The sequence below is a fragment of the Protopterus annectens genome, chromosome 4.part1, assembly GCF_019279795.1.
Source record: "Protopterus annectens isolate FY-2018-M chromosome 4.part1, PAN1.0, whole genome shotgun sequence".
NCBI lineage: Eukaryota > Metazoa > Chordata > Ceratodontiformes > Protopteridae > Protopterus > Protopterus annectens.
Genome location: NC_056734.1, coordinates 107516506 through 107660684, shown reverse-complemented (window position 1 = coordinate 107660684; position 144179 = coordinate 107516506).

Sequence of the window (144179 nt, the reverse complement as noted above, 5' to 3'; positions counted from 1 at the left end):
AGCAGTTACATATCAAAAACAATATGTAAGATAAGGATTAGTAAAGGAAAACTCCACCTTAGAACTCACAAAAACATGCTTTTTTCATTGTATCTTTGTTTTCTGAGCTATTTTAATGTCTCAAAATCATTCCAAGTGCTTTTTTTAGAATTTTAATGTATTTCCTTCAAAATGGCAGATGATGGGGCCTGCCTTGATAACGTGATCTTGTTTTCTTGCTTTCATTCCTTCTTCCCAGAATATATTTGAAGTCCTCTTTCTATGGGTTATGCTAGACATAAGGATGTGGTGCTGTTTTCTCATGCCATTGAGATAGAATGTCAGGAATGTAAAGTATTGTCATCTAAACATACCTTCTGCAACAGAGCTACTTCTATGTTTCCTTGACTGAGCCTCATTTATGTGTCTGTCAGAGCTTGTTCTATGCTATAAATAGCTGTTAGCTAAATCCAAAAAAGAAAGCAGGTAAACAGCAAGCTTAGTAAATGGATTTTTTTATAATCTTTTTTAATTTGGTTTTAAAACAGTAAATAAACAAATCAGTTATAAAACAAACAAATAACTATTTACATAGGTCCACAGCTGATCAATACATCAAAGTTATACATCAACAACAATTAATATTTTTCAAACAAGTATTTAAGTTTAAGCCAAGATTTATATGAATGTGTAATAGAAGTTCTTATCTTTGTAGTATGCAATTCACTACTGCAAACAGTTTTTCATCTTAATAAATTTAACACTAGATGGGGTAACTTTACTTTTCCAATTTTTAGTAATTACTTTTCTGGCTATAGCAAGAATAGACCAAAGAAGACACATTTGGGTTTTTGGAATTATTTCAGGAATTGAAGCATTAAATAAATCTAAAGATTTAGAAATAGTACATCTGTCTGACCACAGAGCCTGAATAAAGTTACTAATTTCTTTAAGAAAAGGGGAGATGACTTCACATTCATATATCATATGTGTCCAATCAGCTATTATTTCAGGATCACATAACCAGCATTTAATTCTATTTGATTTATACATAATTGTAATTTTGTTAGGGTTGACAAAAGCTATGTGCAAAAAATTCCAAGTGAAAATTTTTCAGTATAATGAAGATGTAGTTTTAGCTGTAGATTTTAGTATTATTTTCTTGTATTTTTCAGAGAAGTCTTCATTATTAATTTTTGAGGAGTAGTTCCAATAGGAACTGTCTAAATATAAGAAATCTAACTTAAGAATTTCATAAATTTGTGACAAACATGATTTACTTTTCATTGCATTATTAATGATATTTATTACGAATTTCAATAATTTGGGGAACAGTTTCTTTTCTAGGTTAAGTATCTTATTTATTTGCATGTTCACAAAGTCTCTAAATATTTGTAAGATTAACAAGTTCTCAGAATCCTGATTGTATTTGTACCTTAAATTCTCAACAGTATATATATATATATATATATATATATATATATATATATATATATATATATATATCAGTACCATTTAGGAATTGATTCCAATAAATTAAATTATTTTGTTGTTTCAATACTAGCATTTTGTTGAAGTTATGAGTTTCTAAGCAGTCATTTGTATATGTAATTGGAAGCACAGAAAATATTAAGTCTTTAATACAATAATGGTTAGAATATGTGAACTTTTGGAAAGAGGAATGAAGTTATTTAAATAGGGAATTTGAGAAGAGGGTGTAATATCATTAACACAAAAATCTTTTAATAACCAGAAAAGAACTATTAGCTACTATTTGTTTATGACTGGTTGTGATATAGTTATTGTTTACTAATAACATTTCTTGATGTATTTGTTTCCATTTTGAATCATAAGATGAATTTATCCACAACGCTATAACTTTTACAGTTGTTGAAGTAGCATACAATTGAATATTATGGAATCCTATTTCAACAGTATCCCAACCTTTTTTGTGGCAGTCAAAGGAAACTATGTGTTTATTAGGATGCCAAAAAAATTAAGTAGAATATAATTCTTCTTCATCATCACTTTTTTTGGTGGTGATACTACTAAAAGTTGTAAAACAAACAAAATTTTAGGGAGAATTACCATCTTAATAAGCATTAATTGTTCTTCCATGGTAAAGAAGAGTTCCAATTTGTGACTAAACTTAAAATTTTACCAACAACCTGTTGAAAGTTTGTTTGTATCATTTCTTTACTATTAGACATAATGGTTATGTTAAGGTATTTCATTTAATTGCTATTCCAACTGAAGTTAAAATATTTTGTAGGATTTTTTAAATTATTATTAATTAATAATGTACTTGTTTTATTATGATTAAATCATAAGTCTGAGATTTAGTCAAACTGACTCATAGAAACAATTATATGCTCTAATGACTTGTCTATATTTCCCATTGTTAGTAAAATATAATTTACAGAAGGTATTTTATACTTTATATATAACAACTAATGATATAACCCTAAAACATTCTACCATGGAATAACGTATTCCTAATTTGTTGAAAAAGATGAACAAACTACCTTGCAAACTCTCCATTATACTAACGAAACTTCGCTCATGCTTCTGATTCATGTTAATGTGCCTCACATTTTCAGTATGCATCATCTTAAAAAGGCTGTCAGTGAGTTAGTATGAATAAGAAAAGTTAAAAAGGTGTTCAGAATCTTTATTATAAGTTGACCAAGTTGAATAACTCTACAATCATCTTTTCCTGAGTCTCACATTCTCTCCCTTGTCTACTACAGGTAGGAAGTCAGTTGTTATTTTCATGTGTATCATTTTATAGATCAGATGATTTTCTATTTTTTCTATTTTATTTACTATGTGTAAAGTTGTTCATAGAATCATAAGTTCATGAATAAGTACCAGTGTAACTCTTCTTGTGGGCCATTCAAAGCTCAGCCAATTACCTCATGTGAGAATTAAACCCTACACCTTGTGCCTATAAGGTGAACACCTTAACCACTATGCCAACCTCCCACCCTTGTAGATTTATTTATATTCTTTAACTATATACATATGTAATTCTTTTGATCATTTTCCATTTCTGTTTGTATACTATGTTATGTACTATTACTATATTCCTAGGTTTTATATTTTAGCTATAATCCTAGTGCAGTGTCATATAATAGAACATTTATATTTACCCTTATATATTTTATACTTTTTAATCAAGTACAATTGTTAGAATCAGTCCTATTTTTTTCCTTAAATGTTATGTCTAATAGTATCTGAACAAACAACTGAGAAATCTTTCCTTTTAAGATTCATAGGTTCATAGGTTCATAGGTATGTACTAGGCTATCTGCCTGAGGGCATCTATAAACCTAGCCAGAGTGTGTTGGCTTTCGCCACCCCATTGATTAATTAACTGACCCTCTGTCAAGCAGAGCCAATGAAGTGATCCCAGGGGTGTATTTTCTGTTACCCATCCACTCGTCAAGGTTTCTCTTGAAGAGTGTTAGTGAGGGGCTCTGCCTGATGTAATTTGGAATTTTGTTCCAAAGCTTGGGGAGTCTCTGTGACAAGAATCTATCCCTCCAGCATGTTCTATTTATTGTTGTGGTGAGGTTTAGCTCACCTAGAGCGCATGGCTCGCAGTGACTTGGATTTCTTTAGGTGGAGCATGTCCATCAATTCTGAGTTGGACATGGCTTTGTAAGTCAGGCAGAGATCACCTCTGAGTAAGCGATATGCCACTGAGTACAGCCGGAGTTTTTTCAGTCGGGCTGCATAGGACATATGTTTGAGACCAGTAATCCTCTTGGTGAGGTACTTTTGTGGTCTTTCCAGCTGTTGGAAGTGTCTTGTGAGGTACATCCCAAATGGGGCATTGTACTCTATGATGGGTCTAATCAGTGATGAGTAGAGGGGCACTATAACCTCATTATTTCCAGATGTGAATGCTTTAGTAATTAGATGGGCCACATAGAAGGATTTCCTAACTACTTTGGCAATATGATTGTCAAAAGAGAGATTACTATCTACCTGGGTCCCCAGATCTCTTATTACCTCTTCTGTATTAAGGGGGTTGCCACCTATGTGGTAATTCATGGGTGTTTTGTTTTTCCCAAATGGGATGACTATGCATTTCTTGGCATTTAGCTTGAGGCCATGACTTTGACACTAGGTGTCCATCTCAGTAAGGCCCTTTTGGAGGATGTCCGTGTCAGCCGGAGAGTCAGTTATGGCTCCCAGTTTGCAGCCATCGGCGAACTTGGTTAGCCATAATCCTCCTGTGTTTGCCTGTACTTCTGAGAAGTATATGCCAAACAGTAGGGGTCCCAGGACCGAGCCTTGTAGGACACCACTTATGACTGGTTTAGAGTCGGACCTAGAGCCCGCTATTCCTTCCATGTGAGCTCTGTCTGTAAGCCAGTTGGCAACCCATCTTGTGATGTAGGGGTTTATGTTCAGGTTGGTGAGTTTTTCTGTAATACCCGAGTGGGGAATGGTGTTGAAAGCCTTGGCGAGGTCAAGGTAGGTTGTGTGAACCACCTTTCCCTCCTCTATGGCCTTGGTGACTGTCTTGAAGAAGTCAACCAGGTTTAGTAGGCATGATCTACCCTTAACAAAGCCAAACTGGGTTGGGTCAAGTGTTTGGAGGTTCCCAATGTCTTTGTTAATGAATTCCATGATTATGCGCTCCGTAGCCTTGCAGACCAGGCTAGTCAGGATTATGGGGTGAGAGTTACCAGGGTCAGTTGTGTCCCCTTCTTTGTGGAGAGGGATAACCATTGCTGTGTGCCATTCTATGGACACGTAGCTTGTGGAGAGGCTGAGGCTGAACAGCGTGCTTAGGTGGGGGGGTTAGTTCATTCTGTAGTTTATGCAAGACGCAGCCTGGGACACCAACTGGTCCCATCGACGCTGTGTTTTTGGCTTTTGAAAGAGCTGTTTTCACCTGTGCATCTGTGATTTTTGGGACACTACACTTTTCTGGTATTGTTGTGGGCCCTTTTGGAGGTGAGAGGGGGTGAAGTTTGCACTGAATCTATCTGCCAGGATGTAGGCAATTTTGCACTAGTTCAGTGCCTATCTGTGAGTTGCCACTTAGATTCTTAACATAGCTAAAGAAGACTTTGTGGTTATCTTTTGAATCTTTGGCTATTTTCCTTTCAAAGTTAGCCTTGGATGATTACATGAGGGACCTCAGTTTCTTACTGATACTGATCAGGAATGTCTTTCCTTCTTGGGACTTGCTTTTTTTCTGAACTAGTTTCCTCCTTCTATTGTATAGCCTGTTTATTGCAGGGGTCCACAAAACTTGTTTCCTTCTCTTATAGGAGTGAGTCTTGGTTTTGCTAGGGATGGCACAATCCATGCATCCTTGTAGGTGTTCATAGAGTGCATTTGTAAAGGTTTCTGCATCTTGGGCAGCGTTATCCTTTAGCGTGGGGGCTGTGAAACTTACCACCTCTGTCTTAAGTAAGGTGAAGTTTGCTTTAGAAAAGTTTTTTACTGTGGTTTCCTTAGTTGGGGGTGGTGGTGCGGTGTGGACCTCCAGAGTGATTAGTTTATGGTCTGATCTAACCAGTGACAGGATGACCTCCGGTGTGGAACACCTGTCGCCCATGTTAGTGATGATCAGGTCCAATATGTTTTCACCTCTGGTAGGGGAGTTTACCAGCTGATCCAGAGCATTTGAGTTGATGAATTCCAGGAAGTGCTGGGCCTGGGAATTTATACTTGAGTAGTTTTCCTACTGAATGGTGGGGTAATTGAAATCGCCCAATATCAATGTGTTCGGTAGGACCTTCATGTTTTCCAGTGTCTCCAGAAAGGTGGAGTGGTGGTCCTGGGTCATAGAGGGTGATCTGTAGCAGGCCACAATTTGCATTGCAGATTTTCCCAATGTTATTTGCACATGGATGATCTCAGAGGTATCATGCTGCGCCACTAACCTGGAGGTGTAGGTATCCTTGATGAATATGGATACACCCCTTCCTTTTGTGTTTCGGTCCATGTTCTGTGACCGAAATGTGTGGTATGAGTTGTAGCCCGGTAGTGCTGGGGTGCTCTCTGGAACCTTGAACCAGGTTTCAGTTACTGCACAGATGTCAATGTTCTCCATACTAAGGAGTGCTTCGAGCACGTGCATTTTGAGATTTAAACTCCTGGCGTTGAGTAGCATAACCCTCAGTTTTTTGTTAATTGTGCTGTTTACGGAGGTGGGTTTGACTTTTGAGCCTTGCCTAAAAAAGGCACTATGGGGGCAGCAAGAGCCTTGGCCAGTATTCAAAAGCCTAGGGGTGAGAGGTGCAAGCTGTCTCTTGCAAAGCAACGCAGCTTGTTGATCATGTCGTCCCAGGCCGACAGACACTGGATCCCATTTGAATGTCACCAGAAGCTTAACCAATTGTTGAAATTGATCATTTTTTCTTTATACTGATGTATCATTCTTAGTGAGGGCAGGATGCTACTCAGAGTCAGGGTCATACCAGCCTGGGCTACATGATCAGAGAGCTCTTCCATGTCTCTTTTCATGTAGTCCAGGGAGGTACGTCTCAGGTCATTCACACCAACATGAACAATGACAGAGTCATATTTGTACTTGTTCTGGAGTGACCTGAGTGCTTGTGTTATGTGGCGGATTCTTGCTCCTGACAGGCAACTAACAGTAACCTTTTGCTTGTCCAGTCTAGTAGGTGGGAAATCAGTGTGCCTGACTATAGAGTCACCTATTACTAGTGTGTTAGGTATGTTATTTCGTCTTAAGGTGCTGTGATTGTGCGGCACACTGATTTTGTGTTTTATGTGTTGTCTGGTTTGTGATGGGAAGTGCAGGTTGTTTGGGTGTCTGCTTTGGAGGTCTCTGATGCTTTTGCAGGTTTTTATGTAGCACCTTCGAGTATGATTTTGTGTATTTATGTGTATTTTTTGCCAGTGCTGTTTTAGTAGGTCTGTGTGCAGCTGAAGTTGTGGTGCAAGTGTTAACCTTCTCCTCTTGACTGTCTGTTCCAGTCTTGGGTGGAGACAGCTTAGCTTCCAGTTTGGCTGTATAATTGCATCTCTCGCATATGTTAGTGTTTTATAGTAGGAGGAGATGGTTGTCTGTTTACATGAGGCAGTTGTAACATTGCCTCAGGATACCCAGATTCATCAGCTGGACTGGAGAGTGCACCTGAAGTTGCCCTTTGGTCATGCCTGAATAGTTGGGTGATCTGTTTAGTCGCTTGGTTGTTGAGGGGTGAATAAATAGCCTTGTCCTGCTGGGCAATCAATGTCAGGGTATATTAATGCTTGATATTAGGTCTGAGCAAGTGCTGGGCTGTAAGATGCTTTTTGAGGGCTTAGGTTGAGAGTTAGACTAGTTTCAAGGGAAAAACTAAAGAGGAGACTTAGTGGAGCCAGGAATAATTTAACCGTAGCTAACTGGCACTGCCCGGTGCGCAAAACCATGCAAATGCAGTTTTTATACTAGGGAAATGAAAGAGATAGAAATTAGCCCAAAATGGCCAATAAACTACTAACGTCTGGGCTGGAACCACTCCTCCAGGGGCAGATAGGTTGCTCAAAGCTCCCCTCTCTCACAATTGAACAGAGAAACTTCCTTCTATCCAAGTAAGGTATGGGCAACTCAGAAACTAGTATCACAGCCCTGAATTCAGCACTAGCCTGAAAACTGGACTATACTAGCTTAGAAAGGTGGGAAACAAGTGATTTTTTTTGTTTTTTTTGAAAAGATAAGGCAAACACAGTAAAAATACACTTAAAACAGCTTTAAACGACTACAAATGATCAGAAAAGGCTATCATACTTTAGTGTGTAGCCTACAACAGTTAAACAAATTATTTAAACAAAAAACAACTTTTTAAAAGTGCAGGCAGTCAAATAAGTGCAATATGTGAAAAAAAACAAGCTTTTAAATCACAATAAATGCTGGAAAATCTGAGTTTCGGTGGAAAACAGTTAAGTACAGCAAGAAAGTGCAGAAAACTGATAATCACTCCAAAGTCTCTCTCCTAAGCTAGAAAGCTTGTATCAGTTTAAGGCTTTCTAGAGCTACCCAGTAGGTTAGTTAGAGGAAAGATGGGAAACAAGTGCAGATGAGGTCTTTTAAACCAGAAAGTTGAAAGAGATGGACAAACTGTCCAAATGGTCCATAAACTACAATTTCTGTGCCAAGAACCTCTCCTCTCATGGTAGACAGGCTACCTAGTGCTTACCACTCCTACTGATAAACGAGAAGGCTTTCTTCCAACACAGAAAGGCTTGCGGTGCTCAGAGGCCTACCAACAGTCCTGGATACAGCAACTCTGTATCTGGACTAGGCTAGTTACAGGAAAGGTGGGAAAGAAGCACAAGTGCGGCTTTTAAACCAGAATGTTGAAAGAGATGGAAAAAAACTGCCCAAGTGGCAAATAGCTACAATTTCTGGGCCTGGAACCACTCCTCTTGTAGTAATTAGGCTATCTAATGCTTACCACTCCCACTGATAAGCTAGAAGGCTTCCCTCTAACACAGAAAGGCTTAGGGGGCTCAGAAGCTTACAAAGAGCCCTGGAATACAGCAAATATGTACCTGGACTAGACTAGTTACAGGAAAGGCGGAGAACAAGTACAAATGTAGGCTTTTAAGCCAGCAAGTTGAAAGAGATGGAAAACTGCCCAAACAGCCAAATAAACTACAATTTCTGGGCCAAAACTCACTTTCCCCATGGAGGATAGGCTACCTAGTGTTTACCACTCCCACTGATAAGCTAGAAAGCTTTCCTCCAACACATAAAGGCTTGGAGGCTAAGAAGCTTACTAACAATCCTGGATACAGCAACTCCGTAACCGGACCACCTTACCTGACTCCCTCAGTGATCATCTCCCTACCACCATCTTAAGACACTACTCCCATATTCCTAAACCACACCTTATCAAAGACTGTCGAAAACTATCAACTTTCAATTCATCCCAATTTAACTCCATCTTCCACAACACAGATTGGTCCATCCTAAAACACCTCCCAATAAAAAAATGCAGTAAGCGCTTTCAATAGCATCTTCATGAATACTCTAAACTCCTTAGCTCCCTCTAGGAAGATCAGAGTAAAATCAAACCATGCTCTCTGGCTCTCCAAAGAGACTAGGTCCCTTATGAAACAAAGAGATCATGCTTGGAAAACCTGGACTAAAACTAAGCAACCACCTTTTCTTCAAAAATACAGACAACTGAGGAACCTTGCAAAAAAACATACAACGAATGACAAAAAGTTGTACTATAGCTCTGCTCAGCTTAACAACAAATCCAATCCTCGAAACTTTTGGTCAGCTCTCAACAATATCCTCTATCCTGGAAAGCCCTCTAATCCCTCCCCATATCCTAACTCTTCCTCTCAGGAAACAGCTACCCTCCTGAATAAAAACTTTATCTCTTCCATCCAAAATCTGGTAACCTCTAAGCCAAACTCTACTTCGACATCCACCTCTCCAAGTCCCACTAACACAACTTTGTTTTCTTTTGAGCCAGTTCCCATTACTTACATCAAATCTCTACTACTCAAGCTAAAACCTTGCTCTCCTTCCACTGACAATCTATCTCCTACATTCCTCAAACTTGCTGCTGACTCAATTGCCTATCCTGTATCTATACTAATTAATAGATCTATTCTGGAATCAACTGTCCCCACCCTTTGGAAATCTTTCTTCACTATCCCTCTTCAGAAAGGTGGAAACTCCACTGACTCCTCAAACTACAGACCCATTGGCATTCTGTCCCCCCTCTCCAAGATACTAGAAAAATGTATTCACTCACAGCTTCTCAATCACCTCCTCACACACCACTTACTTACTCCTACCAAACATGGATTTTGTCCCCAACCACAGCACCACCACTGCCTCCTCTCCTTCACTCATATCATTGCAGAGGCCCTAGACAACAATAAACTCATTTCCTGTCTCTTCCTAGATATGTCCAAAGCCTTCAATACTGTCTCTCATCTTCTACTACTATCCAAACTCGCAAATCTCCACCTAGCCCCCTCCACACTTGCCTGGTTTAATAGTTACCTATCTGGCAGGGAACAATCTGTCAAATGGCTCTCATTCACCTCACCTTTCCTTCCCATCTCCACTGGTGTTCCCCAAGGCTTCATCTTGGGACCCCTTTTATTTAACATCTTCACCAATGATCTTTACACCTCATACAAAGAATCCTCCCTTATTCAGTATGCTGACGACTCCACACTTATATCCATCTCAAATAACATTCCTGAACTACACTCCCTGACCCAACAGGCCCTACTATCCACTGAACAATGGCTCTCTCACAACCTATTGATCCTAAATCCCAAAAAGACCAAACGCCTACTTTTCCTTCCCTGTTCTCTTTCTCATCACAAAACCTCCTTTTTTATTACATTTTCTAACAATACAAATATCCAACCTGATACCCACACAAAACTCCTAGGGGTCATTATCGATAATGAACTCAAGTTCACCCTACACATACTCCAATGTATAAAAAAAACAAACCAGAAACTAGGTCTGCTATATCGGAACAAAAAATTCCTAACCCCTGAATCTAGACTTACCCTGGGCCAGGCACTCCTCCTCCCCACCCTCTTATATGCCGACCCATTTCTTACCAATATCCAGGCCTCCACTCTAAACAAACTGCAACAGACTTACCATAAAATAGCCGGATTCATTACTAACTCCCCATACAACTCACACCACTGCATTTCTTTAAACTCTCTTCAATGGCTTGAACTTCTCCAGTTTCTGCTATCTTATCAATTTCATATGCTACACTCTATTATTTATAAACCCTCCTTCAGTCCATCTCTATCTTTCTTAGTCTCCATCTACATCCCATCCCGGACCCTCCATACTTCTAACCAACAATTACTTGATATCTACCACACAAAAATGTCAGTAGGCAAACTACTCTACAAACACTACCTTGCCCATGCTTGGAACAAACTTCCCCTTGACTTACGTTCAATCTCCCACACCTCACACTAGTCTTCCTTCCCTTTATATACCCTCAAAAGGACCATACTTAGTACCTCATTACACCTCTCTCTCCAATGTGTCTACTATGCATTTGCACAATTTTATACAAACAAAAAATGTTTATTGTTGACCTATTGAACTATATCAATGTAAAATTGTTACTTAGTTTCTTTTTAATGCAACTTTAACTTTATGCATGTAACCCAACATATGGGAATCATTTTGCTATAACTGCTATTATATCAATATTGTTTAAAATTGTACTTGTTTAAAAATGTATTACTGAAGCTTTTCTCCTCGGGTTTCCAGTGAAAATGGGCCACAAGCCCAGTTGGACAAACCCGGTTAACAAATGTCAATAAATAAATAAATAAATAAATATTATCAGAAGTGTCATTCTATATAGGCTAGTATATCAACTATCCTTTTGGTATACTCCAAGTATTCAGAACTATGTAATAACTGACAGTGGTTTAGAATGCAATTTATTGTCTTTTGCTTATTATCTAACTTGTATTATACAATGACTGCCCAGTAATATTTGAAAACAAGCACAATGATTGGTCAGCTCAATCAGCGTGCCCATTGTAAATCCGAACATATACCAATGGAAAAAATGTCCAGTCACCCGGACATTTTTCCATTAATATATGCCACAAAAAATTTACTTTTATTTAATTTTTTAAAAAGCTGACAAAACTGGAGACTAAAATGAACAACAGAGAGCACAGAGAAAAATAAAAGGATATTCAGGTAGGTTGCATAAAATTAAATAAATGTACCTAATTATCCTTTCATTTCCTCTGTCCCATGTCTCCTGTACATTACAAGCCTCCTGGTTTGTCTGTTAGTTTCTTTTTTTTTTGTTTTTAGTTTAATAAAAAAAGCAACAGAGATATTCCTTTCTCTATTGCTTCTTCACACAGCACTGGTGTACTGCAAAAGTGTAGGAACGCAAGTCCCATACGCATGCACGGTGCATCAGCAATGCTCCAGGATATCAAAGGAAAAGCAGAAGACAACCATAGCGCCATTATACAAAGACATTATTTAAGAAAAGCAAGTAATTTTTTTCTTAAGTAATGTCATTGTATAATAGCAATAAACGACTCTGTGGTGTGGTATATTGAAGATTTACCCACTGTTGCCTTTGTTTAATCACTCAGGCTTTACCTTCATGATTAAACCACACCAACTGTTGGTAAATCTTCAATATACCACAGTAACGTCATCGGTTATTGCTATATTCATTGACATCTTGGCATATGATTCAAAATATTATGATTATTTACTTTTAGACAGGAAGCAGTAACCTGGACAGTTCTTTGAATTTTAGAATTCCTGCAGCATCACAGAAGTGCTCATGATTCTAATTAAGCTGCTTCAAGCTGGTCCTCATGACAAGGGCTTGCAAATGGACAGTTTATCAGCTACAATTCACACAAAAATATTCACGAGTGAATCCAAGCCACCTCTACTGCATACGTCAACCCCCTCAAACCCTTCCAAACCACGAAAAAAACCCAACAAAAACATTTTAAAGTATGTTAACCACTAAAAACCTATTGTATTTAAAGAAATAACATGTAATGATGCAGCAAGCATTATTTGTATGAGGTATTTAACATAAAGCAGACTGTCATCATTTTTTAAAGGAGACATGGCATATAAACTTGCATTAAAAGAATGACAGTTATGTGTGATTCAGGTTTAACTTGTAAAAATGTGAGTGTTTGATATCATTCCAATAGTGACTTTTATATATGTAAAAAATCTATATTTGTATACTTTGTTTATAATACAGCGTGTCTTTACCAGGTGCTATTGCATGTCAAGTATACTATCAATAGCACACTACTGGACCATTTTAAGGACCCAGAATATAACTTAACATGCCTCTTTAGTGCAATTTGTTGCATTTTGCATTATATTTAATAGTATATTACTCAACTATGCTAAGATGTCAGAAGGTGTGCCATCTAACTTAAGTTTCATCATAATAATGATTAACTTTAATAAGATGAATAGTTTAACCTTTTAAACTCTAAGTGAAAATAAGTGGCTTTAATTTCATGTATAGCTAAAAGAATCAAAGTCTAACACTTTAGAAAGGGAATTAGTAACCATTAAAGTAGGGAAATAAATAAATAAAGGATTTACCTTGTGAAAAGTAATATGCAACACCTGTTCATAAGTATTTAAGCATTTACTTAAATTAACATGAATTTATAACCATGAAATTCATTGATTTTCACTTGTCCTTCATTTTTTTTACTGTTTTTGTCTTTTATTAACTAACCATCTCATGTTGCATTTCTCTTCAAAGAAGTTGATAGATTCCAGTCCATTTCTTCAGTTTTTTTCTAGGATTTTATTTTTCTGTATAAAGTCCATTGCATTTTCCAAGGTGTTAAAAATCTTCTTGCCTTCTGAAAGGTGAATCTTTATTTTTGCTGGAAACAAGATTTGTGCTTTAGCATTGTTAAGTGGTACACATACTTTTCTCTTGGACATCACTAATGTAGAATAGTCATTGTCAAATCTTATAATAATTTTTAACTGGATAAGTAGTCCATGCAGCTTTTAAGACTAAATCCTTATCTTGACTTAAGAAGAATTTTATAATCACTGACCTTGGTGAAGGTGTTTTTTTCATTTAAAGAACAGTTAGAAAGTGATCTACATGCACTTTTGATGCCAAAGGAAAAAGCTCCAGGCAGGTTCAAAGTTTTAAGCAGCCAGGTATTAAGGGATTGAATCATATTGTCTCCGTCTTCATTTTTAGGAATCCCATAAATCCTGATGTTATTCCTTCTAGAGCTATGTATTTTATATTAACTTGGAATAGGTTGTTTTGTTTTGTTTCAAAAGAAATTCAGTGTTATTCTCATTTTCAGGTAATCTTCTATCAAAATCAAACATTTCCACTTCTATACTCTAGATTTGTGTTGATTGTTGTTTAAGAGATTCACTCAGCATTTCAACTTGTTTTTTATATTCCTCTTTAAAATTGTCCATTTTGCTTTCTAGTTTGTCTGTCTTTATAGATAACTTACTAATGTTACTTAGTATAGCCTGTATGTCTTTTTAACATAGTACTGTCCTGTACACTGGGCTCATTCTGAGACAATTAGTTCTTTCTAGTTTTCTTGACAGGAAAAAACAATTAAAAGAGCTTCAAGCTTGTTATTTTTTGTAGTAAATCTTTCAGCAGATGTTCAACCATAAATCCGTCAAGTTTTGAAACATTCTATTTGAGTTTTATTTAGTAAAAATACTGTCAGAGATGTTAAAATGAAGCAGAGTTAAAAAAAGTGCTGTTAACTGCTCACCATCTTAGCCACACCCCATAAAGGGATTTTTTTTAGTTCTAAAAGAACTAAAAGATGATCCCCCACACTCTCATGCTGAGGTGTGAAAACTCTCAATGCAGTAAATGATCCTTGCTGTACATTTACAAGTGACAAGTAGTAGGACTCCAAACTAAGTCTGTTTGTTACTTCTCAATGCCTTCAGTGGGAAGTTTTTTTTTCTTTCATGAATGATGCAGAATTAAAATGTGCTTTACTAGTTCCTTAATTATTTCTGTCATGTTCACCCCTCTTTTTTTTCTATTTCATATTTGTTTACAGTTTGGTCACCAGGAAAGTGAACTGGTCCCAGGACCCTTTTCAGCCATGATGGGCTACATTGCAAAGATAATAACAAGTAATAAGTGTAGTTAGGAATACAAAGAAAAAAAAAATACTGACATAAAGATATTGACAAAGTTTGCATGTGCAACACATAACCTATGTGTGACAGTAAATAAGTAAAATAAGCAACATTTACTAGAATGTATATGTTATATATATATATATATATATATATATATATATATATATATATATATATATATGTATATATCTTAGTATGTGTGTATGTTTGTGTATATGTACACACACACACACACACACACACACACACACACACACACACACACACACACACACACATATATATATATATATATATATATACAGATATATATATATATATATATATATGTATATATATATATAAATTACATGTTTACAAAAAACATATTAGTGTGTGTGTGTGTGTGTGTGTGTGTGTGTGTGTGTGCGCGTGCGTGTGTGTGTGTATATGTGTATAAAGGAGAACTATATTATATGCCTGTGTGTGTACTTCATGACCTTTAAAGAAAAACAAATCAAAATGGAAATTTTGTGTAACTGTATATATGTGTGTCTACACATAAACACACACACAGATACATATATCTATAGCTATATCTATCTATCTGTATATATATATATATATATATATATATATATATATATATATATATATATATATATATGTGTGTGTGTGTGTGTGTGTGTATTTAAACATAGTTAAGTACTTCTGATTTCCTTTTCTTAATGTTTTTAATGCAGGAGCACATAGCAAACTTATGTTAAAGTAAATTCAGCTGTATATTATGGTTGCCATCAATGGTTGTGAAGACTGGTAGAGATGGATGAAGGTTGCCAGCCTAGTCAAATAGAATTTGGTACATAATTCTGACATTTGTAAATATGAATGTTGAAATACAGGCTTGTTTTCTTAAATGAAAGAATATGCTGTGAAATGTTGAACTCAAAACAATGTAGCAACATTGCCCTCTGCTGTAAAGAAAGCTAAGTTAAGCATTTCTTGTCTGTCCTTTGAAATTGAAATTATTTCATGACTGTCGTTTATGTTTACAATTCGGATCTGGCTGGGTTAGATGAAGGCTTCCTGCCTATTGTTTTAAGGCTAAAGTCAATGACCAGAATTTACATGTGGAATGTCCTTTATTGCTCTGGTTTCTGCCTAGATGCAAAAGAATGTAAATGCAGTTTCTGTCAGTCTGGGAACACCAGGAAAGTGTAAAAAATGATGTTATGGGAATCAGGACTGCAATAGCAATTTAAACAGAGAGAATCAGAAGGCATTAAGCATTTTTGTCTTGAACTTCTAACTCACAGCACTGTCTTGCTCATATGTAAGTTATCTTAGACTTGTGTTTTCTTTTAGAAATAGCTAGGAACTAGAAAGATTAGACTAAGTGTTTTTCTGTGATGTCAGAACTGTACTACTGATTTATTGTAAGTATTTCTGTGTGATTTCTGAACTCTTGACTAGCACTGTGTGGTAGAAAGTATTGTCTTGTGGTTTTAATTATTTATTATTAAATATTTTAATACCTTTCAACTGTGGCTGATTTGTGTAGAGATAATTTAAGCTCTAGAGTACATTGGATATTTATAGAGTTTGCTGTCCAAGTCACTCTAAATAAGCCTTGACTGTTTAGCCACAACTACCAAGTGGATACTAATATTGCACAGTAATAATTGGACACCCTTTTAAGGGCCTTTGAGTAGCTGATAATATTAGCTGGGTGGTGGTAGTGATTTCTACCATATAGTCTGGGTGAAAGGGGCACAGCTGGAGAACCTGTGCCAGCCTTCCCCAGGAGTGACTGTGTGGTTGTATAAACTTGTCTCAAAGTGTGTGTGTGTCAGCTACTTGGGCAGGGACTCAAAGCACTGGTTGGACAGAGAGGGTGCTGGAGATTTTAGCTTGCCCAGCTGGCTGAGATCTGGATCCTATAGCTGTGCCAGTGGGGAGTCTTACTGGAGACCTGGAGAACAAGGGAGTGACCAGCCCTGGACAGACTGTGATCTCTGTGTGCTGTTAAGGGAAATTGCACTTTACTGTGTGCATTTGTTATCCTTTCCTCATATATGAGATGCCCTCTCTGGTGTTGGTGGTGAGGATTGAGGCTCCTTGATTCCTGGGCCAGGGCATGGGCATCACATATTAATTGTTTGGCAGTGGTGGGATATCCACATCACATGTTAATTGTTTGGCAAATACTGATTGGCTTGTAGTGGTGTGGGTAGAGTGAATCCTGTAGCTTGTGTACAGTGAGCTTTGAACATGCTTTTGTACTCTAAAACAGCCATGCAGTGAATACTCAGGGTTCAGATCACAATTGTTTTATTTTTTTTGTTAGCTTAGTTAGTCAGGGTGAGCAAGCAGCATGTCAGCAGAGGAGTATGGAAAGCTGACAAGGAGCCAGCTGGCAGAGATATGTCAGGCTAGGGGAGTGGTGCATGGAAACCTGACTAAGGCAGACCTGATTGCAGCCTTGGTTATAGCTGCATCAGAAAACAGCAACCAGGAGGACAATCAGACTGGCAGTGAAGAAGTGGAGATATAATACCCTCGAAGAATGGACAGCTCAACCTTTCTGCAGTGGATTTTAAAATCCAGCTGGAGCTAAAGAGACTTGAGTTGGAGGCCAGGCATGTGGAATTAGAAGCAGCTGAGAGGATGAGGCATGCAGAGAGTGAGGAGAATGAGAAACTGCTATACCTAGAAGCCGAGGGAAAGGAGAAGCAGAGGCAGCATGAGAAGGAGATGCTGACTCTTCGCCAGAGTCATGGATGTAATGGGGAAGGGAGTAACTGGACCCCAGAAGCACAAAAGGTCAGTAAATTTCTTCCGCAGTTTAAAGAGGGGGATAATTTTGATAGTTTCATTCATATGTTTGAGAGGGTATGTAAACTGTATGAAGTTGACTAAGGGCTCTGGGTACGGTTCCTGATCCCCTTACTCCATGGTAAAGCTGTAACTGTATTATCTAAAATGTCTGACGTATGTTTTGATTGTACTGCTGTAAAAAATTGTCTATTAGAGTTTGTTAAGCTAACACCTGAAATGTATAGGAAAAAGTTTCATAAGCATAGACGCAAGGCAGATGAAAGTGTGTGTGGATATGTTGCTGAATTGAGCACTTATTTCCATAGGTGGGTGAGTGAATGTCAGGTCACCACTTTTGAAGGGCTGGCAGACCTTTTGGAGAGGGAACAAGCCCTTAATATTCTGCCTGAGGATAAGAGGATCTGGTTAGCTGATAAACAATGTGCTACTTCAGATGAGTTTGGGAAGAAGGGAGACCTTTACCTGGCAAGCAGGGCAGCCCTGCACAGGAAGGGGACCCCCAGTACTGCTCATGGGTCTTAAGGAACCCATGGTGGGCAGCACAGACTGCCACAACAAAATCTGCCAGTAGCAGGGGAAGCCACTAGTCAAATTACACGTCCAGGAGCTAGGGTTAAATGTTTTGAATGCAACCAGTGAGGCCATGTGGCATACAGGTGTCCATGGAGGCAAGGTGGGGAGCAAAAGGTGAGGGAGCCAGTAAGTGGGAAAGACAAAGTTCCAGTAGTAGGTTGTCGTGAGACAACAGGGGTACTAAACTACCATCCTGCAAGTGTCCTGATAGGGAAGGATTTTGATGAGGCAGTACCATGTGCTTATGCAGTTACACATGGTCAGGCTAGGAGACAAGCATGTGGGTCTGGTAGTCTTGGGAGACCCAGACAGACTGCATACTTGCAGCCAGCACTGGTGAGGTGGTTACTTCAGGGAGTGAGATATGCTGTAGCAGTGAGACTGAAGGTGAGCCACAGCTGCTTGTGGGTACTGATGGTCCCTTGTTCAGAGTGACTGCAAAGGTAGAGGTGAGTAGTAGTACCCAGACTGACAGTGAGGCACCACTGTCAGAGGATGCCAGACTTCCTGTGGAAGGGGAGCTGGGAAGGGTAACAAGGAGAGAGTTGAGACAGGCTCAGCTCTCAGACCCTACATTGCAAGGCCTGAGGCAGGTAGCTAGGGAGGCACCTGATTCTCAAGGAAAGGGGGAATCTGTATACTGGGACAAAGGGTTACTATACAGAAAGTGGACCCCTGAGGGAGGACTAGAGGGTGAGAGAGTACAGCAGTTGGTAGTGCCTAGAGCCTACCATCTGGTGCTTCTAGCCATAGCCCATGATATTCCCTTTGCAGGTCATATGGGCATAAAACGTACAAAGACGCATATTATGCAGAACTTCTATTGGCCTGGAATTTCCAGAGATATAACAGAGTACTGCAGGACCTGTCAGCAGTGCCAAAAGGTAGGCAAGGCAGGAGACAAGGTGAGAGCTCCTTTGATGCCTTTGCCTGTGATTGAGGAGCCATTTCAGAGGGTAGCTATGAATATTGTGGGTCCTCTGAGTACCCCAAGTTCCACAGGGAAAAAGTATATCCTAGTGGTAGTGGATTATGCTACACGATACCCTGAGGCAGTGACTTTGTCCTCCATTGAGGTGGAGAAGGTGGCAAATGCTTTGTTAGATATTTTCAGCAGGGTAGGTTTCCCAAAAGAAATATTGACTGACAGAAGTGCCAATTTCATGTCAGACCTGCTGGCTTGTCTGTGGAGGTCCAGTGGGGTGAAGCACATGAAGACCACCCCCTACCATCCCCAGACTAATGGTCTTATTGAGAGGTTAAACTTTATAATCAAGTCCATGCTATGGGCATTTGCAGATCAGTTTAAGAGAGAGTGGAACAAATATTTGCCCCATCTATTGTTTGCTTACAGAGAGGTTCCCCAGGAATCCACAGGTTTTTCACCCTTTGAGTTGAAGTATGGGCATAGGGTGAGGGGACCTCTAGATTTAATTCGAGATGAGTGGGAAGGTGAGTGTGAGTCTCACAAAGAGTCTGTTGTGGCATACGTCCTAAACCTCAGGACAAGGCTCAAGGAACTCATGGGCTTGATCCAGGAGAACCTGGCAGAAGCCCAACAACAGCAAAAGGTGTGGTATGATAGGAATGCTTGAGCTAGAGAGTATGCTGTGGGGCAGCAGGTAATGGTTCTCATTCCTGTCAGACAAAACAAGCTGCAAGCAGCCTGGGAGGGTCCCTACAGGGTGGTAAGAAAGGTAAGTAATGTTAACTACATGGTGGAACTGCTAGGCAGATGGCAGGGTCACAAATTGTACCATGTTAACATGATGAAACTTTACTATGATAAGGAGGCCATTGTGGTGAGCATTTGCAGTGGATTGCAGGAGGAGTCTGAGGGAGATCTGGGGACTGATCTCCTCAGTGAAGCTCGGGCTGACACCTCACTGGAAGGGGTAGCAATATCCCAGCAGCTATCTGCTACCCAGGTTTGAGAAATCTGGGCAGTGTTGCAGGAATCTGGGGACATGTTCACTGGGAAATCAGGGTGCACCCACCTGGGGCAGCACCTGGTGGATACAGGACCCCAAAGGCCTATTAGGCAGGCCCCTTATAGAGTGCCTGAGAGAGTCAAACAGATTCTGAGGGAGGAGGTACAGGAGATGTTGGAACTAGGGGTGATTCAAGAGTCCAGCATTCTTTGGGCCTCCCCAGTGGTGCTGGTGCCAAAGAGGGATGGCAGCACCAGGTTCTGTGTGGACTACAGGAAATTAAATAGTCACACAGAGTCAGATGCTTACCCCATGCCAAGGACAGATGAGGCCCTAGAGCAGCTGGGCAGGGCTAAGTATCTTACAACCATTGATCTTGTCAAGGGTTACTGGCAGGTGCCCTTGACACCCAGTGCTAGAGAGAAGGCAGCCTTTGTGACTCCTTTTGGCTTGTACAAGTTCACAGAGATGCCCTTTGGGATGATGAATGCCCCAACTACTTTCCAGAGGCTGGTAGATTGTATCCTAGTAGGAGCAGGAGGGTTTGCCCTTGCATTCCTAGATGATATTGCCATCTACAGCCATTCCTGGCCAGAGTACCTTCAGCATGTCAGGGAGGTGCTGGGCAGACTACAGAGGGCAGGGTTGACCATTAAGCCAAGCAAATGTCATGTGGGTATGGCGGAGGTCTTCTTCCTAGGACATAGAGTGGGGAGTGGTAAGATAAGGCCAGAACCTGCCAAAGTGAAGCCATTCAGGCATGGCCTACACCTGTTACTAAGAAGCAGGTGATGGCATTTTTAGGGACAGCAGGGTACTACAGAACATTTGTCCCCAGTTATAGTACCATAGCTGCTCCCCTCACAGACCTGACAATGAAGAACAGGCCAGATAAGGTAATGTGGACCCCAGCATATGAGCAGGCATTCCAGATGCTTAAAGAAGCTTTGGGAGGACCCCCTGTGTTTGCCAGTCCAGATTACAGCAAATAATTTGTTGTGCAGGTGGATGCTTTAAACCATGGGGTGGGGGCTGTACTTAGCCAGATTTCTTCAGAGGGGGAGGAGCACCCAGTGGTTTATCTCAGTTGTAAGCTCCAACCCAGGGAGGAATGCTATGCAGCTGTATAAAAGGAATGTATAGCCATAGTGTGGGCATTGCAGAAACTTCAGCCTTATCTGTATGGAAAGAAATTCACTGTTATGACAGATCACAACCCCCTAACATGGTTAAACAGAGCCAGCCAGCAAAATACCAAGTTGCTAAGATGGAGCCTGGGGTTGCAAGCATATGATATGTCAATGCAGCACCGCAGTTGGAGTAGCAATGCCAATGCATGCAGATGGGCTCTCAAGACAGGGAATGGGGTAGGTATACTCAGATAGACCTAACACTCTCAAGTGGCGTTTCTCAAGGGTCACTTGGAAACTAGCTTGAGTTCTCTGGGGTGAAGGGAGAAATGGGAAGACTGGTAGAGATGGGTGAAGGCTGCCAGCCTAGTCAAATAAAATTTAGTACATAATTCTGTCATTTGTAAATATGAATGTTGAAATAATGAAAGAATATGCTGTGAAATGTTGAACTCAAAACAATGTAGCAACATTGCCATCTGCTGTAAAGAAAGCTAAGTCAAGCATTTCTTGTCTGTCCTAGATGAAGGCTTCCTGCCTATTGTTTTAAGGCTAAAGTTAATGACCAAAATTTACACGTGGAATGTCCTTTATTGCTCTGGTTTCTGCCTAGGTGTAAAAGAATGTAAATGCAGTTTCTGTCAGCCTGGGAACACCAGGAAAGTGTACAAAATGATGTAATGAGAATCAGGACTGCAATAGCAATTTAAACAGAGAGAATCAGAAGGCATTAAGCATTTTTGTCTTGAAACCCAACTCACAGCACTGTCTTGCTCATATGTAAGTTATCTTAGACTTGTGTTTTCTTTTAGTAAGTGTTTTTCTGTGATGTCAGAACTGTACTACTGATTTATTTTAAGTATTTCTGTGTGATCTCTGAACTCTTGACTAGCACTGTGTAGTAGAAAGCATTGTCTTTTGGTTTTAATGATTTATTATTAAATATTTTAAAACCTTTCAACTGTGGCTGTTTTGTGTAGAGATAATTTAAGCTCTAGAATACATTGCATATTTATAGAGTTTACTTTCCAAGTCACTCTAAATAAGCCTTGACTGTTTAGTGACAACTACCAATTGGATAATAATATTGCACAGTAATAATTGGACACCCTTTTAAGGGCCTTTGAGTAGCTGATAATATTAGCTTTGTGGTGGCAGTAATTTCTATCGTATAGTCTGAGTAAAAGGGTCACAGCTGGAGAACCTGTGCCAGCCTTCCCCAGGAGTGACTGTGTGGTTGTATAAACTTATCTCAAAGTGTGTGTGTGTGTCAGCTACTTGGGCAGGGACATGAAGCACTGGTTGTACAGAGAGAGTGTTGGATTTTAGCTTGCCCAGCTGGCTGAGATCTGGACCATATAGCTGTGCCAGTGGGGAGTTTTACTGGGGACCTGGAGAGCAAGGGAGCGACCAGCCCCAGACTGACTGTGATCTCTCTATGCTGTTAAGGGAAATTGCACTTTACTGTATGTATTTGTTATCCTTTCCTCATATATGAGATGCCCTCTCTGGTGTTGATGGTGAGGATTGAGGCTCCTTGATTGCTGGGCCAGGGCACGGGTGTCACAATGGTCACATTTCCTTTGTGGACTAAAAAATGCTCATGCACTCTAACAAATGTAAGGACTGGCTCAAAGTCAGTGAGAATCTCTTACCATGGATCTGTATGTACCAAATAAGCATCCTCCTCTGGAAGGATGTCACAAAAAAAAGCATAAAAGACCTATTTATGAACATTAGTAAAATGAAAAAAAGGCTTCCACCCCAATAAAAAGTTCACTGAGAAATTCTGTTAAAATGTAGGCTTTAATAAAACAAAGAAATAAAAAGCACAAATCGTGCTGTTCAAGTTGCAGGTCAAACAGGATAAGAGTTTTCAGTTAAAAAACCTTCTTCAGATCCTAGTGTGTAGACCTGACTTACTGCTGTTAAATAAAGATCCTTAATTGCTCAACCAATCACATACAGCAATCAGATGCATGCCTTCCTTAAGCCTCCATTTCATTTCTTAATTAGGCTTCTCTCTTTCAAAATAGGTTTAATAGGAACTACTCTGTTGAGCCCTGGAAATAAATTAGCTCTGAGGTTCATGATCCATTTGCTTTCTTCCTTTTCAGTTTTGTTGACAATGTCTCCTCCACAGAGGTTAATATCACATTTGAGATAACCATAAAGCTAAATGAATGCCCTGGATTTTCAGACACATGTCTATATAGGGCATTGGTTACCACTTTATTCTTGATGTCTAAAAGGTGGCAAAGTATCCATTCCTTAAACTTTCTATTGGTCTTTCCTACATAATAGGCTTGGCACAAATTACAAGTGCCAATGTATATAACATTCTTGGTGTTGCGGTTAGCAAAACCAGAGAACTTATAGCATTTTTTAGTTACCGGATGAACAAAACTGTTGGAACATTTAATGTGGCTGCAAGCTTTGCAAAAGCCACATTTCCATGTTTCTAACCTATTTCTTCCTTCTGTACTCTGTTTGTTAGGTATTCCATCATAGTTGCACAATAAATAATAAATTGCACAATAAATATGGAGTAAATGGAGTAGGGGATCTCAAATTAGCATAATCTATATACTATGCTCATGCTGGTGAAAGCGACCTTACTGTACTACCTCCTTTAACAGCTGCGAAGCTTATGAAAGCATTGTAGCATAAGTTAATCAGTCTTTTCAAGCGTTGCGCTTGTAATCTTAATTCCATTCTCAAATACCCAGCTAATTATAGGTTTGCTGCATTGTACAAACTCCACTTAATTAGCATTGTGCATTGAACCTCTGCACTGTTTACGCTTAATTTAGAGTAAGGGATCTTAAAGTAGCGTATCCTATATACTACGCTCATATGCTGTGCAGGCAAACCTTACTAATGTATACTTAATGTAGCACTGCCTACTCTAGGTGTACAACTACAGGACCTAACTCTCTACCAGACTTTTCAAATGTTGTGCTAAGTGAAAATGAAAGACTACTAAAACCTAAAGTAGTTTAAACCCCTGTAACTTTGCTCAGCTGCTTAGTACAAGCCCAAGTTAGTGAGCGCTGCCCCTCCAAGACTGATTGCACTGAAAAACAACAAATACTTTAAAACTTGAAAAGTTTAAACTCCTGCAACCTTGCTTAACTGCATAGTTTTAGCCAGAATTAGGCTTTGTTGCCCTCCCTATACATATGCCACCGGCTCTATTAACTATTATACCTACCGACTTGAATTTTGAGTCTTATACCTTGACCTGTGACTAAAGTTGTTGGCCATTAACCTTGTTTTTACCTGCATCTTAAATGCACACATTTTTTTTTAAAACAACAAACTGTGCAATGCAGTATTTAGGCACTAACTTTGTATATCCTGCTTCTTACTGTATTTTTTGTAAAGGAAAAACAACAAAAACATAAGGCTGTAAATGCATTTATTCTGTTATTCTAGCTATTTATCTATGGCATGAATGGGCTTTTTCCTAGTAACTACATACTGTTATATGATGTCTTTTTAAAGTAAATAGTGAAAAAGTAAATGTGAATTCCTGATGTAACATTTAATGTTACTGTCTTTTTATATTGTCTGCATGCTCTCTAGCTAAAAAATATATATTTTTCCTCATTACCTCTTTTTTCTCTCTTTCTACATGTACCAGACTTCTGTTCCTGTATCTTCCTGTACTAGTTGACCTGAATATACCCAGCTGGATACCTAAGAAACCTAATCAATCCTTAGGAATTAACCTACCAGCTCCTTGGAAGACCATACCCTGATTAGAGACAGTGGAAGTATGCCTTGCTATAGCTTCTAGACAATCTGTATTAAGATTACAATGATATAGATATTGCTAGGTAGGCAAGCCTCACAGTTAGGTTAGCCAGCAGTCAACCCCCCCACTCTTTTTTCTCTCTAAACTAAATGTACCTTTGGCCCATACCTTCTCTATACCAAAGTAGTCTTATCCTCCTCCATCCCTCCCTGGCCTGACACACTTTTAGGAGACCTATTTAACTGTAGTTAAGAGACTAACCACTAGGTGGCACCTCTATATTAGCTTCTGTATATATATATATCTTTTCTCACTTGCTCTTCCTTATCTCCCTAACTCCCTTTCCAATTCTATTCAGACTGACTATTTCTTTTATCTCCCCTTGAACTATTATATCTTTAATTCACTCTTCACTCCCCATACACACATACTCCTGCCAGCATCTCAACATTTTCTCCATAATCTATTACTCGCAGACTTACCTGCATATTTTCATTCCTTACTGATTGTCACCCTGACAAGCCACTCTTGTGTCTCTTCCCGCTCCGTTCGCCCTTCGGGCTCACTCCGCTCCCCTACCCTGCCCCCATTTCCCACCCACCCCATTACTCCTACATTTATTCCCCTATAGCCACACTCACATCTCACTCACACCAATCACACTATCAAAACAATTATCACCCCTCACCACTATTATCTTAACACACCCTTGTGATTTTTTTTTACCTCAACTCTTAACCCCTCTTGTGTTAACCCCCTACCTATCCAATTACTCTCCTACCAGCTTACAATACTTTCCTATCCTTTCCTATCACACTTCTGTAACATACACAATGTCTACATCAACACTCACACACCCACTACAAATCTTCCTCTTACTCTTTCTCTTACCTATATTAATTTCTGCCTATCTCCTAACCTCTTATGAACAACTTTTATATTCTACACTTCTCTTCCCCTCTAAACAAACCTCCACCCCACCATTAATTAGTCACCAAACATTTCTTAACCTCATATCCAAACCAAGCTACCTACTTGCCAAATATCATAGACTATCTCATATAAAGTATACCAACCAAAATGCTAGAAAAGCAAATGACTTCTTCTATAAGCCTCTCCACCCTAAACACATAATACTCCAACAGCTGTTACTAGATGGGGACATTCACCCAAACCCAGGCCCAAACTATACCCTAAACACTCCAAACTGCAATCCAAACAAAACTAATACCCCTACCACCAAACCACCTAACTCACTATCTATAGCTCACCTCAATATTCGCAGCATTGGCAGTAAAATTGCTCAACTTCATGCCCTTTTAGATGTCCACTTATTTGATATCTTATGCTTATCCGAACCTTGGCTAAAACCTACTGTTAAGGACAATGAAATCACCCCACCAGGTTATAATATAACCAGACTTGACCACACAGCCAAAAAAGGAGGAGGGGTAGCTATCCTCTATAAAACAGAGCTACAGGTTACTACTCTAAACCTGAACCCACCATCAGACAATAGTGCTGAAATACTTATTACCAAACTGCTAATCAACTCTTATAAGACCATAAACATTATCTGTATATACCTTCCCCCTGGCAATAATATTATTACACTTGAAAATATCCTTAACTGGCTTTCCACCAATCTGCCACAAGAAACCTTAGTCCTAAGAGACTTCAATATAGACTGGATGACCTGCTGTAATATACACCCTACCACCCATATTAACCTTTATGGCTTCACACAAACTATTAACGCCCCCACCAGAACTAATAGAACCAACAACAAAGAAAGTACCTTGGACTGGATACTTACTAATAATCCTCATCAAATGTGTAAATCAGGGACCCTCCCAGATGACCTCAGTGACCATTCACTAACCTATATTATCAGACATAAGACCAACCTAACTCTCTCTCCCTCCTACAGAACTATATGCACCAAAAAGCATTTTAACACAGAACTTTTCCAAACTGAACTTAAACAATGTAATTGGTCACCATTAAAATATCTTCCACTCAATGAAGCCGTAGAATACTTTAACACTACATTGCTAACAATCCTGAATCATCATGCCCCATCACACTCAGAAAAAAACTAAACCAGCAACTTGGCTCACCAATAATACTAGGCAAAAAATCCTTCTTAGAAATAAATCCTGGGCAAAATGGCGTGCTACTAAAAGTCCTTCAGATCACCAAACCTTTAAATATCATAGAAATAATACCAAAAAAGCCATTCTATCAGACAAAAAGAACTTCTTCCTTCAAACACATCAACTCTACCACAACGCACCTCAAAAATTTTGGACCAGCATTAACAAACTCCTTCACCTAGGTCAATCAATCACTCCCAACCCACTTGGCTCTAACCCTGACAACCCCTTACAAACGGCTAATGCCTTTAATTCTTTTTTCACTTATGCTATCAAAAATCTTGCTAGCCATCTTTCTCCCGATACCTCAAATCTTCCTACTTCAACCACTATCCCACCTCCTCCATTTTATTTTCAACCAGTGTCTACTTCTTTATTTGTTCCCTTCTCCTAAAATTAAAACCTACCACCCCCTCAGCTGACCAACTCCCTGCCGAATTCTTGCAAAAAGGAGCTAAAGCCATCACTTTCCCCATTTCTAGACTAATCAATTGAACCATAAATGAAGGAACTATCCCAGCTATATGGAAAATTTCCCATATCATTTCACTACATAAAGGGGGACACTCCAATGACTATTCTAACTTCTGCCCAATAGCTCTGCTATCTCCCCTTGCAAAAATAATGGAAAAATGCATCCATAAGCAACTACTCTCACACCTTCTCAACTATGACTTACTTGCCAACTGCCAACATGGTTTCAGACATTTCCACAGTACCACCACTGCCCTGCTATCCTTCTCAGACACCATCAACAATAACCGTAACAATAATATTCTTTCCTCAGCACTCTTCATTGACTTATTGAAAGCCTTTGACATGGCTAATCACCAACTTCTCCTGCACATACTGAAATCCCTTTCACTTGATCCCCTAACCATGAATTGGTTTAAATCTTATCTTGAAAAGCGCCAGCAGGCTGTATTGTGGCAAAATAAACTGTCTGATAATCTACCCATCTCTCTCGGTGTTCCTCAGGGATCCATTCTAGGTCCACTTCTTTTCTCCATTTATATTAATGACCTACAAGCAGCAATACCACACACCACCTGCATTCAATATGCAGATGACTCTACCATTATCTGTACAGGCTCCTCTGAAACTGAACTTAAAACTCTAACCCAAAAAGCTTTCAATACTGTAGAACAATGGTTCTTAAAGCACTGCCTCCTTCTTAACCCCAAAAAAACTAAATTTTTACTTTTCACACCAACCCGAAAATCCACCCCCATACATCTCACACATATCAAATGACGGCACCATCATTTGTCCCGACCTAACGACTAAACTCTTAGGAATAACAATTGACAACAACCTCAACTTTGATATCCATATAAACAACACAATAAAATCAGTGAACAAAAAACTGGGATCCCTTTACAGAATTAAGCCCTTTCTTACTCCAGTAGCTAGGACTGTTACAGCCAGAACCCACTTAATCTCAACTCTATTCTATGCCTCCCACATATATACTAACCTTTCTAAAAACAACCTCAACAAACTGGCCACATCCTATAATAATATTGCTAGATTTGCCTCAGGCTCCCCTTTCAAAACTCATCACTGTATGAATCTAAAACAACTAGACTGGTTAGAATTTCACAATCAGCTTAAATTTCTACAGCTCCCCATAGTTCACAAGGCCCTGTATAAACCCACCCACACCCCGATACTCCCTACCCTCATTACTCCTTATTATAATAATAAAAAGAACCTATGCTCCTCAGATAAACTACTTATTATTACTTCAAGATCCATTCACTCAGCAGGCGACTCCCTATACTCTAACTCTGTAGGAAAGCTATGGAATGTACTACCCACTGAACTAACATCACAAAGTTCTCTTTCACTCTTTAAAAAGAATCTAAAGCTATTCCTAAAGAAACACTGGCTATGCTCCTGTACTAAGCCTGACTAACCTCTCTCCTTCTGAACTACAACTACTCCTTACTCTATAATTTTTTCCTAAACAAACTTAATACCATGTTATCATAAAGAATATGTACGTTTACATGGATATTGTATCTTATGTATAATGCCCTTGATTTCTACTGCGAATTCCATTCCTGCTAAGACTAATTATTTTGTAAAAACAAAATATATATATATTTTGTAACAACTGTTTTTTTATGTAATAACTTTTTTTTACTTTTTGCACATTTTGTCAGCTACTATTTTTATCTGTTATTACTCTTAAAGTATGTATGTATTATTATTATTTCTATTTTTATTTTTGGAGCTTTTCTCCCCGGGCCTCTACTGAAAATGGACATGCATCCAGCTAGACTAGCCCAGTCAACAAATGTAAAATAAAATAAAAATAAAATAAATAAATCCTTTAAGTTCTTCTTGTTTTTATAACCAAACTTAGGTGTTTCCCCTACAATGCTCTTAATTTTACTGTCAGCAGTTAAGACTGGCCAAAATTTTTTGATGGTTTCACGGACATCAAAGGAGTCAGTGCTGTGGGTCATCATGCATCTGAGACTGTTTCTGTTCCCACCTTTCTTCACATCACTCTGCTTCCATTTCGAGTAGTACGGTTGCCCTTTGTTGTATCGAATGGACATTGCTTTGCCTTTACTCATGACTAATTGTTTTTCATTATAGCCTCTTGAACAAAATTCTGTAAGAGTTTGTCTTGTTCCTGCAGAAAATCATCATCGTCAATACAGAGCTTAGATATTCTGGTCACTTGATTTTCAACAATATTCTGAAAAACATGTCTCGGGTGCATGCTATTGTAGTATAGCATATGGTTCCTCCAATCTGGTTTCCTGAATATAGTGGTGCCAATTCCTTTGCTATTATTCATTGAAATTCTCACGTCTAAGAACTCAATCTCATTTGCTGATGTTTTCACTTCGAATCTTAGAAAGCTAGTCGTACTTGTTAAATAGTTGACGAAATCATTTAGGCGTTGCATACTGCCCTTCCATAGGAATATAACATCATCCACAAACCTATTGTAAAAGATGATGCATTCCTTCCATTCATTTTTCGTATCCATTTCCCATTGCCTTTCCCATTCAGCTAGGACTATATTGGCATAGCTGTTTGCACAGGGGGTGCCCATGGCTACCCCCCATTTCTGCCAATAGTAGCTTTCACCATAGAGGAACACATTGCTCTCCAGGACCAATTCCATGAAGCTGCATACTAGATTCACATCCATGTTTACTTCAAAACGAGAGGAAAAGTCCCTTACTGCTTCTATTCCTAGATCGTTGGGTATGCAAGTGAATAAATTTTTGACGTTCATTGTCACCAAAATGAGGTTGTCTATGGAGCTTTCTTTCTCCATTCTTTCATACAGTCTCTCCATCAGCTGACCAGTGTCCCTCAATACAGTATGTGCGAAAGGCAACAACTTCTTGAGTTCAGTTTCCACATAGATTGAAATGAGCTCAGTGACCCATCCTCTCCCCGAAACTATCGGTCTCAGAGGGGGGTCATCACTGTTCTTATGAATCTTAGGCAACGCTTTGATAACAGGTATAGTTGGATATACCATTTCAAGAAAGTCATATAGATTTTTATCAATTGCTCTAGTCATTAATTTGTCATACAGGACATTCTTTACTGAGGAAATCAATCTGTCTACTTGATACTTCTCAATTTTGTGGTATGTATCACTATGGCTTAACATATCCTGCATTTTCTGGGCACACTGTATTGAATTCATCACTATTAAACCTCCTCCTTTGTCAGCTGGCCTGAAAATAATTTCTTTCATTGTTTGCAATTCTTTTAATGCCTGAAACTCATCCCGTGTTAAATTGTAATAGTGTTTACTTTTTCCTCTTGACCTCCATTCAAACACCTCATTCTCACATAACCGTAAGAACATCTCCACAGTGGGATGATTGCTGGGGACAAAGGAACTTGGTTTTTTCAACACAGACGATGTATAGTTTGTACCAGTATTTTCATTGTCAAAAAGACACTTCAGCGTAACGTTCCTACCAAAGCACCTTAAGTCTGTCACTAACTCACTCAGGTCAGAACGTATTGAGGGTATAAAGCTCAAGCCTCTTTGCAGAACACTCTTTTGGGTAGCTGTCAACCCATAATCGGATATATTAATTACCAACAAAATCGATTCATCTAAACTCACTGAGGTTCCTAAGTTACCTTTCTCTTTTTCCTCTCTCTGCTTTCTGACCTGGATCTCCCGACATTTTTCTGTGTTAATAAAAAAGGGAGTTGCTGTAACAAAGGTGCACGGACAGATCCCTTCTTTGGTATCACGCGGTGCATGGACAGATCCCTTCTTTGGTATCACGCGGTGCATGGACAGATCCCTTCTTTGGTATCACGCGGTGCATGGACGGATCCCTTCTTTGGTATCACGCTCGGAACTATTTCACTTGAAGGCTGAATGCTTCCTGCCGATGCAGTGTCTACATTCACTGCATTATCATTTTCCGTTAGCGATGTAATGACCTCAAGCATACCAGAGTCATTGTTAACTATACTACCATTAGTCCTATTGTTAGGAGTATTGCGAGAGGCTAATTCAGAATATTGCCCATTGGTGTGTGTATTACTATGTACTTCAGCATGTATATTCACACTGGAAACAGTCCTGCATGTCACAGGTACATTTCCCATGTTGTCAGAGCATTCTTTTCTATCTGGTGATCTCTTATCCCTCGGCCACTCAAACAGGTGACCGTTAGTAAAATCAAAATAATCTCTCTTTAGTTTGTTAATTTTTATATTTTTCAATTTGTTCTCATAGGTTTCCAATTTATCTTGCAGGGTTTCTAGCTTAAACAAGCAGCTGTCGGGTAATCGCATAGTTTCCATTTGCTTTTGCTTACATACAATGAGAGCAGAATCCTCATCTTCATGTGGCTTAAAGTAGTCTATTAGCAGCTGCATGTAACGGAAGCTTGTCTCTATGTTAATCTCCTGCCATTTGGCCAGGAGATCTGGGTAGGTGTTCCCATAGCTGGGCATACACCTAATTCTCAATCCCCTCAGTATCACATTGTGATGTAGACATGCTTCCATGTGAAATCACTGCCATTGCAGCCTCTTGAGCTTATAGGCTGCATTCTCAACTTCTCTAAAGATGTTATCAAATTCTTCCGTGCCAGTGGGGAGTTTTACTGGGGACCTGGAGAGCAAGGGAGTGACCAGCCCCAGACTGACTGTGATCTCTCTATGCTGTTAAGGGAAATTGCACTTTACTGTGTGTATTTGTTATCCTTTCCTCATATATGAGATGCCCTCTCTGGTGTTGATGGTGAGGATTGAGGCTCTTTGATTGCTGGGCCAGGGCACGGGTGTCACAATGGTCACATTTCCTTTGTGGAATAAAAAATGCTCATGCACTCTAACAAATGCAAGGACTGACTCAAAGTCAGTGGTAATCTCTTACCATGGATCTGTGTGTACCAAATAAGCATCCTTCTCTGGAAGGATGTCACAAAAAGCATAAAAGACCTTTTTATGAACAGTATCAGTGTACCTAGTTGATAGGGTTGTCACTTGTCTCTCTTTCTGCAGTTCTGCCCTGTGTTGGAGGGAGCTTAAAAATTGTAAATATGTTGATACTTTTCAAGAAAAAATATTTTTTTACTTGAAAGATGGACACACAAATGAGAGTTATACTCTTAGCGCTTTTGTATCTTTATTTCTACAAGAATTTAAGAAGGTATCTTCACAACTTCCATACCATACATGTAAATATGTTGATACTTTTCAAGAAAAAATATTTTTTTACTTGAAAGATGGACACACAAATGAGAGTTATACTCTTAGCGCTTTTGTATCTTTATTTCTACAAGAATTTAAGAAGGTATCTTCACAACTTCCATACCACATTTAAATACCATAATCCCAAATGCACAACATTCTTCCACCAATAATATACTTGTATAATATAAGTAATCACAATTTAAAATGTGTGATCTTAATATAACACTCTTTCCTATCATCAGAATATTATTCAAACCTTTCTTTTTTAATAAAACAGTCTTTATGTTCAAACACACTTTACATTAATGCAGTCATTCAGCCACAGAGATCATTTGGCATAACAGAACAACTGACAATAATCCTCATGAAATATCTTTCAAAATCACTACCCCTCATCCCCAAATCTACTTTTTCCATGACTTAAAAAAAAAGCTGTATAAACTGTGTATATATCAAATTGAGCTTATAGAATACATTACTGTTACCTTCTGCTTTATGTCTACTGTGGTAAGTAAATCATTCTACATTACATAACTTATAAGTAAGGGCATGGCATCCCAGTCATTGTTTCACTGTACTCGGCTCTCATCAGACCAGTCACTGAATACAATGCACCCTTTGACATGTACATGACCAAAAACTTGAAACAGTTTGAGAGACTACACAGGTTTGTTTTATTTATTTATTTATTTATTTATTTATTTATTTATTTATCGGGCAAGTAGCTAAAGTTTTTCCCAAAAAGCATACAGGGACTAGACAATAAGTCTTGTGCAGACCATATCAAAACCCTATCCCTGTACTTGGTCTCCTACAGACTGCTGTGTGGTGACTTATGCCTAGCCTACAAGGCATCCTCTGATCCCACACTGATGGATTTGTTGCTTATTTACTAAATACGTAGCATTGGAAATACCCATTCTAAGGTCATAAACCTTTTCTGTGACATAAACAGGACACATTGGATGGAAAGGGATTGGTCTCAAAGATTACCTTTTTCTGGAACAGGCTTTCCATCCATGTGAAGCACAATTCATCCCTAACCATATTCAAATGTAAACTGGACCAATGGATGGGAAATCACAAATTTACCCCTGGTTTGAAACCTATGTCCCTAATGGGCAGGGACAGCCTGTGAACCCTTGATGTGTATAAGCCTATATCATAACTGGTAAAATTCCTTGGAGTATTGACACATATCAGCAATATTTTAGTAGACTTTGGGAAGCTCGGCTAGGCTTAAAATGGATGTTGGGTTGATAGCCCAGTAACCACCTATGAACCTATGTACCTCTATACAGCATATGTTTATATATCCTGGCTCAAAATGGTTGTCACTGTTGAAGTGACACCCTGACCCCATCTGCAAAAATGGGAAAATGGGGTTGAGGATGGATGGACTTTTGAAGTGCAAATAGTTGCTAGCAAATATTTTTTTCCTAACCTTCCCACCTCAGATTCCCATAAACCATTTTGGTTCCAGTAAAGCTTAATATCCAAAAATTAGCCTTAACATCTATTGATGAGTAAATATTAAAAATGTTGTACTCGTATTGATATTCACAAAAAATATTCACATGCAAATTTCTTCGCTTTACATATGTATCAAACTATCTATAAATCTTGAGTAAAATAAATTATCTTTGCAAGTTTTTGTTTTATAAAGCCAACTAATTTCCTACTAGGCTAATAACAAATTAGCATAAATTGGCCCCCATGATCACTCTTATCATTATAAAAAAACACTGTTTCCCAAAACAGAAATATTTGTACAAAACTGCTTCTAACAAAACACATAAAGTGCTAATTTCTTTAATCAATAGAATGCCTTCTGGATCCCAAAAAGGATCTAATATACTTGCCCCCTTTTTGTTTGGTATACATGTTTATAAATATTAACATCTTTAGTAAAAAAGAAAATTCTTTCCTCCTTTCTTAAATTGGCTTCCTCCAACTTATTCAAAAATAGCAAGAATCCCATGTAAATAATGCTGTTTGTTTTAAGGTTTAAGCACTTTGTTCAAATATATACTAACACATTCAATTTTAGAATTGTAGGCAGCAACTATAGGTCTAAAAAGGGAGGGGGTTCTACAATTTTATGTGTCTTTGGAATTCTGAATAAATAATCTGTATGAGGTTTTCCTACTGTAAAGCACTTATACAATGTTTTTTATCTGTGTCTCAATCCATAAGCTTACTTACTGCTATGAACTTATCTCAGCTACACAGACCTCCTTCAACTCTGTCAAAAACTGGCTTTCTAATAACTAACTTATTCTCAACTGCCAAAATACTAAACTATTACTCTTTCGCCCCATAAACTTTAACTATATGAAAACCTCCTTCCCTATAATGTCTCTAAACAATACCCCAATACAGGTTGACACCAGAACAAAATGTTTAGGGGTTACCATTGATGATCACTTAAAGTTTGACCTACACATCAATAATTGTATCAGAAAAACACATCAAAAGCTAGAACTCCTGTATCGTAACAAGAAATTTCTTACCAAAAAAGCTAAGCTAACCCTATCCAACTCTTACCACCTACCCACTTTACTCTATAGTTCTCAAATCCTAACCAACCTTAACACCGGACTACTTGCTAAATTAGAAACAACTTACAACAAGGTAGCTAAATTTGCTGCTCAAAACATTTATAAGTCCCTTTACTGCCTGTCACTGAAGGAAATTAACTGGCTAGAACTACCTAGCTTGTTCTTACTTAATCAATCTCAGATCATCCACTCTATTCTCTACAAACCCTCCTACTACCCAACTCTATCATCCCTAATTTATCACTGTACTCCAAGATCCCTCCATAGCTCCAGACAAGGCCTTTTGCAAACCTACAAACCTAAAACTAAAATTTACCACAAGCTCTACAACTTTAATCCCACCAAGGCTTGGAATAGACTTCCTCTTGAAATTGGGTCACTTGCTCAACCCAAACAATTCAAAACTGCTACTAAGCAATACCTACAGAACAAATTAATCTGCCAATGCAATCATCCCACTTAAACATACTACCAATCTGTGCTCTGTCTCCCCTAGCTTTTTGCCTTTTCTACTCCTACAAACTATTTCCTCTTTTCCACTTCTTACGCCTAATTATTACAGTGTAAATATTTTTTTTAATTTTTGTCTATTTTTTTCAGTATTATTTTATGTAATATGTGGCTAGTCACTGTCTATCACTCTGTGTGTTATGCTTATCAAACAATGTTGGAGCTTTTCTCCTTGGGTCTCCACTGAAAAAAGGGGTATTAAGCTCAGTCGGACAAACCTGGTCAACAAATGTAAAATAATAAATAAAATAAATAAGCAATTTAAAAAGTAAATAATTAATATTCTTATACAGTGCATTGATTTCAAACATTCTATCTTCTTTATAACTATCACTATTTGACAATATTTGTTCAATGATTCTTCATACCTTGATTGCCTCATCATCACCAAATGATTTCCCTTATCAGATTTCATGCAATTGATATAATTTATTTACCTAAGCTCTTTTAAGGCTTCTTTCTCTTTCAAAGATATATCATAAAAAAATGAGTGTGCTTTTCCCCCATAACAGTCCTTATATCCTTTTCAGACAGTTGTTCAAAAACACTGAATGCCATATCCAATGGTGGACTGAAGGCATAATACTTTGGGAAGAATAAAATATTCTTTCTCATTAACCCCTTTATATTCTGCTTTATGAAGTCAGGTTTCAATTTGCCAGTAAAAAGTTTCAAGTCTAACAAAGTACATACTAAGGGGATTCATATTGAGTACACAAAGGAAAATCATTTTAATAGCTGTTCAGAAAATGTTAAGTCCAGTAAAGTAATAACTTGGAAGGTATCTGTACCATTTATTTCCTTCATCCATGAAGTCAGCTCAGCCCTTTGATTACTCTCAGCACTTCACTGAAGTTCCCCATTGACTTCTGCTGTTGTCTGTGTTTCTCTTGCACATTCTCCTCTGTGTACTGGTTGTTGCCTATCTACACATTTTTGTCAATTACCAGTCTCTTGTTGCTTGCTTCCTTTCAGATATATACTTTAATCTCCTTAAAGGGGGATAGCTGCACTCTACAAAATCTTGATCTCTACTGTTGCTCAACTCATTCCCCCCCCCCAAGATATTTATATTTTCACTGTTTCTGTCTTTTTTCTATTTTGTTTGACCTGATGCCAAAAACACAGAAGACAGGCCCATCTTGGTATACCTTCTCATCTCTATTAATTTTCTTAAATGTATGGCTCCTCAAGATTGTATCATGTTGTGAAATGTTATCAAATATCAAATTCTGTGGTTCCAAACTAAGCATAAAGTTCATTAATTTTGTCCCCCAGTATATTTGTCTTTATTAAGCTCCTGTAGTTTGATTTCATTCTATCAAAATGGAAATAAATTCTAACCCAGTCTTGTTAAACAAATCACAAATTTCTTTGCACACATTATCATTTTCAGAAGTGCCATTGAGAAGTTTTAGAACTTGGATCCCCTTTGGGATGCTTTTATGCTTCATGCACTTTCTAAAGAAAAGATTGTCTCACATTACAGACTCAAATTGAAATAACCTCTTCTCAAAGTCATTCAGTAAAGTTCCTATATTTTATATTACTAGGAACTGATGTAATGGATTCTGAGGCATTACCAATAACTGTCAGAGTTTTCTGTTCTTATTAAAAACATGTTTTCTTTCTACCAGACTAATTTGATAACATTGCTGTGCCTAAATACCTGATGAGGGTAACCCATATGCTGCTGATAGACTGTTTGGAGGAGAATCTATATTCTATGTAGAGTCTGAATGGATAGAACAGGAAGGAATAATGAAAGAGCCAGTGTAAAGCAGCATTTATAAGGTCCTATTAGCAAATGCAAGGCTGTGTCAGCTAAAGATGTATGAATCCTATGGTACATGCCAAGCAGCAATATTCTCTTATTTTACAAGAAGCTAAACATGTAAATGCAGTAGACATTAGGACTATACTACACCAACAAGGACCTACTCTTTATGTATGCTGAAACTATATACCAGAGGACCCTATAGTGTTGAAAAGCTACAACTTGGTGAGTACTGTATATGCACCCCAGGATTCTGCATAGTCACACTACAGGGTACTTAACACCAGAAAACTCAAAAAAGGTAAAAGTTTAATAGCATCTCTTTAAACCAATGATCCCAGTTTTTAAGTATAATGCATCAATATGCTGTCCAGCTGTTTGTGGCCCAATTATTATATTTCTTGTAAATCAACAACAGAAATATATTGATTTTGTTTTTAAGCATTGTCAAATGTAATTTATATTCTGTACTTATTATCTGTCATTTTGTATCATGACTGCATCTACCACAATTTTGCATATATCTTTCCTCAACAGATTGGAGAAGACAGAACACAGGGGTAGGATTTTGAGGCGGTCTGCATAGGACATGTCACTTATGTCCTGTATTGAGGAACCTCCGTGGGCATTCCAATGGTTGGGAAGTAAGTACCAAAAAGGCATGATCCCAAGACTGATCCCTGAAGGACTCCATTTGTGACTACCCTTTTTGTAGAGGTGGACTCCCCAATTTTAACTTCTTGGGTCATGTATGTGAGCTACCTAACATTTTGAGTTTAAATGCCTGAGTGGGGTATTGTGTAAAATGCCTTAACCAGATGAAAGACGTCAGTGTGAACCATACTTGGCTCTTTTTCTCAAGTTCAAGCTCAAGTTTCATGTCATCAGGAGCACTTATACCTAGTCTGAAGATTATTATCAAGCTCAGAGCATTTTGTTCCTCTGAATTAATCTGAAGATTTTGAAATCAAGCTCAGAACATTTTGTTAATCTGAATTAATCTGATGTCATATTTGCTTAATACTTTTTCCCTCCCTGATGCTGAACACCACTGTTACTAGCTTTTCTCCTCATTCACTGGCTCTACTAGACCTATTTTAGACTCCCTGAGCTCAGCACGACCCATGTCCAGAGCCTGTGAGAATACTGAGAATGCTGCTGCTAGGGCGTTTGTCTTAATTCCTTACTACTACATTGCAGCCTTGCAAGCTCCAAAATTGCAGCCCTTGGGAGGTACATGCTTGGTTCTGCAAGTGTGACCTCCGAACAAAGTGGGACACTGCTTCTGCAGCACACAGCCTGCCAAGCTTTTAACTTTGCTATTACAGTGAGCCTAGACTACCTCCCTGCCTCCCTCCCTCCCCACAAGATGGGCAACCTGATGTCACTTGTTCACTGTCATTCTCCCCTGTGGCCCCTGCAGCACCAGTGCTGCTAACCAAAGCCAGACGGATCATCTGGGATGCATTAAGGGCTTTGTTCCTCTGCTACATCACAGGGCAGCTAATAATTTACTTAATGCTTTTAGTCAAAATTTGTCATAAATTGCTAAAATGAATGAATAAACTTAATAAGAAATAAAAGAGCGCTAGGGAGTAAGTGTTCATAAATCATTAAAGACATTACTTTGTAGTCATGCATTTAATTCTCCATTTTCCTACTGTGTGACTTTGAGCACGTTATTTAATCAAAAAGTCAGCTCTGAAAAGTGGAGTTTGTGCCTACTGGGCTTACCTGAATAACAGATAGAAAAAAAATAAATAAATAATTGACATTGGTATGACTTCACACTCATGGGAAAAGTACATGTGAATCTTCAGTGTGAAAAAGAGTTGCATGCATCATAACCATAAAATAGACAAGCAGTGTATGCCACTTTGACCTATATCAGAAAAGCATTGAATAAAGTAACATTGAATAAAAGGAAATTGGTGTATATTACAGAAGATGCTTTAAGGCAGAAGTGCAACCAAATAAACAGAATGGCATACTATAGTAATTTTAAACAGTTTTTGTTTCCATAAATGAAAAAAAAATCTTGTCTTTGTCAGTTTTGCTGATGTAAAACATAATGCATGTGACAGGAGTTAATATTGATGGGCACTGACAGAGGCATCTGCTAAAGCTGTCTTTCACCCATGTATGTCATCAGTACTAGGACTTCAGTGTCTGTATCACTGCATGTGGTGGCAGATCTGTTAGCTACTAAATGGCTGCTCTTAGGGTGTAATAATGCCAGGCTGATGAAATAATACTGACTATGTGCCAGAAGGCAAATACAGCAGTCTGTTAAGCTCAAGGTAGAATATTGTTCCACATGTGTCTTAACAACAACTAACTAATCTAATTAACTAAAGATAACATAAATCTATGTGAAATGACAGATATATGATTTTGAAAAGAATGATTAGCTTCAGGTGCATTAGCCTTTTATGAAGTTAAATAGCTAATAATCTTCAAGCTACAGTTATGAAAACAATGCTCATTTGTACAATATTCTGAGATACTGTGGCACTGATATTAATTAGGGTACATGACAGTGTGATAGGAAGAATATTGTACATGTGGTCCAAACTGGGAGCTCTGTTTTGCAAAGGGCCAGGGGGCAGCATACATGGTTCCTGCATTTCATATTTCCACGTTTTCCTGTTAAAAGCTTAACAGAAAATATTTATAGCTATCTTGATTTACACAGCTCAGGAGGGAGGGGTCACTGGGCATAGTTCACACTAATTAAGAAGTCTTTCAAATGTCTGTGACCTTTCTGTTAATACCTCAAGACTGCTATGATTTCCAAGCAAATGAACAGTCTATCAGTAAGAAGTTATATGAATGTATAAGGCTTCAAGCAGGATGGAAAAAGTCTGCCCTAGTTACAAGTGGAAGAGAATAGATGATGGCAGACACAATTCACTTTGCTGCAATATGTCATACCAAACTATATGTGGTCTTTTGAGTTAATGGTGTCACTCTGGGCATGATAACCATGTCAAGGGGAACTTTAATAGAGATGCTGTTTCTTTCCTCACAGACACTTTATAGTGCTGTTGAGATTGATAATACTGGTGGGTGAATAATCTGCCACTGAAGACAGCCAGTAACTAGTATTATATTTGTGAATGACCTTGGAAGTCAGGCCCGCATCTCATGGCTATCGAAAACTTTTCAAGTACTGTTGTGGTACAAAAATTGTTACAAATAGCATTAGGTGGGCAGTGGTATGATGTAGCTTCAGTTTCATTAAGATGTAAATAATAATTGTGCAACATTTGGAACTAAATATGATGGTACTTTTACACAAAATATTTAATATGGGGTATTATCACAGATCTTTAGTTGGACACTGGCTGTACTTTAATGCTTTCTGTCTCCTGGAACTGTTTAAAGTGTGTACAGTTCTCAATAAATGTTGCAGTGAGCCTGAGTAATAGGCTTGAATTTGCTCATGGCATTATAGGAAATCCACAAAGCAACAGAAAGTGCATGCTCGGTGAAATTACTTGGGGCTTAAGTCAGTTCAACAGTAGGGATAACTACTGTGGCATCTGGTGTTTTGCAACAGGGTGGGGTCATTTTGATGAGGAAAGATTACAACCCATTTGCCAGAAAATGTGATAGTTAAATGCCTGCACTATCAAACACTACGCACATTATTGTATAAAAAGAGACCAAAATATGAAGCCCAGACAGTTTCAAAAAACATAGATAGATATCCTCAATCAATATTGTTAATAGTTAAATATGCATTTGCTTCTCAGTAAGCATTTTTGGAAAGTGTTTCTAATTTTCTGTTGCTGAAGATACAAAAGTAACAATACATGATACCATCAGATCAATGCCAAGAAATTCGGTCCTGTTTTACTGCTTCAGAAAACATTATTTTGAATTTGTTTGGTATAAAAATGAATTAAAACAAAATTCATTGTTATTGTTTCTATGGAGGCTAAGCCACTCATGTTCCCATTCAGAAGGTGTAGACCCCTGCCTCCTGTTAATGTAATCAGCTCTCAGATTGCCTCAAGGAAAGGAGAATTTATTTCTGTTGATGAATCTCTTCTCTAGTGCATTTTTCTAGCTCCTTGCACTTGCTACTTTCAGTATAATACTCCCAGCCATACCTCTCAACTGTCCAGATTTTTGCAGAATGTCCAGATTTTGACTCAAAATTTTATTCCATTCCTCATAAAATGTGTGGTTTTCTGGCAAATCACTATGATGATCTGAGGAATTAAATCACTTCATATCCTTTAGAAAATGCATTTTAATACAAACCCTGTTATTTTAGCTACCTTCTAAGTTTGTAAGAGTAATATTTAAAATCTGTCCCTATTTTGGGACCTTTGTCTTCCCATTATGCCAGGCTTTGTCCAGATTTCTTGGCTTAAGTGGTTGAGCGGTATGCTCCCAGCACATTTAACACTTAATTTAAACTTATCCTTTAGAATTATTGGAGTCAGGCTCACTGAAGCAGAAACTGATGAGCCTGGCAGCCTGAAATCAAATTCATTGCATTCTGGAGACTCATCTTTTGCCTAGGATTCTTGTTCAGTATTAGAATAATAAAAACGGTACATGAGTGTCTTCCCCTGCAAGTGATTATGGGAAAATACTTCCACACAGAAAAATATATTAAAAATCTTTTTGAAATTGTCAAATGCCATTTCAGGCAATCACGTGAACTGTAAACGCACTTGAAAACTGAATGTTAGGCAAGTGGTACTGTAATTTACTGTGGCTGACTCCCAGAGATGTTACATATATTGGATAGGATGTAAGAAGATCATCATTTTAGTTTACCAAATATGCCACTGCATTGTTATGTCAGAGGCTAAACTGACAATATTTTTATGAATAAGAAGGAAGATGCTAACAAGATAAAATAATTAATAAAGAAGTGCAGGCTTGAAGGAAATAAATAACACAACATGGTGACTGTAATATATGAACACTTGGAATAAGGAAGTGGCTAGATTCCACAAACATCAGGGTAGGGTAATGGAGTGTCTCCATCATCCTGCAATGCCACTCTAAGACTACTTCCCATCTCTACTCCCCCAGTGGAGACAGAGTACTCTCTGTACTAGACAATGCTACCCTGGCACCACATATTTTAGGCATATCTGTTATATTAGCAGTAGGTAATGACATTGACAAGCATTTAATTGTAAATGAACCTCATTTCTAATTCTTGGAGTAATCTGTTGACTGAGGAATGTATTGTGTACCTACCAAGAACACCTAAAGATGGCAGTCTTCACTATGCTACCTGTACATGGGACAGGATAATGCAGGCTTGACAGATAAAACAGTCACACCTGCATTATTTAATCTAAAAATGTAAGCTTGAGGCATGCTGTGGGCTGCACTATAAGAGCAAAGCTCACAGTTTTTTTTAAACTAGTGTTTGCAAAGGATTACTCCAGGGGCAGCTGTTAGTATTGGCTGCTGGGCTGCCATCCCCATGAAAAAATGTAGTTTCATTATTTTAATTAAGGTCAGACAATGAGGTTTTATTTTTAAATTAAAAATAATAGTCAACTTTCTGATTTCACATTTTGCTTCTGTGGCTTGGAAGTCTGCACATGCATAGCTGTACATACAAGGATTTCTCAGGAGTTCTTAGAGCTGTTAAAGAGACAGAGAGAGAGAGAGAGAGAGATCAGCTTACTATACTCACTTTTTTTTTTTTGTCAAAATAGCCTTGCATAAGACATACTTTAAGAAGAGAATAAGGTAATTTCACTTTATTATAGATCTTCACGCCATTTTGACAATGACAGAAACATCTGCTTACTCCGTTGCTGCATGAAGCAGCAAGGAGATAGTCCTGCTCTCAAGCAGAATCAGGTGAATTAGGTAGCCTGAGACTGAAAGGAAAAGAATACCTTTTTAGCTGCAGAGGTATGAGCAAGAGAGAAAGTTTTTTTTTTTTTTAGCATATTTTTTTAATTAGCACTGCATCTGCTACTGCCAGTCAGTATGTTGGAAGGTAAGTATTTTTTAGTTTACTTAAATGTGAGAATGTGTTGGTATGTATATATAGGTTTACCTCCATTATGTCAAAATGCACTTGTGCGACACTGCAATGTTGTGAAGTAAGTTTGCAAAGTATCAAAATCCTGAATTTAAATAGTGTAAATGAAAAGATGTGCGAATGAACAGTGTAATTCGCCATTATTGCAGTCAACATTTTCAATGCGACATTAGTAACAGTCGCACAATATAAAGCTCAGTAACGTGCACCAACTGTCAGTCAGCATGCTAATAGTTTGCATGTGATCTATCCCAAAGTTGTTATACGAGAAAGTGCAGTGTACCGTGCAATTGCAAACAAAATTCAAAATGCAGGTAAGTAACATAGCTGAACATTTGCTGAAGAAGTGGGATATGTGTGTAGGGTCTGAGTTACTGTACCTGTTAACTGCAGATATTGTTAACCACTGTATTTGCAGATTGAGGAGTCAGCCTTCGTAGAGTATACGCCAGGTACCCTTGATAGCTGGTATAGTATGGTGACAACCCAGAAAGGATGTGAAATGTCAGTTGTTGGTGGTTACCAATATTATTTGGAAAAGTCACTTGGTGTTGAGTTAGGAAAAACAGGTTTAGCTGTAAAGGAAGATGCGTTACTGAGATGGCTGCAGAAGGGAATATTATAGCAATAACCCACGCCTGGGTGTGGGTAATGCTGGATTTACCCACGGTTGGCGTGGTTTGGTCTCGAGGGCGAAGCCCGAGGGACCAAACAAAGCCAACCGTGGGTAAATACAGCATTACCCACACCCAGAAGTGGTTATTATTATATGACATTATTTAAGAAAATAAACTATTACTTTTCTTAAATAATGGCATAGTATAATGCCTGTTTGCTGCCCTTCTGCAGATGTCTGGCATCCGCGGCAGTTCTGATGTATTGCGCGCCTGCGCAGTACATCAGAGCTGTGGGCAAAAGCAACGGAGAAAGCAAGATCTCTGTTGCTTTTTTTTTAGTGTTTCGCTCTGTTAAATGGGTTTAACATAGCGAGACAGCTTTAAAATAAGCAACGGAGATGTCCGTTGCTTATTTTAAAACTGTCTCGCTACGTTAAACTCATTTAACATAGCTTAAACACTAAAAAAGCAACGGAGATCTTGCTTTCTCCGTTGCTTTAAAACCTGTCTTGCTATGTTAAATGGGTTTAGCATAGTGAGACAGCTTTAAAATAAGCAATGGAGATTTCCATTGCTTATTTTAAAGCTGTCTCGCTATGTTAAACCCATTTAACATAGCGAGACAGTGTTTTAAAAAGAGAGTTATACTAATGGAAAAAAGTCCGGGAGACCGGACCTTTTTCCATTAGTATAACTCGATTTACAACGGGCACGCTGGCCAATCAGCGTGCACGTTTTGGAATAATAATGGGGGTTCATGGTATAATATTAAATAAAGCACAGGTCATTATAATTGGCCAGATCCTCTAAAGTTCGAGGTGTGTCAGGTTCATAAAAGTATAAAGAGACGTGCAGAGCAGTTGATAGAGGACCCTTGTAAAACAGTGTTGAGTTGTTATCAAGCACATCTACTGATGTAGTAAATGAATTGCCTAATACAACAGCTCTAAAGCAATGTATGACTGGAGTCAGGTATTGTTCTCCTAAGGATTTGCAACCTGACATGCTTTCCATTAAGAATGGCAGTTTTATAATTGAGCATGGCAATGAATCTGACGGAGGTTTAAATATTGTAATTATAACAACAGAAAAGAATTTGAAGTTGTTATGTTCCTCAGAGTATATCCTTGTAGATGGGACATTCCCAATAATGTCGGCAGGTTTACACTATTCATTGCCCGTTAGACTGCAGTGAAAGTAGGAAGTCATCCCTGTAGTATATGGTATACCACCTTGTAAAACTGAGGACTGTTATGATCGGTTTTGGACAGCTGTTATTAGTTTATGTATATGTTACAATCTGCAACTAAGTACAAATATGGTATTGTCAGACTTTGAGAAAGGAGAGGCTAATTCTATCAAGAGGTATTTAACCAGTAGTATTGCTAAGGGTTGCTGGTTTCATTTGTGTCAAATTATATGGCAGCAAATAGGAAAACTTCATCTCACTAGAGAATTAGGAAGTAGTATGAGGTTTTCTATACTTTGTAAACAAATACCGGCTCTAGCTTTCATTGCCCCGGCTGACATTAGTGGTACAATCACAGATATTGAAAATGACATGTCAGAAATTGGTAAGCCCTTATGTACATTCTTTAAAGAAAACTATATCATAGACCATCCAAGGTGGTATGGTATAAGAGGAACTGCATCTGAAAGGTTGCCACTGCTTTTTGACATATCCTTCTGGAATCAATATAATACTTGTACTCTTGGCAATCCACAAACTCAGAACTCTGTGGAAGGTTGGCATAGGCATCTACACAGTTTGATGGGGAAACAGAGACTCTTCATGCTTGACATGTTGCATGCAATTTAACTGGAGCAGAATCATGTTGAGAATCTCATGAGTAGACTATTGGCATGTCTGGCATAATCTCCGAAGAGACATTGGTTAAAGGATAAGGAACATGCCTTTGAAAGATTAATATCCAGACAGGAAGAAATTATGGTGCGTGGTTTCGTTCAACTACTAGCACAGCACTACTCTTTTTAATGTGTTTATAGTTTCTTTCAAATGTCACTTGTACCTACACTACATTGTCTGCCATTGCCAAGCAATTGCTTACCTACTAACACTGGAATGGAATCCTTATGACACAGACCTAGAGCTATATCTTGTATTTCAATTATGAAACATATGTAAAAAAAAAAAAAACACAAATTTGCACGTTAGGAGAAGTGTAGACCATATATGCCTTCCATGACCGCAGGTTAATCATCCAATGTCTGGTTATGGAAGCTGTTGTGGCATCTTTGCTGCGTTACCATTATTGCAGTGTGGAGGATGATTGCTTGCAAATATGCAGTAGTTTGAAAACTTCAAATTCTATATCACTCATATCTGCAATTTGACATTTTGTAATGCAGTGGTTCTGCTATTCGGTAATGTGGGTCACACAATTCAACAACTGCACAAGCGCATTTCAACATAATGGAGGTAAACCATATATATATATATATATATATATATATATATATATATGGGTGCACTTTTGAAGAATGAAAGTTCACTACTTCGAACTTCAAAAATACACCCACACTAACGCGAAAGTGCACTTTCATGAGCGTGCACCTTAGCGAACCCGCTAGACTGAACGGGCTAGCAGTCATGGACCTTAGGGTTAGGGCATAGTTAATAGGGCTATCCCCTTACCTTGACCCGTGCCCTAACCCTAAGGTCCGTGACTATTGCACCACAGTGGAAGACATTCCAAATCGGGCTATGTCCTCCACTGTGGTGCGATAGTCATGGACCTTAGGGTTAGGGCACAGGTTAGGGTAAGGGGATAGTTATTAGGGCTATCCCCTTACCTTGACCCGTGCCCTAACCCTAAGGTCCATAGCTATTGCACCACAGTGGAGGACATAGCCCATTTTTCAATGTCCTCCATTGTGGTGCGGTAGGTTCGGTCTAGTGAGCTTAAGCGAAACTGCACTTTCGTTAAAGTGCACTTTCGCTTAAGTGGGGATCTACTTTCCCATTTTGTAAAAGTAAATTTTCGTTGTAGGAAAGTACACCCATATATATATATATATATATATATAGATATACACACACACACACGCACACACATGTACACACACATGTACACACACACACACACACACACACACACACACACACACACACACACACACACACACACACACACACACACACACACACACACACACACACACACACACACACACACACACACACACACACACACACACACATACACACACACACATATGGGTTCCCTTCACAAGCTCAAAGTTTCAAAACTTTGCACTGCAAATGGCTGAGACCACACATTTTGAATGGAGATCACTGTAGAGCACGGAACATGAAATCTACCATTTTCCTCACTGTAGTATGATATTGGAGTTGGTATGTTTCTTTAGCAGAGGGGTGTGGGGGGTGCTTTGTTTTTATTTTTTTTTTTATTACAATTTCAAAGTTTCAAAACTTCGATCTTATGGTCTCAACCATTTGCAGTTCGAAGTTTTAAAACTTCAAGCTTGTAAAGTAGATCTGTGTGTGTATGTATGTATATTAGCTCTCCTTAATTTCACAAAATGCCCAGACATAATAGCCTTCAGAAAAAAGTCTGTTTATGTAAAACCTTTATTCTAGCAAGTTTCTAAGTATGTAAGGACAATATCTGTCCCTGGACCTTTGTCCCTCATTATTTTTTAACTTTCTACTTTACTCTTGAGTTAACAGGTTGACAGGTATGTTGGGGGTTGCAATGTGCTGCCCACTGGATTCTAATAGCAGTTAGATGAGAAGATGCATTCCTATGGGCAATTATATACGTATTTATTAATTCATTTGATCACAATCAAAAATTCTGAGGTGTGCAATAAAAGTCACACACGTGCTGCTTATGGCCACGTGTGTGTGTGTGTGTGTGTGTGTGTGTGTGTGTGTGTGTGTGTGTGTGTGTGTGTGTGTGCGCGCATGTGTGCAAGCTGAAATACATGTGACCATTATTTCTGTATTTGTTGTTGTTCTTCTTTCGGCTTTTCCCGGTTAGGCGGTTAGGGGTCGCCACAGCGGAACACCAGTCCACTAATGATTGGCAGTTGATTTTTACAGTGCCAGCCCAATGCCCAACCTTCAATGAAGGCACACCCATTCATGCATGTATTTTGAACACCACTCGACCGCAGGGAGGACATGCAGACTCCACACAGAAGGTGCTCCAGCTGAGAATCGAACGGGAGAACCTCTTGCTGTGAGGCGACAACGCTACTGCTGTACCACCGCAGCTACCATTATTTCTGTATTTCCTCATTCATTTGACCCAAACTAGACACATGAAGTGCCCACAGTCATACAATTTGCTGTCACTGGCTGTGCATGCATGTATGTGGACATGCAAGTGTGTGTGTACTCGTGTGTGTGTGTGTGTGTGTGTGTGTGTGTGTGTGTGTGTGTGTGTGTGTGTGTGTGTGTGTGTGTGTGTGTGTGTGTGTGTGTGTGTGTGTGTGTGTGTGTGTGTGTGTGCAAGTGCAACTATGTGTGTATGAGCATGTGTAGAGGGTGTACACACTGTATGGTACTGACAACAGCAAGCTGAAATACACATAGCCATTATTTAAGTGTTTATTAATTTATTTGATCTTTGTGGGTGTGGTAAAATAAATTACTGTGGCAAATTGCCATTATTTTTATTTTATTACAATTTGATATCTGATGTGTTCATAACAAACAAATCTGTCTTTAATTTCTGAGCATGGGGGTTGTCTGTGGATGAAACTGGTTGTTGCTGCTGTAATTAACTCAGGGTAAACAGCTATTATTCTGGATTCGCATGGCTAATGTTTATCTGTGTGAACAAGTTGTATTACTTAACTTTGGATACTGTTTGAGTGAAAATAAAGTTAACATACTTTACTGTCACCATTATTTTTATGACAGACATATGATGTTCACTCAGTCAACAAAGTGATTATACTTGTTGTTTAGGGTGCTTTTTGTAGATGAAAGTGATTGATGTCATTTGTTCATGTTAAAATAAACAGTCATTATTCTGGCTTTGCATGACTAATGGGTATTTGTGTGAAATAGCAGGAGACTAATGGGTATTTGTGTGAAATAAGCAGGAATACATAACTGTAACTATTGTCTATGTGAAGCAAAGCTGAAATGCATTACTGGGGCAACTATATCTTTTATCACAATCAGACATCTGAAATGTGCATATTTACATTTGGAATTAATTGATGAGTAGAGAGGCAATTGTTGAATACATGTGACTGACCCTGTTGTGTTTTACTCAGTTTAGCAGTCATTATTCTGGCTTTGACGCAGTAATGCACATTTGTATGAAGCCAGTTAAAATACTTTACTATGGCTATTTTTAATTCAGTCAGACATCTGTGGTATGCACAGTCAATAAAGAAACTGTAATGGATAACAATGGGTACTATCTGTATTGCAAATAACTTTGTGCATGTGTGTGTGTGTGTGTGTGTGTGTGTGTGTGTGTGTGTGTGTGTGTGTGTGTGTGTGTGTGTGTGTGTGTGTGTGTGTAACAGTGTCTGTAATGTATATAAGAGTAGCAAGCTGGACATACTTTTATCACTTTCCATCTCAGTCAGACACCAGCCTTGTGCACAATAAGTGTCTGTTTGGACAGGATGTGTGTGATAGTAGTAATTGATCATTGGCACAGTGGTATACTGAATAGCATTACCATCTTATAGCACTGAGTTCACTGGTTGGTATTTGGTTCTCTGGTTGATTATTTTTTGGCTCTTTTTCCTTCTGTGTGGAGTCTGCATGTATTCACTGTCTTTTGTGGGTTTTATCCAGGTACTCAGGTTTCCTCCTCAGACTGTCAGCTGTATAATGTAAGCCTATGGCCATTTGAGCATTTACATTCATCCCAATCTTCCCAGATAGATAGGCTTGCTACCTTTTCAAATAAAAACGTAGGACATTTTTTACAGAAATATAAGATTTTGCAGAAAAATGCATACCCACAACCAATGTAAAGTATAGTTTCACTTTATTATCAAGACAATGGGCCATTGTTTTAGAATTATTGTTTTTTATATTTACTAAGGTATTTCACATCTAGTAAAATAGGTTTCTACAATATTTAGAGGGAAGTCTGAAAATATTCTTCCTCAAAAAATATCAAGACTTTTGCCATTTTTCACATTTTCTCAAACTGCATATCTGCTGAAATCATGGCTGTCTTGTAAAGACAGGTACAGCTTGTAATCCAGTAGATAGGATATATCTGTCCTTGCAAGCATTCATCTTCTCAGTTAACTGGGAACAACAATTGTGTTGCTTTGAACCTGAAGCTTTAGACACAACTTATTTTTACATGAAAGGAAAAATAAGACCAAAGCTCTTCCCCTGCTCATGATTTTTGTTCAGGCCATCAGTGGATCAAATGATTGAAACAAAAGTTCTAAGATGCATCTCAGAACATCTAGAATGCTATAATGTCTGGTGGCTGCTAGGCATCTAGACCATCCCTTAGCTTGACTTACTTTCTCCGCACTTTTTACAGTGGAGTCTTGGACAGTTTCAGTCTGTTAACAGGATGGAGGAAAAAGCTAAAAAGTAAGACAGCATTTAAAAAAAATGAAGAAATACGTAATCTTTCTGAATGGTATGGTACCATAATAGGGGGAAACAGTGGAGAAGCACTGTGGATGTGCAAGTAGACCAATGTGCAATGGGGGGGGGGGGGAGTCCCATGCAGTCCTTTGCCTAGGTCTCCATTTCACCTAAGGCTGGCTGTCTTAATCACAGTCTTGCATTTGAGGTGTATACAGTCAATAAAACAATGTGAATGACAGCATACTAAGGTAGCCTTTCGATGAAAGTGACTGAATTTTTTTAACCCAAGGTAATGGTCATTGACCTGCTTTATTGTAGTCCAACCCCATTCCAATTAGTCTAACCCATTCAATAACTTCCTGCAGTCCCCCTTGCTCTGAAGTCACCAGCAGCAACTTGATGACTCGTAAAACAGAAGTACTGTATACATGTGCCATCTTTCTCACTCAGCCCTGAGGCAGGACAGCACTGATCTCAATAAAGCTCCACCTGTATGATGGAAATGCATGTGGCCTTTCTACCATGCAATGCCTGTAGTACCAATGGCAGCATTTACACAGAGCACCACTAATGCCAAACTGTCCCATTCACTAGAAGGAGCCACACATGCATTTCAACGTTTTATGCTGGTGTCAGTAAACATGTGGCTTAAATGTGATCTAATTCAAGAAAACAGTATTAAAACTAGGCTTAAGGAAACATACTTTGTTATTAGAGCTTCCTCACTTAGACTCAGAGATACTTGTATCCATAAGTTTATAAGTTTGTACGTTCTGTCTTCCAGTGCTTAGCCACTAAGGCCATTAACAAACATTGACTCCTTTAATGTAGGATTCACTGTTAAATTTTCATCCCAGTTATGAAGATTTATTTTAAAACAGGATAAACAAATATAATAATGCATGTCATGAGGTAATTTATTTCACATAATTAGGATGATCTGTATTTAAAAAATTATTCAGTCAATGTGGTTTTACTGAGTGGAATAAAAATGTGCATTCTTGTTCTTTTTCTTGTTGTAAAAGCAGTTTGATAGGTTCCAAGAATAATGATGCCTGCTAGGTTTCATCAGTATATGTATTATATGCATTAATGGTAGGTTCCAAGAATAATGATGCCTGCTAGGTTTCATCAATATATGTATTATATGCATTTATTTACCTCTATAATATCTGTATTGTAAAGTAAATAATTAAGATGCTGGCATCTTTCCATAAATGTTAAACTTTCAACTGAGGACAATCTTTTGGTAAACTTCCACTGAACATTTTCTAACTTTTCCAGTTTGTTTACACTGCATATACAGAATATATTATTGTGTACTAAGAATGAATGGTTAAAACTTGTTGATAGATTATGTGCACATCATCTCTTAGTGATATTGTCATCATTAATCATAGTTGTCTCTGGGCTTTAATTCCCATGTTATCTGCATATTTATGAAATGAAAATCATGAGATGACGGTGATCCCAAATATTTGTAAATCTTAATAATTTCTAGGGTCTTGTCATGTAGAATAATTTGACTGAGACAAGTATATTTCACACCAAAAAAATACCTTACATTTGTCTGTACTGAACTTTAAGCCAAACTTGGATGGCCAATTAACAACTTGTTGTACATAATTATTTACTAGATCATGATCTTCTTTATAAGTCAGTGTAAATCCAATTTTTGAATCAATGGTCTATTTACTGATCTAATAGTTCCTTTATGAGGGAATGTCTGCAAACACCAAGTTAAAAATGTGGGTACCAGAATAGATCTATGTGGGACACCATCCTTTACTGGTAGTTTATTAGATATGGTGCCTTGAATTAATACTCTGTTGTACATTGAATCAAGTATGTATTACATTTATGCTTTATTATTAATGCATCAAGAATTGCCTTAAGAGGTAAAGAGTTGAAAGTTTTATTGAAATAAAGAAATAAGAACCTCAACAGTTAGCCCATAATGCATCTTCATGGTGACATGAGCATAAAACTCTATTAAATTAGTTAAAGTTAATCATCCTTTAATGAAATGATGTTGATTCATATCAGACACAGAAAACTTGGTCTCCCTAGTGAGCATTTAATCTGTTATGCATCATTTACTAATAGTGATGTAATAGCCTATAGTGTATGATGTGATGATATGGGCAAGTGCCAGCATAGCCAGCTGGAATTTTGTAAAGAATGATATGTCCTTTGAATATCAAAATGATTTATACAAGATGCTTGTGTTACAAATGTGTTAGAACTGTCTGTCATTTGTATATCAAACTGATTTTGTACAGATGCATATGCTGAAAATGTATTTATGAGCTTTGCTTGTGTTGAAATATATCAACAGTGCACCCTGCTGAAATGAAGAGAAATGTACATTTATTTTTGTAGCTGGATTAAATGTATATGTTTTAATAGAGGATACTGGCACAGCAGAGGTTAACTTTAAGAAAAATAAGGGAAATGTAAATGAGCTGTTAAGCCATTAAAAGTCACCCCACAGTGCTGAATAGGACCAGAGTCACTGGGTCTTGGGAAGAGCCTTTGTCCATTAGCTTAGTGAAAAGAGGGGAGTCCCCAGACACTGCCATAAACATTTGGATGTGTATTGTGGCCGTCTGTGCAAACTTTGTGATTCAGCTTCAAAGGGGAATACTGTGAGAACGTAGAGTCAAGTGACCATATGAGGTCATTCTGTCAGCCTTCTTGGAAATTATATTTTTGATATTGATGAGAAAGACCCTCACCCACAGCATCTTGCCTTGTGGTAGTGAGTAAGTTAACTAGGGAACATTAAAATTATCTTAAAGGAGAACCACAGCCACAGACTCAAAAAACATATTAATTTCATCATGTTTAGATGTTTGCAATATTTTAACAGCACTGTGGGACTGTTTACAGGTTTTTAAATATTTTTATATGTAATTTCAGAGTCTGGCCACATGGGGTCTAGCATATTGTTGAGAGTTCAAAATTTTTATAAATCTCCACGTATCCCAGAATGCAGTGTTTGTCTTTAATTCATTACATCACACAGGCTTCAGTGTTCAGAAGCTACTGTGACTGCATTCATTTTACATGCATACACTGGTGTCTTACCAGTCAGTACATTTCAACTAAGATTTCCTGCTGTTCAGTGACTACTTAAAAAACTAACTGAGATAAAGAAACAGAACAGACTTTCTAAGTGATTTTTACTGCTTCTTCTTTACAGAGATCTTAGTTTGCACTCTTTTGTCACGCCTTAGCTGTAGTTCTTTAGATCATCTCCCCTCTCCCTTCACACTTCCCCTCTAGGGTTGCCACCTTCCTTCACGGCTAAAACCGGAGCAACGCCACGTTACTCGTGTCACCAGTAACCCCGCCCACCCCAACCCCCTCTCCTGCCAACATACCTCCTATTTTGTGATGTCACGACAGGATCACTCAATGGGAACGCCCTCTTTTTTCGTTCCCGCCGCCTGCTTTTGGCTGATTTACTATGCTTTTCTGTAAAAAAAGCATAGTAAATCATCCGATTTACAAACTCCGATAGTCTGTTTCCTTTTTGAAACAGAATACCGGAGTTTGTACAGTGTTTTCCGGACTACCGGAGAATCAGTTTGATTTCCTGATAGTCCGGAAAAAAACGGAGGGGTGGCAAGCCTATTCCCCTCCCTAGCTGTCAAAGTGCTAGAGATAATTTGACCTGTTGTTGCTTTGATTGACACCTCACCACAGGAGACTTAACTCATCCATTGTTTCCTAGTTCTAGCCTTTTCTTTCTGACACTGGGACACTTATTTATGCAGCACCATGGCCTCCTGTAATGAAACAGGGATGCATAGTTCATAGTATCTGGAAACGTAATGTTTTTGAAATCGCTGGGCTATTGTGTTTGTCTCATATACTTGCATTTTAATAGTGCTTTAAACAGAACATTGTTAATGGACAAAAAATACTAATTTGACTTGCATTTCAAAGTAGAATTGTAAGGTAGAGGTATCACATGCTTACTGAAATCACCACTGCTTCACCATATGAAAGTCTTGTGATGCCCATGTACAAATTTTGATTACAGAACTAACCTGTATGCCAACAATTAGACATTTATGTCTTTTATTATTTACATGATTTACATAACAGTAGTGCTGGCTGTAATTTCCTACAGACAGCTTGGTTTGCTGGGATGTATTTCCTGAGACTGGTGTACCTGAAAACTCTTACTGGCCCAGTGTGTGATCATTTCATGATGTAGACCCATGCTGAAATGCACTCTATGCAAACAGTAATACATGTACTACTTCAAAGGTATGCTACATGCAGACTTCTGCAGGACAGTATGCAGTGTCTAATCTCATTTTGATTACTCCGTTCTCTACATGCTTACACACCCTTTGTGCTTTTCTCCTTATAAATATGTACCACATCACTATTCATCACATATCTAATACTGATTTTTGTTTTTGCCTTTAACATAACATCGTTTTATACACACACACACACACACACACACACACACACACACACACACACACACACACACACACACACACACACAGTGGATATAAAAAGTGTACACACCCCTGTTAAAATGCCAGGTTTTTGTGATATAAAAAATGAGACCACAATAAATCATTTCAAAACTTTTCCCACCTTTAATGTGACCTATAACCTGTACAAGTCAACTGGAAAACAAATCTGTTAGGGGAAAAAATATAAAGAATAAAAAAAGTACAATAAGCTGGTTGCATAAGTGTACACACCCTTAAAATAATACTTTGTTGAAGCACCTTTTGCTTTAATTACAGCTTGAGTCTTCTTGGGTACACACCTGCCATCAATTAAAGAGACTATCTTTCTTCTTCTTTCAGCTTTTGCCTGTTAGGGGTCACCATAGTGGATCACCTGTCCACTCCTGATTGGCAGTGGAGTTTTACAGTGTCGAGTTGCCAGCCCGAAACCCAGCCTTCCACTGAAGGAATACACATGCACACATTCACACCTAGGGCCAATTTAGAGTATCCAATCCACCTAAGCATGTCTTTGGGATGTGGGAGGAAACTGGAGCACCCAGAGGAAACCCACACGACCACAGGGAGGACATGCAGACTCCGCACAGAAGGCACCCCAGCCAAGGATCGAACTGGAGAACTTCTTGCTGTGAGGCGGCAATGCTAACCGCTGCACCACCGCAGCTGCCAATCAATTAAAGAGACTATGATTAACCCCAAATAAAGTTCAGCTGTCCTAGTAGGATTTTACTGACATTTACTTAGTTGCCTGCTACAGCAAAACCCATTGTTCTCAGACAGCTTACAAAGCATCAAAGAGATTTCATTGTTGAAAGGTATGAGTCAGGAGAAGGTTACCAAAACATTTCCACAGTACTGGATATACATGGAACACAGTGAAGACAGTGATCAAAAGTGGAGAAAATATGGGACAACACTGACATTGAAATTAACTGGACGTCCCTCCAAAATTGAAAGGACAAGAAGAAAACTGGTCAGGGAGGCTGCCAAGAGACCTACAGTCACAGTGAAGGAGCTGCAGGAATTTCTAGCAAGTACTGGTTATGTACTGTATGACAGCAATCTCCAGTATTCTCCATATGTCTGGCCTATGGGTTAGGGTTGAAAGACCGAAGCCTTTTCTTACACAGAAAAACATCCAGGCCCAGCTAAAATTTGCAAAACAATATATCAAGTCTCCAAAAGCATGTGGGGAAAATGTATCTTGGTCTGATGAGACCAAGGTTAAACTTTCTGGCCACAATTCCAAAAGGTATGTTTGCGCACAAAAGCACTTTGCATCACCAAAAGAACACCATCCCCACAGTGAAGGTTGGTGGTGGCAGTATCGTGGTTTGGGGTTGCTTTTCTTCATCTGGAACTTGGGCTTTAGTCAAGGTGGAAGGAATTATGAACATTTCCAAATACCAGTCACTTTTGGCCCAAAACCTTCATGCATTTGCTAGAAAGCTGAAGATGAACAGGGATTTCACCTTTCAACACGACAATGACCCAACCATACATCCAAATTAACAAAAGAATGGCTTCACCAGATGTAAATTAAAGTTTTGGAATGGCCCAGCCAGAGCCCAGAACTAAATCCAATAGAAAATCTGTGGGGTGACCTGAAGAGGGCTGTGCACAAGAGATGCCCTCACAATGTGACAAATTTGGAGAGCTTTTGCAAGGAACAAATATTGCCAAGTCAAGATGTGCCATGCTGATAGACTCCTACCCAAGAAGACTGAATGTTGTAATTAAATCAAAATGTGCTTCAAAGTATTAGTTTAAGGGTGTGCACACTTATGCAACCAGTTATTGTACGTTTTTTATTTTTTATATTTCTCCCCTAACAGATTTGTTTGTTTTTCAATTGAATTGTACAGGTAATAGGTCACATTAAAGGTAGAAAAAGTTTTTAAATGATTTATTGTGGTCTCATTTTTTTATATCACAAAAACCTGGCATCTTAACAGGGGTGTATATACTTTTTATAGCCATTGTACAGACATACATGCATACACACACACACACACACACACACACACACACACACACACACACACACACACACACACACACACACACACTATATATATATTATGTATAATATAAAAACTATATCTACAAGGAAGTCACTGTGGGCAGTGGTGAATGCTTTTATGTCACCTAGTACCACACAAAGCTGTGTATTACCAGTACACAGATGGCAAGTTTCCACAGACAGATACTATACAACACTGCCTGGAATGACTAAGGAAGTAAGTCATTAAAAATGCATTTCTGAATTCCTGTTTTCAGTAAGATTTGTAGTCTACCAGTGAAATATGGCCATATGAACCTTTTCAAAAATGACCACCATTACAACTTACATTAGCGGTGTGTAACAGCCCTCAGAGGCCCATACACCTTTACCCAAACACCTGCTTCTATTCCCTCACACATTTTGCTTTTCAGAGGCATTCAAATGCCCGTATATTACTTTTCTTCTATTGTACAACTAGATACATAAACCCTGCAATTCCCAGTACATCCCTCTATCAGCAACCCATTATCTGATTTTTCATCACGCAGTGGGTGAACTGCACAAAATGACACAGTCTTACTGGAGGCACTTCTGCTGACAGCCATTAACTGCTTACACAATACCAGTTTGTTATGAATCAAACACTGGGGTCATGTCTGCTGCTGTGCCCTTAGTAATACTAATTTAGTGCGCTAATCCTTACATATCACTTGCTTGCATCCCCCCCACACACACACACTCCTTGCTTGCATTCCCCCACACACACTCACCCCTTGCTTGCATCCCCCGTCACACACTCACCCCTTGCTTGCATCCCCAAACACAATCACCCCTTGCTTGCATCCCCCCACACACACACCAGATTGTTTGCATCCCCCACACACACTCACCCCTTGCCTGCACCCCCCATACACACACTCACCCCTTGCCTGCATCCCCCACACACACACATACACACCTCTTGCCTGCATCCCACCCATACACACACACACTCACTCACCCCTTGCTTGCACCCCCCCACACACACACACACACACACACACACACACACACACACACACACACACACACTCTCTCTCTCTCACCCCTTACTTGCATGCCCCCCCCCCATACACACACACTCTCACCTCAATGTTTGATTCAAACATCTGAATTAAATCAGAGTGAAAAATCAACAAACAAACTTATTTACAAAATTTCAGTTAGTCATGCTGCATCTATAATACAGGGTAATTTAAAATCATTCAGAAATATACAGCTAGCCAAACTTGCACAGAGAACACTCTGATACCCTCACACAACCATAGCTAAGCATAACCATTCTGACATTGTAGCACCTTAGTTAAGTTATATTTCTGTAGAGGTGTGAGTGATATCTATACAGCCTGAGAAAAACATTGTAATAAACTGTTCCTAAGCTAAAAACAAGTCTGTTATGTATAGTGCTAACACTCTGACTGATATAGTAAATGTACAGGCAGACAAATTAATCTCTAACTTAACCCCTTCCTCCCACCTCAACCTCCACTCAGGAAATACCATCACATATAACTCCCACTACTACCAGTAAGGAACAAGTTCTTAATGTTCTCTCCAAGGCCAGGAACACTGCATCGATGGGCCCAGGCAATATCTCAGCACGCCTTCTAACTATCAGGAAGCATGACAAATCATGCCTTCAGCAATCACTGCTTAACCTTACCCTCCAAACAGGCCTCATGCCTAATGAATGGAGAAGAGCAACAGTTAACCATCTGCACAACGGAGGGCCATTTACAGACTATGGCAACTGCAGACCCACAAGTCTCACTAATCTCATATGCAAAGCCATGGTTAATATCCTGGAAATATTCAATAATGACATAGGAAACCTCAAGACAAAGGACCCAATCCAATCTGGTTTTGCCAAGGGCAGGTAGTGCCTACTCTACCTGGTGGACTTCTTTGAGAAGGTCACCAAAGCCATGGATGAGGGCAAAATGGTCAACACTGCGAACCGTGACTTGGCCAAGGCATTTAACATAACCAGCTCATGCTTTGTTGACAAACTCAAGAGGTTAGGTACAAACCCTTGCTTCATCTGGTTGACATCTAGATGGCTCACAGACAGGACCAAAAATGTTACAATTGGGGAGTGCACCTCTACAAGGAGGCCAGTCACAAGAAGAGACCCACAGATCAGTCTTGGGACAGGTCTGGCTGACCAAATTTGCAGACAACTGCAAACTGGGAGCAATCATGGAATACCCCAAACAAATTAATGTTCTGCATGAAAGACTGAGATGGACAACTTGTTTCAGAACTATGGACTAAAAGTAAATGCAAAGAGTTGTATAACAGTTTCCTTTGGGTAATCATCTTCACCTGGTAACTATCATATTAACAACACAGCCCTAAGAGTCAACCCAGGTAAGTGATCAGTGCAGTTTAACATTTTATAACAATAATTCGGTGTAGCTAAGGTCCTTTTAGACTGCAGTAAGGCAGTGATAGCAAGAATGAACATAATGGAATGACTGCATTCCTGCTTTTGCTATGACAGCTGAAGTGCTTGGCATGGCCATGTCCAGGTATCAGGTTACATTGAAAAATGTGATATAAAGGAACTTGAGCAAGAGGAAGTGTATAAATATTTGTGAATTGATGTGGGATTGACAATAAAACATGAACAAATGTGAATGCAACTCAAAGGAATATTTTAGAAGACTAAAATTGATACTGAAAACATCCCTGACATCTAGAAACAAAGTCCAAGTTGTAAACCAATTTGCTGTTAGGTTCAAGGGTGTTTACTAGGCTAATGAGCACCAATGCCTTTTTAAGCCTAGCCATGCATCCAAAATCTATGATAAGTGTAAGTGGGGGCTTGGGAGATGAACCATTTACAGGCTGCCTGTTCTATTTGAGACATACGTGCCAAAGCAGGGATGAATCTCCTGTTCTCCATTCCTGTTCTAGCTTACAGTTATTGAGTAATTGACTGACCTCAAATGGTACTGGAACAGTTGGACAGGAAAACAAGAAAAATGCTTCTTGCCTATCAAATATACAACAGTCAGTGTGTACCAAGATGACATATTCTTCATTCTGAAGGAGGTATGGGCCTCCTTGAAATGGACTACACATACAGATTTAAAATTGTAGGACTGCATACATATCTGCTGACTTCACAATATCCAAATATAGAGAAAGTTTTAAAACATGAGGAGAACATGTCTAAGATGACTTCCCTGCTTAGTTTAGCAGAAGCATATCAATGTCAAGTGGGAAAGGAAATTAAAGAAGCAGACAAAAATTAGGCAGCAACTGAATGTGCCAAAAAAGAAAAGAAAGAATATATGGTGAAGGATCAGATGAGAAGGCAATAAATGTAGAAAAGGCATAAACATAGTTGCAAGTGCAGAAAACTCCTGGAACAGCTTCATGTCGATCAGGAATCTGACTCAGGTGAATTTAAACCAAAGAAAATACTATGTCAAAATTTGTACGCAATGCCAAAGTCCTGTTATACTCCAAATAACATATGAATCCAAAGAAAAGTATCAGGACACTGCTGTGAGAGTAAAATCACTTAAAAACTTTTAATAAATACAAAACTACGTTAGCGCTTTCGGGATAGACCCTTCTTCAGACAATACAGATAAAATGTAAAAACAATACCATATTTAAAAATACATTTATCCAATCACATCTAATGAAAAACCCGCCTATTCTGTAAGGTGGGTTTGACAGGTAAAACATCATTGAGACCTGGATACCTATGCGCCATAAATTCTACTATCCACCTGGATTCAGCCAGGGCTGTCAAATGCTTAATGTCACCCCCCCCCCTAGTGTTCAATTTAATGTTAACAATGGATCTAAATTTAAAAGTGTGTGTGGGATGAACATTGATGTGTCTGTATAGAGCGTTGCTCAGATCACAATTCCTGATGCTGCCCATATGCTGCAAAATCCTAACCTTAAACATATTGTTGGTCATACCAACATAAAAGGACGGGCAACATTCACATTCCGCAAGATACACTAAATTTTGTGTTCTGCATGTGGCCCTCCCTCGTAAATGGAATAGCTTATTAGTTACTGGATGCCTAAATTCAACCCTGGTGTCAATGTGGGCACAAGCCTTACACTTGCCACAGGGATGTGTGCCTGTTCGAATGTTAAACGTTCCAACATTAGTATGCGTTGTTTCTTTGCAAAGTAGGTCTTTTAAATTCCTATTCCTTCTATATCTAAACATAGGACTCTCCCCTACAACATTCTTAAGACTCATATCACTTGTCAGAATATTCCAATTACTCTGTACTATCTTACATATGTCATTAATATTGCTACCATATGTAAACATCAACTTGGGTACCCCTTGTATGTATCTGTCCTCATTGTTAGGCTTGAGTTCATCTCTATAAGTTCTTCGCAACCATGGTTTATATCTCGTTTTCCTGAACCCTCTGTTGTTTTCTATAACATTATTGACCAAAGATGCACCATATCCTCTGTCTTTGAAACATTGGTCAAGCTTATTCAGTTCTACTTCAAATTGCACATCCAAGGAACATATTCTGGAAACTCTGCTCACCTGACCTTTAATTATGTTGGGGAACACATAGCGTGGGTGCATACTATCGAAGGATAGTAATGTGTTCTGCCAACAATCTTTTTTGTATAGACTAGAAACAAAACCTTCCTGTACTTGTTCCACATAGACGTCTAAAAATTCTATACGTGTAAATGAAGTGTTTGCACTGAATTTCAAAAAAGTTGTTGTGGAGTGAATATATGTTAAAAAGTTATCGAAAGAAACAATATCACCCTTCCACAAAATAAAAATATCATCTACAAATCTGACATACATGGAGATGTATTCCTTCCACCTGTTGTTATTCAAAATCTCTGTGGACTCCCACTTAGATAGTACAAGATTAGCATAGGTGTTCGCACAGGGGGTACCCATGGCTACCCCCCATGCCTGCCTATACAAAAAATCTCCTCCTATAAAGACATTGTTTTCCAAAACTAGCCTCAACATGTCTTTCTCCAACTCCCTCATGTGATCAGTTGCCCCCAGGCTACTGATTAGCTTACCCACAGCTGTTATACCATAATCATGTTCAATTACTGTGAACAAACTATTCACATCCAGAGTGGCCATCAACAAATCATTCTCACCAACCAGTTTTATTATGTCAGCTAGGAGTCCCAGAAAATGTCCTGTGTCAACTAAAATGTTGTTAATCATATCCATATATGGTTTAAGTGTAGCTTGCAACCAAATCAAGATGTTTTCGGTGACCCAACCCCTGCCTGAAACAATAGGCCTTAGGGGTGGGTCACTCAACGATTTGTGTATTTTCGGCAAAGCTTTGAACACCGGTGTAACAGGCTTATCTATCCACAGGAACTCAAATGTTTCCTTTGTTATCTTCATCTCATCCTGTAAAAATTCTAGTCGCTGATGTACTCTGTCTATGATAAGTCTAACCATTAGAGGATTAATCTCCTCATAAGCATTGTCCATGGTAAGCATGTCCTTCAATTTATTAACATACCACCTAATGTTAAGGACTACCACCACTCCACCCTTGTCTACCATCTTGATCGTAATTTCTTTGCTATCAATTAGGCCCTGTAGTGCTTGTTTCTGCGCCATTGTCATGTTATAATATGTACTAAAATTCCCATCTTTGAAATATTTTATTAAGTCCCTCTCACACCCATTCATAAATAAATTCAAAGCTGGCGTGAAATTGGGTACAAAACAACTTGTTTTTTTAGGCTGAGTGCCATTAAGTTCTGAATTATCAAACATCATTTTCAACATCGTGTTTCTACAAAACAACATCAAATCAATAATCACTTCATTGTATACACATACCCTGCTTGGTACAAAAGTGAAATCTTTGTTAAGGACCATCATCTCATCAGCATTAAGTACATAGCTTGATAAATTGTATACAATACCAGCGTGTGTATAATCAGTCATTGAAATGTCCTTCTCCTCTTGTCCACAATTCTGTCCTCGCTGGAGGACCTCTTCCATGCCCCTTTCTTCTTCACTGGGGCAGGAAGTTTTTCCAAAAAATGCAGCGAGCCCTGATTTGTCTTGGGGCGTGCTCCAGACCCATGGGAGCCATCTTCAGCAACCCTGGAAGGTTCAAACATAAAATCTGGTGCTTCCATAACAGTTACATCTGTAGCCGAAGAGGCAATGTGCGCACCACCAAGACATGTAACTTCCTCCTCGCTAAGTGTTCCCACAGTGATACCCATGTCTGTGACCGCAGTGCTGTTATCAATGATCTTCTCTTTACTCCCATGTTGTGCAACCGCCACAGACAAAGGGAGAGAATTAACTTCCGTGTCAATTTGAAAACCATTGGGTTCACTCGCCTGTTTATCACGCTCCTCAACAGACCATGTGACCGATTTCCTGTTGGTACGCCTGCCAAATTCCGTAGATGTTTCCTTGAGCCTCGGCCAAACAAAAATGTTCCCTCTAACAAAATCCTCGTAGTCCCTTCTTAACTTACTCATCTTAACATCTCGAAGTTTATCTGCTTCCTTGACGAAAATTTCATGTAATGTTGCTAAACGCTGTTTGCACTTTTCATCCCTGAAATCAGATGTAAGCTTGTTGAGCAAACATTCAACATCTTTCTTTAATGTCTCAAGCTCTGGTGCAAAAAATTCAATGAGTAAACGCATGTACCCAAAACTGGTATTGATACTGAGTGTCTGACATTTGCTAACAGCTCAGGGTATCGATCACCCTGGGCTGGCATGCACAAAATCCTCATTCCTCTTGGTACAATACCGTACTCAAGACAAGCCTCCAAATGGAAAGCCTGCCACTGCAGGCGCTGCATCTTGTTGACTTTAAAAGTTAAATCACGTAACAAGTCCTCAAATGCTCTGTCAACAGCCACTGGAGTTGTTCGACCCTGTTGTTCTTCCTTCTGGACCATGAAGCCCAAATTCAGGAGCGGATTTCCTTGTACAAAAAGCGACTTGCTACTTCAACCATTATTTGTATCACTTGGAGGCATGGTAGAGGGAAAAAAGTCATTTCCAATATTGCCACTTGCAGCATGCATAGCGTACAAACAAAATAAAACCAAATACTATGTCAAAATTCGTGCGCGATGCCAAAGTCCTGTTATACTCCAAATAACATGTGAATCCAAAGAAAAGTATCAGGACACTGCTGTACCCCCTGTGCGAACACCTATGCTAATCTTGTACTATCTAAGTGGGAGTCCACAGAGATTTTGAATAACAACAGGTGGAAGGAATACATCTCCATGTATGTCAGATTTGTAGATGATATTTTTATTTTGTGGAAGGGTGATATTGTTTCTTTCGATAACTTTTTAACATATATTCACTCCACAACAACTTTTTTGAAATTCAGTGCAAACACTTCATTTACACGTATAGAATTTTTAGACGTCTATGTGGAACAAGTACAGGAAGGTTTTGTTTCTAGTCTATACAAAAAAGATTGTTGGCAGAACACATTACTATCCTTCGATAGTATGCACCCACGCTATGTGTTCCCCAACATAATTAAAGGTCAGGTGAGAAGAGTTTCCAGAATATGTTCCTTGGATGTGCAATTTGAAGTAGAACTGAATAAGCTTGACCAATGTTTCAAAGACAGAGGATATGGTGCATCTTTGGTCAATAATGTTATAGAAAACAACAGAGGGTTCAGGAAAACGAGATATAAACCATGGTTGCGAAGAACTTATAGAGATGAACTCAAGCCTAACAATGAGGACAGATACATACAAGGGGTACCCAAACTGATGTTTACGTATGGTAGCAATATTAATGACATATGTAAGATAGTACAGAGTAATTGGAATATTTTGACAAGTGATATGAGTCTTAAGAATGTTGTAGGGGAGAGTCCTATGTTTAGATATAGAAGGAATAGGAATTTAAAAGACCTACTTTGCAAAGAAACAACGCATACTAATGTTGGAACGTTTAACATTCGAACAGGCACACATCCCTGTGGCAAGTGTAAGGCTTGTGCCCACATTGACACCAGGGTTGAATTTAGGCATCCAGTAACTAATAAGCTATTCCATTTACGAGGGAGGGCCACATGCAGAACACAAAATTTAGTGTATCTTGCGGAATGTGAATGCTGCCAGTCCTTTTATGTTGGTATGACCAACAATATGTTTAAGGTTAGGATTTTGCAGCATATGGGCAGCATCAGGAATTGTGATCTGAGCAACGCTCTATACAGACACATCAATGTTCATCCCACATACACTTTTAAATTTAGATCCATTGTTAACATTAAATTGAACACTAGGGGGGGGGTGACATTAAGCATTTGACAGCCCTGGCTGAATCCAGGTGGATAGTAGAATTTATGGCGCATAGGTATCCAGGTCTCAATGATGTTTTGCCTATCAAACCCACCTTACAGAATAGGCGGGTTTTTCATTAGATGTGATTGGATAAATGTATTTTTAAATATGGTATTGTTTTTACATTTTATCTGTATTGTCTGAAGAAGGGTCTATCCCGAAAGCGCTAACGTAGTTTTGTATTTATTAAAAGTTTTTAAGTGATTTTACTCTCACAGCAGTGTCCTGATACTTTTCTTTGGATTTAAACCAAAGAAAGAAAGGTTAATATTGGTGGCCCAGGAAAGTGGACTATGTACATTTTGATTTACAAAGTCCATTCAACACGTGGGAGAAACATACAAATGCAACTTTTGTACAACAGGATTCGAAATACTTACACATCTTGCTGCCGGTTGCGATACACTAATGGCAGAAGAGCTCTATACTGAAAGGCATAATAATGTGACAAGACTGTTGCATTGGAGATTGTGCACAAATTCTAATACTGAAGTAGCTGAAAAACACTGGAAACATGAGCCACAAAGCATTACAGAAAATTATGAAGTTTATATCACATGGGATCACCCACAACCAACAGTTCAGAAAACAGATATGCAAAAACCTAACAGTAGTCCATGAAAAGAAGACAAAAGTAGCATTGATCATTGAAATTGCTACACATAGTGACTATGGTGTCTTACGTACAGATAGTCATAAAATACCAAGATTTTTAGGCAGAAATGAGGGCAATGTGGAAGGATACCCACACAGTTCCAATAACTGTAGAAGCAATGACTCTCATAAAAAGAAATTAAAATCTTACTTAGATATGCTACCAGTACATATAACTCCGTATGAATTGCAGGAGGAGTCAGTACTGGGCACATTGCAGGGGCCACGAAGAGCACTTCTGGCTTACATCAAAGATTGAAACTATACTAATTTCAAGAACTTAAATCATACTTTAACTTAGGAATGGGGTCCATTCCCATCATGGTATTAGAAAGCCGAAAGACTTGGAGACATTAGCAAAAGAGAAAAGAAAGCATCTCATAGCAGAGCCAAAGGACTGCAAGAAGCATTCCAGTAGTTCATACTTTGGGGAAATTTGCCTTGGCAGTGAATTTTTTTTTTTTTAGGGGTCTTTGTTAGAGCAGATGTGTAACTCTCCCTACACTCACCTATAACTGTGAATGGCTGTATGTATGCATGTATGTCTGTGTGTCTGTGAGGGCTTCTCTCTCTCTCTCTCTCTCTCTATATATATATATATATATAAAGTCAAAAGCAAATAAATTCCAGCAATCACAATTTTTGGCATTTTCATGATATAAACAGGTATTAACAAATACATGATGAGTGAAGCTCAGATAATCCCAGATAGTGTTTTTTGTTCAATAACAAACTCAGCAGGCTGTAACAAATGCTGCAGGCCTGATAGTCTGGTTGTAACAAACTCTGCAACTCAGCAGGCTGTGTGTGTGTGTGTGTGTGTGTGTGTGTGTGTGTGTGTGTGTGTGTGTGTGTGTGTGTGTGTGTGTGTGTGTGTGTGTGTGTGTATATATATATATATATATATATATATATATACATATATATATATATATATATATGTATATATGTGTCATTCAAAGGGGATCCAGTATCTGCCAGCCTGGGATGACATGCTCGACAAGCCGCGTTGCTTCTCAAGAGATGGCTTGCACCTTTCACCCCTTGGCTTTCGAATACTGGCCAAGGCTCTTGTTGCCCCCATAGTGCCTTTTTTAGGCAAGGCTCAAAATTGAAACCCACCACCGTAAACAGCACAAGTAAAAAAATGAGGGTTATGCTACTCAACGCCAGGAGTTTAAATCTCAAAATGCATGCGCTCAAAGCACTCCTAAGTATGGAGAATGTCGACATCTGTGCAGTAGCTGAAACCTGGTTCAAGGCTCCAGAGAGCACTCCAGCACTTCTGGGCTACAACTCATACCACACATTTCAGCCACAGAACATGGACTGAAACACAAAAGGAGGGGGTGTATCCATATTTATCAAGGCTACTCACACCTCCAGGTTAGTGGCACAGCATGATACCTCTGAGATCATCCATGTGCAACTAACATCGGGCAAATCTGCAATGCAAATTGTGGCCTGCTACAGATCACCCTCCATGACCCAGGCCCACCACTCCACCTTTCTGGAGACACGGGGGAACATGAAGGTCCTACCAAACACCCTGATACTGGGCAATTTCAATTACCCTACGATTAACTCAGAAAACTACTTGAGTACAAACTCCCAGGCTCAGTGCTTCCTGGGATTTATCAACTCAAATGCCCTGGATCAGCTGGTAAACTCCCCTACCAGAGGCCATAACATATTGGACCTGGTCATCACCAACATGGGCGGCAGGTGTTCTGTACCGGAGGTCAGCCTGTCACTGGTTAGATCAGACCATAAACTAATCACCCTGGATGTCCACACCCCACCACCACCCCCAACAAAGTAAACCACAGTGAAAAACTTTTCTAAAGCAAACTTCACCTTACTTAAGGCAGAGGTGGTAAGTTTCACAGCCCCCCACGCTAAAGGATAACACTGCCCAAGATGCAGAATCCTTTACAATTGCACTGTATGAGCACCTACAAGGATGCATGGATCATGCCATCCCTAGCAAGACCAAGACTCACTCCCCTAAGAGAAGGAAACCAGTCTGGTGGACCCCTGCCATAAACAGGTTATACAACAGAAGGAGGAAACTAGTTCAGAAAAAAAGCAAATCCCAAGAAGGAAAGACATCCCTGATCAGTATCAGTAAGAAACTAAGGTCCCTCATAAAATCATCCAAGGCTAACTTCAAAAGAAAAATAGCCAAGGATTCAAAAGATAACCACAAAGCCTTCTTTTGCTATGTCAAGAATCTAAGTGGCAACTCGCAGATATGCTCTGAGTTAGTGCAAAATAGCACAAAATATACTGAACCTACTGATATTGCCAACATCCTGGCAGATAGATTCAGTGCAAACTTCACCTCCCTCTCACCTTCAAAAAGGCCCACAACAATACCGGAAAAGTGTAGTGTCCCGGAAATCACAGAAGCACAGGTGAAAATAGCCCTTTCAAAAATGAAAAACACAGCATCAATGGGGCCAGACGGTGTCCCAGGCTGCGTCTTGCATGAACTACAGAATGAACTAACCCCCCACCTAAACACGTTGTTCAACCTCAGCCTCTCCACAGGCTATGTGCCCATAGAATGGTGCACAGCAACGGTTATTCTGCTCCACAAAGGAGGGGCCACAACTGACCCTGGTAACTATTGCCCCATAAGCCTGACTAGCATGGTCTGCAAGGCTATGGAGCGCATCATCATGGAACTCATTAACAAAGACATTGGGAACCTCCAAACACTTGACCCAACCCAGTTCAGCTTTGTTAAGGGCAGATCATGCCTACTAAACCTGGTTGACTTCTTTGAGACAGTCACCAAGGGCATAGATGAGGGAAAGGTGGTTCACACAGCCTACCTTGATCTTGCCAAGGCGTTCGACACCATTCCTCACTCAGGTATTATAGAAAAACTCACCAGCCTGAACATAAACCCCTACATTACAAGATGGGTTGCCAACTGGCTTACAGACAGAACTCACACGGTAAGAATAGCAGGCTCCAGGTCTGACTCTAAACCAGTCACAAGTGGTGTCCCACAAGGCTCGGTTCTGGGACCCCTACTGTTCAGCATATATTTTTCAGACGTACAGGCAAACACAGGAGGACTATGGCTAACCAAGTTCGCCAATGACTGCAAACTGGGAGCCATAATTGACTCTCTGGTTGACACAGACATCCTTCAAAAAGGTCTTACTGAGACAGACACCTGGTGTCAAAGTCATGGCCTCAAGCTAAATGCCAAAAAATGCATAGTCATCCTGTTTCAGAAAAACAAAACACCTACGAATTACCAGATAGGTGGCAGCCCCCTTAATACAGAAGAGGTAATAAGAGATCTGGGGACCCAGGTAGATAGTAATCTCTCCTTTGACAATCATATTGCCAAAGTAGTTAGGAAATCCTTCTATGTGGCCCATCTAATTTCTAAGGGGTTCGCATCTAGAAATAAAGAGATTATAGTGCTCTTCTATTAATCACTCATCAGACCCATCATAGAGTACAATGCCCCATTTGGGATGTACCTCACAAGACACTTCCAACAGCTGGAAAGACCACAAAAGCACCTCACCAAGAGGATTGCTGGCCTCAAACATATGTCCTATGCAGCCCGACTGGAAAACTCCAGCTGTACTCAGTGGCATATCGCTTACTCAGAGGTGATCTCTGCCTGATTTACAAAGCCATGTCCAACTCAGAATTGATGGACATGCTCCACCTAAAGAAATCCAAGTCACTGCGAGCCACGCGCTCTAGTGAGCTAAACCTCGCCAGAACAATAAACAGAACATGCTGGAGGGATAGATTCCTGTCACAGAGACTCCCCATGCTTTGGAACAAAATTCCTAACTACATTAGGTGGAGTCCTTCACTAACACTCTTCAAGAGAAGCCTTGACGAGTGGATGGGTAACAGAAAATACACCCCTGGGATCAGTTCATTGGCTCTGCTTGACAGAGGCTCAGTTAATTAATCAATAGGGCGGCGAAAGCCGACACACTCTGGCTAGGCTTAAAAATGCCCTCGGGCAGATAGCCTGGTACCTACCTATGAACCTACAAAAGTATACACACACACACACACACACACACACACACACACACACACACACACACACACACACACACACACACACACACATTTATACATACATATATGAGAGAGCTATAAATGATATGTATATATGCATATACACACACACACATTCACACTGTGTGTGTGTGTGTGTGTGTGTGTGTGTGTGTGTGTGTGTGTGTGTGTGTGAGAGTGTGTGTATGCGTGCATGCACATTTGTGTGTGTGTAGGCAGTTACTAAGCTTTCAGTCCAGGAAACCATTAATGAACCTAGCTCAAATTCCCAATTACCCAAAAGCACCCTCTGATTAAGCAACTTGGTCAAGTGCAAACAGCAGACCAGTGAAAGCTGACGGAATCAAACCATGTACCGCAGGATGTATGTCATTAACCGCTCATAGCCATAATCCTCTATCACATAACTCTCGATCAGGGACAATACAGGGCTATTAACTTGAGACAGAGAATAAGAGAATATGTGTTAAAACATTTTCTGAAGTAAAAAGTCTATACCTGTAATTCCTGTCATGCTAAGAATAATTCACCATCTTATCTACAAAAGTCAACACTTTTAGGAGGGATTAAGAGAGACGGAACTAAAATCTGAGTCAAAATCAGGGCTGTCCCTAAAAATCAGGGACAATGTGAGAGGCATGCTCTACACCAATTGTTTAAGAAGGCTATCATACTTTTTGTCTGTTTCTGAGTTAATGTGAGACAGTTGCACATTATTTTCAGCTCATGTCACGTATAACCATAACATGGTATAATATATAGGTACGGTCATCTGACATTCAATTCTTATGTTTTGCACAGATCTAGACTATGAGTGAGATTAGATGATTCTAAACATTTTAGACTATTTGAGCAGTATAGCTGAAAAAAGATGCTGAGAATGGAGCATTGTAAGTCCTCTGGATTTTTTTTGTCCTATACTGAGGTTAACTTCCTTCCTGAATTGATGAGGAGTTGTGCTTGTTTTGTTTGTTGCATGAAGAGTTATGCAATCTGATGGAGTATTTGGTTAAGTTATAAAACTTAAGTGAAATGACATTTAAGTGACTAAAGTAAGAAAAGTACACTGCCCCATCAGTCTGTCTCTCTCCCCACTGTGTTCAGACTCAGAGAGGCTTCCCAGTGGGAGTCCATGTGCATCAGGGCTCAGTTCTGAGCCTACCTCTGTTCATACTGGTGATGAACTACATTAGTAAAGAGGTTACATGGGGCAGATCAACAAAGCTGCTGTATGTGGAAACATGACATAAGTAGATTCTGAGCAAGAACTTCAGAAAATGATAGGTCAATGGCATTCGAAACTGGAGGCACGTGGAATGAAACTGAGTACAGATAAGGCAGTTGCCATGGCAGTAAATGGGGGAAGCGGAAGAAGCTGAAAGTGGAGATACAAGGGAAAGTAGAAGAATGGGTTAAGGACTTCAAGAGACTGGGGGGTGGTTGAGGAGAAGAGAAGTCTGAATGAGAAGGTCAAAGCTAGAAGCAGAAGATATGTTGCCAACTGGCACAGGGGGTTGTGTGACACAAGATTGTCAAAGACACTGAAAGGAAAGTGTACCAAACAGAGATGCAATCACTACATCTGTACAGTACAGAAACCTTGGCAGTGAAGGCAGAGCAGTGAGGTAAATTAGACGAGATGGAGATAAAGTGCTTGAGATGGGTGGTAGAAGTCACATTGTGAGAGAGAAGAGGAGAAAAGGACATCAGTGCAGAAACCATACTAGTTTCATTTGCAGAGGGGGTCAAAGAGAACAGGTTATGGTAGTTTATGTATAGGAAAGAAGAAAATGATTATGTGAAGAACATTTGGGAGAGACAAGAAGAGTGGGAAAGGATGCAAGGATGTCCAGCAAAGATATGAATGGACTGTATGAGGGAACACCTGTGACAGTCGGGTAAAAGGTGGAATGGAGTGTTGTAGTATTTTATCTATGTACATAAGTAACTAAAAAAAAACATACCTAAAGCCCAGAGGCTGCTGCTGGTCTGCTTTCCTTCAAGGCTATATGGTTAAAAGAACGTAGTAATGTGCACTGGCTAGGTACAGCTTACTAAAGGTAAAAATATATATTTGCCTTTGTAAAACCTGTGTGCTTGTACACTTAATAGTCAGAAGAGTCATATACTGTCTATGCAGCCATTAAAGGTATTTATTTGTGGTGACCATATGATGACAAACCAGTCAGCTTTCCTTTTATAACTTATGTAAGTGGTTAGCCACACTGACTCTACCTGTCCTGCTCATACAAATGCTACTTGAACTGGAACGGGAAGCAGATGAATAACTTGTGGAAGGAAAATTTTGAGACAGGCTATTATAATAAGTATTAAACATTCACATGCCCTAGACAAAACACTGTCAACATGATTAAGAGCACGCAATACACCCTTATCTTGAATGTTCACTTGAGTAAGATCTTTCATCGGTACACAAGTTACATACACAGGTATTCATACTTTCATATACACACACATACACTTACTCTCAGATACAAAACCATCTATTTTAAATCTCTGTCTGTCTCACACACACACACACACACACACACACACACACACACACACACACACACACACACACACACACACACACACACACACCTACCTTTTAGTTCATTTTATTATTTACTTTTTAGACATATTTAACTAATAATTTAAGCCTCCTGGCCAGAGTGGGACCCTTCCCCCTAGGAGACTATTTGTGCCATACTGCTCTGGGAGCGAGTTGACTGGCATCTGGGGAGTTGCACATTGCAAAACAAAAGAAGAAGAAAAAAATGTGTGTGTAAAAATGTGTGTGTGTGTGTGTGTGTGTGTGTGTGTGTGTGTGTGTGTGTGTGTGTGTGTGTGTGTATATATATATATATATATATATATATATATATATATATATATATATATATATAGAGCACACACAAAACATATAAAACATTTAAACCTCTTGAGAATCTACAGAACAGCAGGAAATAACAGGGGTACCAAACAACCCTCAGTAACGCCAGTTTTTATATATTGCTCATACTATTATAGTATACAGAATACATTTTACATCACCATTCAGTTAGCGACGGCCATGCAGACTGAAACTAAACTGTTCCTCTTGCTTACTACTTCAGTCATCAACAATTGCCTTTTAAAATGCATGTAATCGGACAAAAAAACAGAATTGGAAAATAAAAAAATTCTGCCAGAATCAGTACAGTTTAGAGGTATGAGCAGGTAACAGCTGGCCAAAAACATGATTTCCATCATGGAGACAGTAAGCAATTAATTCAAAAATGGAATGCACTGTCCAAGTACATTGCTTTTCCAGACAAAGTACAATTTTCTGTTACATGGTGAACTCGCACCATGTGCTTTTCCATGTTTCCGCATTTCTGTTTTCAAAAAAAAAAAACTCAAATGGAATTGAGAAACGTGTATTAAAGCACATGGTGCGAGTAGACCAGCAGCATGCAAGGGGCACACAGTAAAAAAAACTATATACATCAACAAAGCAGACAAATGACTACGTAAAACTCCTAGAGCAACAGGTCTGGATAAAGACACCTAACAGTATGGACAGTGAATATATTTCCCTTGCTAACTTACAAATTTGCTGCATTAGCCTGCAATTACCGAACGCAATGCAGTGTGAATATAAACACATCCTCAGCAGTTTCTAACTACAGACATTAAATATTTGCTAGAAAGCACAATTAATGGAAACGGTCTAAATATATGACTAAAGACTCGAGTAATTCTACAAAATCAGTACAGTTTAGAGCCAGTGGAGCATGCATTTAACTCAAATAAAGACAGGACAAATACTTTTTAAAATGCACCTACTCAAAGGAAGGGAATGCAGAAGAAGAAACTAGGCCTGCAAGTAGTCCGTTGATACAAAGTAACCCACGAGATACAGTAGCAACAAAATGGAGGTTCCACAGAACATTTTGCAGACTGGTAAGGGTGGACAGGTGAGCTCTGACATCACAATAGGGGTGGGTCATTGCTTATTTTTAATTGCATGCAAAATGGTAGTGCTGATGTCAGTTTGGGGGCAGGATCTTACAGACAACTACTGCTGGTTTGTAGCAGTCTTGACGTCAGGATTTAAGAGACCGCTGCAAGCTTTTCTACATCATAATAACTTGTTTCTAAAAATGTTAGCAAAATAGTACAGAACAGAATTGTGGTTTAGGAGAAAAATAGTTGAAATCATAATTTCTTTTAGCTGCATTGCACATTTCCTAAGGCAGGATCAGGTTGTAGGGGGGGAAGGTGCTGGAATGTTGAGCAGGAACAAATATCTCATTGTTGTCCTTTAAATTCTGTCATGAATATAGTGAAGTTTAGAGAGTGTTTTTCTATATTTGTATGAGTCTGTCCATCAATGTTAATTTCAATATTTTCTGTGATTTGAACTCTGTGGTTTACAGTAAATATATATTCAGTATTTTCATGCTCTTTTATTATTTATTATTAAATATATTTAAACTTTTATTGTGGCTGGTCCTTGTAGATAGTACTTAACTTTTGAGAGTGCTTATATTTATTTGGTGATACTGTGTGTGCCACTCCAGAAGGCCTAGCCATCTTGGCAAACTACTACCATTTGTATTAGAATTAATATTACCCCATATAACTGGACATCCTTTGTTAAGGATCTTAGAGTAGCTGATTGTGAAGTGTCTGGTGACAGTGCTAACTACCTTATACTCTGAGCAGAAGAGGGCACAGCAGGCATAGTCGGCCTTAGGCATAGGCCAACTAGGCGGCCGCCTAGGGCGCCGCACTAGCAGGGGCACTTTTCCAATATTTATTTGGTGTAGGTAGACCAGGATAGGGGCACCAGGTGGTGCTGTGGGGGGTGCCGTGGAGCCCTTTTTCCTAGGGCACCAGTTGACCTAAGGCCGCTCCTGACAGCAGGTACATCTGTGCCAGCCTTTCCCAGGTGTGTATATGTGAAAAATTAAATCTTAAAGAGTGTGTGTGTCAGCACCTTGGGGCAGAGACATGAAGCACTGGGTTCACAGAGAGGGTGCTGGAGGGCTTGGCTTAAATGCTCAGCTGAGGACCTAATCCTACAGCTGTACCAGTGGGGAGTCTAATTGTGACCTGGAGGGAGACAGCTGTAGAGACCTCCAGACCCTGTGGTGAGTGTGTTCCCTGTGTGCTGTTAAGGGAAACTGCACTTGGTGCAGACAGGTCTGCATCTGGAAATAGAGTGTATCCATTTGTATTCCAAGTGCATATCCCTCTCCAGTGTCATTGGTGAGGATTCATGCTCCTTGATTACTAGCCTAGCACAGGGATGACACATATTAGTGACCATCACATACTGGTAGCAGTGGTGGGCATCGCATATGACTTCTAGCTTGCTACATTCTTTATGTAAAGGATTAATAGCTGATGTTTTCCAAGAAGATGGAACAATTCATCATGTTAAAAATTACATTAAGAATTGGATAGAATTCCTTATACACTTTTATTGGCAAAATAACTGGAATCTTGTTTAATCCCATACTGGTAATCTGTTAGATTTTTTAAAGGCCTTAACAATGTTATCTAGAGTAATAGCAGGGCCTCTGGCAAGAGAAATGCTGTCATACAGGTGATCTGTGACACTAAACAGCTTTGGATGATCTTGGCAGGTCTGCCAACGCCTTGCCACAGATTTCACTATGCCAGGAATGGGTAATTAAGTTCATTACCATAACATGTTTCAGAATATCATCACTCACTCCTGGCATAGCAACAAGCTATTCCATTTAGTGCACTAGCATTGTATTGTATAGAGTGTTCATAGCTGTGAGGCAAAGTTGTAATTCATAACTGGGTTAGCGTTGCAAGAAGGAAGAGTTTCACGTGTGTGTGTGTGTGTGTGTGTGTGTGTGTGTGTATGTGTGTGTGTGTGTCTATGTGTGTATGCATACACATAATATGGAGAAGAACAGAAAGTATATGGTGCAGCAACAGAGATGTATAAAAATGAATTTGCGCTGCATAACATTTGAACACACTGTCCTGAGCAACTTGGAACATGTTGAGTAACTTTTAGACATAATACATTCTGAGAGGAGCTGCTGTATATGAAGTACATCTGACTACACTGCATCACTGATATTCAAGGTGATTGATGCTAATTTAATACTATCTGAATATTTTAGGTACAGGAGGACTCTGATCATGTCCTTATCCAGAGTATAAGTGCTAAACAGATCCAAAAGAAAGCTTTAATGAACACATATGTCATCCTTCTAGTTGTACCTATTCTTCCCTACCTTTACTCTCCAAGTTCTGCCCTTCAGGCTGGTATGAAACCAGTTAATTAAGCTGTTAACTCCTATTTTGATAAACTTTTTTAAATTATGGTTTCATACTAAAAGCTTTACTGAAATTCAGACAGATGAGGATCAACTGTTACCCAGGAACAAATACCCTTTGTTAAACAATCTGATGTTATTTAATTCTAGTTATTCATGGTTCTTTTACAAATCTAGTCACAGTGTTATAGTAGGGTCTAAATTAGAACATCAAACTTTCAAAATTTTTAGTGTTCTAATATCGTCCTGTTTTCAGCGAACGCTGAAAATATTGAAGAAAAAGAAAACAAATTTTTTCCTAGGGAAAGAATTTGGTTGTCCGTTTCTGTTGCTTTGGTATTTTCAGTGCTGTGGTGGAAAGTTATGGGTCGGGTTCAGGTAAGTGTGCGATTGTGTGGATGTGAGGGTTAGGGCGGGGTAGATGAGTTAGGGTTAGGGCGCGGGTCAGGTAAGTGTGCGATTGTGTGGATGTGAGGGTTAGGGCGGGGTAGGTGAGTTAGGGTTAGGGCGCGGGTGAGGTGACTGTGCGATAGTGACGGACCTTAAGGTTAGGGTTTGGGTTAAGGTAAGTGGATAGTTAGTGGCGTATGTATAGTTTAGTGTAGGGTTAGGTGTAAGAGTTTAGGTGTATGTGTGTGGATTGCTGTTTGTTTGGGGTGCTTGTGTTGTGTGTATGTGTTTTGGAACAGCAAATTTTTTCCCTAGGAAAAAAATTGCTGTTCTGCATGTTCGATATTTTAAATTTTCGATTAATAGGGTTCGATATTAGAACACTCGAAATTTTGAAAGTTCGGTGTTTTAATATAGACCCTTACTGTATGCATTTACAGTATATTTTATGAATTTATGTGTAGGTATACTAGACTGCAGTTTTAATATCTGACACTTGTCTGTTCATATAGATAAGCATTACTACCAGTGTTCTCCAGTCCTTAAGGACACCCCCAATCTTAAACTCATGTTAAACAAGATTGTTATGGGTAGCACGTAATGTGTGTATTGTATTGATCCTTAAATATGAGTTCACATGCAGACTGTACATCATTTTTGATGCCCTCCTTTTAGCTGTTTCTGTTCTGGCTATGTCCTTGGAGTATGATGGCCTAGAGATGGATTGTGACCTATTCAGTCTCAGCAAAAATTACAAATATTAAATGACAGATCAGAACTGATCTTCATGAACCATTTCAGGTAATATCTGGAAGAGAATACAGAGCCAAAAAGCAAAACAGGGAGTGTATAAAACAGCACTGAAAATACACAGAAATGAATAGGCAATATACAAAGTAAATAAACAATGATGTTTTATATAATATAAGAAATTAGAAATATAATAAAGATTAATATAAATCACCATATTGGAGCATTTCACATGGGCAAGATCTAGTACAAGGAACCTTCAAGTGAAATAATATGCTATATACAAATGTGCAACGTGCCAGAGTATATGGATGCCACTGGAGTTGTTAATTTGTTGTTTAGCATAGAGATTTGGTAGATAAGACTGGTCAGATGTAAATGCTGCTGACTTATTGTACCATTTGCACTTTGCTTGTTTGAAGAAATGGACTTTTAATTCTCTCCTGAATGTAAGGAAGGACAGTATATGAGTTATGTGTTTAAGGATGGATTCCCATATTTGGGGAGCCATGACTGAGAATATGTGTGTTGTTTGCTTTAGCTTGGTGAATGGTATCGTGTGGTTGGGGTGGAGAAGGACAGTGATCTTGACTTGTAAGTTGAATAGCTTTCTGAGAGCTTGATAGCAAAGAATAGCCAGAATTCCAAGCTGATAAGCTGAAATATCAGAGGGCCTAAGAGGAGAGTGTTTTTTTGTGGAATGGAGAGTCATTTGGCTTTGACTAAAGTGTGGCAGTTGTGTTCTGTCTTGGGGGATATTGTTATAGATCTGCAGAAGTTATTTGAAGCAGGACTGGAGTGCGAAGAGTTGTCTTTTTGAAATGGAAGCAATTGAGTGGAGTCCATGTTCAAGTTGTGGTAACAGGACCCTTTTCTTATAGTGGTCTTACCTTGAGGGAACAGGAAATGTCAGTTCTTAGCCCAAAAAGAAGTTTATTCACTTTAGTTGCTGTGATTTAAATGTGATAATGAAAACTAAAAGTGTGTTCTAGCTATATACATGTATATCTGCAGGTGTGGACAATTTCAGCTTTTTTTTTTTTTTTTTTTTGTGGTGGAACACTTTTTTTGTGCTTGCAAAGTCTCTGAGAGATACCAGATTACGTATCTTTGTTTTTGTCTTTAGGTTTAGTACAATCATTTGTTAGAGTAGGCAGTTGAAGTGACTTGAATGGTCAGTTTGTAGGAAGTCTGTTAGAAACATGAAGCATGGAATCTTATTCCATGTATAAACTTGAGTTACAAAGGTCCATCATACCTTATGTAGAAATAATACAAAGACTTGTTCGACAGACTATTATAATTTAAATAGTGCAACAGTCTGGTGGATTTAGAGATGATAAACAGAGTTCACATAGGTCCATAGTGGAAGTAATTTGCTCCTTTACCAGCCACAAGTTTATACAATGTAAAGGCAAAAGGTTATCTTAACAGGTAGCAAAGTTTCTGTGAAAGCCTGTCACAATTTAACAAATACTAAGAAGGATAAAGGCTTCCCTTGTGTTTTGCCTTATTTAGAATTTATTTACAATAAGGTAGAATTTAACAGAAATCATATATGCATGGAATTAGGATATAGCTAGAATTTTTGGATTTGCACATGTTTACCTCCCTCCATCCCAGAAATAGGTACCCTATTGGTAGAAAAAACTTGAACTCTTGAGCTTCAGCTTCATGAGGTTCAATGCACTGATCAGAATTCCTCCAAAGGTCATCACTGCCAGTGAGTTGTGCTGTGAGTGATTCTCTTTTTGGGATAATTTCCTCCTTCACTAAGTTGGTGCAACTGTGGAATTGGTATACATATATATATATATATATATATATATATATATATATATATATATATATATATGTATGTAAATATGGGTGTGTGTGGAGCTTGCCCCCCCCCCACATCAAGGGTTGCAGGAGGGCTTGCCTACCTACAAAAACACTTTACAAAGTGTTTAAATTAGCATTAGACAGGTTGTATGTTGGGTTTTAAACATTAAATAAGAATAGGAAGTAGAGACAAAATATATAATTTAATCCTGTTAATTCATTTTTCAGTCCTGAGAATGTATATCACTCTGATCATGCACTGTTTGGAGTGTGGAGTATCACTGGAGAGGGAAGGGATAAATTCTGGAAGCTGAACAATTCAAAAGATCCTGGATATGTCTCCATGATCAACATGCCCTAAATTTGAGGAAAAAAAGCAATTTTTGTATAATTTCTGGAGCTGGATACCTAAACTGTTGACTTTCTATGCATTTTTGTTTGCTTGTTTTTGACAATTTGAAGGAATAACTAAGCCAAAGGGAACATTTCACTGATGAAGTACATGAGGTTTCAGCACACTTGATTTGGCAGGAACTACCATACAGTCTTACTAGTTCAGGTTCAAAGAACTGCTGCAAAAATAACAGATAGGATGAGTATTTGTTAGCACTGCCCTGATGGCATATCAGTACCAACTCCACTCACGACGATGGGCCAGAGATCGTATTAGCTCCCTTGAAGCTATACCAGCTGACAGACACAATTGATTATCCCTGCATATAATATAGTCTGCATTCAGAGTATAATGTATGCACTTTTATTTAAGAACAGTAAAATAATCAACACTTGTCCTGTGAAAGACATTGAGAACCTCCTCACCACAGAATTCTTCACAGTGTTAATGCTGATTACCAACTACATGGGCTGGAAACATTCGGGTGTTTGTTGAATACAATACAGCTTTAACTTGCTTTTTCTCATTGTGTGGATGACCTTTGCTGCTTAGAGTGTCTGAAAACCTACAAAATACACATTGCTTCCCATTGGAGGAACTGGAAGCTTCTACTTGCTGAGAACTACTTTTCTTAGCGGATGAATACACATAGATAATACATGATCTTCTGGGCAAACTCCTGAGCTTTCCTCATACCGATTATGCCTGCCAGTATAAATAAGTTTAAAAATAAGCTGATATTCAGTCCTGACTTCCCATGTATAGTTCTGACAGTCTTGAGATGCACAAAATGTAGTTCAAACCCTTTGCTTGTCCTAGGGGAAACAACTGGAGGGAAACCACCTTTACACTAAATAAAAGTACAGACAGACTACTGCAGGAGTGGCCATGTTCATGAATGACAGCTGTAAGTCTACCGTGATACATACCTACTTCATGGGAGAGGCTAGCAGAGACAATGTTTTTATTAATGGGCATTTTTATTTCACTCAGATATAACAGTGAAAACATCACACTGTACACATAACCAAGAAAATAGCTATTACAGAGTAACAACATAACAACACCATCTGTAATTCAATATTAAGATTTACATCAGAAGCAAAAACAACATATTACAATAGACTCCAGCAGCAGCCACAAACAAAAAATCCATTTCAGTTACCCATTATAACATACAAAACCAAAACAGACACTCTCCCAAAAACTGACTCCCTTGATCCCGAAAGCTTAACATGTCTGTGCAGGTGGCAATGCAACCCAATAATTGACAGCTCACTTGAAGTTTTCAAATTGACTACTATGTATAATCTTGCAACTACCATTAATTGACATATCCAAAGTCACTTCTGCCTGGGCAGATAATGGTCCAAGCAGTTGTGAAATGATACCTGTCTTTCACAACAATTTCTTAAAATATTCCCTACCACTCTTTTTGGTACGCAGCGGATTACAGTCAGTCAATAATGCTAGACATTAGTGTTTTCATAGCTCTTATTGTTAAGAAAATGCATGCCGGTACAAAACCTGTTGGTCTGTTAACTTTATAAGTGAGTTAGAGTTGTCTGTCTCTTATGTGTCCCTGAGTTTTGCAGAACATTTCTGATATTGCCTCATATTTTTGCTACCCCTTATAAAACTTTTGACTTACACACCTGGGTAGAAGTCTCCCACTCCTTTGATCACCATGTAGCAAATCCAGCCATAAAATCCTTCTGTATCTCACAGTTAGTCGCACAGGGCATCTCATCTACAACCAAGGAAGTTATTTCCCCATACTCTGTCCTGGTGGACTCATTATAGAATATATTGCACTCTTTGTTATGTATCTCACTAGACACACCAAAAAAAAATTGAAAAACTTTAGTGGTTCTTTACAAAAAGTATACAGTGACATCAAACATCTTAGCTGTCAGGATAGGCTGGAATTACTGTCCCTGTACTCCATGTCATATAGGCTCTTGAGGGAAGGTCCATGTCTTGCTTTCTGTGCCCTCAGGGACCATATTATCCAAGCCTCCTCTTTCTCAGTTTATCAAATAGGGTAGCCAATACCACAACAAGAGATCTCAGTTTACATCAGGTAATAAAGAAACTACCTGAAGAGGCAGGTCCATTATCCATCACCTACACTTGCTGTGGAGTAGACTCCCCTTGCATGCTAAGCAATGTGACTCCATGTTGGTCTTCAAACACAGTTTAGACAAATAAATGGGTGGTCTAAAATACACAACAGGACTTACAGGTCTTGCTTTCTTTAAAAAGTCGGTAGAGCCTGATGCTGGGTATTGGCAAGGCATGCATAGCCTCTGGTTGAATAGCCTTGTATAGCCTATGATTCTTATCATTTTCTGGTAAATCACTGAGGATTACAATCTATCAATAATGCCAGTCTTTAGAGTTTCATCATTGGATTTATTCTACCTCTGTTTGTCTACTTTGTGACTTTGAGTCACTTAACAAGACAGCACTTTCAGGTCATCCCTGAAAAATGACATTTTATGCAGTGGGTCTACCCAGTTAATAAATAGGCAAAATAAAAAAAATAAAATATATCCTTTTTGGGGCCTTTACCCCCCCCCCCCCATTATTTCTGGCTTTGTGCAGAGTTCTTTTTTGTTTGTTTGTTTTTTTTTTAAAATACACCTTTATTGAATTATCACTGAATATCACTTATGAAGATATCCTAGGTGACATGAACATTAACTGGGTCACTATAAACTCTCAATCCTCATTTCACATAGTCAACCTCCTCAACTTCACCCAGCTAATAAACTCTCCTACCATGGCAAACAAAGATGGGGCTTCTGGCACCATCATTTACTGGATCTTAACATCCCATCCCAACCTTATCTCAAATGCAGGAATCCTCCCAGACTCTGCCAGCCTTCACCAACCGTCACCTCTCTCCTCTTCAAAAGCAACATCACTACATTCAAATTCGTAACCTCTCCTATTTCAACCCTCAAACTTTCTCCAGATGTCTAAAACATACTGACTGGAAGCCCCTAAGAACCCTGCTCCTTGACAACACCATCACCTACTTCAATGAAGTGTTCTTAAACCTACTCAACAACCACACTCTTCTAACAACCAAACGTATCAAGGCTTAAGTCTTTCCATGGCTATCAAAAGAAACTAAAGTAACCATGCTCCAAAGCGACAAAAAATTGAAGCAATACCGAAGAAACAAACAACCGTACCCCCTACTTGAATTCAAACAACTTCACAACTCTGTAAAAAAAAAACTAATAATTAGAGACCACAAAGCATACTACTCCAAACTTCAATCCAAACACTCAACCAGCCCTAGAAAATTCTGGAACACCATCTCCTCCCTCCTCCACCCAGGAAATAAAGATAACCCCTGTCCCAACCCCAACTTTACTGATCTTGAAACTGACACCCTATTCAACTCCTTTGTGGATTGCATAGCTAAATTGTCCTCCTCCTTCCCTCACCCCCCAAATCACAACCCTGCCTGCCCCCATCCCTCTGATCTCACACCTCCTTCCTCCCCCTTCAACCTAAAACCCACCCCCATAAGTACAATAAAAAACTACTCCTCCAACTTAAACCTTGCCACAATAGACCTGTTAATTTACCATCAGCTTTCCTCAAAATATCTGCTGATAACATTGCCTTTCCCATTTCCATCTTAATAAACAGATCCATCCAAGAATCCTATGTTCCTTCTATCTGGCGACATGCATACATCATCCCACTCGATAAGGAAGGTAAAAATACTGACAGAACCAATTTCAGGCCTATTGCCATTCCCCACTCTCTAAAATCCTGGAAAAATGTATCCATTCACAACTGATTCCATACCTAACACAAAATAACCTTCTCACCCCCACTCAGCACAGCTTCTACTCTGGCCATAGTACCATGACTGCCCTCATTTCCTTTCTCAAGACCATTAACCAATCACGTGCCTCTGGCAAATCCATATCTGCCCTGTTCCTAGAACTATCCAAAGCTTTTGACACCGTCTCCCTCCCCTTACACCTATCTCAACTCCCCTCTCTCAACCTGTCTCCTTTCACCATAGCCTGGTTCTCTAGCTGCCTCTATGAACTACAACAAGCCATACAATGGAAATCCTCAACCTTTTCCTTCCTACACACCCCCACTGGAGTGTTCCAAGGTTCTGTTCTAGGCCCTTTACTCTTCAATATATTTATCAATAACTATCACCACACCATCTATGATTCCTCACTAATGCAGTATGCTGATGATTCATCAGTCATCTGCTCAGCATACTGCCCCTCCAACCTACTTCTAAAAATCCAATCAGTCTTCTCTAAAACTGAAACCTGGATGCAAAACAATCACTTGGCCATAAATGCAAATAAAACTCAACTGATGATCTTTTCTCCCTCTAGAAACTCCCCTATTGACAAAAACTCCTTCTCTATACTTAGCCAGAATAACGTCCCCATTGAAATTGTATCAAATACTAAACTGCTCGGTGTTATCATTGATGAACATCTAAAGTTCAACACCCATATCCAAATTATCATAAAAAAAACACACCAAAAACTTGGACTCCTGTACAGATGCAACCACTACCTTACCCCCTCCACCAGAAAAACCCTAGCCTACCTACCTTTTCCCCTCTCATGTATGGTGCTCCTCTGCTAACCAATCTCCAACTCAGGCTACAATCCAAATTAGAATCCTGCTACAATAAAATAAGCAAATTTGCCACCAATTCAAAAAACTCATCCACCATTGCCACTCTCTCCATACTCTGCAATGGCTCAAACTACCTAATTACCTGAACCTCCTCAAACTCACCGCTGCCCACAAGCTTATCTTCAAACCTTCCAGGTGTCCCACTCTCAATACCACCTTAACCTTCTATATTCCTAACCGCTCACTCAGATCAGAAAACCAAAACCTCGGACAAATATACAAACCCTCATGACCCCCTGGCCACCTCCTCCTATCCTACTCCATATCTAAACTATGGAACTCTCTCCCTCCCTCCCTTTGCAATACTCCAAACCACACCAACTTCAAATCTCTCTTGTTCTCCCACCTATCTTCAAAATGGACATGCCCATGCCACTCTCCAACATAACTTCCCCCTCTAACTACTCTCATCTCTATCCCCTGCTACATCTACTTCTCATACCATTACTTTGTCTGCTACTACACTCCATTAAATCACTCAGCTCCACCCCCTGATACACCTACTTCTCATACCATTACTTTGCCTACTACTATACTGCATGAAACCAATACTGGATGGCTTTATGTTGCATGTTGGCTAACCTTGTTAGATTTTCTTATATCAGTAAATGTATCTAACTTTGTACATACAAAATTTCCAACAATGTCCTATTATTTGTATTTCTTTGCATGATGGTATTATACCTCATATGTGTTATGCTGTATTAAAAAGGCTGGAAGGAAGCACACTAGGTCACAAATTCCTCCAAGGTTTAATGTCACAAAATAAAAGCAAGCAACACTCCAAAATGCTGGTAACACTCCAAATACATTTTCATTCACAGGAACTTCATCAGAATAATTATTATTAATAATAATAAAAATTATTCTGATGAAGTTCCTGTGAACGAAAATGTATTTGGAGTGTTACCAGTGTTTTGGAGTGTTGCTTGCTTTTATTTTGTGATATTAAACCTTGGAGGAATTTGTGACCTAGTGTGCTTCCTTCCAACCTTTTTAGTTCTGTTTTTGGTGGCTATTGTGGTTGGAATCCCAGTTTTTACAACTTTTATTATGCTGTATTTTCAGCCTGATTTAAATGATTGTACTGCTTTGTGTATGCTTGTAATTGCTCATTGGAGCTTTTCTCACCAGCCATCCACTGAAAATCGCCTCTTCTTGGCCCAGTGGACTTCCCTGGTCATCAAACTAAAAATAAAATAATAAATAAATAAATAAATGACATAGGCAAACTTACATTTATGTAAAAGTAAATAAGCCATATTCACAAATTCACATTTACAAACATTATACAGCACATACGTTCTTCTATATAATGCTTTGTACAGAATTCTTGAGCATAAAAGTTGAGAAGTATTTTGGTCTGTTCCCAGTAAGATTTGTGGTTTTCTGATAAACTGTTGTGGATTGCAGTCAATAAATAATGACAGCATCTGAGTCTTGGAGTTTGTATCCTTCAGAAAAAATGCTTGCTAATGCTAAACTCATTATACTAGTAATGTTCTAAATATATGAGCCATATTTAAAATCTGCCCCCATTTTTCATTCTTTGCATCTTATTCTTCAGCTAAGAGGCTGAGACAGCAGAGAAGAGTTGCAATGGGATGCACTATGTTTTTCTCAATGAGATAAACTTTTGGGTCATTTATTTATTATTTATTTACATTTGTTTACCGGGTAATGGCTGACTGGGCAACATACCTGTTTTCAGCGGAGACCCGGGGAGAAAAGCTCCACACAAGCAACATAGTTATACAAAAACTATAAAAAATACAACGCATGGTTACATATTAACAAGAGGGTTATAAAAACAGAGACAGCATTTCAATGTATTTATTCATTCACTTAATCTCAAGAAAATATGTAAGTTGTACAGTCATGCAAGTAACTGCAAATGCTGATGAAGTGTGTGTGTGTGTGTGTGTGTGTGTGTGTGTGTGTGTGTGTGTGTGTGTGTGTGTGTGTGTGTGTGTGTGCGTTCGTGTGTGCATGTGCATGTATGTGCATGCAGAAGGCATAGTTCTCAGCTGTCTTGAATTTTGCCTCATATTTGTTTGGTTTTTCTGGTAAAGTGTTGTGGATTGTTTTCATTAAATAATGACAACTGTGAATTTTAGACTTTATATCCTTCAGAAATGTTTGCTAACACAACCTGTTTTAGCAGTAACTTTTATAGTATACGAGAGCAGTATATGTTCTTGATTTTGGATATTTTTTCTTTGATTCTTAAGCTGAGATGTTGGGTGGCCATGGGGTTCATGGGTTGCACTGTATGATTCTCACAGAAGCAAGCTAAAATACATTTCTAGGTTATTATTTATGTATTTTCTCATTCATTTGATCAACAGCAAACATCTGGGGTGAACATGACCATACAAGGGTAGTACATGATGGTCACATCTATGTGTGTGTGTGTGTGTGTGTGTGTGTGTGTGTGTGTGTGTGTGTGTGTGTGTGTGCGTAAGAACTTGGTTCCTGCATAAATGAGTAGATATGGTGGAAAGGAAGGATTGGAGCCTCATCCTTAGTTTCCTTGCTTTGTTGACCAAGTTTAATGTTAATATTTTAATTCTGAATGCATATTTAATATAACTATTTTTGCAAATCATATTTGTTTGGGACAAGTATCGGGGATGTCGACTGGGCCCCCCAAAGGCCCAGATGACATCCTTCATAGTTGTCTCACTCCTTACATCAGAGCAAGTGTTAAAGGCCCTATTCAAAGCAAGGAACACAACATCCATGGGACCTGATAGTATCTCAGGCTGTATTCTGCACCATCTCCAGCAAGAACTAGCTTCACCATTGAGCACCGTATTCAACCACAGCCTAATTACAGGCTTCATTCCAGCAGAGTGGAGAAGTGCCATTGTCATCCCCTTGCACAAAGATGGTGCCACTACTGATCTGGAAAACTATCACCCCATTATCTTGACAAGTCTGTTTTGTAAAGCCATTGAGCGTATTATTATGGATCTCATGAACAAGGACATATGCAATCTATAAGCACTTGACTCCACCCAATTCAGATTCGTCAGGGGCAGATCTTGCCTATTGAACCTAGCTGACTTCTTTGAGACTGTCACCAAGGCCCTGGATGAGGGAAAGTCAATGCATACAGCTTACATTGACCTGGCCAAGGCCTTTGCCCCAATCTCCCACTCGGGCATCATCAAAAAGCTAACACAACTTGGTGTTAATCCCTATCTCATCAGATGGGTGGCCAACTTCCTCACAAATAGGATCCACAAGGTCAAAATAGGCACCACCACCACCGACAGTAGACCTGTCACTAGTGGTGTTCCCCAGGGATCTGTCCTGGGACTCCTGCTGTTTGGCATCTACTTCTCAGAGGTCTAGGCAAAGACAAAGGGCCTGTGGCTGACCAAGTTTGTGGATGACTGTAAGTTGGGTGCTGCCATTGACTCCCCAAATGATGTTAACATACTGCAAGAGGGACTCACAGTTACAAATAACTGGTGCCAAAGTCATGGCCTTAAGTTAAATGCAAAAAAAGAAGTATTATTGTACCATTCAGCAAAAACACGTCCCCTACAGATTACCACATCAATGGCAACCCCCTAAGCACACAACCTGTGGTAAGAGATCTGGGTACTCAGGTTGACAACAATATCACATTCATCCATTATGTGGCGGCAGTGGTCAGAAAAGCCTTTTACTTGGTTCATCTTATGAGTAAAGGGACTGCATCCAGAAAAAAGGAGGTTATTACCTCTCCGTACTCCTCCTACATTAGACCTATAATTGGTATGTACCTCTCCAAAGACCTGCATCAACTGGAAAGACCACAGAAATACCTCACAAAGAGAATCCCTAGCATCCAACACCTGTCCTATGTGGGCAGGCTCAAATCACTATCACTCTACTTGGTATCATACAGATTGCTCAGAGGTGATCTGTGTCTCGCCTACAAGGCAGTATTGGACCCTGCCCTACAACAGATGCTCCATATCCATAAGTCTAACTCCTCAGAGGTACTGTCCTGCACTTTAGCCTTTAACAAAGCCCAAATGAGTGATTTACCTCATTGAAGGGCAATGCATGTTGTAACAAAAAGGCAAGAACATCCAGGTTTAAAGCAGTAAAGGCTTCACTGCCAATATTCTGTGAAGATAGAAATACCACCTTAGGAAGGATTTCCTACTTCTGTTGCAAAATTGTAATGCTAATCTCAATAAGTTTTTAACCCATATGTATGTCAGTGATTGGAGGCAAATGCCTTAATAAATAGTAAATTTTTGAAGAAACGTTTTTGCAACATTAATTTGACTATGACGTGAGAGATGCAGGCCTCTTTATATATGAACAGAGACCAATATATCCTCTTATAGAGGCTTATAATTAAATTCCAACATGTAAAAAAAAAAAAAAAAAAAAAAAAACACTTATGCACATATGGAAAAGTGCAGCTGCAACATATTAGCTAAGTACATTTAATAGCCGCTTTCGTCAAATATAGACTTCATCAGAAATAACAGAGAATGTAAAATCTGTGTTTAAACTGTGTTTAAATACAAGTGTTTACCAATCACTTTTAAAATTCAATTAAAACCAATTAATACATATAAAATCTAATATAAACCTTTATTTAATAGCAAGCCTTCAATCACTTAAAAAACATGAAGAACAATATGTTGTCCAGGTCAAAAGTGTGTTCCAACTATTTATCAGTAAAACAACAAGTTGAGCACTTTTGTCCCCTCAAGGACTTCATCAGAACCTGATGCCATGTAAAATCACATGACTTATATACAACTTAAAACATATATCACCCAATCACATTACATCCTCATGTCAGTTCCTTAACCCATGAGTGTCCATCATATGTTACCATCAGTGGAAAACAAAGTCACTGTCTTAAACAAAAAACAATATGATAGAATCATAGTAAAAACCTAATAAAAAGCCTTCTTACAATATTTGTAACAAGACATACATAAATATACTGACATTTCAACATGTGCCTATTGTACAAATATTCTGTTTAAAATTCTATTTAAAATGCATATGCTCCATTAACATAAGCAAAATTAATAAAAAAAAATTACAGTTTGGCAGCTCTCATTTTAAGTACAAGATTAATCGTGACATATTCATATTCAAACCTGGTTTGTGCATTGCATCTAATCTAAATTGCCATAAAAGTTCCTTGCATTCTATTTTCGTTTTCCAAGCCCCCCTAGCTTCTAATGGAACTAATTCTAAGATTCCAAAAACAGACTTCTTATGGCCCTCACATACACAAGTATGTTTGTGCAATGCATTGTTCATATTGCTTTTCCTTATGTCGTATAGGTGTTCATAAATTCTTTTGGAAAGTTTCCTCTCCATTTTCCTCATATAAAATGAACAACAAGGGTTCCACCACTTGTACTGCAATCTCCTCTTGAAAAAGTAATTTTGTTGTTGAAACTGTTGTTCAGAACAATTTTCCCTTTGTTAAATATGTGGTGGCAGTAACTGCATCTACCCCATTTGGTTGTTCCAAATTTATGGGGTTTGGGTCCCTCTCTAATACTTGTTTGATGCTCTTGTCAACCTTGTATGTAAATGTGGGTGTTTTTCCTATGTGCTGGAACAGCACTTCATCAGTTTTTAGAATGGCCCAGTTCCTTAGAATTATATTCTTTACGTTCCTGTTCCCCTCATTGAACTTAATCACCATAACATTTTGAATACTCTTAGTATCTGTGTTTTTACTCTGTCCTATTTTCTGTAATAAATCTGGCTTCCCCAGTATACATGGGTATCTGGTGTCTCTATTGCTCACCACTTCCTCCCTTAGTGTTCTTAACAATTCCTGTGGATAACCCCTCTCTAAGAACATGGATGTCATTTTGTCCAGTTCTTCTTGGAGCAAAATTTCATTAGAGTTCATCCTAGCTGCACAAATGTATTGTCCCTTTACCAAGTTCCTTTTATAGAACCTGGATGCTCACTGTTAAAGTGCAGAAAACCATTAGAGTATGTATGCTTTCTGTAGATCATAGTTATATAAGTTTTATTCAATATTCTAAAATGAATGTCCAGATAGTTTACACTGTCTATGTTCTTAGTGTGTGTGTAAACCTCAGGAAGGTTGATGTACCCTAGAGGTAGTTCAAGAATGACTCAGTCTCTGTGAGGTTCCTTTTCCATACAAAAAACAGGTCATCTAAAAATCAGAAACAGTGAGACTATAGTGGGTAATAGATGGAATCTAGTATAGCCTTCTTCTGCCATCCTAACAGCACTATTTGCCAGGTTTAAATGAATATGTCACGATCAATCCTGTACTTAAAATGAGAGCTGCCAAACTGTAATATGTTTTACTAATTTTGCTTATTTTAATAGAGCATATGCATTTTAAACAGAATTTTTGTACAATAGGCACATGTTGAAATGGGGGTATATTTATGTATGTCTTGTTACAAATACTGTAGGAAGACTTTGGTTTTTATTAGGTTTTTACTATACTTCTATCATATTGGTCTTTGTTTCAAACAGTGACTTTGTTTTCCACTGATGGTAACATATGATGGACACTCATGGGTTAAGGAACTGATATGAGGATGTAATGTGATAGGGTGATGGTGTCTATATCATAACATCAACAGCTTTGATTGTTGAATCCTAAAACATTGACACCTAAGAGTCAAAAGCTAGCAATAGTGAACGGCCATATCATCAAATTCTTTCCTCTGGAAAGAATTCGGGTGGCTGTCCATAAACAAAATAAACAAACACACCCAAACATAGTGGGTGGCTTTGCCTCCCACTCCCCTGATGTGGGGGGCTGTGCCCCCCCACACCCCCAATTACATATACCAACTCCAAGATCACTCTACATTGGGGAAAGGGCAAATCCTCGATAACGGCCATGCAAATTCTTTCCCGCAGAAAGAATTCGATGATGTGGCAGTTTGCTATTGTAAACGTTCGATGCTTAGGTGTTGATGATTAAGCATTCGACAACCTAAGCTGTCGACAATTCAAAAGGAACCCGGGTGATATATGTTTTAAGTTGTATATAAGTCATGTGATTTTATATGGCATCAGGTTCTGATGAAGTCCTTGATGGGACAAAAGTGCTTAACTTGTTGTTTTACTAATAAATAGTTGGAACACACTCTTGACCTGGACAGTGTGTGGTTCTTCATGGTTATTGGTACTTCACTGCATGGACTGCACACAAAGGTGGTTATTCACTTAAAAAACATTTTATATTAATGTTCTCAATCAGCCCCGGAAATTGGTCAGCCACCAGCTTAATTTGTCAGTCTGTTTCTTTCTTTTTAATAAGATTTTTTTTAATTCCCACCTCTTAGATCTAAAGGGACTGCAAATAAGAATTTTTTTGCATATTTTGCAACTGCCTGAATGTCTAAACAATGCATTGTTACTATCATTACTTTTAATTGAATATACATGCTCTTTGATTCTTTTTCCTAAATTTCTTGTAGACAAGTCTATATAAAAGGCTTGACATCCAGAGCACATCCTTATATAAATAACTCTTCTTGAAAAACAATTAAACCAACTTGGAATTTTGATAGTTTATTTAAGATGTTCCAAGGTGATGTACGGTCCCTCATATACAAATCTACACACTGTACAGGAACCACACTTAAAGATACCTGAAGTTTGTGTGTGATTGGTGGAGAAATCTTTGTACTATCTGTGATGATGTAAGGCAGTGCCTGCTGACTCTGTGGTTCCCACAGTACCCCCTCACTAGCAATTGAGCCAGGATTTGGCAGAGATGTGTCACAATACACACATAAAACTTTGCTAAGGCTTTATACAGCATCTGGAAGCTATAAAGCAATTCCAACACTTATACCGTTCCTGCAGAAAGGCTTTTCACAGACATTTATTTACTTATTTATTTATTTTACACTTGTTGACCAGGACTGTCCGGCTGAGCTATTGCCCTTTTTCAGTGGAGGCCAGGAGAGAAAAGCTCCAAAGATATACAATGCAATAAAAATAGCAATACAGATACATTTCAATAAAAATAGCAATAGAAAATTTTGGTGGTTAAAATATGTAAGCTACATACTTGTATATTGTTGACAGATAAAACAGTACTCTAAACAAAAAGGAGAATGTTAAAAAAGTAGAATAAGTTGTATGTTTTGGTTTAAAAAGAGAGTTGAGTAAATATAAGGTTTTTGTATGCAGAGTAGCAGAAACTTAAAAGGTTACATAAGAATTTCAGGGAGCAGAGTATAGAAGAAGCTTTTGAGGTTGCATAGGAAGCATAGGATGAAGTAGTTAATGGCAAGTTTTAGTAAGTTAGTTTGACTGTACTATAAAAGGTAGGTAATAATCAGTGAGGGTGAGTACAATGGCAGGAGCAATGTTTTTTAAAGCGGACTTTGGTTGCTAGCTTAAATTCTTTGGGGTGAGTCACGGACCTTATTTCTTAGTGGGAGTTTGTTCCATGCAATAGAAGGATGGTAGCTATATAAGTTGCACCCTGCATTGGATTTGGATTTATGGATTTTTAGTAGGTCTTGGGTTGAGCTTCTGAGAAGTCTGGTAGGGGAGTAGTGAGAGATGGGATAAGATAGACTTGGGCAGAAATCAGGCTGATATAGGATGGAGTGCATGATTTGGAGTTGAGATTGTAGGAACAGGTGAGGTAGTTTGGGCCAGTTCAGGTATTTTAGGGAGACACAGTTGCGCGATTTATATGTTTGTTGAGCTGCAAATTTAGCTACCTTGTGGTAGGTTGATTCTAATTTGGTAAGTAGGGAGGAGTTCAGATTTGTGAGTATTTGGGAACAATAGGTTAAGCATGTAGAAGGTAGGCATGTTTAAGAGAAATCCTAAATTCAGTAGTTAGGAATTTGTTCTTCCTGTACAGCAGTCCTAGCTTTTGTTGGGTATTTTTGATACAATTGTTAATGTGAAGGTCGAATTTTAGTTGGTTGTCAATGGTAATGCCAAGGAGTTTTGTGCTAGTATTGTTTAGGGACCTTATGGAGAAGGAAAGTTTAATGTGGTTTGCAGATTTAGGTAGAAAGAGTAGTAATTTTGTTTTCTTAGGGTTGAGGATGAGCTGATTATTAGTGAGCCATGTCTCTACTGAGTTGAAAGATGTCTGGGTATTTGTTAGGAGTTCTAAGTGGGAATTAGCAATAGTTATGACTGTAGAGTCATCTGCATATTGGATAATGTTAGAATGAGGACAAGAGGAGTGGAGTGAGTTTCAGATTGGAACTCTGGCTGCATTCAGACCTATGAGATAGAATCTTTATGGTCTAAACTATGTCATTTAATTTTAGGCTATTTTTTAAGGTTAGCTGGGCTGAGCTTAACTAACCCCTTCCCTTCGAGTATCCTCTGTTAAATTATATACATTTAATCAGTTACAACAATGCAGCCTGACATTCATGTATATTTCTTTTCTGTTCAGCAGGATCCAGTTTTGATACATTTTTAATACAAGCAGCTTTACAAGTACATTTTTAACATAAGATCTGTACAAATCAGTTTGATATTCAAATGACATATATAATTCTTTACAAAACTCCAGCTAGCTAGGCTGGCATATGATGCACATGCACTGCCCTACTCACCCTAGCACAGGTGGCACTATCTCACATCATCACACTATCATTCTGTAATATGTTTTAACCATAGGATGTAGTCTGATGTCTAGATAAATGGGAGGGGGGTGAAAGTATTGGAAACAGGATATCATTTAAACTAGTGGTAAGCAAAAAAGCTGCTGGGTATTCAGAGTATTCACATATTTGCTTTATTTAATCCTCAACCCAGAAACATCCTAAGACTCTTCAAGTAACTGAAAATTCTGACCATATCAACCCTTGGCCACAGTTTAAGAAGCACACAGGCATTCACAAGAAAAGGCAGCTTTGTCACTCTCACAAATTCCCAGCCAAGGAAGGACTGAGGAGTTTGTTACTAGTGGCTCAGTAGCCAATACAAAAAGAGACAGGGAAAGCAAACACTCATACAGCATCCATTTCAAAAGAGAAAAAAGGAGGGATGTGTATACTTTTTAATACTCCAGTAATCATATAAACCTGCATTGCCTTTATAAACTGTCATGATTGATATAACCATGACTTCTTGAACAGACCATAATTACATCACCTAGTAAAATCAAATGCCTTTTCAAAGTGTCAAAAGATAGCTACAGCCATCTTTTACACCTTTTATACATTCTACAGCTTAAATTTCCTGACTCTGACACACCCTGTTTTGACCTCAATGAAAATAAGTGCATATTATTGTTGTCTATATTCCCTCCAATATTGTTTTGGCATGAATAATTCTATATTACTGGTGTGTATTCTCCTTACAATCTTGTTTTATTATTATGTCAATATAAAAGTAATTTCCTTTGTATTCTTCTACTTCTATTTCCCTGACAGAGAATTAAATTGTTCGTTCGTGATCAGTGTGCTACCCTGATTAACAATAAATAAATAAATGTAAAATAAACCTTATCTGAAATCCTACAACTTGGCATGAAATTAATCAGGGCTTTAATATGATCTGTAGTAGAACATCCTTTTACAAAACCAGCTTGGGATTTATAACTGAGAATGGTAACGGGCTGCAACCTCTTTGTTATAGGTTCATATTAAGCTATCAGTCTGCAGACTGTTACAAGTCTAACCAATAACCAGAGATCAGAATCAAACCCTTTCCCTTGTATCTGTGAAGTAAAGACCTTACTAATTATGCCAATCCCACCCCTCTTCAAAGGTAGATATTAGGCTAGCTGCTATTGTGGGATATTTTAAACCTAGTCAATTTCCCTAAAGATGAGACTCAAACCCTGTACTTTGTGTCTCTGAGGTCTATACCTTAACCATTATGCCAACCCTGAACCCTTTGCTAACAAATGGCACATAGTTTAACCTCTATATAAACAAGAGACAATGACCTGTAACTAACTTTTGTATGACCTTTACTTGACCTAGCTAACACAATAACATAGGATTCCTTTATAACGATGGGGAACTGCCTGTCTTGAATACATCATTAATTAAGCAAACCTCACAAAAATGTTTACAGGATCTTGAACTGGATGAATCTATGCAATGAAGGTGTGAAGCTATTTGGCCATAGAGCCTTCCCCACCTTTAGAACCTTTATAGTGTCCTTCATTTCCTCACCATGAATAACTTGTCTAAAGACTATAAAATCTATCTTATCCAATTTTAAGGAAGATTATTGCCAAAAACATATATTACATTTAACACTACAGTCTTTTAAAATGTCACACCGATTGTTTTACAGTTTGGAATAATATTTGTTGAACGGTAAGCTGAGAGTAAGTGGATAAGTAAGCATATTCTACCCCGCTTCATGAATTATATGGATATCTGAATTGACTCTATGCTGCTTCAATTTGAAGGCTAACAAGGTTGCTTAATGTTCAGGCCATAGCCCAAGACTGTAGGACTGTGCTACATGAGTACATAACTACTTTCTCCTTTTAAGGCTTCTACTAAGGCTATTTTAGCCACTCCAAACTTATTAATTAATTCCTGGACTTCCTGCTTATTATGAAATCTTAACAGTGTACACCTTCTTTCTAAACAAAGTACCACTACCTACTCCTCATCTGATCTTTCTAATATCACTATCTATTTTAACATTCATATTGGCCATTGTGGCTTTACAGATATCATGCAGTGTCCATTTAAAGCTCTCACACCGCACCTGAATAGGTATACTTTACAGAGGGTTTGGCCTAATATAGTCATACACATCAGCCACAACATATCCTAAAAATTCTGGAACCTGAAAAACAAGGAGTTCTGCCTACCACTCTTTACCCCCAAACAAAACTCTATCAATATCTCTTTATAGTCAGAGTAGTTGAATGGAAAAACTCTTAAGGAATGAGTATCCTTACCCAAAATCAATATGACTATGAAACAATGTACTGGGAATGTAAATGTGTATCTAAGGATTCCTTCATTTATAACACTTCTTGCATCATATAAAGCAAAACCCATTATTTTCCTGCATCACTCTCATCACCTTCAAAGGTCTCCCTGCAGCTGAAAGGGACTTGTCTTCACCTGCATGAAACACAACATTAAAGCCCCCCTGCCCACACAAACACACATGTACAGGATTAGTTCTTCTTTTGCAGTTCCAGTAGTAATTGGGCATCAAATGTAATGGACATTCTCATTTGACCCATATTCTGTAACTAGGCCAACCCGGTCTTTCGAGTTTTTAACTGCACCAATGCCCACATATGATCATAGGATCATAGGAGATTACTAGGTTATTGACCTGGAGGTCATTTTAAGCCTATCTGTTTCAACCCAATGTTATACCATAGAAGTACTAGTCAATACCCAAGTTTGTACTTAGTGATGACTGCCCATGTCCAGAGGGTTGTGGGCACTTTCCCTGATAAGAATTTATGGTACCTCATCCACTTGTACAGGTTCCTCCAGAACAGTGTCATAGAGGTGTTCTGTTTCACATGAATTGGTAGCCTGTTCCAAAGATGTGGCAGTCGTTGGGAGAAAAATCTGTCCCTCCAGCATGTCCTATTTAAGTCACAGGCCATATTTAAGTCCCTGGAATGGGTAGTCCTACACCCATTTGATTTACAGAGATGCAGTAAGTTCATTAGGTTTGTGTGTTGTGTAGCTCTGTAGGCCACGCATAAGTCTCCCCTAAGAAGTCTATACAATATGGAGTATCGTGACAGGGATTTTAGTCAGTCTGTGTAAGGCACATGCTGGAGGCCCTTGATCATCTTTGTTAGAAACCACTGAGGTCTCTCTAATTGATGTAGGTTGGGGCTTTATACTCAGTTATGAGCCGGATAAGTGCTGGGTATAGGGGGTTATTGAAGCAATGCCTTTAGTAATAAAGTGAGCTATGTGGAAAGCTTTCCTTACAATAGTAGACATGTCATGTAGTGGTCGAAGTTAAGGTCACAGTCAACCTGTGATCCCAGTTCCTTTACCACTTCATGGGTACTTAGAGTATTGTTATTGATTTGATAGTGTGAAGGGGCACTGTTTGTGCCGAAGGGAATGATGATGAATTTCTTTGTATTCAGTTTGAGACCGTGACTAAAATACCAGTCACTGGTCTATGTGAGGCCCTCCTGGAGTATACTGACATCATTTGGGGCTTCAATGATAGCACCTAGTTTGCAGTCATCTGCAAACTTGGTCAGCCACAACCATTTAGGTTTGATCTGAACATCTGAGAAGTATATACCAAACAATAGAGGGCCCAGCATATCCTTGAGAACCTCTTCTCTCTCCCATCTTAAAGAATAACTGACATAAATGGCTATTCTGTGTTTAGAGGCTGAAGCACAACTGGTTGCTACCAAGTACCTATACCAATTCCCTAAACACCACTTATGTATTCTGGTCACCCTTGTTTCCTGAAACAGAATAATGTCATAATTATAATGAAAGAAAAACACTGCAAGAAAGATGAGAATAAATAATCCAAAAATAAGATTGTAGAAAGTAAAAGAAAATACTTATGGCAACTGCTATGTGACCACAGGTAGTACCCTGGTCAATGTGCAGTTTTCCCTAAATATGAGGCCAACCACCACTCAACAATCAGCAGTATGTGCTAGTACAAGGAATTAACATTTAGACAGACAAAGAAGTAATATATATATAGAATGATATTCAAGTAATCCTTTTTCCCATGCCACTTTGATTTCTTAGTTTGATCTAAGCTGAATTTTAGAATGAGATTATGTGAAGAACATCTGAAGACTCACAAGCCCTAGATGTCCCTTCTCATCTACAACACCTTCAAGATCAACGGGTTCTAGCATGGGGTTTGTCTCTATTTCTTCAGTGGCTTCCAAAGGAGTATATTTCTTTCATGTAGATACAATGATGACCGTCTCTGAACCTCTTTCCATGGCAAGGGAAGGGGGATAGAAACTTCCCTTTCTGCACCACCATTCACCTCTGATCCATTCTCTGGATATGTGGTTAATTGTCTATCGACAGTCACGAGCTTGGCAAGACCTGTCTTTTTTAATCTAGACTAAATTTGTGCAGAATCACCAAATACATGATTCCCTGCACTAGATGACTATCATAAGTTGACGCAATTCAATTTTTAGCAGGTATGGAAGATTGCAAAAAAAACTCAAAGCTGCTTCTGGAATACTGGATTCTTTCCACTTACCATTCCACTTAACACACAATATCACAGCAATATTTTGGCAATGTAGGAAAAGGGTTTTTGAAGCAGAGATTGCACGTTAGCAAAAACTCTACATTTTGTATGCATGAAAGAGATGCACTTTACAGCCCTAAAAAGGAATTCATCATCTTCCTTTGTCATCTGTAAAATCTTCACTTTCTCATTAAAATCCAATAATTTAAAAATAACTTGCTGTTGTAACTGCTTTCCTCTTGAGGCTGGTTTCATTGAGTGGTGTACCCTCTCACACAAGTGTTGTGTCACTGGTGCAACAGGTATCACACTCAGCTTTGGTGGAGAAGGCTGTGGATTCTCACTGGCCACTTAGCAAAAGGACTGATTGCTAACAATGCATTGCAGTAAAAGAGGGTGTTGCCCTCCTGAGTTTGTTTCCTTTTAGATGAGATGTTAAACCATGATACAATCTGCCTATGCTGGGGGTAGCTCAGGTGGATATAAAAGATCCCATGGCACCTACTGAAAAGAGTAGGGATCTTTTATTTATAGACGAAAATAACTCATATTTGCAACATATTTACATATTTATAGATATTTACAAATGTATAAATATATAGATATACAAATCTATTTATGGATATTCATAATTTCCTTTATAATCTTACTAAATTGTTATCCCTATTAGACTCCCAATGCCTTTTTCCATAGCCACCGTCTATTTTACTTAATATTGTTGATAAAATACTTCTGCCATTAAACATAATTTCATTTATTCTTTCATTCCATATAACCCATATAATATAAAATAACTTTTTATTTATTATTTTAACATATTCTTTACTTCTATTCTTATAATATCCATATTTAATCATATATATGTTTATCCACTTCTTTTAAATAAAAAAAAAACTTCTTTACATAGTTTTTCCAATAACCTTTTACTCTTACATTTCACAAACACATGTTCTGTAGTTTCTTCTTCTTCTTGACAATTTAAACATATTCTATCACTTTTCTTTTTATATGGCGCATTTCCTTTTACTGGGAATTTATCTGTTACCAGTCTCCACAAAAAGTATTTGACATTTTGCTTTTTGATTACACCATTTGCTTCTTATTTTATAGCTTTAATTTTGTTCATCTATTAGATTCTTCCATGGTTTTACATACTAATGTTTTATCATTGCATTCTTTTACCATACTTTTCTTTTTCTATAGCATCAATTTTTATTTTCCACAAAAATATTTTTCTTGGTAATGTTTTAATTCTTCCTTTATATATATTATTTTCTCTTTTGCTCTTTTTTACCATACCCCAAAATTTATCATATTTGTATGTGTACAGTTTTACTACTAATCTCTCATCTTTTTCATTTAGCCACTTTAACACTTTATACAAATTTAATGAAGCAGCATATACCACTGGGTTAATTAACCCTAAACCTCTTTCCTCTCAACTTACATACAAAGCTTCTCTTTTTACTGAGTTTAATCTTGAACCCCATATACATGAAAAAATATCTGGAATAATTCCTTTTCAAATACTGTTGGCAACATAAATACACTTCCTAAGTATGCCATTTTCCTGTCAGTAATAAATTAATCAAATAAGCTTTTTTTCCTAAATGATAATAAATATGTTCTCCAGAAAAGGCAGGTTTATTTCATTCTTTCTATTGTTTTTTTGTCATTGAGTACTACTTATATCTTTATTCCCAAATTTTATACTTAAAAAAGCAATTTCATTCATTGTAAAATATATACCCACTATCTTCACTACATCATCTAAACCTTTACTTTTTTCTTTATTAAAAGCCACCCCATTACCTCTAGACATGAATTTGTGCAAATTGTTTTCTTTTATTCAAATTTTATTTTTTGCAATTATTATAGTGTCATCTGTATATGTTAACTGAACTAGAATTCTTAACTCTTCAGGTGCTATATACCCTGCATCCTTCATTTCATGATTTATTTCAAATAATATCACATTCATAACTAATGCAAAGTGTATACAGTTCATTGGACATCCCTGTCCTACACCACTTTTCATATGCATCTCTTGGCTTAACCAGTCATTTACAAGTATTTTTACTTTATTATTGCTATAAACTGACATACATAATTTCATACTTTCTCACTTACATTATATTCTTTCATTGTTACCCATAGAATTTCATGTCCAGTTGTATCAAATGACCTATTAAAGTCTCCTATCATGATTTTTGCTTCTTCTTTTCTATTTATAATATTATCCACAATTTCTCTTAATAATTCTTGGCAACCCATCCCCTTTATACTATATATACTAACTTCCATAGTCTTCATTTTAATTTCAAATCTCTTTTGTATTATTTTCATAAAGATCTTATAATCATTATTGTTTGGTACTATCGTAATCATTATTGTTCAGTACTATTGGTCTCCTGTTTTTTAATTGCCTTCTATCTTCCTTCTTCGATATGAATTTAAGTATTCCACTACATACATAAAACCTTCATCTAATCATTCATTCAAAATCTTTAAAAAAAACATATTTTTTTACCAATCCCTTAAATTTTTATACATTTCATACCCTATTTCATCTGGCCTGCAGCCAAATCCATATTTACTTGTAATAATACTTTTTCTAGCTCATTTAAAGAAATCTCCTTTTCCAACACTTTACTCTCTTTTTCTGTTAACTTTTTTTTACTTTCCATGTTTTTTCACTACTTTCTTTTTTCTTTAATCATTTCTTGTACATATTGTACTACACACTTCATAATCTTTTACTGAGTTCTTTCTGTTTCACCTTTTATGCTTTTTATTTCTCCCATTCACTACCATCTTTCTTTACTATCTGTTTAAGTAACCCAATTCTTCTTTTCTTAAAAAATATCTTTGCTTATATAACAGTTCTTGTATTTTTTTTATTTCTTTCATATCACTATTTTTCTTTCTCAAAGTACTTTATATCATTATGCTCTAAATCTTCCAATGCATTATTATATGTTCTTTTATATTTTTCTTTCTCCACTTTTCTCACATCATAATGCCACTGTGAAAAACATTTTTTTATATAAAGTGAAAAATTCAAAAGCATCACATAGTAGACAAATGGTCCTGCAATAACTGGAATTATGATGAATTTGAAGTGCATTATAATGGCATTAAAGCACTTACAGATTTTTACTGATATTAAAGCTGTTTTGTTTTTAGCTGCGTATGTGATTTTTCAGGTCTATATTATAACATCAAATTCTACAAAGCTCGAATGTTATAATATCGAACCCTAAACACCGAAATCCAAAAACATTGAACAGTCAGAGTAGCAAATTTTTTCCCAGGGAAAAAATTCGCTATTCCGAGAAACATACACACAACACAAACACACACAAAAAAACAGCAATCCACACACACATACACTTAAAATTCTACACCTAAACCTAAACTAAACTTTATATACACTACTAGCTATCCACTTACCTTAACCCAATCCTAACCCTAAGGTCTGTCACTATTGCACACTCACCTCACCCGGGCCCTAACCCTAACCCACCAAACCCGCCCCTAACCCTAACCTACACACAACCGCACACTTACCTGACCCGCACCCTAACCCTAATGTCCACACAACTGCACACTTACCTGACCCGCTCCCTAACCCTAACTCACCTAACCCGCCCCCTAACCCTAACTTACACACAATCGCACACTTACCTGAACCCGACCCGTAACGTTCCAACATATCGAACGCTGAGAACAGCGAAGCCACAGCAACGGCCCACTGAATTCTTTCCCTGGGAAAGAATTCGGTGTCCTGCACCTTCGCTGTTTTCAGCGTTCGACATTATGGGTTTGATATTATAACATTCGATCTTTGTAGAATCCGATGTTATAATATAGACCCGATTTTTCAGCCATGCTTGTGACTGCAGTTTTTATCTTTACTCTTAGAATTTATTTTTATATTTTTCCTTAAACATCATCCACTATTCAGACAAATTTTTATAAAATGTTCTGATAATATGATCTTTCCATAACTTGTTTACTAATCTCTTTCCTTCTTCATTCCAATCTTTCTCATTTATCTGTTTTATTCCTTTGACTATTTTTATATATTCCTTTTTTATCTCTAGCCATATTGCAAAATGATTAGAAAATCCTGTTTCAACTACCTCCCTTTCTCCTATAACAAAACCTTCAGATTATATAAAACAATCTACTTCAGTTCTATATATACCCATTTTGTAAGTACATGAAATTTTGTCCCAAAGTTTTACCACATCTTATAACTTCTAACATTGTTCTTATATCATTTCCTTTATTTTTATGTTTGCCTCTTAAATCACAATTAAATTCTTCTGTTATTATAATATTCATATTTATCACTACATAGTCTAAAATCTGATGAAATAAGCTTAATTTTTCTTTACAATTAGTATAAGCATATAATGTTATAATTCTATATATTTGTTCTTTTCATTTTAAATCTATAGTGGTTAATCTTCCCATTTTTGCTAAAGTAGCATCTAATACCATTACTATATTTCTACAGAATATGACTATTCTGAAACATCTCTCATTTTCCAAATTCTAGATTACCTTTCCTCCCCACAGTTTCTCTGTTTGTAATCTTTCTTCATGTGTTAAAAGTCTTGTGTCTTCTAATATAATTATATATATTTCATATGTATTACACCACTCCAAAATCCCTATTCTTGTTACAATAGTTTTAATACTAATCACATTTACAGAAAGCACTCTAAAATTTTCATTTTTCTTAGCTTCATGGTTTCATAAGTTCACAGCTAATTACTAGGCTAGCTTTCTTAATTGGCCATTCTAAGCCTATCCAATTTCCCTCCCAAAGGTGAGAATCAGACACTGTACTTTGCATCTATGAGTCAAACACTTAAACCATTATACCAACCTATAATCATTAGCTGCACATATTCTTTTTCATCCATTTCTTTTCTTTTTTTCTTTTGTACTTATACCTCTAAAATTTCTTTTTCTGTCTTTTGCCACCTCCTAATTTATGTCTTCTTCATCACTTATGTCAGAACCTTCTTGTATGTCTTGTTTATTAGTTTTTCTCATCTAATTTTTCTTTTGTTTGTACTAATTCCAAAATGTATTATCTTTGTTAATTTTATTCATTTCTTTTTCCTTACTCTTATTTTCATTTTTGCAGTCCATCCATAATTGTCCAATTTTATTACATTTATAACATTTCAATTCACCTTTTTTGCATCATGTCCCATTTTCCCACAAATATAATAGTTTCTTTTGTCACAGTTACTTATGAAATGTCCTTATTTTCCACACACACATAAAAAACATGTTTTGGGTTGTCTCCAGTATTTTACGGCACCCCTATTCCCACCACATTTATCATGCTTGGTATATTTATATTTTTTTTCTTTTTCTATTTTTAACACAGTATTAAAATCCCAGCCACCAGTCCATAAGCCCATTTTGTCATAAACTTTTGCAATGCTTAGTGCTTCTTTACATAAAGTTTTCAAATGTCCTTTCAAAGTCACTCTTTCTACCTCTATTAAAAAATGTACATGAATATTCTGTTTTTTTGTTAAATAAAGATTCCATGGCTTGCAGTCTTTCTATTATTCCAAAATTTTCAAGAAAATTTTCCATTAAAAAACAGTCTCAGATATAATGTCACAGAATGTATTTTTTTGTTAATAAGAATAATTGTTTCTTATCTCATGTGCTTTTATACCCAAAGAAGCCATTACATTTTCTCATACTTTATACCTGTACATTTCTTTTTCTTAATGAACAAAAAAAAAAAAAAAAAAAAAAAAAAACAGTACACAGCAAAATCCAAAATATAATAACCAATTAAGGGCTTTCATCAGAACAAACTGACTCTATCAGAATCTGATATACATAATACAAATCCAAGCTTTTAAAGCCCCTCTATCTAATCATGTGACATTGACCCAATAGAAAAATCTAATTTATACCAATAACTGCTGTTTACACACCACAACTGAAATAATAAAATATATAAAAAACATGACATAATTTACAAAACTTATATTTTATATGACAAAAGTCTCAATGTACTAGTAATACATATAGATTCTTTAAGTCCAGGAAATACATTAGCCCTTAATTTGAGTTGCCATTGAGTTTCTCTCTCTTCAATCAAATCTTCCCAAGGCCCACCCCTTGGGTTCCTGATTACATTATCCAGCCAAAAAAACAAAACAAAAAAACAAAACAAAACTATGCCCTGGATGTTTATTTGTATGTTTTAACAAAGCATCTTGTGTGTCCTTCCTCTTAATATCTGCAATATGCTCATATATTTACTCTCTAAATTTACATTGGGTTTTCCCCAAATAAAAACACTGACACTGTTGACACTTAGCCACATAAATCACACCCTTGGAGTTACAATTGCAATGAAAGGATGCATAAATATTCATCCCATTAGCTTTAACTCCAGCTACCATTAAAATATACCTGCAGTGTCCACACCCACTACATTTGAATGTACCTTTCTTTCTACTAGTAGAAACCTGACACTCTTCTCTACTTTCTAATAATTTTTTAAAAGACCTACTCCTCCTATAAACAGTAACTGGCCTTGATCCAACAACTTGACAAGTTCCCTCAAAACAAGAAAAAAAACCTCCCAGTTCTTTCTGAATATACCAATCATAAATACATGGTCTCTAGAATAGGTGTTAATAAAGGAACAAGAATAGTCAACTGCACCAGTAGTACCATGATCCACATGTGCCTGTGCTTGTGAAGCATATAGTAAGGGAAACAACCTGCCACTCTCCCTCTTGTTAAGCACTTTGTTTTGTACTTCACTAATTAAAGACTTGGGATATCCCCTGGTAACAAACATAGCTTCCAATTTATTAAATTCCTCTCTCAACAACTGGTCATTTGAAACAATGTGAGCCAACCTAATATACTGCCCCTTAACTATACCCATTTTTGTTTATCAGTGTGATTACTGTTAAAGTGTAGAAGGCTGTTAGAATATGTAGGCTTTCTATAAAATGTACTTATTAACCTACATTTACAATCATTTTTGTTCAAAAGGCCATCCAAATAATTAAATGTGTCCCTACTTTAAGTGTAGGTAAATTCCAACAAAAGTTGCAGTATCATTTAAATATTCAACAAACCTTTCAGCCTCAGTTTCAGTGTAATCCCATGCTATAACAATGTCATCCAAAACCTGCAAATATAACTTTCAGGGGACTGGTACAAACTTCTTAAAAAGACAACTTTTCTCTCATTGTAACAATACCACATTAGCAAATAATGGAACGCAAGAGGCCCCCATGGCCACCCCTTTTTAGATGATAATATCGTCCATCAATATACACAAAATTATAGGCTAAAACTATTTCCATAAAAATGGATAAAGCATTGATCTCATTGTTACTAAATAAACCTGATTTGTGCAAATAGTCATAAAACCACTCTAATCCCAAATCATGGAGTATCACATTAAAAAGAGTCACAACATCAATAGTTAAAAAACTCAACTTGTCAGAGTTCTCAACTTCTCTCAATTTTAAAAGAAAATCCCTAGAATCCCCCACATAAATGTTTGTGATGCTGCAATACATCTTTAACATAGTTAACCAAAGAATGGGTTTTAGAGGTGCCCAAGTTTACAGTGGGCCTCATAGGTGGATCAACTATTGATTTGTGAATTTCTAGAATTCCAAAATTTGAAGAAATACAGGAAAACTTAGTTAGTAAAAATTTATACAACTCAAAATCAATTTGCTGTACCATTTCAGGCTGGGAGATTGTATCCATCACCAATCAGTGTTTTAGAGAGGCGGGACAACAAAGATGATGCATGATATAACGAAACTGTGTGGGATGGTGATGGTGGCAGTGATGAGCCTAGTACCCCTTTAGGGAGACCTGATTTAAGGTGTTCTGAATGTATTCAGAACCAGAGAAATCAGAGGAATCAGCAACAAGATTTGGGGTGGCGGAGAGAGGAGGAGAATCATTGAAGATAGAATGGAGGTGGAACTAATGTCATGTCAATAAAGGTATAACGTTTTAGTTTTAACATTGGGAAAACTACTAGGAAGTTAGGGTGTAGGATACAGGAACATGTATGAACCATCAGAAATAAAGATCCCAACAATGGAATTCCAAGGCATAGTATGGTTTGTAATAATTTTCATAAATTTATATTTTGTGGTAGAGAAGGTTAATCAATGTGCATTTATTGATCAGTTTAACAATTATCTTGAATTTTTAGAGCTTAAATAGCAAGTTTTTGCATGTCGATATGGCACCAGTAAATGAGACCATTTCATTTAAACATTTGTTAAAGCATAAATGTATTTAGCCATTTATTGTTTTATTCTATTGGTTTATTTGTATTTTTAGGTAATGTTTGTTAGAGTGGGTGAATTATTTAAACACTCTTTTTAGGCAATTGTACAAGTTAATTTTTGCTGACAAATGATTTGATTGGTTAAGTGATATGTGATGTCATGTTTACAAATGATTTAAATTTGTTGAAATTAATGTGCTTTTTATTCTGAAGAAGTTCTAAACACTTAATAGTAATTCTGTATTTTTTGTGTAGTGATTTTTTTCTGGCACCTATGATTCCTGGCACAGAGGGATTTTATTTTTATTTGGTTTTCTTTTCCCTGTGCTTCGTGTTTTTGTTTTCTCCATAATGTTCCCCCAGGAAAAATCTCCTTCATTTTCTGGCTCACTCTACATCACCATTTCTTTAAGTAAATCATCCTGCAACCCTCCCAACTGGAGGGTTGCAATTATACAGCTATAATTTCCTGACTCATCTCCATCAAACAGATTTCTTTGAAACATCTCCTCAGAATCCTGCATACATTCTCCTGTCTTGATATTTGCTTTCTCTTCTATTTCTCTTAGCTGTCCATCATTTCTTTTTCTCTGCATCCGCCTCCCTGTTTCTATGGCCCACCTCTGCATCTGGAATGGAAACAGGAAGTGCTCCTGGAAAACTGGTCCCATTCAAAACAATGATTGAAGGTACCTTTAAACTGCTCAAAAGCACTCTTATAACTATGCCACATCTGAGCTGCTAATCATAGGTGATACAAACATGAATGGATTATAAAACTAGAAGATCAGCTAGTATTTGCAGCATTTCTTCTGCCATGCTAATTCACTACCTTCTAAACAGAACAAAAAGGTCTAAATTAATAACCTATTTGACTGACTGAGTAGTTTCAAAGATTCTTTCCCACATCAAAGCAGAGAGTTTGTGGTGATTGTGCAGTGACCTTTCCCTTACCTTTGTTGATTTGAAAAATGTGGCTTCCCAAATTTGTCCAGAATATTTAGCATAAGAAGTGCTATTGTCATAATGGTAAAGTTCCAAAATCAGCTCCTCTGAGATTTTGATTAGACACCAATCAAATTGTTTCCAACAGTTAGCTCATCCAATATACAATTCACTGAGGATGATTAGAACTGGATTGCTTCTTAGAGTTAAATGAATCTATATAAGTGGATGCTTGCTTCTCACTATACAAAGTCTTGTGAACCAAAGTGATAAGGTTTGAGATATTTGCAAAAATAACAAATCTAGGAAATTTCCAGGACTGGTGACACCTGAGAAACAGGTGCAAGGCAATCTTTAGTAAATAGAAGGGCATTTAGTTCTATATAATACAATTTATACATTTTAGTTTTTATATTTTTATTGGTTTCTTGCAGAATCTTGAGAACTAAAGAAGTGCAACAGAAAACCAAAACAAAAATGCTGACAGGCAGAATAGCTGAACAACTTGGAGAAAGAATATACCCTTTTCTCAAGGTTACATGACTTCAGTTGTTAGAATAATAAAGCATGGGGAGTAGAGGGATACAGACATAATGTTATTTTACAAGAAATGTCCTGTGTTGAATATTTTTGTTTCTGTTTTTGCTCTTTTTTTCTCACTTTATTCTTCAGCAGCCATTCACAGTTCAATTCAACCAATACCTAAGTGAACTGATTTGTTTTCAGCACAACATATTACCCATTGAGGTATTCCCTTTCAAAGATTTATTTACCTTATCAAAGTTCTCAACTTTATGACCAAGTTATGGAAGAGGCAGAGCTGGGTACCAGGTTATAATCCATGGTTGTGTCAGGCTTTCAATGTTTGCACTGTGCTTCTTTCTCACATGCTTGCAAGATTCAGCCAAAATACTAAGGACAGTCCATGCCTATTTCCTTCGTTACGTTGTTGTGTTCTGCTTGACAGGCTTCACACCCATTGCTTCATTTGCACAGTATGTCACATGACTATATTAAATGATAAGCAGCAGAGTTAATACCAACCCCTCCTCCTTGATTGGTGAGTTGGAATCAGCAGTTCTTTATTATTCCAACCTATCAGCTCCTGCAGTGCTGAGTCCCTGCACTTAAACTCAAGATGAATAGGAAGTAGTCAGGCTTTATCTCCCTGTATCATGGAGCACATGTATAAGTTGCATCCTTATACATTTCCAAACCATTTTAGAAAAATATCAATCAGCTGACACCAGATGGTACATTCTCCTCCACCCACAATCTGTTTGGCTTCACTGATTATGTAGGCACTTGATATGTCATCAAGAATTCAATCTTCCTTTTCGCTGAGTAGCCAAAACATGCTAACCCACCCACAGCTAAAGGTAAGCCACATGTTTAGTTATGTCTCTTATTCCATGAACAAGAATGGCTGGTTTCCCTTTCTTTCTAACTGTAACAGATGGAAGACTGTGAGATTTATCAGCTGTTTATAAAAGTTAAAAAAGAAGCCTCACCCCTTCAGTTGATGGTTTACCTGCAAAGTAGTGTAAATAATAGCACTATCAATGCCAGTTTCCTTGAAATGAATCATATAAATGGCATATGTGAGGAAAGTCTTCTTCTTCTCTTTCAGCTGTTCCCGTTAGGGGTCGCCACAGCAGATCATCTGTTTCCATTTCTTCCTGTCCTCTGCATATTGCTCAGTCACACCAACCACCTACATGTCCTCTCTCACCACATCCATAAACCTTATCTTAGGCCTTCCTCTTTTCCTCTTACCTGGCAGCTCCATCCTTAGCATCCTTCTCCCAATATACCCATCATCCCTCCTCAGCACATGTTCAAACCAATGCAATCTCACCTCTTTGACTTTGTCTCCAAACCGTTCAACCTGAGCTGACCCTCTAATATACTGATTCCTAATCCTGTCCATCCTTGTCACACCCAGTGCAAATCTTAACATCTTTAACTCTGCCTCTTCCACCTCTGACTTCTGTCTTTTTGTCAGTGCCACCGTTTCCAACCCATACAACATAGCCGGTCTCACTACCCTCTTGTAGACCTTCCCTTTCACTCTTACTGGTACCCGTCTGTCATAAATCACTCCTGGCACTCTTCTCCACCCATTCCACCCTGCCTGTACTCTCTTCTTCACCTCTCTTCCACACTCACCATTACTGTGAACTGTTGATCCCAAGTACTTAAACTCATCCACCTTCGCCAACTCTACTCCATGCATTCTCCCTCTCATTCACACACACATATTCTGTCTTAGTCCTGCCGACCTTCATTCCTCTCCTCTCTAGAGCATATCTCTACCTCTCCAGGGTCTCCTCAACCTGATCCCTACTCTCACTACAGATCACAATGTCATCTACAAACATCATAGTCCATGGGGCCTCCTGTCTGATCTCGTCTGTCAACCTGTCCATCACCATTGCAAATAAGAAAGGGCTCAGAGCTGATCCTTGATGTAATCCCACCTCCACCATAAATGGATCTGTCACTCCCACTGCAGACTTCACCACTGTCACACTACCCTTGTACTTATCCTGTACCACTCTTACATACTTCTCTGCCACTCCCGACTTCCTCATACAATACCACAACTCCTCTCTAGGCACCCTATCATATGCTTTCTCCAAGTCCACAAAGACACAATGTAACTCCTTCTGACCTTCCCTATATTTCTCCATCAACAGTCTCAAAGCAAACATCACATCTGTAGTGCTCTTTCCCGGCATGAAACCATACTGCTGCTCACTAATCATCATCTCCCTTCTTAACCTAGCTTCCACTACTCTTTCCCATAACTTCAAGCTGTGACTGATTAGTTTTATCCCTCTAAAGTTACTACAACTCTGCACATCACCCTTATTCTTAAAAATAGGTACCAAAACACTTATTCTCCACTCCTCAGGTATCCTCTGACTTTCCAAGATTTCATTAAACAATCTGATTAAGAACTCCAATGCCAATTCTCCTAAGCACCTCCATGCTTCCACTGGTATGTCATCTGGGCCAACAGCCTTTCCATTCTTCATCCTCTTCATAGCTGTCCGTACTTCCTCCTTGCTAATCTGTTTCACTTCCTGATTCACTATTTCCACATCATCCAACCTTCTCTCTCTCATTCTCTTCATTCATCATCCCCTCAAAGTACTCTTTCCATCTGCTCAACACACTCTCCTCACTTGTGAATACGTTTCCCTCACTATCCTTTATCACCCTTACCTGCTGCACATCTTTCCCAGCTCGGTCCCTCTGTCTAGGCAATTGGTACAGGTCCTTTTCTCCCTCATTAGTGTCCAACCTTTCATACAACTCTCCATATGTCTTATCCTTATCCTTCGCCACCTCTCTCTTCGCCATGCTCCTCATCTCCTTATACTCCTGTCTACTTTCTTCATCTCTCTGACAATTCCACTTCTTCTTCACCGGCCTCTTCCTCTGTATACTCTCTTGTACTTCCTCATTTCACCACCAGGTCTCCTTGTCCTCCTTCCTCTGTCCAGATGTCACACCAAGCACCTTTCTAGCTGTCTCCCTTACCATCTCTGCTGTAGTTACCCAGCTATTCAGTAACTCTTCACTGCCCCCCAGTGCCTGTTTTAACTCTTCCCTGAACTCCAGCTCACAATCACCCTTTTTCAACTTCCACCATTTGATCCTTGGCGCTGCTCTTACACTTGTCCTCCTCTTCTTGATCACCAACATCATCCTACAGACCATCATTCTATGCTGCCTAACTACACTTTCCCCTGTCACCACTTTACAGTTTCCAATCTCCTTCAGACTGGCCCTCCTGTATAGGATATAATCCACCTGTGTGCATCTTCCTCCACTCTTGTACATCACCCTATGCTCCCCCATCTTCTTAAAATGCGTATTCACCACAGCCATGTCCATCCTTTTCGCAAAATCCACTACCATCTGATCTTTTGCATTCCTTTCCTTAACACCATACATGCCCATCATTTCCTCATCCCCTCTGTTCCCTTCACCAACATGCCCATTAAAATCCACTCCAAGCACCAGTCTCTCACCCTTGGGTACACTCACCACCACTTCATCCAACTCACTCCAAAATTTTTCTTTCTCAACCATCGCATACCCAACTTGCGGAGCATATGCACTAACAACATTCATTACACCATCAATTTCCAGCTTCATAAACATCACTCTATCCGACAGTCTTTTCACCTCCAAAACACTCTTGGCATACTGTTCCTTCAGGATAACCCCTACCCCATTTCTCCTCCCGTTCACACCATGATAGAATAATTTGAACACACCTCCTATACACCTGGCCTTACTCCCCTTCCATCTGGTCTCTTGCACACACAATATATCAACCTTCCTTCTCTCCATCATATCAGCCAGCTCTCTCCCTATACCAGTCATACTGCCGACATTCAAAGTTCCTACCCTCACTACTACACTCCTAACCTTCCTTCTCTCTTTCTGCTTTCGGGCATTCCTTCCCCCTCTTCTTCTCCTTCTCCTCCTTTGGCCAACAGTAGCCCAATTTCTGCCAGCACCCTCATACCTCCCAACCGAACCAAATTACTTGATTTTTACAGAGTTTTGGGGTTCAAATGAAGGGGTGCCACGATTCCCGAGTGGCACCCCTTCATTTCCGATTTTTTTTCTTTATTTTTTTAAATTTTCCTGCTGACGGAGCTGATGACATCATGTGCATGATGATGTCAGCTCCATCAGGGCTACCAGCCTGTCAGAATTGAGTTCTTTGGAGCTCACATCATGCACGCAGAACTTTATGCTCAAATGCAAGCAGGAATGGCAGAAATAACGGCAGCAGCACTGAATGGATTATGGCAGACCTGCAAGCAAGCAACTCAATCCAGAATGCTGAATGGAGGATTAGGAGCTGTAGTTTTAGCAGTTTTCCAGCTGAACTTGAACTGTTCAGGTGTTTTGAAACCATGACTCGCTCTGGGAGAAACAGGGTGAGTATGCGTTTGGCTATGAATGTTTTCCAGTTACTTGTGTTTCAAAATCAGTTTACATTACTTTTTGGAGTGGTACATTTTACAGTTGCCTTTCTTTATTTCTGTTTGGTTATGATTTGTCCTTGTATAAATACACTGTACCTTTATGTTGATGTAGTTGAGTGATCACTTTATATAGATTTGGATGCGTTGAAATAAATTATATGATATTTAGCTTCCACACGAGTGACTGTTAACATTTTTTATTTTGCCGCAGCAGATTGTTAACACGTGAAACTAGCCCACATGCATTGTTAGTGCCTACAAATGGGAAGATGTACAGGCATGCATGGTTAATGTGGCAAATAATTTTCAAGTCTTTAGAAAACTGTTTTCTTGAGAAGTTTGACACTTAGTAGTTTTTAACTTTTATGCCGTGCCTTAAGTAGCTGTTAGAAAGTTGCATGGTTTAATGTACGGCACAGACCCCTGGTCTCTCGTCTTTGCCTGCAAACTGCATGTTTTGCAGTTCTTTACAAATACCTGTAAAATTTACTTCGCAAGTAACACTGATTATGGTCTAGCAATCAATGCCACTAATTGTATACTCGTTCGTGTTGTGCCACTTTGTTTCTTAATCTGATCAGTGATGATTAATGGGCTTTACCAACACCCTTTTTAGTAGAGGGAGTGAGCATTGCTGGGTTTATTTTCTGAAAACCTACATGATCCATAAGCCCTTGGTGAATGCATTTCTTTTTGTAATCCGTTTTAGGAATTAAGTGTAATCACTGGGTGTATATAATGACAAAGCAACATAAGGAGGTTCAGGCATTCATTTTTCTGTTATAGTACATTACTGATTTTGATAAATGCTTACTTGAAGTGTACATTTAAACATCACACTGCCTCTGAAGGCAGGTCAGTTTTCCAATGGTTTTTCTTCCCTTAACTTGTTTATTGGTATAGTAATATTTCTGTGAGAACTTCCATCCCTTCTCCCTCATTGTTTTATTTTCCTCATCTTGGATCTCTTCAGCGAGAGGTAACTGACTCTTTGATTTGCTTTGCAGTGTAACCACTAGGGTTGACTTGTGCTCGTCTGGTTGGGGACTCATAGAGGAGTAATTCGTTGACAGGGTTCCCTCGAGAGGACATAACTTGTTAAAAAGTTGAGTGGGATTGCAGGTGTGTTCTTATTTTAAATAAATATGTAATCTAAAATTGCATACTCTGAGAATGGTGAACACCACATCTCTTAATGGCTTTGTGGTCTTGCCAATTAGTAATGTTCATTACCTCCTCTAAGTCTAACAAATGTGTTGTATTATACAAGGAATATAATTTAATAAAATCATGAAGTTGTATCAAAGACCCATGTATGTTTCTTGTTTTGTGTGCAAGGGGCCTATGATTTCAAAACAACCCAAAGGTAATCTTTATCCACCACTGGCCAGATGCATTTTCCTTGGATGTGGTGTGGGTTTCAATGCCGTTTCAATGAATGTGAGTTTCAAGGGCAGAGAAGTTTTAATGCTATTTTTATTTTCATTGTGAAACAGTATTGCTTTGTTTAGCAGATATTTATTAGTGTTTGTGCATTGTGCTATAAAATGTAAAAATAAAATCCAAATAATCAATGTAGACGTAAAGCAGTATGCACATTAGTATTTATGGTAAATGGGGCAAAATAGCCAGGTAATGGGACATTGGAATGGCTGCAGGGGGAACTCTAGTACTATAATTTGGTTGTATGTTCAGTTTGCATTTGAAGGTTGGTATCCCATAATTCCATTGGAGTGGCCGGGTTACATAATTATGTATGCTAATTTTATGTTAATCAGCGTACAGATTTGTACCTATTTTTCATGGGCCTTGTCCAGATTTTTGATGTTTCCAGGTTAAGAGGTATGAGCACCCTGTTGGCTAATATTACTGGTGGCAGTCTTTGTTAAACCGGGCCTCGGCCGATCCAGTATGGAAATCTGCATTGTTGTTTGCATATGTTATTATGTGAGGAAAGTAATTACTCAAATTCAAAAAAGACAATAATAGTCCTAAAGAAGGATTTTTAGAGCATTTTTTAACTTGAGTAACTATTCACTCTACACTGCTCTGTAACAGTTGCCCATGGGGTAATAGAAATATTCTCCGACTTATCTCTCTTTGTTTTCCTTTGATCAATGTACAACATAACCCATAATCAAGTTTTTTTTTGTTTTGTGGCCTAAAGCCTCCTTGCAGATGTACCACATGATTCTGATTAAGGCATGGTGTTGATACTGCACTGATTACAATCACAGATCATATGCTCAGGTGAATGCAAGTTGAAGAAGATATTGATGCTCTTCTCTTAGGACTATCTAAAACTTTTGTCATCATTATGGTCTCTGGCCTTCCTAAGGGCTTTGTGGTAGACTTCCTTCTGTTCTTCATGTGTGTCATCTCAGTGTATAACAACAGTAGTGGTACCAGTATGTATCAGTATGGAGACTATTTGAACCTATGAATTCTAATGGAAATTCAGAACTAACTTCAGGTCTCCCATCAGTCTGAAATCTAATTAAATGCTAACCATTTAAATCTTAATTATCCCCAGGACTGAGTCTTCTCTGGAAAACTAAAAATGGGGAGAAATCAAAACATAGTCAATGGAACGGCATTCTTTCTGGGAATTCTAGAGATTTTTTCCTGTGATACATCTACACTGAAACATAAGTCTCATGGCTCATGTTAACATGTTACACAGTTATCAAAGCTATTTAGAAGCTTAAGCTATTTTTCTAGCGTCAGAGACTGTTAGAGCCCCAAACAAGAGAAACATTTTAATCCTGGCACCGCTGCTACAATGCAGCTCAGTATTTACTTCACTTAGGTGATTTAATATCAACATAAAGGACTGAATTATCCCAAATACACATGGTCTGTGGTCAGTGTACTACCATGGTAAGCAAACTAAATAGATAAACTGAGCTTATCTTAGAGACAAATAGAGCAAAACACCTCCACAGTGCTCTCACCTCTTTGTGGTAGCTGACCTTAAAAATGTAAATGTATTATTAAGTATGCATACGTTTCCCCACGCCCTTTGTAGAATCTCAATAAACACAATCACTGTTAATGAACTAGGTAGTTACCTTAGGGCTTTTGCTCATTTACTGCATGATACTCTTTGAGTATATATGGGAGACAGGGCATTCAATGAATGGCACTCATCTACAGTAGTCATGAAGGAAGATGATTTCTGCATTTTTTAAAACTAAGTTCAGAATATATCTCATGGACAAAAGCAAATTCTGCTTTTAAGGAATAGCTTGCACAAAGATACAGGAGTAAATGCATAGGTACAACATTTCTAAACACACCTTTGTCTTAACATGTCCAAATAGAAGTGCATTCTTTCATCACAGAATGTTGATTAAAGAGAACAATACTGTGTACTATCCGTAATTGCATGCTGAAGTTTTCTATTCTAAACAGTGTAAGAAACTTTTCTGTGTGGAAGATGTTCAATCCATATATCTCTAGTTAATCACTATATATTAATCAGATCAGACAAAAGTAGTAGAAGTAGTGAACTTAAACTCTTCTTAAGTAAAAAAAAAAAATATATATATATATATATATATATATATATATATATATATATATATATATAATTCTACAGAATTACTAAGTACTCAAAAGTAATCCAAGCAAGGCAGGCAGTCTGTTTCCAGTTGGAAATCCTTTATTAAGTACACAGACAAGTGATCCAAGTAAAACAAAAGTAGAGTAATAGTTTCCTCACAAGCGTTCTAAATATATATATACTTTTTTATCAGGCAAGGGAGTGGTTAACTGTGCTGTAAAACAAAGTGTTATTGGTACACATGTTAAATTCACATCCCTTTCTCCATCAGTGTAAAATTTGATCTGGTCCTGCCTTACTTAGTAGCTGTCATAATAATATAACCCTTATGTACTTTAAATAAAATTTATATTCATAAAATGTATAATGATTTGGTACCTCTTATTTAACCAGATTATTAAGTAGATTATTAAGTCTGTGATTTTATCCAAGACAATATACTACATGGCTGGAAATATATCAACCATTGTCCATTTGGCAATCAAAAATATATATAAATCTATACATATACACTTTGCATGTAAAAAATCAATTGTAAAAATCATATTCTATTTTAATAACCTATTGTTAACAAAGATCACTTTTGTCCTTCTAGACTTCTTCCAGTCTGTGTACAAGAACCCTAAAAACTATCCATAAAATATTATTGTATAATTAGTTAGTATTGTTATTACACATCATTTTGAATAAAGTGGAAAAAAGAGAACCAGAAAAAGAAAAAAATAATAAGAAAAAATATATGATGATGGAAACAAAATATACACTTAAATTACAACTGATTTAAAATGATATTTAAAACCAACTGGTAGAATAAAATAAAATAAAATTAGTCATGTAAACAATGTGGCAATTTTCTAAGTTCCAGTGCACTTTTAATCAAACAGTAGTCGTTTAGTCCAGGCTTCCTAAAAGAGTTCAGCTTTAGTTGCCACATGAGTTCATGTTTTTCCAGAATATTCGGGATATCTCCTTCAAGATCACTGCTGACCAAATGCAGAGATGGATGAATACAAATGACTCCATGGAAAAAAACACTGGTAATCCACAAATGCAGAAAAAGCACGGAAAAATCCACAGGTAGTCCACAAATACAAATGAAATTGTTTATTCAAAGATAAATAGCGGTAAGCGCTTTCGTCCCAATAACAGAACTTCATCAGACAATTTTTAAATTAACAAGAAGCATTTTTAAAGACTGCCAAACACATCACATGTCATTAACCACACCCCCTTAAAGTAAATAGGCACAAGACATAAAAATACTCATAATGGTATAAATGAATGTCTTTCAATTAATTCCATTTTAAAATTGAGAGCACTTAGAAGATAGTATTTATTATTTTTTTTCTATCTAATATTGTACATAGAATTTAAATATTTTTTGATACATTGACATTTATTTTATTATTATAATTATGTCATTACGAGTATTTTTATGTCTTTATTGGCACAATAATAATGGTCTCTAATTTGTTCGCCTATTAGTTTTTCTTATATAAAATTTTTTAGTGTAACAATTAGCTTTAACTTTAAAAACATAATGATTACCATTGTCTGGTTGTATAAATGTATTGGATACATCAATGTATTTACAAAAAGTACATTTACCACAGATAGAGGTACAAAAACTAGTTGTTCTAATACTAGGTTGCTTTAGTTTACTTGTATTAGGGAAGCAAAGCTGTCTTTTCAACGATGTTTTATTTTTATAAACAAAATTTGGGGCTGCACTAACAAACTCACATAGAATAGGGTCAGAAGATAAAATATTCCAATTTTTTGTAATAATATTTTTTATATCTATGCTGTCAGTACTAAAAATCATACAATAAGCTACATTTCTATAACTATTATTATGGGCAGTCTTTCTTATGTTTTCTTAACGTGAAAAAAATGGGTGTCCGCTACTTTGTCTGTCTAACTTGACCCTTTCACATGCTTTACTAACTTTAAAAGGTTTATAACCACGTTCTCTAAAGTCCATACTAGTGGAACATGGAGTTGTTTCAAATTCTTGTTCCTGGTCATGGAGCCTAGAAACTCTTAAAAGTTGACCTCTTACCACATTTTCAAAAATATGTGGTGGATGCATACTATTACGTTCAAGATAACTATGTGTATAACATGGATTTCTATATCTCTTAGTGTGCAGTTTTCCATCTATGCCCCTATACAGGGTAACATCAAGGAAATCTATATAAGTGCAAGAATGTTTCATAGTAAACTTAAGGAAGGGTGTACCTGAATTTATAGCACTTAGAAAATTATTTAAACTTTCAAGCTCTCCTTTCCAAAAAATATATAAGTTATCAACAAAATGCTGATAGAATTTTACATGCACATTAAATTGTTCAACATTTAAGATGCTTACATTTTCCCAGTATGCCATGACCATATTGGCATAGCTATTGGCACAGGACGTGCTCATAGCTATGCCAGAGGTCTGCAAGTAATATTGCTTCTCAAATAGAAAAACATTATATTCTAGTACTAGCTCTATAAGGTAGCAAATAACCTCTATTTTTTCATCAGTGAGAGAGCCTTCTTCTTTAAGAAATTTTTTTTACATAGGAAAGACCTATTTGGTTAGGTATAACCGTAAACAGAGACATAACATCTAATGTTATCATAATCTCTGTACCAGTTTCAGCATAACTCTCAAGAAAAGAGTAAAAATCACTTAAGAAATGTTCTGTATCACGCAAAACAATTGCATACTTGTCTAAAATGGGTCTTAAATGTCTTTCTATGTATAAAGATGCCAGTTCGGTTAGCCATCCACCTCCAGCTACTATGGGTCTAAAAGCTGGAGTTACAAGATTTTTATGTATTTTCGGCGAACCATTCAATTTCAGTACAACAGGATGTTCTACTATGATACTGGAACATTTCTCTAGAAATAACTGTTTCTTCAAAGCAGTTAACAAGAGACTTAGTGAACCTTTCAATTAACTTTTGTACAGAATAAAGTTCTATGCTGGTATATGTATTGTCATCTCTAAGCATGGTATTCATAGTAGTAACATAATACGCTTTATCTAACACAACAAAGGAATTGTCTTTATTGGCTGGTCGTATTTCAATGTCACTATATCTCTGTAAATTTTCAGGTGCTTGTCTCTCATTTTTATTTAAGTTATAAAACTTATTCGTTTATACTCACTATTGGTTTTAAAAAATATATAAATCTGTTGTCACATACATTTGAAAAAACTTCCAGAGTGGAAGACAATGTTGGACAGAAAGCACTTGGCTTTTTATAGTTACATACACTTTCATGTGACACAGAAAAAACAAACTGCTCTTTAAGAGCTATTTTTCGTACAAACAATTTCAGCTCTATAATAGTGTCAGCTAAATAAGCCCTTTGAGATGGAATAAAAGACAAACCTTTTTAAGTAAATTTAACTTCTGTTAACTGTCTCTGTGATAAGTTCCATACTAGTTGTTTGTTATATTCCACATTTTCTTGAGAGTTTGTGGTTCTCGATCCTGAAAGGAGTTCTTTCTCTTGAATTTCTTTCCTTCAATGTTCACATCTTTGTATTGCTTGTGTTGGAATTTGCAGGGTAAAAGGGGACCCAAGAAAACAAGAGTCACCAGAAATATTCAGTGTTTTAGGCCATACTACCTGTTCTGGAGAAAGAGCAGTTCTTCTAAGTTGCTGTTCAGTTGGGGGAGGGACCACCAAAGGTGTGCTGTATGTAGAGGTATTAGCATTAGGTGAAGAAACAGCACATTCCTGCACCACTGTTGAAGCATTAACAGAACCATTATTTTGAGTAACAGAGGATACTTCCTCTGAGTTAGTAGCCTTAGAAATTTTAGGTTGTACTGGCTCTTTGCGCTGCTCTCTCGGCCAAGGAAAGACATTTTGCTGAAAATCAACAATGTCTCTCTGAAGTTTTTTCTTTTTTTGAGCTAATAGTTTAGTTTCATACTTATGCATCAATATTAAGGCTACACAGTTCTTTTTGTAATTTGTTGATATCTTCACAAATGTGTTGCTCTACAGGCACAAAAAAGTCAATGAGCAACTTAATATAAGAAAAACTTGTCTCTAAATTAATTCTTTGCCATTTTGCTAAAAGTTCTGGGTAAGTTGTTCCATATGAGGGCATATTCAACAAGTTGTTCCATATGAGGGCATATTCAACAGTTGTTCCATATGAGGGCATATGGCTCTCCCACTGTTCTTAAACAATTTACTACCTTGAATACATTGTATTCCTATTTTGTTTATAAGGGACAGCGGGACTTATGCATAACTCTTTGCAAGAAGAGTATACATATCACAACATCTTACTACTACATCAGTTAGGTTCACAGTGTCCCTCAGTGGTGTTCCCTCTTTACAGTGAATTCATGTCACTTGATTTGTGTTTACACTTTAAATTTACAGAGGATTGAGGGAGTCAAGAGTATTCTAGAGAGTTCTACACCAATGGTACAACATGGTACCTCTGAAAAGGCTGCAGTGTGTAAGTCAATATTTAATTGAGTTTGTATATTAGTTTACCAGTTTTTTTGTATACTTTGCATCCATGACTCAGGTCACAAAGTACATATGTAGACAATTTTGTTTAACCAATCAGACAGTATGTTTTTCATAACTGAAGTGCCCAGAGAAATCCCAGAGAGATGCTGGGGAGAACATGAAATCTCAACACATAGACAGAAATTAGAAGTCAGGATTAGGCTGCATACCCTGAAGCTGTCAAGCAGAAATCTCACTATAAAGCCACCATACTGCCCATATTGATACAATACTGGGCACCAGCATGCAAAAGTCACACAACTAGAATTCGAGACTTTGTGGCTCATTGCTGCTTTTATATAAAGTAAGTTATTTCCAGAGAGGACTAACTTAAGCATATAGCAAACATGTTTATATTAAACTGTAAACTTTAATTAATTACAAATACAAAATATGTGTAAGATATCCTGTGTTGACTGATTTGTAAACATTTGTCCTGTTACAATATAAGCAATTAATTCAAGGATACAGCAGACAGTGTCACATTGAAAATTACACTTTATGCAATTAGCCATAAAGAATTGTATAAAATATAGTAGCCTGCCTGGACTGAAAATATTTCTGTAGTTCTAAATGTTCATCTGACAAAAATTTTATCCTGAATGTCATCAGTGTTTGCCATGGTCTTGATCTTTTTTTTTCTGTTAAGAAAAGGCGGTAGAAGAGGTTAATGCAACTGCATTCCCCATTTAAAGTCACTCACAAGCCCATCCATCTGTTTGTTCTGTCGTACTTCTCTATCTACCTCACTTCTTGGTGTTCCTCAACCTACTCACTATGCTACTCTACGCTGCTCCTCCCGCTACTGCTCACAGTCCTATCTACCTCACTTCTTGGTGATCCTCAGCCTACTCACTATACTGCTCTACCCTGCTCCTCCCACTACTGCTCACAATCTCAGATCATGTGTCTACTCCCTTGGCAAATTCATTGATGTCTCAGTCCTTGGTTATTGCCTTAGTATGGGTATAAAGATGCTCATACATAGCAAGTATAGACCTCGCATAAATTATACTGGAAATTAACCAAAGTTATGCATTTATACATGGCTAGTTAAACCAACTAATCTATTAACTAGAATTTCAGTTGAACACACTACCAAATGTGTGCAGAAAACAGGACTAGGAAAGAGTTCACATAAAGTGAAGAAGTTGAAAATCACAGCTGATTGGCAAATTGCCAAACACACAGTTCAATTGCCATGACCAAATCTACATATTTGAACATACTGAAGCAAGACTCCACCCTCCATAGAAGCCACATTTCATGACAGAGGTCGTCATAGCCTGCCTGAGTGAAGGACAAAATCTGTTTAAACCAGGGCTCTCCAACTTTCTGGAAAGAGGAAACGTACCATGTTTTGCAAGGCTTGAGGGGACCACATTAATACTATCTAAGGTATGTTAGCTTTGGAGGAGATTCCAAGATAGAAGTAATGATGTAAACAGCTAAAACAGAGCTCTGGGCTGAGAACCATTTAAAAACAACAAAAGCCTGTAAACTACTGTAAATTGTTAACAGAAGTTGGTGGATGAAGTATCTATGACAGTCAAAAGGTCAACAAAAAAAAAGAAAAAAGTGAAATAAATGGTGGGAAAAGCAAATGGTAATGGTGGCTGATGCAGACAATTCCTCAATCACTCTAGAAAGAAAGCTTGACCTAACATACTCCAAGATTTTTAACTGAAGTGGTTTCCTGTTGGATATATATATATATATATATATATATATATATATATATATATATATATATATATATATATATATATATATACACATAGTGAAATAACAGAAGACTGCAGGAAATAGAAGATGTTTTAAGCAGCATTCAGATAAAGTAACTGATATCCAGACTACAGGGAAAGAGATGAAAGAAAAATGGTGAAACAATATATATATATATATATATATATATATATATATATATATATATATATATGTGTGTGTGTGTGTGTGTGTGTGTGTGTGTGTGTGTGTGTGTATAGACAAGGATTTTTGATATACCGTGCAAGAATACATATGACATTACATTTTAAAACAATTGAAATCAATACTTAACAGTGGGGAAATAACTATTTCAAATTGTATAAATACTAATCCATGTAAAACTGTAATAAAATAGTTAAAATAACCAAATATCTGTAGCAGCTTTGATTAAAACCTTCTAACACCTCAGCAACATAACCTTCAATGGAAAAAATTCATCATAACATTCTAACAACTTAGATACAGTCACTATCTAATAAACCTACCCCACATAGTTAATGCAGTCCAATGAAAAGAATAATAAAATAAACATTTAAATATCAATAACTTTCAACAAATCATAGCTTGCAAGTTAAGTTCCTTATTTAACCCATAAGGGTAAAGTATATTATATTTCAGAATGCAACACATTTCCTTGTACCGACCAATGTAAAAGAAATCCAGGCCACCTTGTTGAGGTAAAAAACAGTTTTTATAATAAGCCAACAATATAAAATATGAGTGCTTTCGTCTACAAACTAGACTTCTTCAGATCTTCTTATCTAAGATATTGTGTTCAAAAACTTCAGAGAACATGCAATGCATTGTCCATATATAATATTAGTTCTATTTGCCAGAGAAATTTAATCCCCCTATTTATGGACTGGGGCATTTAAAATTACAGTGGACACCCAAATCTTGTATACTAACCTCTCTGTTGTACAAAGTTGTGACCTCCAAATGAGAAGACCATTTAATATTCTTTTATTCCTCAACCGGGGCATAATATGTTGAACAGTATTAAAAAAAATCTCTTGAGTACATATTATAATGCTTTACCATAAAAAAAATATCATTTTTTTTGCTTTTATTTCTGTCCTTATCAATCACTTCATTATTAGTCTAATATTTTAACAATGAATTTATATCATCCAGACACATCCTTCTATAAGAAGTCAGAATATCCATCGAATTATATCCTCTACTATTAAATAACTTTATTAAATATTGAGATTATTCAAGAAAATCTATCCACTCAGAACAATTCCTCCATGATCTAAGGAATTTATCATAAGGCAAAGCAGATATCATATGTAATGGATGATGACTGTTGTCATGTAAAAATGTCTCTGCATCTGTATCTTTCCTAAACAACATTCATCCCAGCTCTACCAGAAAGAGTAAGGTCTATAAAATCAATATTACATCTGTCCATTTTGTAAATAAAATTAAGAGAAAATCTATTATTGGTCCATCTCTGAAAAAAAAGTAAATTCAACAATCTCCCCTTTACATGTAAAAAGTAAATCATCTACATATTGAACATACATTGCCATGGGTCTACTTTTACTCACCAAATTTACACTTGTTCAGTTCGCAAACTGCCATCTCCAGTTCAGCGAAACACCATTCAACTGAAAGCACGGACTACCGAACTTCTTTCCATGGGAAACGAACCACTTGGCTGCCAGGATGAACTTTGCCCTTTTCCCCAATGTAGTGCCATCTCGGAGTTGGTATATTTAGTTAGGGAGTGTGTGTGGGGGGGGGGTGAAGCTTCCCACTTGGGTGGGTTTAATTTGTTTCTGTTGTCTTTTTTCCCCTGGTGGCCAAGTGGTTAATTCCCAGGGAAAGAAGTTCTATATTCCACGATTTCAGTTGAATGGAAGTTCGCTGAAGTGGAGTTGTCAGTTTGCGATTCGAATATGTGTAGATTCAGTGAGTAAAAGTAGACCCATTATCACACACACCTCAAATAACTGGATCCATAAAAAATATTCAGTCTCAAAATGTCCTATTATAAATTAGCATAAGAGGAGGGGAACTCACTGCCATGGCTATGTCCTTCTTTTCTCTGTAATTCTGTTCATCAAAAATGAAAAAAAAAATATTACTGAAACAAAAGCTGTCCAGTTCACATATACATGAAGTAGATGGACCTGATCCCCCCGCCAAAAAAAAATCTAAGGCTTCCATAAACACTTAATGTTGGCATATAGGGACTGTATGTCTACAGTAGCCCAATACTAATTTTCCTTCCATTTTAGACCAACAATTTTTATACAGTAACATATTAGCATCTTTAATATACAAACTCAATTTAAACACAAATGTCATCAAATATTCATTAATACTATATCTACCCTGTTCCAAATACCCCTGAAAACCATTAATTATTGGTCTACCTGGGAGTTCCTGAGTACGTTTTAGACAACAGTAAAAGTAGGTATTAAAATTCTTTCTTCAACAAATTTGCTTTGTTTTGATAGTAAAAAAGCAGTCTAAGACTTTTTAATCAATTCAGTATGTATATTGTGTCTTATTACTTTTTCCATAAGTGTCATTATCCTTCAAATTTTCAATGCAAATTTTTATAATACTGATTCACATTCATAATAACAACATTTTTACCTTTATCTGAAGGTTTAATTAACAAATTGTCATCATTTGGTAATTCTTTTAGAGCTTGCCTGTCTACTCTAGTCAAGTTATAATGAACCTTATCTCTGTATTGCCACTTCTCTTTAAACAGAGTGAACCAATCAAATTCTACTTATTACAGAATACATTAATGCATTCATTATAAAACAAAGGAATAAAGCTGCTCTTAAACTTGAAAGTAATGTCCAGTGGTTGATACTGTGGCAATATAGAATCCCCCATATTAATAACATGAATAAAATTCATTGTCTGACAAGCTAGAAGAAAAATTATTATTCACACTACTAAGATCTTTATTACATGCTTCACTAAATAACATTTCAAGTAAATCTTATGAACAACCTTAAATAACACAATCCTTAAAATACACTATTTTAGCAAATTTGTAGGTACAAACATAAGTCCCATTAATGAAACTGACTGCTGTACATAAGTAAGCATACACCCAAATAAATGAATTATTTTATTTCTAAAATGCTACTGTTCTTATTATCAGAGTGAATGAGTATTGGCTAATAGTTCAGAGGAAGAGTAATGTTATGAATTGATTCAACAAAATATACCTTCTTAGTATTTTTTTTGTTTGTTTTTATTATGGAAATGCTGTCCTTGTTCATTGCATTGTTGACCATTTCTATTCAATTGTTCACCATATTCATAATCATTAACCCTTCCCCTCTTAGTTTCTCTATTCCTTGTATTTGTTTCTTCCCTATTTGTTGTAAAAATTCTTTGGATGAAAAGGATTCCAAATCTCATCTTTTCCTGATTCTGCATTCATATTCAACAAGCATTGTTTGCTGTTAGGACTTTCCTGCTTTTTACTATCATTTCCTTTTCCACTCTCATTACTTGAGGTCACTCCCAGTTCACTTCCTGCCCCATACTTGTGCTACTTTTCTGATGTTTTAGAAACTGTAAAGTTTTATATTTTATAGATTCATAGGTAGGTACTGGGCTATCTGCCCAAAGGCATATATTAGCCCAGCCACATTGTGCAATATTCACCACCCCTTTGGTTAGTTCCCTAGGCCCTTGATCTAGCAGCTAGTAGCATTGGCCCCTATCTAGTAGAGCTGTTGGTATGATTCCTGGTGTGAACTTTCTGTTACCCATCCACTCGTCAAGGTTCTTCTTGAAAAGTGATAGTGAGGAGCTCTGTCTTATGTAGATCAGGACCTTGTTCCATAGCAAGGGGAGTATTTGTGAAGGGAATCTATCCCTCCAGCATGTTCTATTCATTGTTGTGCTGAGGTTTATATCCCTAGAGCGTGTAGCTTGAGTAGATTTGGTTTTGCTAAGATGGAGCATGTTCAACAGTTCTGGGTTGGACATGGCTCTGTATGTTAGACAGAGATCGCCTCTGAGAAGGCGGTATGCAACAGAGAAAAGCCTTAGTTTTTTCAATTGTGCTGCATAGGGCAACTGTTTGAGGTCAGTAATCCTCTTAGTGAGGTACCTCTGTTGACTCTCCAGCTGCTGGAGATGCCTAGCCAGGTACATTCCAATTGGTGCATTGTACTCAATAATGGGTCTGATGAGGGAAGAGTAGAGGGGACCACTACATCCTTAGATCTTGATGCGAACCCTTTCATGATCAGATGGGTCACATAGAAGGATTTTCTAACCACCTTGGCAACATTGTTATCAAAGTAAAGCTGACTATCTACTTGGGTCCCTAGATCCCTTATTACTTCTTCAGATTTCAGGGGGTTACCTCCTATGTGGTAGTTCGCGGGTACTCTGTTTTTTCCAAATCTCTTGCCAATCATCTTTTCTTATACTTTATATTGTTCAACACACATAAGATATCACTTATGTTTGTACCTACAAATTTTTACTTAAGGACTGTTCCAAACATGAATGTTGGATTATTTTTTACTGCTGTTATTGTTGTTTTTATATTCCTGGTTATATGAATTTTAATCCTTTTAGTTGCACAACCATGCACTACTTGTATCCACTTCTGTTTGCATTATTTTTCATACTGTTTCATCAAATAAGGAATTTGGGGCTTTAAAAGCTCTTAAGCTCTTGATGTAATTTTTAGTTCCAAATATTTGTGTAAATCCATGATGTCAAAGCATTTGGAGAGATTCTGAAACATTATGTGCCTTTTTTATTACATAAAACTATTAAGCAAGTCTTTACTTTAAAGGAAGTTAGACCTTGGAAACAGAATAACACCAATAGGCTGTACTATATATAGTAATAGGAAACAAAGAAGGAAATAAGGTACACATACTAAACCTAGAGTACTTGGTAATAGTTTTCACTCTTACTCACAAACACTGGCTAATATACAATGTATGTACTGTACCTGTGAACTATGTATGTATTCTACCTATGTTCCAAATTTCAGATGTACACAACAACTCTATTAATTACCTTCATTTTTAAATTAATATTTTCTTATTTGTTCTCTCCACTGTAACTGTTGATGTGCTGCATACCACTGTAAAAACATGTCTTTTGTAATTTGTGTGTATACTTATGTTTAAATATCAAAATGTATCTGTAATTTTTCTATGTGGAGCTTTTCTCCCCAGGCCTCTGCTGAAAAAGGGCCTTTTCGGCTCAGTCAGATACCTCCAGTTAACAAATGTAAAATAAAAAAATAAATAAATATAATAAGCATTTGGCAAATAAAAAAACAGAGAATTGAGATTTTTGGAGCAAATGATAATAATCCCTTTTTAACAACTGCTTCAGTTCTAAACTCAACTAAAAATACTAACTTATCTTGTCTTTCACAGTAGTAATCCCCCATCCCTTAGTCATTGCCTATATTCGGTTATCAATCCCAGGTATTGAAAGAAGTCTCTAACCTGCCGTCCAAAATTCAGTTTGGTCTCTTCCCACTCATTTAACTAGTTATATGCTCCTAATACCTTGGCTCCTTTGCCGATTTTCTCCACTAAATTCCAACTTCCTCTTACCTAGTTTCTGTACCCTTACTAGCAGTTTTCACTATTCATAAAATCTCCTTTCTCTATTCCTGTGTTTGCTTAGTTCTTAAAATACTTTATGCTACTTGATGAATATAATGTTTTCTCTCAGTTTAATTTCTCCATCTCTTTTGAGTTTCCATTAACCCCATTCCTAAGTCAGAGTATGATTGGAGCTCAGGAAATTAGTATTGTTTCAGTCTTTGATATTAGCCAAAGGTGAACTTCTTAGCACCTGCAATGTGCCCAAAATTGACTCCTTCTCTAATGCATACAGATTTACATGTATTGGTGGCATATCTAAATCCAGCTGTACTTTTTATTAGACCTGTTGCTCCTACTTATTGAGTCTTTCGGCTTTTCCCGGTTAGGGGTCGCCACAGCAGAACTCTGGTCCACTAATGATTGGTAGTTGATTTTTACGTGCCGAGTTACCAGCCCTGATGCACAACCTTCAACAAAGGTATGCCCATTCATGCATGTCTCCACGCAGAAGATGCTCTAGCTGAGAATCGAACCGGACAGCATCTTACTGTGAGGCGACAACGCTACCGCAGCACCACCACCGCTCCTACTACTATTAGAAATGTATGGGTATCTTTTTTCCATACTGGTCTAATTTCTGCTGGCAAATACTAGTATTTTATAACTCTGTGTCTCTCCATACGTAAGACACTGTGATCACTGGGTTCAACCATTTCAATGATCAGTGCTACTTTTCTCCTCTTTTCATTGACTATTATAGCTGGTTTTATTGCATCTAATTTTGAACTGATGGTAATGGGTGATCCCACATGATATAAATTTCATCAATGCTTTGTGGCTCATGTTTCCAATGCTTCTCAGTCACTTCTATATTGCAGTGCTCCAGTGCAGCACTCTTGCCAAATTATTATGCCTTTCAGTATACAGGTCCTCTGCCATTAGCATATAGCACCCAGGAAAGGGCTGTCCAGCTGTTTCCAGTTCTTTTTTACAGACCCTGCATTTGTTTGTTTCTCCTACATGTTAAATGAACTTTGTAAACCAAAATGTACACAGTCCACTATCCTGTGCTGCAGTTATTAATCTTTCATATTTTGGTTTCAATTCATCTTTCCTTAACCCTTCCTGCTTCAAATGTTGGTCAACATTAGGTTCTTTCAGAAGATCTCTGTACTTGCTATTATATTTATGGATTTTCCAATTTTCTTTCCTTCTCATCTGATCCCTTTCCTTACAGTGTTTCTTTTGATTTTTGGCACATGCAGTTGCTGTCTGATGTTTGTCTACTTCTGGTTTAATTTCCATTCCCACTTTACACCAAAACACTTTTGCTATTCTAAGCAAGGATGTCATCTTGACTACATTTCCTCAAGTTTTAAAACTTTCACAATGTTTGGATCTAGTGATGTCAGAAGAAATGTATACAGTCACACAACTGCAGATCTGTGCATGTAATCAAGTTAGAAGAGACCCATTCCTCCTTCAGAGTGAGGAATATAAGTCTCGGTATGCACTGATCTTTATATATCATCTGATAAGCATAAAGCAGTTTTCTGGTTTTCTTGTCCAACAACTCCAATACTTTTTGGGGCCATTCAATCACCCCAAAACTGTAAGTTAGAACAGGAAGAACAAACTCATTTATAGCTTGGACTTTATTTCTAGATGTTAAGTCAGTTTTCAATATTAGTTTTAGTCTTCTGAGTTTTATTCTCAGTTTGTTCATTTTGTATTGTTGATCCTTCATCTTTTCCCAAATATTTATACACTCCCTCCTGCTCAAGTTCCTTTACATTACACAAAACAAATGGACCCAGAAACAGCCAAATTCTCCAGTGTATTAAAACCAAAATTTATTAAAGATGCATAAGCACTTTCACAGTCTGTACTGCTTCTTCAGATGTAAATACAATTACTCAATCAGTGCTACTATATATATACTCCTACTACTTAGCAGTTAGTCACATGACCTAGTAAAAGCTCAATATTTAAACATACAGATGCACACAGAACAAATAAATACATATCAATATGTTAGTAAATAAAATTATATAAAAAAATATATAAAAACTATAAATGCTACATTCACATATCAGCAATAAATTAAAATAAACTCAGATCACAGTTGTACAAGATTACCTGACTAATGGTCTAAATTTAAGTTTGGGTTTAATGGGTACACTATCATTTAACCCAAGCCCATAGTCACATCTTAATCGGAATATTCATTTGGCTTCTAATTGCTCTGTAGCATTTCTTACATCACCCCCTCTTATATTCTCATATATTCTGCCTATGGGCATAAACTTAAACTTATGTTCAGTATTTGTTACTTGTACATGTTGAGCCAAAGCACTAACACTATTACATTTACTTATATAGTAAATATGTTCCTTTATTCTCTCTTTAAATGTTTTTCTGTTTTACCTCTATAAAACTTAGAACATAAAGTGCAGTAAGCTAAATACACTACATGTTCGGAATTGCAGGTGGCTTGAACATTAAATCTATACACCTATTCTTGATCAGGATATGTAAATTGAGCTGTACTATCTATATATTTACATACTTAGCAACAACTGATCATTTGTTCAGTATGACTTTCTTTTATTACCTTTTGCTCTATTGTCATGATTGATTTTTATTTTTCTAAATGACTGTAAACTCTGTCTGCATCATTTCCAGTATATAATTGGTGTACTGTTGGAAGGCCAGCCATTGGTCTAAAGTTCTTAGAATGGTTTGCAGGTTCACTGTTAAGGAGGGGTATTATTTTTCCTGGTGGTAACCAGGTTGGTGCCTGTTTGGGATGAGCATATAAATCATTCTTACTCCGGGCAAAATCTTTGTGCAAAGATGTTAATTTCTTTAGCCAGATGTTAGATACTGCATCTGGGCCTGGGGTTTTCCATGGAAGCTTTTCTTAATTTTGTCTCAGTTTCTCTGGTTGTTACTTCATCATATTTCATATCCTCTTCATTAGAACTCTTTACTTTTTATTTTATTTTTCTGTCCATTCAGCATCTTTGTTATGTTCAACAGGGTCTTCATAAATATTTCTCCAAAATGTGCCTATTTGCGTGGGGGGGGGGGGTTCTATTCCTTTTGCTTTTTTCCCAGTTCTCTATAAAATCTTTTGGTAATGAATGAATTGCTTATTTTGGACTTTTCCTATATATTTATCTGTATCCTGTCTAAGTTTTTGTCTCTGCTGATATTTCTAGTTTATTATTAGTACTAGCTTATGATAGATCTTGGTCTGTTTTGATATTAAACATTGCTTTTTTCATATCTATCTTTCTAAGTAGTTTTGAAGATATGTTCCCTTTCCTATGTTCTTCTAACAGTGATACCACTTCTCTTAACTGCTTTATAGTTTTCTCTATTTGATGCCTTCATGGTGGCATTTTATTTATTTTCTTTCTTTCCTTTGTTACTCCACATTTTTGTGGTAGCCCTATATCCATTATCAGTTTATCTGCACACTAATGTATTCCATTTATTTCTGTTATATCATATGAATTTTTCTTAATAGTCCTGATTACTGTGTTCATCTGTTTTACCAGTCATCTCACACTTTGGATTGTATTTACTTTCTGTAATCCATTTCTTTCATCTATCTTAATATGTCTGTCAAGCAGGTCTTCCCTTAAATCATTTTCTTTTGGATTGAGAGTGTCTTCTTTCTCTCTGTTTCCTGCAAGTAGTTTACGGAATGTTCCAGAAAAACTTCCTGTGACATATCCTTTTCAAATACACAGTACCCTTTGGCCCATCACCCTGCAACATTACCTGTGTCTGAGTTGCCACTGTTTCCTGCCCCTTCCCTTGCTGTGCACATTCAGCTAAGCTTTCATACTGTTCTACAGAAGGCTCCAGAGCATTATCATATTGGAAAGCTTCAGTTGCCACCTGCTCCATCTGTTGCTCCTTAAGCTGGGGACCTGTAATGTCATCATGCTGCTACATTGTCTGTATTGGAGTCTCCATACTAAGTTCTTCACTTTGCAAATAATCCATAACTTCAGTTTCTAGTTGTTTAACTTCTGTTTTACTAATCCTCCTTTCTATATCCCCCCTTTGTTTTTTTTCTATTTTTATATTGTGAAATGTTCTATATATGTGTGCCTTTGCCTGTACTTCTCTTTAAATAACTTTTGGTGCTGCTTTTTTTGTATTGATTAGTTTAGCTTTCACCTTTGCATACATATTGCACCATATCAGATCTCTTTTTCTTTCTCATGTCCATGTTTCTTTTTTATGCCTTTTATGCATTTTTTTTATTTTTCTCCTTAAGGAGCTGCATCTAAAATTCCACTCTCCTTATTTCTCAAACTCCACCCCCCCCTTTTTCATCATCATCCCCTCCATTTTGATTTACAATCATCTGCTTATGTTATGTATAAGAGCCTGAACCACATGGCTGTAAAGCAGTCCATATCCAAGATCAATCTATTTCCCTTACATATACACATCAATCTGCCATTGGTCAAAGGAAAACATCCAAAGGCCACTGGACAAACACAGAAAGATTCTGCCCGTGTCTCACGTAGACGCATGTTAACTACTAATCAGATCATATTTTAGGATGGAAAGCTTAAATGAGATGCTCACTAGGCATAACTGCCAATCTCATAGTGAAAATTTTCAGACTAACATCAAATCACTGAATAAACACATAGCAGCTGTCAAAAGCAATGTCATTTAAGCTTTACATTCTAAAAATATGATCTGATTAGTACTTAGCATGTCTCTATGTGAGACACAGACAGATCCTTTTTGTGGTTGTCCATTAGCCTTTGGATGCTTTCCTGTTTTGTTGAACATTTAATCTGTATTCACTGGATGTGCAGTTCATGTTTACTATGCAATAGGTGCACTTTGATTTTAGACTGGTTCATGCTCTTATACAGCACCAATGATTAAGGAGTGTATGTACATTGTTCATTGGTCATTTAACATTTCTTTTTGACTAATGGAGGTAGAACAGTTTGCTAATATGCGAATATTACGATTGGATGCAGATCTTTTCATCCAATGTTTTAATGAATGATATGGTTCATTTACATCTTCTATATGATTGGTTGAAACATGGCTTTTAAGAAATTATGGAATTTTAAAGTTTTTAGACTTGAAGAAGGATTTTTACCTGAAAGCTCTTGTCTTATATCCATGTTACATTATTTTATTAAAGTATTCTGTTTATGTTTATCACTGTGGTGGTTTTGGTACTTTGTTTTTGCATTTTTAATAAATAATAAAAGAACATGAAAATACTAAATATCTATTTACAGTCAACACCAGAGTTTCAGATACAGGAAATATTAAAAATAACAGAGATATAAAGTTTCACAAAGCTACAGAAAAACAGTATTTAGCTAATCTCACTATTTATTCCTGATTGACTAAAATAATTGCTGTTCCTACTTATTGAATAGAGCAAAGCAAGATAATGTGGGTGAGGGTCTTTTTAGTCAGGTTTCGAAGAACAGACTGCCCCTGAGACTTCAGTCTCCTCTAATATTAAAACATTATTTCTGTACAGAATGACATCACATGCATCTGGCTTCTGATTCTCATGCTATCACCAACACTAGAAGCTACCAGGATTTTAGCACCTACATGTCAATAATGCACACACAAGAGTATTGCTCAGATCTACTGCTGCTCCTGGAAGTGCTAAAACCATTTTAATGCTTCTATTCCTCCTACAGAGCTACTAACTATTCTTTAGCACAGACATTGCATCTCTGGCTCCATTCAAAACGGTGGGATAACATCTTTATGACTTAACCCATAAAGTAATTTCATTTCAGATATATTTTGAACTTTAAGCTTAACCTCTTCCCATCTGTTGAAACATATGCATTTAATTCCATTACAATAATGCATGTACATTTATTTTCTTTCAGAAGGGCACACTGTTGATACATTTTAACACAAGCAGCTTTACAAATACATTTTTCAACACAAGCATCTGTACAAATCAGTTTGATATACAAATGACATATGACTCTACAAAATTCAGGCTAGCTGTGCTGGCATATGTATGTTACACATCCACTGTCCTACTTCTCCTGGCATGGCTGGCAGTACCTGCTATTGTCACAGCTTCCCCTTTGAAGACTCAAGCTAGTTTTTCAAGTGCCCCTTGAAAAATGTTGCTTGAGAGTAATGAGCCTACCTGGGAATACATTATCCCATACCCTGCCTGAGATTCCATCTGCCTTGGCATTGCTAACCCCACTACAGTGCTGCACTGTCATATCATATGCCTGCAACCCTAGGCTCCACCATAGTAACTTGGCATTTTGCTGGCTGGCTCACTATAGGCAGAGATCCCCCTCAGACTCCTCCTGCCTCCTACTGCAAATACTTACCACAAGGGCCAGCCTTTTGCAGTAAGGTTTCCTCATGTTAACATGGTTCAATTTGTGGCCCTACCTCCTGCCTAAAAGTTTTACCATAGCTAACATCATTGACCTTCCTTATCACTTTGAAGGGCCCCTCTAAGTTGCCTACAGCTTATTGTGTCTGACAGGAATGAGAACTTTCACCTGCTGCCCCATAGCATACTCTCTGGCTTGAACATTCCTGTCATACCAGACCTTTTTCTGCTGTTGAGCTCCTGCCAGGTTCTCCTGAGCCAAGTCCATGAGTTCCCTGAGCCTTGTCCTGAGATTTAAGACATATGCCACAACATACTCCTTGTGGGATTCACATTCACCCTCCCACTCATTATAAATGAAATCTAAAGGTCTCCTCACCCCATGCCAATGGACCAATGGATGGGAAATTGGAAATTCTCCCTGGGTCTGGCAAGCATGTTTCTGATAGAAAGAAGCAGACAATAACTATGCCCAAACTAACATAATCCCCACATAACCTTTACAAACATTCTAACATGCCCCTCCTAATAAACACCCACAATATATAAGGACACAATGAGTTGGGTTGTGTGGCTAGGCTTATAAAGGCCCTGTGGGGTCATAAGGCTAGTATATATGCATGACTCTATGCCCATACAGCAACTCAAAGGGTGAAAAAAACTGTGGATTCCTGGGGTACCTCTCTCTTAGCAAACATCTGATGGGGTAAATATTTGCCCTACTCTCTCTTAAACTGGTCTGCAAATGGACATATTATGGTCTTTAGTGTAGAAGTTAACCTCTCCAGAAGACCATTAGTCTGTGGATGGTAAGGGTGTTTTTTAGCTGTTTTACCCATGAGTGCTTCCACAGATGAGCCAGCAAGTCTCATATGAAATTGGCATGTTTGTCAGTCAATATTTCTCTTGGGAAACCTACGCTGCTGAAAATCTCTAGCAAAGCATTTGCTACCTTCTCTGCCTCAATGGAGGACAGAGCCACTGCTTCAGGGTATCTAGTAGCATAATCTACTACCACCCGGATATACTTCTTCCCTGTGGAGCTTGGGGTACTCAGAGGCCCCACAATATCCATAGCTACCCTCTGAAATGGCTCCTCAGTCACAGGCAAAGGCATCAAAGGAGCTTTGACCTTGTCTCCTGCCTTGCCTACTTTTTGGCACTGCTCACAGGTCCTGCAGTACTGTTACATCCCTTGCAATCCCAGGCCAGTAGAAGTTCTGTGTAATACATCTCTTGGAGTACTTTATGCCCATATGACCTGCATAAAGAATGTCATGGGCTATGGCTAGAAGTTTCAGATGGTAGACTCTAGGCACTACCAACTGCTGTATTACCTCACCCTCTAGCCCTCCCTCAGGGGTCCACTCTCTATACAGTAACTCTCTGTTCCAGTATGCAGACTCTCCTTTTCCTTGAGAATCAGGTGCCTCCCTAGCTAACTCCCTCAAGCCTCTTAGTGTAGGGTCTGACAGCTGAGCCTGTCTCAGCTGTACTTCTGTGACTCTTTCCAGCTCCCCTTCCACAGGAACTCTCTTATCCTCTGACAGTGGTACCTCACTGTCTGCCTGGGTACTACGACTCAATGATGCCCTTGCAGTCACTCTGTCCAAGAGAACATCAGTACTGCCCAGTAGCTGTGGCTCACCTTCAGGCTCACTGCTACATGGGAGCACCCTCCCTGAAATAGCCACACCACCAGCCATGCCTTCAGGTGCTATCTGTCTGGGTCTTCTCCAGGCCACCAGACCCACATGCCTGTCTTCAAGCCTGACTGCATGTAACTGCATGCACACAGGGTACTGCATTATCAAAATCATTCCCTATCAGGACATCTGCATGGATATCCTCAAACACACCTACTTGCTTGCTTCCTTTTCCACCCTCCCAGTCAATGTGAACCCTGGCCAAAGGCATTTGGAATGAGGTCCCTCCCAAAGCTCTGACTGAATTGGACTGCCCAAACAAGTACTGCTCCTATTTAACCACTGCTGAATTCACAATGGTTATGTCAGAGGCTGCATCTGTCTTAGCAGTGGCCTGTTTTCCCTCCACTAAGATATGATATAATCTCTTGTGATAGTTTGAAACCCCTGTTGTCTCCAGACAATCTACCATTGGCATACTTACTTTTATTCACACTTGGTGACTCCCCCACCTTTTGTTTCCCACCTTGCCTCCAAGGACATCTATATGATACATAGCCCCACTGGTTAAATTTAAAATTTTTAACCCTTGATCCTGGCTGTGTATCTCAACCACTGGCTTCCCCTGTTACTGGTGGACTCCGCTGGGGTGATTTAGGCTGCCCATCATGGGTTCCCTTGTATCCATGTGCAGCATAGGTATTCCCTTCTTGTGCAGTGATGCCCTGCTTGCTAAGCAGAGATCCCCCTTTTCCCTAGCTCATCTGCAGAGTTGCAATCTTGGTTTGTCAACCAGATTCTCATGTCCTCAGGCAAAGTGCTAAGGGCTTGTTGCCTCACCAAAAGGTCATCCAGCCCTTCACAAGTGGTCACCCAACCCACTCACTCACCTATGAAAATAAGTGTTTAACTCAGCAATATAATCACACACACTTTCATCTGGCTTACATCTATGCTTATGAAACTTTTTTTTTCTGTAAGCTTCAGCTGTTTACTTAAAACATTTCAATAAACATTTTTAACTGCATCACAGTTTAAGTGATCAGTGTCAGACAATTTAGAAACAACAGTTACAGCTTTACCTAGGAGTAAGGGGGCCAGGAACCATACCCAGAACCCTTGGTCAGCATTATACTGTTTACATATCCTTTCAAATATATGAAAAGAAATATAACAATTATCACCCTCTGTAAATTGTGGAAGAAATTTACTCACCTTTATTGCTTCTAGGGTTCAGTTACTCCCTTCCCCATTACCTCCATGACCCTGGTGAAGGGTCAGCATCTCCTTCTCGTATTGATGCCGCTTCACATTTTCTTCAGCCTATAAATGTAGCAGTCTCTCTGCTGATTCTACTTTGACCTCCAAATGCCGCATTCTCTCTGCTGATTCTGATTTCACATGTTTGGCCTCCATTTGAAGTTGCTTTAACTTGAGACAGATTTTTAAGTCCTCTGAGGAAAATGTGAACTGTCCTTCCTCTGAGGGCTGCAAATTCCCATCACCAGACTGGTTATCCTCTTGGTTGTTGGTCTGAGCTGCGACTAAGGCTGAAATCATTTCCTCTTTAGTCAGGTTGGCATACACCTATTTTTTGGCTTCAAATACCTTGGTCAACTGGTTCTTTGTCAGCTTGCCATAATCCTCTGCTGATATCTTTGCCTATGGTACCTGACTAAAGTAAACTAACAAAAAATAAATGAATAAAACTGTTGTGATATGAAGCTGTGAATGTCTACCTTGTGGCTGTTTGAGAGTATGCACCTTTAGTGACAACTGCTTACAGGCTACAGAAGTTCAAAATCCACACCACTGCTCACCAACATGTGACATCCTCACTCTGGGCCAGTAATCAAGGCGACTGAATCCTCACCACTGACACAGGAGAGGGAAGTTCATTTGGAATGCAAATGGATGCAATCAGTATTTCCAGATGCAGACATCTGTGCATTAAGCACAATTTCCCTTAAGAGAACACAGGGCACACATTCAGGCCAGGGTCTGGATTTCTCTATCTGTCTCCCTTCAGGTCCCCAGTAAGACTCTCCACTGGCACAGCTGTAGAGTTAGGTCCTCAGCCAAGTGTCCAAGCCAAGTCCTCCAGCACCCTCTTTGTGAAACTAGTGCGTCGTGTCCCTGCTCCAAGTAGCTGACAAACCTACTCTTTGAGATTTAATTTTCATACACACACACAAACGCACACACACACACACACACACACACACACACACACACACACACACACACACACACACACACACACACACACACACACACATGTGAAAAGCTAGCAGAGATTACCCAGTCTAACAACTTTGCCCAGGCTATAAGGTAGATCCAATGCCAGCAGTCAGTTACTATAATGCTCTTAAAAGGGTAGACAATTGTACTGACTGAAATTAATATTAATACAAATGGTAATGTTGAGTAAACAGCATGACTTTCAGGAGTGGCTGCAGTTATCACCAAATAAATATGTAAATTTAATTTTCTAAAAAGGACCATTCACAATGAGAAGTTTAAGTATATTTAATAATAAATAATAAAAGAACATGAAAATACTAAATGTCTACTTAAACACTAGAGTTTCAGCCACAGGAAATAGTAAAAATCACACCGATGGAAAGTTTCACACGGTTATAAAAAAACAGCATTTAGCTAATCTCGCTATCTACTCCTGATTGACTAAAATAAATGCTTTTCCTACTTACTGAATAGAACAAGGCAAGATAATGTGAGTGAGGGTCTTTCTAGTCAGGTTTCCAAGAACAGAATACCGCTAAGACTTCAGTCTCCTCTAATATTAAAACATTATTTATGTACAGAATTATATCACATACATCTGGTCATCTGACTTTTGGTTCCCATGTTATCACCAGCACTAGTAGCTGCCAGGGTTTTAGCACCTTCATGCCAACAATACACACACAAGAGCATTACTCAGATCTGCTGCTGCTCCTGGAAGTCATAAAACCATTGTAATACTTCTATCCTCCTACAGAGCTACTAACTATTCTCTAGCACAGACATTGCATCTCTGGCTCCTTTCAAAACTGTGGGATAACATATTTATGGCTTAACCCATAAAGTAATTTAATTTCAGATATATTTTGAAGTTTGAGATTAACCTCTTCCCTTCTGTTGAAACATATACATTTAATTCAGTTACAATAATGAATGTACATTTCTTTTCTTTCCAGCAGGGCACACTGTTGATACGTTTTAACACAAGATGCTTTACAAATGCATTTTTTTAACACAAGCATCTGTACAAAACAGTTTGATATACAAATACCATATGATTTTTTTTACAAAATTCCAGCTAGCTTTGCTGGGATATGTTACACGTCCACTGCCATACTTCTCCTGGCATGGCTGGAAGTACCTCCTATCATCACAATAGCCTTGAATTTGTGAGTCCCTTATTTTCTTTGGCAGTGTGTCTAAATATAAAAGAAATAACAAAGGGGAAGGACCACCCCTGCATTTTTCTTCCTTTCAAACACAGCTTATTAGAGAAGAGCCCACATTATTTCTTGCTTCTAGCACATAATATATCCTCCTGATTAACCCTATTATTATATCGGGGAATGCAAATGCTTTCATTGTCCTACTCATAAAATCCCAACTGATTATATTGAATGATTTATCTGCATCAAGACCCACCAATAATAATGGTGCTTTCTTGCATTCTGCTTCTCTCTTTTGTTTTGTTAATGTTGTCAAATGTTTGCTTCATCTTTACAAACTACGCTGATCCATATCTATCAATTTTCAGAACACCTTTGCTCAGTAGAGTAGCTAGGGTGAGGTGAAAGGGGCAACTGGCCTTGGTAGAAAGTGTTGGAGGGCACAATTAGATACTGTCAATTTCTAATGCAGTACCATCTTTGAAAAACTGGTATTATATTTGCAGTCAAACCTGAGAATTGTAGTGCTCTGTGTGTGGTCTAAACTGCAGCAACTGCATGGTGCATTGTAGCAAGCAGTTTGCCACAGTTTAAAAGAAACAAAAATCACCTTTTTTAACTAAAACTGGAGAACTAGAACACTCCGTGCAGCAGTCAGGTTATAAACTGCAGCAAATGTTTCTACAATTGCAGCAGTTTGCTACAGTTTATAAGAAGGACATTTTTTTAACTAAAACATGAGTGCTGTGGCACTCCATTCAGGCAGGGTATAAACTGTACCGACTATTTGCTACATTTGTAGCAAGCAGTTTGCTACAGCTTATAGTTGCTACAGTGTATACTGTAAAAAAAGGAATTTTTTTCTCTTTTAAACTGTAGCAAACTACTTGCTACAATGTAACAAGCACTCAGGTTTGAATGCAACAGAGGAGGAATAGGGGCAGGGCACAGAAACAGGACCTGAATGGTTTGGCGTGAGGGAGGTGTGTGTTGTACATCTGGCCACCTAGGATGAAGGAACATCCTTTTTTGTTTGTTTGTTTGTTTGTTTTTGCTCTTACATGGAAGACCTGAGGTGTTAGAGTGCTGGTTCATGGTATAGGCATAAGGCGCTGCCTTTGCTATCCTCTTAGCTAGTATAGACATTAACACTTTATAATCATGTTTTAAAACAGAAACTGGTCTATGTCTGGTATGAGGCTAGTTTATAAGTGTAAAATAAACATGATTATAAAATGGTTGTATCAGCAGTTACTACAGAAATAAGAAGTGCGCCATGCATGAAGATCATACAGTATGTAAAAATGAAAATGCTGTAATCAATAAAGTGAGCTCTATAAAAATAAGACCTATCTTCTTTTTATGCCTACCTCAGTCAAAGTACTGCCATTCTTCATAGCCAAAGAGGAAGGGAGAACACAGAGGCATTAATCAATTATCTGGACCTTAATCTGTTCCCTTACGCTCAGATTCGAAGTACTGGCACTCCAAAAACTGTAGTTAGAAACACTTCTTTATTTGAACATAAACTTCAGACATGAGTTAAGCGCTTTCATCTAAAATACTTAGACTTCCTCAGAACTAAGTCTCCTCTTGTTCTTTGGATTTATATACTACATACATTTCCAATTATTTAATTAATCAATTAGTGTGTAAAATATACATTGTTTTAAAGTGCCAGTGTGCCTTTTGTTAAAATACTTTTTTAAAATTGATTAAAACATTGCATGCTAAACTTTGCTGTGCACATATAATCATTTGCATTTCCCCTTGTGTTTAAAAATAAACTGGTTGATATAATGCAGTTCTAAACACCAGTGTCAGTTCTTATAAATTAATACACAACTACCCTGATGTTTCAATCTACCCCATATTTGCAAGGATGGGTTTTATGGATATGTGGTCATTCAATCCAGGCGGGGTGGATGCATCTAATTTCACTTGCCATCTAGTTTCCAACTCCCCTAATTTCGTTCTGATGTTTCCTCCCCTAGGATTCACTTTGGCTATATCCACAATACCAAAGTGGAACATATTACAGCCCTCACTTCCTTCCAAATGCCTCCATAAAGCATTTTTAGTGTCCTTTTTCTTGATACAGTAGTAGTGATCATAAATTCTCTCCCTCAGAGTTCTGTCTGTCTTCCCTATATAATAACTAGGACACTTGGAGCATTTGGCAAGATACACTAGGTGGGAAGTTCTACAATTACCCTTCCTGAATTTTATCAAAGTCCCCAGTCTGTCTTCAAGTTGAATACTATTTGCTGAAAAAATGTACCTACACTGTTTACATGTCCCACATCTAGTTGTTCCTTTCATTTCCTCTGTATCTATCTTGTTGTCTGTTTTCTTTTCCAACTCCATTTTCATATTGCCCCCATTCCTCGACACAAATCTAGGTGTGGGTCCCACTATATCCACAATCTTCCTATCCATTTTTAGTATGTTCCAGTATTTGGAAATTATTTCCTTTACATTATTAGTCCAAGGTGTATATTGGAATATACATGCTCTGGTATAATCCAAGGGTGCCTCAACCATTGATTTATCAGGGTTGCTTACTTTAATTAGGGGTCCTTTCCCCAGCAGTGGTGTGTATTTTTTACCCCATTCGTTCATCACATATCTTGTTGTATCTTCAACCATCCATTTGGGGTATCCCCTTTGTATGAACATATTCTCTATCCCCTGTAACTCAATAACCAGGTCTTCATATTCGGATGTCATCCTGGCAGCTCTAATACATTGCCCCTTGATTATACTTTTTTTTTACTTTTTTATTTTTAAACACAAGGGGAAATGCAAATGATTATATGTGCACAGCAAAGTTTAGCATGCAATGTTTTAATCAATTTTAAAAAAGTATTTTAACAAAAGGCACACTGGCACTTTAAAACAATGTATATTTTACACACTAATTGATTAATTAAATAATTGGAAATGTATGTAGTATATAAATCCAAAGAACAAGAGGAGACTTAGTTCTGAGGAAGTCTAAGTATTTTAGATGAAAGCGCTTAACTCATGTCTGAAGTTTATGTTCAAATAAAGAAGTGTTTTTAACTACAGTTTTTGGAGTGCCAGTACTTCGAATCTGAGCCTAAGGGAACAGATTTTGGTTTTATTTCATCAAGTTGACTGTTACCTATCATACTTTGTTTATAAAATTATCTGGACCTTGTGTAAGTAGTCAGATTAACAAGTCATTCACAACAATTGAAATTATACAATGATTTCACTAAGAAATCTTTTATAAGGTATTGTTATAACTGTGCAAATCCAGTTGAAAGTACTTTGCATCTAATATAAAATTATTTTAGACCTAATTAAAATTCACAAAATTTCACTACTAAGGACATAGAAGGGAACCTATGAAAATTAGCACTAGGCATAGTCCTAACTGCCATTAGATGCTTACATCTCTAGCATATCATACATATTACTGGTGAGAGCTCTCATTATTTTTGATTTGCACAAATACTCTAGGACTGCACTAGTACTTGAAGTAGCAATGCAAAGTACTACCAGAAGTGCGTCTTTGAAAACTGATCTTCATTTGTATTACGTTTTATTCATTCATAAAAACAATTTCTCTCAACAGGATAGTCTGCCAAAAAAGTGCTGTAACTGTTTATATATATATATATATATATATATATATATATATATATATATATATATATATGTTTTTTTTTAATTTTATATTCAATTTGACATCTGAAACATACACTCCAAGTTACGACATGAAAGAAACAAAACAAAAAAAACATGCTCAAATAAGAATTGAAAACTTCTTCATAAAGTTACAGTTCAAATAATAAATAATTCTGTTACCACTCTCTCCCTAGCTTTCCACACATGTCTTTTCCCATTTCTAGCCTGCACATCTCAAATCTGGGTACCACTTCTATTTTTACTGCTCTTCATTCACTTCTCATCCCATCACTTTAATTTCTTTGTGTTTTCTCCTTTCAGCCATCCTGCTTTAGACAGTAATCCTATTTAGTCATCTCTCAACCATCCTTCATAGCT